Consider the following 144,179-nt stretch of genomic DNA (forward strand, 5'->3'; position numbering starts at 1 on the left):
CTAATTAATTGCTGTAAATAAAAATCAAAATTGTTAGGTGGTGAATTTAAACCTAATAGGTGTTTCTTCCTTAGGTCTATCTCCACCAGTTCCTCAAAGGTTTTTAGACTGGGGTGAATGGGAGGGTTAAAGGTGCTACTCCTGGTGTTTATGTGGTTAACAGCAGTTTGCCCTTTAAAAAACAAGGCGAGATTTAATTTCCTAATAAATAATTTAAAATCTATGAGTGTTTTGGATAGATCCATAGAACGCAGGGGCACAAATTGAAAGCCACTGCTAAACAATTCAAAAAAATTAGATGTAATTGTGATATCTGTAAAGTTATATATTGTAAGACTATCTTTCGTGAATACCTGGTACTTGTCTCTAGACACGTCTTCATTGCTACTATCCACCAAACAAATTCCACCAAACAAATTCCATTGTCATTCATTACTTGCGTATCCTGTTCCAACTCTGTATGTAAAAAGTTGTGTTCCTCCCCCCTGGTCTGCCCTGGGGATACTGAAAAACCTGATGCTGGTTATTATTGCCCTTCTGCGCCAAACGCTCACTCCTACTGGGTGGCTCTACTAGTGGCATGTTAGGATTGTCTGTGTTTCCAGCAGTACCAGCCCTTTCCTCATCATTAGTAGTATTGTGTTTAAATTTGCCTGGTAAGGGATAAGCCCTTCCTTCCCTATATTCAAACAAGTCGCGTTCTAACTTCCTTATTTTATGATCCATAATTTTAACACAATGCTGGTCTATTTCGTTGAAAACATTATCATAACATCTTTTAATGCTCAAAAAATTCTTGTTTTTAACAATATTATCATTCAAAATAGTCAATTCATTTAACAAAGTATTAGCTTTGATTTCATAGTCTTGAATCATGAGGTTTAACATTTCCAAACCCGTTTTATCAAATAACTCCACCAATTTCGTATACAAGGTGGAGCCATACACTGCATTGTTTAGGAACTTGTAACAACGCAAACCTTTAGGGATGCGTTGTACTCGAGTACATTCCCTTAAATAATCTATCTCAAGTTGCGCGTTTTTGTAGACATATAATTTGTCATTTAATTTTTCAAAGTCAAGCTCCATACAGTTGGTATGCCTCTGAGCATTAAAAACAGTACCTTGTTTAAATGAAAATTGCTGCTCAGTCCAAGCGTGGAAGTTAAAATCCTTACGCTGAGAACCATGTGCATTGCTCCGACTCGGCTGTGTAGTTTTCTGTTCTTCCTGGATATCAGTTCCAACCAATAAAATCTCGTCAGGAGATGTCGCTCTTGCTACTCCATTCGGCTCCTTAGAATGCGGTGATGCGTTTCTTTTATCCAGACCCTGTTGCTGGTTGCCAGGTAACGAAAAATTGCAACTGCTGTTACGTGAAGTTAACAGTTTGTTCATTTGAGTCAAAAGCGCTAATACCTGGTTGAATTTGCCGCGTGAAACTGGAGCGTCATCTAATTCATTACGGAGTAATACCGGGGTGTCCAAAGAATCAATATGATCCAAGTCTTCCGCCATGGTAATACACAACCAAAAACAAATGTCCACACTAACACAAATACCAAAGCGAATAAAACTCCACAGGTGAAGAAACTTGGTTCAAAAAAGCCAGTGCGTACCAAACTAAGATAAATAATGAACAGAATAGTTTGAAAATATTCAGTAACTTTTAATCCATAAAATAATAATAGAAAAAACAAATTCGTCAAGCGCTTTCGCCTGGTTCTTACCAGGCTTTATCAAGATAAAAAACAATCAAAAACAGAGTTGTTACATACCATTTGGAATTGACCATGTGGTTGGTTAATTTGCAGTTTTAATTGCAGTAATCAAAGATTTAAAGCACCAATGTCTCCCATAGCACCTGTATTACCTACAGGCTTGTGAATTCTAAGCCCAATTAAGAAGTTAAATAACTTTGTATAAAAATACATTTAAAAATATGTTTATATATATGCAAAACAGTTGTATATATAAAATGTATAAATAAATAAGTAAATGTATTTACTTATTTATTTATACATTTCATATATACAACTGTTTTGCATATATATAAACATATTTTTAAATGTATTTTTATACAAAGTTATTTAACTTTTTAATTGGACTTAGAATTCACAAGCCTGTTGGTAATACAGGTGCTATGGGAGACATTGGTGCTTTAAATCTTTGATTACTGCAATTAAAACTGCAAATTAACCAACCACATGGTCAATTCCAAATGGTATATAACAACTCTGTTTTTGATTGTTTTTTATCTTGATAAAGCCTGGCAGGAACTAGGCGAAAGCGCTTGACAAATTTGTTTTTTCTACTATTATTTTATGGATTAAAAGTTACTGAATATTTTCAAACTATTCTGTTCATTATTTACCTTAGTTTGATACGCATTGGCTTTTTTGAACCAAGTTTCTTCACCTGTGGAGTTTTATTTACTTTGGTATTTGTGTTAGTGTGGACATTTGTTTTTGGTTGTGTATTACCATTGATTTTTTGGACACCCCGGTATTACTCCGTAATGAATTAGATGACGCTCCAGTTTCACGCGGCAAATTCAACCAGGTATTAGCGCTTTTGACTCAAATGAACAAACTGTTAACTTCACGTAACAGCAGTTGCAATTTTTCGTTACCTGGCAACCAGCAACAGGGTCTGGATAAAAGAAACACATCACCACATTCTAAGGAGCTGAATGGCATAGCAAGAGCGACATCTCCTGATGAGATTTTATTGGTTGGAACTGATATCCAGGAAGAACAGAAAACTACACAGCCGAGTCGGAGCAATGCACATGGTTCTCAGCGTAAGGATTTTAACTTCCACGCTTGGACTAAGCAGCAATTTTCATTTAAACAAGGTACTGTTTTTAATGCTCAGAGGCATACCAACTGTATGGAGCTTGACTTTGAAAAATTAAATGACAAATTATATGCCTACAAAAACACACAACTTGAGATAGATTATTTAAGGGAATGTACTCGAGTAAGGTTTGCGTTGTTACAAGTTCCCAAACAATGCAGTGTATGGCTCCACCTTGTATACGAAATTGGTGGAGTTATTTGATAAAACGGGTTTGGAAATGTTAAACCTCATGATTCAAGACTATGAAATCAAAGCTAATACTTTGTTAAATGAATTGACTATTTTGAATGATAATATTGTTAAAAACAAGAATTTTTTGAGCATTAAAAGATGTTATGATAATGTTGTCAACGAAATAGACCAGCATTGTGTTAAAATTATGGATTGTAAAATAAGGAAGTTAGAACGCGACTTGTTTGAATATAGGGAAGGAAGGGCTTATCCCTTACCAGGCAAATTTAAACACAATACTATTAATGATGAGGAAAGGGCTGGTACTGCTGGAAACACAGACAATCCTAACACGCCACTAGTAGAGCCACCCAGGAGGAGTGAGCGTTTGGTGCAGAAGGGCAATAATAACCAGCATCAGGTTTTTCAGTATCCCCAGGGCAGACCAGGGGGGAGGAACACAACTTTTTACCAACAGAGTTGGAACAGGATACGCAAGTAATGAATGACAATGGAATTTGTTTGGTGGATAGTAGCAATGAAGACGTGTCTAGAGACAAGTACCAGGTATTCACGAAAGATAGTCTTACAATATATAACTTTACAGATATCACAATTACATCTGAATTTTTTGAATTGTTTACCAGAGGCTTTCAATTTGTGCCCCTGTGTTCTATGGATCTATCCAAAACACTCATAGATTTTAAATTATTTATTAGGAAATTAAATCTCGCCTTGTTTTTTAAAGGGCAAACTGCTGTTAACCACATAAACACCAGGAGTAGCACCTTTAACCCTCCCATTCACCCCAGTCTAAAAACCTTTGAGGAACTGGTGGAGATAGACCTAAGGAAGAAACACCTATTAGGTTTAAATTCACCACCTAACAATTTTGATTTTTATTTACAGCAATTAATTAATTCATTCAAGGAGGAAGGTGTACGAGTAATGAAACTAGACAAGGGTGGGGGAGTGGTCCTAATGTATCATTGGGCATATGAAACACATATTTATAACATGCTGCAGGATGAAGTCACTTATGAATTAGTTTCCAGAAATGAACTTAATATAGCATATTCTAAGATTAATTATATGTTAAATGATCACTTGATGCAGGGTTTTATTAATGAGAAACTATATAATTACTTGTACGTTGCAAAACCCAGGATCCCGGTTATTTTCGGGATCCCTAAGGTACACAAAGGATTGAACCCATTGAAGTTTAGACCCATAGTAGCAGGTGCAGGGAGTATTACAGAGCCTTTAGGTAAGTTTATAGACCAGACTCTGAAGAATTTTGTATCGAGTGTGAAATCAATTTGTAAAGATTCATGGGAATTTCTTAGTGATATCCACCAAAACCTATACTACCCTAACACGCTAATGGCAACTATTGATATTATAGAGTTGTTTCCTAGTATTCCCCACTCCACAGGATTGGAATGGTTCAATGAAGTTTTAGCAACAGAATCTGAAATAGGCAATAGTATGGTTAACTTATTGGTGGAATTCATGGAAGTGGTTCTCAATAATAATTTTATATATTTTAAAGGTGTAGCGATGGGCGCAGCATGCGCCTCAACATATGCAAATATAGTGCTACACCTGTGGGAGAACAAATACATCTTTTCATCCAGTTGGGTGGGGCGGATTGTTTATTACAAGCGATATTTGGATGACATCTGTATACTGTGGAATGGTGATATAGACAGCTTTTTAGACTTCATAACTTATATTAATTCCACTACAGACTTTTTAGCCTTTACACATGAAGTGAATGAAAAATCACTACATTACTTAGATGTTCTTTTAAGTAAAGATCAGGTTAACAATCTTTTCCAATCTCAAATTTATAGGAAGAAAACTTTTTCTAACACTTTTTTGCACTTTGATAGTGGTCATCCGTTTTATCAGAAAAAAGGTATAATAAAAGGACAACTCATTTGAGCATCCAGGATGACAAGTACTCAAGAACTTTTTCTGAATTAAGTTAATTTTTAAAAAAAACTTTTTTTAGAAAGGGGCTATCCAATCTATTTGGTAGAAAATTTAATAAAGGAAGTTTCACATGATAGGGAATCAAAATACCCACCATTGCTTGGCAAAGGTAATGTTTTAAACCAAACCAATACTACTGACCAACGATTACTAAGCAGTAATTTTGTTTACACACACACTAGAGACTCCCAACAAATTGAAACATCCATTCTTACATACTGGCCACTTTTGACACTCCAGGATGATATTAATAAAATTATCCCTGGTAAACCTGGATTTATAAGAAGGAGGGACATTAATCTAAAGGGTTTATTAGAAAGTAGTCACAAGTATAAAAAGGATACGCATTTTTTTAACAAAGTAGGCACTTTTAAATGTGGTGCATGTAATCAATGTGCCTACATATATGACAATAATAATTTCTACATTCCCTCCAGAAATTTCAGAGTTAGTACCCAAGGTTATTTCAACTGTGCATCTAAAGGGGTGGTTTATCTCGGTACCTACACCGAGTGCTGTAGTTTCTATGTAGGCAAGACCGAGAGGCCACTAAGAAAAAGGATATATGAGCATCTCTATGAGATTTCAAAGAAGAAAGATACCAATGCCTTTTATAAACATTCTTTGGTATGTAGTAACATGAATCTAAAATTTTTAGTACTAGAACAAGTCACTCAGGACCCCAGAGGGTGTGACTGGGAGACTCGTCTGGAAAATAAAGAATTGGTATGGCAACTGAAACTAAATGCAACAAAAACTCCAGGCTTGAACGACAGTATTAGCATAGCCAGTGTTTTAAAACTAAATAGAGAGAAATTATGAGTTAGTTATTTATTACTCTTTGGGCTTTTATTTCTATTAGATTGAGAATGTTCTACTTTTATTGTATTTTATTGTTTTGATATTTAAAGGTTTAATATTACTGAAATGTTTTAATAATAAAATATGGTGTAATGTTTATGCATATAATTACACATATTTTAAATTGACATTACAAAAAATGCTTATGAATTTTATTCATGAACTTTATTTATTGCATGTGTTTAATGTGATAAGCAAATACATTTACTTATTTATTTATACATTTTATATATACAACTGTTTTGCATATATATAAACATATTTTTAAATGTATTTTTATACAAAGTTATTTAACTTTTTAATTAAGCTTAGAATTCACAAGCCTGTTGGTAATACAGGTGCTATGGGAGACATTGGTGCTTTAAATCTTTGATTACTGCAATTAAAACTGCAAATTAACCAACCACATGGTCAATTCCAAATGGTATATAACAACTCTGTTTTTGATTGTTTTTTATCTTGCTAAAGCCTGGTAGGAACCAGCCGAAAGCGCTTGACAAATTTGTTTTTTCTACTATTTTATGGATTAAAAGTTACTGAATATTTTCAAACTATTCTGTTCATTATTTACCTTAGTTTGGTACGCATTGGCTTTTTTGAACCAAGTTTCTTCACCTGTGGAGTTTTATTTGCTTTGGTATTTGTGTTAGTGTGGACATTTGTTTTTGAGAAGCAAAGCAACCTCACAAAATAAATAGGCAAGTAAAACATAAGGAAGAATATGCTATCACAGCCATTGAATATAATTTTGTGAAAAACAGTAACTCAGTGCACACTAAGTTAAATGCAGTTAAAACTGAACAGCTTATGCAAAAAGTCATGCAACCCTCTGCTCTGCTGCTCCTTACAAAGAATAAACAGCTGAGGTTGCATTTCTTGAAAATAACCTCAATCTGCCACTTTTGTTGGTAATACAGCAACTTGTTGTTTAGTAACTGCTAGGTTTTGCTTAGCTGTTGTAGTTTTGAAGTCCGTTTTGCCTCTGGAAAGCTGTCTTTGATGTGGTCCATTAACCCTCGCTATTTAAAGTTTTTTTACTAGAAGAATCCAGTGTCTAAAACATTGTCTTATACAGATCACCTTAAAGCCCTATCACTATACTGGGTCTCCTACAAGTTACTGAGAGATTATCTATGTTTGTCATATAAGGTATCCTTGGATCCAGCACTGATGAACCTTTTGGACAAACAGTATCAGAACCATTAGATCCAAGGATTCATATTTTGCTTGTGACATAAATAGGCCATGTTGATGATCTCAGAGGGTCCCCATGCACTGGAACAAGCTTCCCATCCATGTGAAGCAGAGTCTATCCCTAGCCCTATTTAAGCATAACTTTGACCAATAGGTGGGAAATTGGAAATCATCCCTGCTGCCACCTATCCTTTTTTTTTCTGGACTATCCACAAATCAAATCAGTTTTTTGGTAGTCAGGAAAACACTGTACACACTCCAGTATTCTGTTTCACAAAAGGAAACAGACTATCAGTGTTTGTTAAATTGGCTGATTTACTGTGCTTTTTTACAGAAAAGCATAGTAAATCGGCTGAAACCAGGCATCTGGAACAAAAAAAGAAGGCGTTCCCATCAGCTGATGTCATGGTGGTGTCACAAAATGGGCAGAGCATGGATTGGAGAGGGGTGAGAATGGGTGGAGTTATGGGTGATGCAAGGGGCATGACCTTAGTGCGGTTTAGGCACAAAGAAAGCTGGCAACCCTAGGTGGGGATCAGAGGAGAGGACTGGAGGGTGTGCTTGTGCATGAAACAGCAGGCCTAGTCATCACTTCATTTAAGTCCAGACCTGTACATATAGTTGTTGTAATGTATCATTGTTGCAACTAAATGCCAGTAACTGTAAGTGTTCCTTTGTTAGACAGGTCAACAAAGTGTGGTATATAGCCACCTACTAACCCCAACACAACATGGTTTCAGACCCGGTCACAGCACCTCTACTGTACTACTCTCCTTCCTCGAAACTGTAAATAAAGCCAGAGATTCTAACCACATTGTCTCCACCCTCCTCCTAGACCTATCTAAGGCATTCAATACCATCTCCCACTCCCTACTCCTGACCAAACTCTGTGACCTACATCTTTCATCCTCCTGTATCATCTGGTTTACCAGTTACCTTGCCAACAGGCAACAATCTGTTAAATGGAAGAAAACTACCTCCTCATTCCTCAACACAGTCACTGGTGTACCCCAAGGTTCCATATTAGGGCCCCTACTGTTCAACATCTTCATTAATGACTTCCACCACAATATCTCAAATGCTAAAATAGTCCAATATGCAGACGATTCTACAATTATCTGTGCTGCAAACTCCATTCCCTCCCTTATAAAACTAACTCAAGATGCCTTCTCAACAACTGAAAAATGGATGCATGATAACCACCTAGCTCTAAATCCATCATAAACCAAACTCATGATATTCACCCCATCCAAAAGCATAACTATCGACATAAATTCTTTCCTTATAACTAGTCACAATAACACATCCCTAGAAGTCATTTCCAGTGCTAAACTGTTAGGAGCTCTCATTGATAATCAGTTTAATTTTGATTCCCACATACAAACAAACATTAAAAAAACATACCACAAACTTGGTATGTTCTATCGCCATATTCGCTTCCTCTCTCCATCCACTAGATTCCTCCTCTCTACCACATATCTAATCCCTTCTCTCCTTTATGGCACTCTTAACCAACCTAAAATCCTCTACCAAAACAAAACTCTCCTCCTGCTACAACAAAATCACCAAATTCACCACTGGCCATAGATCCTCCTCCCATCACTGCACTGCCCTCCACAAACTAAACTGGCTAGAGCTCCCACACTACCTTACCTGCATTCAACTAACTCATGCTCATAAGCTCATTTTCAAGCCCTCACTCTGTCCCTCACTCACCTCAACCTTCACCATGCACCGACCTAACAGACCCCTAAGAACCAGCACTCAGAACCTAATTGAACTCCTCAAACCTGCCCGTCCAGCAGGCAAACTCTTACTCACTTTTTCCCTTGCCCATCTCTGGAACTCACTCCCACCTCATATCCGCAGCACCAGCAACCTTCCCATCTTCAAAACTCTCCTCCACCCACATTTATCATCTCTCTGGGAATGCTAATGTTCCCATCCTGCATAACATCCCCTGCTACTACCTTACCTTCCCCAGTCTACAATCACATCCCCTGTGGGAACACACACATTTTAAATAACCTCTTAAGTTAATATCTTCTGCATATACCTACTAACTATTGCCTTCATTTAACATTCCTTAATAAAAAAAAAATGTTGTAAATTGATATGAATTGTCACTATGCTTCACATTCCAACTGTATTAACATTTTCACATGCTTATATGTACTCTTCTGTTCACTTTTACAAACTATTACACCATCCTGGCAAACAAACTTCAAATAAATAAATAAAATAAATAAATAAATATAGGCCTTTTGTAATGTAACAGCTTGCAGCTAAGGTCTGTCTGTGCGTACTACTCCTAAAAGTTTGCAGCACAAACTAAAAGATTTCTTAATAGGTGTGGCATTGACAGGATGTCACTTATACTGGAAGTGGCTAAGGGGCCCCCAACTTGACATTTTCTGGAGGTCTCCAAAATGCTAACACTGGCCCTGCTTCTGAATGATAATGACTTTTACTTGATTAAGTCTTTAGTGGTACATTCTGGATAATAATACCAAACCCAACTAATTGTGGAGATGTCATGTTTTACCCTTGATCTGAGCTCATGAATACAGCATAAGTGGATTGTTTGGCCATACTTTGGAAACACAGTTGTTCATTTGTAAGAGACATATTAAATAATGTGCATCTGCTGTTTGGTTTACATTTTTTGGGTCAAATTAGGATCACACAGTTGGTAATTATTGGAGTGTTGTGCAGTCACATATTTGGTATATTTAAGCAGCAAGCATTTTTTAATGCATGTTTTTTTTTTTTCTGAGATCAGTTTTTTTAGTGTTGTAGAATTTCAGATTTGTTTATTTAAGCAGCACCAGGACTGGTGGAGGGAACAAGACTGTACTTCAGTGGGTAGCAAGGTATTCCTATTTTCCTTACTGTTATGTGAACTCAGAGTTGGTATATTTAAGCAGCAGGGGGTGGAGTAGGTAGGGGGGCTTGACCCCTGCATAAAACACTTCTTTAGTTGTTTTGTGTGAAGTGTTTCATTTTTTATGTGAAAATCAGTTGACTAATTTATCTACATACAAAATAACAAAGTAAAAAATCATGTATAGGATTAAATCTGTTTTGCTGTGCTTGTAGGAGTTCTTGCAAATGTTTCCAGTTTCACTGGATACAAAATGTAGATCTTTCTGCACGGTTTTGGGTATGAACATTATACAAAGAGGAAAAAAAAGAGGTTTAAAGGAAAACTCCACCTTCTTCTACACTTTAACTCAACCCTTTGGTTGCTTTTCTCCCAAAAGTATGGATGCAGTATTGTGTAGATACCAGAAACCTGTCTTAACTTTATTAAACTTTCATTTCCCTGCCTTGGAATCAAAGGAAGAGAAAGCCCACTTACATTTGTTAAGCTTAACTTCTCACATAATTTGCAAAGGAATTTGTATGACATACCACAGACACAGAGAAATCTATAGTTTACCCTGTCATGTATTGCTGACAATTTTACATGTGCAACTAGTCCTGCCGATATCAGGAGCAGAGCAGCTGTTATAAAAAAGACAAATAGGTGTGAAACTGTTTTCCATTGTTTTTACTGCAGATGGCAAAGGAACTTACACTTATTCATAGCTGCTTCAGATGTAGCCATGCCTTTCATAGTAAAACAAAGCAATTAGATCACTCAAGGGTTCAAAGGCAGTTGTCACCTCTTTGGGCATAAGCAGCATCACAGTATTGAAATGCTAAGTTTTAAATGTTTGTTTATACTACTTTGTATATTAAAATTGCTTAAGTGTAGTATCAAAGAGCTCTGTGACATTTAGAGAAAAGTCAAAAAACATTTTTCTTGTAATTCTTGTAAAGTATCGACTTATTTACCAGTTTGATGCACCCCTACATACACACAGGACAGAACTGCCTAAATCAGGACCATACCTCCCAATCTGGAATCATCAAAAATCTGGACAAAGGCCTATGAAAAGTAGGTACAACTGGCCAAAAAATCTGTATACTGATTAACATAACCTCCCTGGTGGAATTGTGAGATATCAACTTTAAAACGCAAACTGAAGAACAGACAAAATTATAAAAATAAAATTAACTGCAATTCTGACCTTGTAAAAAGCAACCACGAAAGCAAACAGACATCTTATACTGACAAAGCAGTGAACCAGAATTGGTCTGGTCTCTTGACTCTTGTCTGTACCATTGCATGTAGTGTTCAGCTCTACTTTGCATCACTGTCCTTAATGTACGATTAACTGCATCCAGAAATAAGCAATTTTCAGACAGCATTTCCAAATTGCACTGTACAGTACAAACCTCTGCTCAACGTGATGGCTTAATTTCAACCACATAGCTATACCCCGGGATTTATGAAGCTTGCGCCAGGCGCAGGCGTAGCATAGGTGGAATAACGCCAAGTATGGCCGTCAAGTGATTCAGGTACAATCCAATTCCACGTGCACTACCGGCGTACGCCAGAACTGCGCAGCGCTCGGCATAGGTATGCTAATCACCCCATGTGCAGTGTCTCACCATGCAAATGAAGGCATATAGCGATTCATGAAGTGGTGCAGGCGTAGCGTAAGCCCACGGAAATGTAAACCAAAAAACACGGTTTACATTTTCCCAAACAGAACATCGGAGCTATGGAAGCAGACCAGAATCATGTATTACAAAGTTAACATATGCCAATGGCTAAATACACAGCCAATGGCATAAGAAAATATGCACAACACCTAAAAAACAACATTTAATGTCATGTCCACAGTAACACACAGTACAACTGCAGGGCATGTGTGCGCAAACAGGAACACAAAGAAAATATATACAAATGTCATAAAATCGCAATGTAATACAAATCAGGATTTCACCATAATACGCAATGGTAGGCATGATACACCACAACCAAGCTGCAAAGGGTTGCTAAGGGTCTGTGACAGTGTTCGGCGTGGTAACTATGAATTACTAGTCAATGCCATGCAAATGAGGTAGGTAATACTGAATCGCAAATGTCCCACGGGATGAAGGATGTACGATACGGCGCAGCACTATAACACCGAGGAGTGGCTCAGAGGAGATACATGACATCAGCAGAGGGGTTTGCCACCATAGCAGTAAGCACATTGGAGCAATGCAAATGTGGCCTGGCCATTGCTAAGCAAAGCTGCAGGACAGGGGTGGGGAGGAAGGTATAGAATTGTTTAGCTGAGAGCACATATGGTGCCCAAAAGTGCATGTGTACGGGGATGAAAATGTGCCTGAAACCTGGTAAGCGGATGCACGCGCCACGAACAATAGCACAGACAGGAAGGTCAGGGGAAGAAAAGAAGGAAATGCTGAAATAGGGTAATTGGAGTACTACTGAGCAAAACACCAATCAACTCACGGTGGCCAATCGACGGCAGCTGAAAAGTCTGCTCACAGAAACCTGCAAAAATGGATAGGGGAGGCATTGGATTGCAAAGAAAGGAGAGGAGGTATTGGATTGCAAAGACAGGAGATCTGTCATAGCAGAGCAAAGCAAACCTACAGTACACCGGCAAAAGAACACATTACGCAAGATAAGCCAGGTCTAGGAAAGTACAAATGAAAGCAGGCTGCTGGATGCATGCCAGAAAATGGTAGGTGAAACGTGCAGAAATGTAAAGGGAAGGTCAAGAGGTAATCCACGGCAGCCAAATGTAATTCAACACCAAAGACACCACAATAGTAGTTCCGGTAGAAAAACACATAACATACCCTGTAGCTATGATTGTACATACACACCCTATAACATCATCGGTGTTCACAGCACAATAGTATAAAGTGTGAAAGCACCCTACACACACCTGTGTTTTCGCAAACACTGCACCATAGGTGTAAACACACGGGGAACTTTTAAAATGTATATGTTGGGAGCTGCCATAGCTGTGATTCATCAGCATGTGTTAGAGACTGACGGTGTTGTGGAGGATACCGGCAACCACTGCAGGCCCCGGAGGAGGAGAAGAGTGTTCAGACCAAGGGTAACCTACCAGGGGCTACATGATCTGGAGATAGTAGAGCATTACAGGGTGGACAGGGACATCTTACAGCAAATAATGGAGCTGTGCCAGCCACGTCTGAGAACCAGAAACAACAGAGGGGAACCCATCCCAGTGGACACGAAGGTATGTGTAAGCTTGTGAATACTAGCCACAGGTACCTTTCAAAGGCCAACTGGAGATATAATGGGGATCTCACAGGCATCAGCATCCAGGGTACTACACCAGTTCCTTGATGCCATGTTACCACATGCCAATGAGCATATATACTTCCCCCGAACTCAGGAGGAGTTGGCCAGCAATATGCATCACTTCCACCATGTAGCACACTACCCGGAGGTACTGGGTGCGATAGACTGCAAGTACATACATATCAAGTCACCACCCGGTGAGCATGGTAGGCGCTACATAAACCGCAAGGGATTCCACTCCATCAACTGCCAGGTTGTGTGCAATGCCCAGGGCATTATCATGGATGTGTGTGCTGGCAGCCCTGGACGCTACCATGACTCCCATATCTGGCATGCCTCACAGCTGTATCAGGTATTTGTCACGGGGAACATCCTACATGGCCACCTTGTGGGGGATGCTGGCTATGCACTGGAGCCGTGGATGATGACTCCCATCAGAAATGCACACACACCCATGCAAGAACACCATAATGAGGCACACGCACAAACCAGAATCATCATAGAACATGTGTTCGGGATGCTGAAATCACAGTTCTGGTGCTTGGACACATCTGGTGGAGCCTTGCAGTTCTCTCCAGGCACGTGTGCCCACATCTTCATAGTATGTGCCATGCTACATAATATGATCCTGCGGAAACAGCTACAGCAGGGACAAAATGGTGAAAGCCCTCATAGCCCACTGCAATTGCCAAGGCCATCACAGGCACAGAGCGATTCAGACCACGAACACACTGTGCCAGCCCCAGTATGCAGACAGAGGCATGCACAATATGCCTACGCCTTCGTAAAGAGGGAACGTATAGCACATACTCTGACAGTGTAGGCCCCTACGGACTGACACACCTCTCCACCTGCACACACAGTAAAAGGCACACAAAAATGACCACCTGTAAATTGTAATGTATAGGTGGCCCACTGTGTGAATCCTACATAGGCAGCCCTCAAACATTGTACACACAACAACTATAGGAACACGGAATGTTAACACCTGAACAGTACATGCGCCTATCAGCATATGTTGGTGCTGTGTGTATAGGTTCCCAGGTACTTCGGTAGGTACACGCCCAATTGTCAGAGGCCATACACCAAATGGAGCAAACAGTGTCTGCTGTCACCACAACATCGAGTAACCAACTGTCACTTAGTGGAGTAGAGGCAATCGCGGGAGCACATGTGTGTAAGCACTGTTCTGCACACACTCAACATGGACTCCCTGCTGCGTTAATGAGGGGCTCCACATAATGTAATCATGCATGTTGCGTCAAGGCATGGGGTGTACCCATGACAGGTATTTGTCACCCCATTATGCTCCACCTAAGGTCATTTGAAGGTATAGCACAGTATCGTGTGTGGCTCACTGTGATATACATACCCAATGCCGGAGCACATCCAGTAAACATCACATGGACATACCATTAACTGGACTCATCAATATGTAAACTAGCTGAGTTACCTATGTGCAGTATGGAGTAACAGCCGTAGTATACTCCACATACAATATGACATAACATGTGTACAAATCCCAGATGTCCAAGTGTTAAATGCAGTGACCGTCGTGCATGTTTTTGGTCCCACTTCCTGCAGGCATGTAAAGTAATCCCCAAGGCATGAGTAATGCATGTCGGATGCAGGTCATCAGATCATGTTTAGCACATGTTAGCGGGAATATGCGTTGCCCACTGCTGGTAAACAACATTTAAATATGACTATACGGATATGCACGAAGCAGGGCTAAGCTTCTCCAAATATTGCGCAGATCATGGTCAATGATGTCCAGAACAGGTGAAACCAGCATTATTCACCCCTGTACTAATAGCACCTGCTCTGAAGGGTAAAATGACCACTGCCAGGAGTAGAACACGCAATCATGTATACAATCACCTAACACTATTGCTAGCCAAGATGTACCTACGGTAGAGTTGCCACCTCTTCAAATGACCAATGTGGGACATCCGTCAGATGTCTGCATGCTGACACATACACCCGGCCAGTATGAAAATCATAACTTCACTGTTTTGCCTAGATAAAAGCTTATTCTTGTAATGTTTTAGTTACTTATTCTGTTTCTTACAACATATAGGTGGTTCAGATACAGAATAACTGTTTTATGCAACTATTACATAAACTATAGGAAATAAGTTTGTCCTAAAATCTCAGGACATTTGCCATGTTTACAAATATTTTGCAGGACACAACTGCCCAAAGAGGGACTGTCCCTCGCAAAGTGGGACAGGTGGTAACCCTAACCTACGGCAGGTGTGTAATGTGACAGGTACAGACACAAATGTGCGGAGTCCAGGAAACAGTATACACGACAAGTACAGAATGAAAGGTGTAGCTTGCCTGTCACTTTCCCTGTCAGAGATATGTATATATATATATATATATATATATATATATATATATATATATATATATATACATATATATAATACAGATAGAAAGGGCGATAGAGTGATATATGTTGATATATACGGATTCACCAATATCTCCTAATATATAGATAGGTCAACGACATTCATAATACCTTGGAGGTACAAATAAGTAGGATACCGCCAACTATGGAATGTGTCACATACCGACACGCGTAACCACGAGGCTGAAAGACCAAAAGAACACAGTACCGAAACAGTAGAACCGCGAGTAATAGTATGACGATATGAAGGGACGTTTAGTTACCGCTGCCAGTGTTGCGGTCCACGTAGGTACTTTGTTCAACTGTGTTTGTGAGTGCCATAGTCTGTGTATGTGTGTGTTGAGGGTGCTGTGTGCATTTCCGTGTGACTGTAATGTGTGTGTGTCCGCATCGTGTGTCTGTTAGTGCCAACTCGGAGGTAGATCATTACGGTAGGTGTGGGTATAGCTAGCCGTAGGCATACGGTTACCACCTGTCCCACATTAGGAGGGACAGCCCCTCCCTGGGCAGGTGTGTCCTGACATAAAACATTACAAAGGGAAACTGTCTGAGATTGTAGGACATTATTATGTCCCATATATTACGTAATAGTTGCATGAAATAGTTATGCCTGTATGTAAGAAACGTAAATGTTACATGCAATATGATAAGTAGCCAAAGTCCCACAACAATAGGTATGTATTGAGGATAAAAGTATGTGCTATCCTGTGTACTGACCATGGCTATGTGTCGGCCTGTAAACACCGCTTTGTGTCCCGCAAGTGTCCAACAATGGCCATATGAAAAGGTGGCAACCCATGGCAAAGAGGTTCTGTCACCAACACAACTGCAATGACTGCAAATATCTGGGACAGAAATACACGGGATAGCTGTCATCTAGAAATATCCCTTTACATATCGCTGCAATTCCGGAGGTATGGAAGTATCAATCTCACCTGCATACTATATAGAAACCAATTAACAACAGCCCAGTGTAAAATCCCGTAACATAAGTCTACTAAGTGATAGCTCTTTAATTAGGGAAGGAGCCCACACACATATATATGGAATATGTAGAAATGCAAGCCCCACAAATCTGTATATGCTACATACACCCACCGACATTCCCCACACTAGAAACTATAGCAATACAGACTGTAATTACAGCACAAACATCCAGTCAGTCAATTACATCTGCAGAACCATTAACATACCTTGTGAGAGACACAATTAAAGGCGACATGCAAAATTGTAGCCGTTGTATAATGGAACAAATGGCGATGTTACAAGTTTTGTTTGCAATAGTCTGTTATCAGACGGTCGGGATGACAGGTACACCCACATGTTGAACCACATACTCTAGCCATCACACAATCCACGGGGGACATGAATCCAAACTATACTTGTCTCTACACATAGCAGTTGCAATTACACACAATAAAACACAATACAGGCCGTCTCCCCGAAGGTAGGGCAAATGGGCAATGCCCAAGTGGAAAATTCAATTATACCCCACTGTTGCCACGTAATTGGTGAATGGAGTAGCTGCACAGCTGATGTGTAAGTAATTAGTCACTCAGCCACACCAATTGGCAGCAGGAAACCACATGTTACAAGTATCGACGTATATAAGGATGACTTGCCAGACATTCAAACCGTATGCTCATACCATATAACTGTTTAAACAGTGTAAGAGAGATGAAAGTCTGGAAAGATAACAAGGTATGTAGAACACTCAATGTAAGTGCATGTATAGCATGTTTTGTATTAATTATGTTAGTGTATGTATAGCCTGGTTTGCATTAATTAAAAGTGTCCTCAATGCATAAAGTGGGAAAAGGTATTTATGTAGTGATGTCTTGCTGAGCATACTAACGCTTGTAAAAATTGTGCGTCCAGCAGTGGGCCACAAGGTAGACATCACAGACACCACAAGGGATGCTACATGAGGGCTTTAAACAGAACAATTCCATACCACCAGTCGTCAGTGGTAGGGTATTCCAACAAGTACATGCCGTAGCAGGGGATAGTATATGTTGATATACTGTCACAGTAGGCATGTGTATGGGCATATAATGACAATGACATGTCTAAGGTGGTCCTGCTGTGCAAGTATGCTTTGCATTATGGGATACTATGTAAAATATGTGTAATGTATAGTATTGTAGGTAGATATGTCAGATATGCTACACAGCATAACAGGCATATCATGCATACCAAAGGTATCGTCTATTGGCATGTACAATAACAGGATACATATGGCTTGTAGTCACAGGACATTGTAATAGCATGATAGCTAATCTAAATGGAAGGGCTACCAAGTAACCATGTACAAAGAACATGTAATAGCTTCACAGGTTCATAGTGGGGTACTATGCAGTCTGGCAAGTCTATGTGTAAGCACAACTACAGTGTTCACACCAGTGGCACCTCTCTAGAGTAGTGTCCTGTGAACAGCAGAGCCATGTGTTACCTGCACCTCTGCACAGTACAGCCACTGCAGTGATCCCTGGCGTACATGTGTCTCCCATCCACCAAGTGAGGTATCACATGAACAGCGCTACTGAGTGTCCCTGTGTGATGTACATAGGAATCATGTTCCAAAGCATGGTGAGTGTCCGATTTGGGAATATAACCCTCAAGCACATCCCACTCATCGTTGCATGTGTGCACATATCCATGAGCATGTTGCTCACAGTGGCTTTTGCTTATGTTGCGTATGTGGAGTATGTCCATTAATATTGTTGTGGACATGGGCCCTGTCTGTTCAGCAGAGGTCACCCCTGAGTATGTAGTATGCAAATGTGTACAGACGTGGTGTCCGTAGTTCAGCTGCATACTTTAACTGTCGGAGCTCAATAAACATTATGGCGTGTTAATGTCGTGGTATGTAAAGCTGTAGCTGTTGTGTAAGGTACACCCTAAATGGGGTGTTGTACCCTTGAATGTGTGTAGAAGTCTGGAGTTCAGAGGTACAATGGGTGCCTATGTACCAGCTACACACCCAGTACAGATAAGTGTGGCCACGTAGAAGGATATCCACGCCACAGTGGCAATATGTTAATCACAGGAGTGGGTGCGACATACGTGTGTACTACGAGCACGTACAATGTGACATGTATGTAGGAGACTACCACCTATGTGATAGTCAGTGGGTGAATGGTGTAATGCAAAGGTGATGTTCATGCACCTTGTGTCATGCAGCTTGAGGCCATGATATTCATATCAGGTATCCGTCACAGTGACACCCGTATGGATGGAGTCAGTATCAGCTGGTGGATTAATCATGGCACTTTGTATGCAGTGGTTTGTAAAGCTACGCAGGGAAAGTCTCTCTGTGCTAGCCTGTACCTCAGGGAAGCATATACCGAACATGAGGGGCCCTAGGACTGAGGACTGTGGTATGCTAAGTGTAACTGAAATGCAATAGGTACTATGGTATGCTACCCTCATTGTGTGTGTCCTGTCCATGACCCACGTTGCATAACATCCTGAGACATAGGGTACAATGTGCAGGTGGATGTGTATGTTGTCAATACCAGAATGGAGAACGGTGCTGAAAGGCAATGAGAGGACAATGTAGGCTGTGTGGACCCCGTACCATCATCAACTACCCTGGTAACTGTATGAATGGAGTCCATCAGGTGTAGTAGCCATGCTCTGGCCCTAACAAGTCCAACCCGGGTGGCATCAAAGGACCGGAGCCCAACAATGTCTCTGTGAATGACGTCCATGATGATGTGCCCCATAGCCATGCAGAACAGTCCAGTCAGGTGTGTAGGGCAATAGTCCCACTCATGCATTGTGGCGCCACCAGTGTGGAGTGTGATAACTGTTGCTGTGTGCCATTCAGGGGCCACAATGTCTGATACAAGGCTATTACTGAATATGGTGACCTAGTGGGGAGACATGTCGTTCAGAGGTCTGTGGACATCACAGCCTGGGATTTTGGAAGGTGACATGGGGCCAGTGTCCCAGGACATATAGAGTGCAGGTCAGTACTGTGTAGGTGTGACCGGAGGGACACCGCAATGTTCCTGAATGGATTGTGGCCATGAAGTGAGTGAGAGGGTGTAATGTTAGCATTGACTCCATCCGCCAGCATGTTGCCAACATCACCTGGTTCTGTAATGTTCCTGAGTAACTGTTGTATGTGAGAGCAGATGTGGGTATTGCCATTGACTGCTGACATACCACCATAATGCCCTGTGGTACACCCCAGAATGTGTCACAGTAATGTTTACGTAGCTAGTTTTGGAGTATGTGATGAGGGATCCTGTGGCCCTACCAATGCTGACCAGTGAGCTACCCCACCCATGGGATTATCCACCACTGTCCAACAGCCTCCACCTGTTGTTGTAAATTATGTCCATGGAACTTGACCCCCAGAGTGGCTTCTGTTATCTGGTGGGTACCATCATGGCTCTGTGTGGAATAGCATGATCCATGCAGTCGTGTATGTGCTAATGAAGTGCACTGGGGTATGTTTCAGCATTTGTATGTGCATTGTCCATCTGCACGGGTATCATGACGTTAACTACCGCTGTCATAAGATGTCTGTAGTAGGTGTTGTAGTACTGATGTACTGTGTATGCTGTGAAGGGTGTGGTGCCAGGATGTGGCTAACAAGGGTGATTAGCATATGTTCGGAATCCACCAATGAGGGGATAACCCCAGGTGTGGAACACCAGTCACATGTTGGTAGTGTTCATGTCAAGGATAATGTTGGTCTTGGAGGTGGTGTGTATGGGTTGATCCAGCCGAGAGGAGGTTATGACTCACGGACAGCGTTGGCCTAATGTGTCGGTACATGTGTGGCTATCCCAGTTAAGTGTGGGGTAGTGTCAGTCTCACATCAGTAGTAGCTGTCTGAGCCCTACTGTCCAGTACACCAACAAATGAGGTCTGGAATGTGTATAGCAGTGTCAAGCATTGCGTCACATGACACCATGTTTTGCTTGCCAGTTCCCGTTCTGGTGGTGACTGTTATTGGAAACTGTGCAAGACAGTTAGTATAGAAGCAGCAAAAGCCTTACATGTGATCTGTACTCCCAGGGCTGACAGGTGCAGGTCATCTGTGCCAAAGCATCGTGTTGTTTGACCAGGTCAGTCAAAGCAGACAGATACCAGATGCCTGTGGAATGACAGCAGAAGCATAGGCAACTGTTGATGTGACACAGTCAGTCATTGTACAGTGGTATCAGGTCTGGATGAATGCATAATACTCCCCAGGGCTTGGCCCACACCTTGAGGGCTACAACACTGGTGAGCTATTGCATGCCCCTGCACACGTCGTCTGTGAAGTTGCATCTCAGGGCATTCACACTAACATGGAGAATGACAGTGACATCGTACCTGGTGAGGTGCGGCATGGGTGCATAGGTTATGTTGCAGAACCAGTTACCCGACAGCAAGATGTAAGTGACTATCACCTTGTGTAGCCTGCTGAGTGGAGCAGTAGTGTGACCGCCTACAGAGTCACCTATGACTGGTGTGTTGTGTATGTTATAACACCCTATTGGCTGTATGTGATGGGCACACATGAGTCTGTGGGCTATAAGTTGGTGTTGTTGTGTTTGGTGATGGGGGCTGCCTTTGGTGCTTACACAGAGTATGGAGAGGTACTGCACAAGTTTTCCTCATATGTGTGGCCTGTGGTGGAGATCATGTGAGACTATGTGATGAGTGGGGTGTGTTGTGAATGTTACACATCCCCACATGACTGTTAGGTGCAGTCAGGGTTGGTGACAGCATTACCCCCAGCAGGGCTGCATATGTGCATCCCCCACAGGCTGTAGGGTCGTATGTTGGGAGGTGAGCATTGACTGTGTACATGAGACAATTGCTCTATTGCCACATGTACGACATATCCATCATATAGTCAGGCAATAGCACTGGTACGTGACAGTTGGGCATGCCTGTATATACAACCATGTCTCACAGGATATGTGAGTTACGTGTGTACAACAGCTGTTGTACTGTAAGCAAGCTGGAAATGTGAGGACAGACAGTGTACCTGTGAGAAATGGTGTGGAATGGGTGCTATATTAATCAGTAGCTCATGACATGCTCACAAGTTCTGAACAAGTGCTGAGCATGAACATACAAAACAGATAGGGTGTTGGATAATATCAACCCACAAGTGGTGACGACAGTCATAATTGGTGGCAACACACTATAACCCTGCTGAGTATGGTCTGCATGTCCATGAACCATTATCAATGTAGATGTTAGCAGTACAGATGTACAAGACAGTACGGATGTTTGATTACAAATACCTTTGTATGTCACAGGAGTGTTCTACCAGTGGCCTGTTGACAGACTCACAACTACAACAACTACAAAAGGTACCAGAGTGACATGTGCATATCACACCAGTGTCAGCTACAGTAAAACAGGGTTAATGTGTTGTACTCCACCCTCATTGTAGCCCATACCACACAGACAAATGTCAGACATCTGTGTATGTAAGGATGTGAATGGACATGACCTATGAGCAATAGCTGTCTCAGTGTTGTGAACAACATACAGAATGGGTTGTGTGGGTGAGGTGTGTGACATATGTGAACATTCTGATGGATGATATCAGCATTGTCACCGCTAGGTGAAAATCCCTGTACCCATTAACTACCACCTAGGCTGTGGTCAACATTATGGACACTGTGTAAGGTATGGTGCTGTGCAGTACACCTCCTTGACTTGGTGACATCTCCAGGCCCCTTAGGTAGTCATACGAGGTACCCATGTCATGACAGGGTGCCATACATGAGCACGGAAATCATTGGACAGGCATACACAGCACTTGGGTGACCAATATTGGATCACATATCACCTTTAAGGGGTAATGGCCATGCGTGGATGGGCGATACCAGACTTCACAATCCTCACCTCCACTATGCAGCATGCTGTCTACCTTGCATAAAGACATTTGCTACACTATGATGTTGGACATGCTACATGTCCATATCCTGATCTGAAAGACATATGTCATGGACAGCCACCATCCTAATACTAGGATCACCACATGCTGGACAGATCCCTGTGCCATACATGTGACATACTCCTGCCATAGCATGCAACCCTGTCCATCAAAGCTGCACATGTCATCCCTGTCATACATGGTGTGATGGCTGCATGGTAGATGTAGTATCACCTATCTGGATCAGTAATATGGCACTGATGCACCTCGCGGTGGCATAATGGCCATCGGATACAGCTAGGAAACCTTGCCGTACATGCTATATTTGATAACCATCCCTGCGAATGACGTCCAACTAGCCATTGTCCCATGTCTATCACTGCAAATGACGTCCAACTAGCCATTGTCCCATGTCTATCACATGTGCAACACAGGCTATCCATGGCAGGATGTTGAACAGCTGTACAGTGCTGTGTAGATGTATATGGCAAAACACATGCATGTACAGGTTTCCATGCGTATGTGTGCATCATCACTGCTCAAGTCCATTAATGCTGTGTCTGTGTTGATATGCGACATATACACAGCATCAAGGTCAACAGCATTACCGTGGACACATCCAGGCATGTGCAGATAGGTAAGAACACCAGTGCAGGCAAACAGGCATGCCCACATCAAGACATCATTCACATGGAGTATGAACACTGTAATGAGGTGACACACATATATGGTGATGATATCCAATGCATAACGGGTGTTACATGTGTGTGACACAAATATGTCAGTCGTGTCAGTGTCATGATGATTTGCAGAGATAACTGTGCAGATGTACTAGATGTCATAGAAATGTATGTGCAGCAGTATCTCTGTACATCTCTGAAACTGTGACCTGTCACCATCATTATGTCTTACAGATAATGCCTCGTACACGACTTCCAGCGTACAGCCGCCAGGAGGATGATGTTCTCATCCCGTACCTCCATGAGAGCTACGAGGTGTTGTTCAGCCATGTGCCACAGCATGCCCAGCAGCGGGACGACCTGTGGCAGGATCTTCGCAGGAGGGTGAACGATGTGGGTGGCCATAACCGCACCTACCAGCAGGTGCGCAGACACTGCACGGACTTGATACGACATGCAAAACAGGGTGCCACTGCAATCACCAGGGAACAAGGTGGAACAGGTGGTGGGCCACCAACCCAGCCCCCACTCACACACACTGAGGAGCTACTGGCCAGTCTGGGGACACCCTCAGAACAGCATCCACAAACACTAGCTGCCATCGTGGAGGTGGGTGTCTCCCAACCAATGAGCCTGGAGTTTCCTGGTAAGTCAGTACTGCACATATGGCTACTATATCCCATTTACGTGCATGTATCACTGTACATTATGTAATGTAACAACATATGCATGGTATGTGGACACACATGCTGCATACTACAGTATGCTACCCTGTGTATGCACACATGTGCATACTATATGCTATTGTACAGGCGACTGTTAACATGCATAGTGCACCCTGTGGCTGTCATACAGTCATGGATAATGTTCATACTGCTGTGTCACCCCTATACAGGTACCTCTGGCATGCCGCACAGACATGAGTCCATTGCAGGTGAGACTGTCATCAGTTTCAGGCATGTTAAAGCATAGATATATTTGATATGTGGCAAGTTAACACTTGTACACTTGATGTTCATTCCATTCACGATATACAGGTCGCATCACCCATCATTCACACAGGCCACCCATGTGCAATATATACATGCGAAATGATACACCGACATGAATCCACAGTATTTGTCATTGCTACATGTGTGGTCAGCTGTGCATACAATGGTGGAAGTGTTCTACAATGGAGGCTTATGTACTATACATTGGAAGAACACATGTGGTACGCAAACAGTACCACACAGTGAGCTGTGATATGGGCAGCTCACAGGAGTCACCATTGTGTTATATGCCCCTGCAATGGGTGCACACATTGTGATGTGCCATCTGACATGTCCCAGACATGTAGTGTATTGGCTGCAATAATGTCACACTATCCCATAACCCATACCCCACATACCACACATACAAACTGTTGTCTGCATAGCCCTGTGGATGGTGACATATCTGACATCTATGGGTGTATGTCATATGGGACAACACAGACATGTGTGATAGATGGCCATCACACACATTTGTGCAACACATGTGCACACATGGCCATGGGGGATGGCCAGAGATACGTAGCCACACAGTAGATGTGATGTGTATACACCCTGTTTCACATTGTCCACACATGGTCCAATTATAGCCTTAGTTGACCGATTATACAGTTGATGTGGTACACTGGACATCCTAAAAGCCTGTGCACAGGTAGTGGAGGTGTCACTGACGTCTACCATATAAGATGTGTTGAACATCACGCCTGTGTCATAGCATGACAGTAGTCACCTCTATAGCTTCCACAGACATTGACACCACATCAGGCCACAAATACAGTACATATCCCTTGCTGCTGTAGGACATCACCGTTAGCTGTGCACCCCGTGTGTGTGGTACATCAATTGCATGTGGGACATGGCGAATTGACAAGTCCGCTATGTGTGGACATGGTTGCCAGGCAGCTAAGACTCTGTAGTTGTTGTGCAGGGGTGTCATTTGTAGGTCCTCCAGTGACCTGTCACATGACACAGCATGGTTTGGTGTGTATACACCTCAGCATCGTGGGTTACAATCCACAGTTATGTCATGGGTATGCATGCAGTTATGGCTATGCAATGTGTACATATTATGCACTGTATAGCAATATAGATGCCTCATGATGCCATGCAATGGCACAGTGTCTGTACTTCACACTGTAGAGCAATGCAGATGGCTCGCACTACCCTTCCATGCACATGCACATTTGCTAAACATGCATTCTATCTGTAGTGCATGCAGACAACACCACAATGTGATGCCCTTTACGACACTGTACATGTGTCAGGATACTATTGTGTCAGGCATGTATGCATGTTAATGCACACATCAGCAGATTACATGTCAAGGTCACATCAGCCATGTGTACTGTTATCCTGTTCTGGTCCACATGGTGTATCATGGGGATGCATGCATACTACCATGATTGTGTGAACTGCATGGCTACTGATATGACACCTGCTGTAGTGTGCACCCCAGGGGGTATGCTTACTAACACTATTAATGTCTGAGCTGCATGCCGTCTGCTGTATCACAGGCATGCTGCATGCCGTCTGTCAAATCACATGCATGGTGTGTGTGTGTGTGTGTGTCTGTGTGTGTGTCTGTGTGTGTGTGTGTGTGTGTGTGTGTGTGTGTGTGTGTCTATTGTAATTTAGAGTCTTTCTTTGCATTCACAGGTGATGTAGGTGCGTTACCCTCCTGCGATCCATCTAATGTTAGTGTCCCCAGAGATACTAGCAGTGATGAACATATGCATGAGGTACAGGCAGGGTTGTCAGGGGCTGAATCTGTGCCAATGGTTGCCATCCCAGCTATGTCCCCCTCTTCCCCGCACACAGTCCTGCTGTCAACACATACCGCATCAGCAGTGGCCATAGAGGAAGGACATTCAGCGTCTGTTAGCGTGGAACAGGAACGTGTGGTGGCTACAGAAGGAGTGTCTCCACACCATGGTGTCAGTGTAATGTCTGCAGATGTGCCACACAGACATGTGGCTAGTGCTGCTCATAGGAGGACCTCTGGCAGACATGCACCTGCAGGACAGAGCGCAGCAGCTGGTATCACCAGACGCATGTTCCAGACTGTAATGGTGGCACAGGCATGTGCTGAACGGCAGAACAGAGAAGGGCAGATCCTGTAGAGGGCTGCTATCCATACCCTAAATGACAACATCCAGGCAATGGCAAATGCTCAACAGCAGTTTGATGATGTTCTGGACAGGCGATTGGGTGACATGGTTGGATTCCTTGTCTGTGGCATGGCAATCCGCGAGCGTGAGCTGTCTGTGCTGGAACATCTGGTAGGAGTGAGGTGTAGGCCATGTGGACATAGGCCAGCTACACCACCTAGTGCAGGTCAACGCAAGCATGCCATCTCACATGCCCACTACCATAGTGCCGGTAGCAGTAGCAGTGAAGCTGGTGCTGCGCTGTCCACACCAGGACACAGCAGGCCACGTGGACATGGCCCTGGATGTTCCCAGCGGGGACACGGTTCCAGTGGACATGTGTCATCGGACAGTAGCCAATCTGTACCTCCGCCTGTTAGTGCCCGTGCAACCCCTGGTAGGCACAGGTCACATGGCCATGGCTGGACACAGTGAGCTGTACAACCTGGTCTGTACAATCTGGAGCTGTCAATAATACCCCTGTGTAGGCCTCACAAAAGGCAGAACTGTGTGCACACATACACACACACACAGCAAACACATCTGTAGGGCACCACAACACCCACATGCATACTGAACAGACATGTCCAATCATATCACCAGCCCTTACCCACACACATGATGCCACCCATTGGTGCAGCCTATGCCCCTGGCAAACATTATCACCCTGTGCATATGATGAAGCCTGTGCCGCATCCCTGTCATCCACACCATCGGTGCAGGGACATGCTCAAATGGCCTGATGCACAGGGTGAACAGAATAGTGAGAAGTCTATATTACATTAGTTGTGTACGACTAGTGAGGGAAGTGTATATTACATTAGTTATGTAAGAATAGTGAGAGACGTGTATATTACATTAGTTGTGTACTGTTGACACGCACCAGACATACCATGTAGTACAGGTGTAGCATGCATTGTTATATGTTCACAGTATGTGTCTCGGTAACAACAGTAACAGCATGTTGGTAATGATGCCCTGGTTCCATCCTTATGGTCTACTTGCATGTGCCTACAGGTAGCAGTGTTTGCAATCTCCCATGTGTAACTGTGGAGTACTCACAGGCACGTATGGCAATATCAGCATGCTATACGTAGCCTCAACCGAACTGCTGGAAAGTCTAACATACCACAGATGTCCACACATATACTGATCCAGCAGCATGTGTGCAGTTTAATAGGCTACAGTGGCTAGAGACGTGACATCATACCAGGTCACATCACAGGTATGTTGACATGGTGCAGGGGTTGTACACAGCGGTCTGGCCAATGATAACGTTAGAGGCCACTTGATAGCACAAGGCCTCACTGTGTGGCAGTAATACCCTGTCACATTACAGGAACATGCCCACACTCACCGGGTCAACAACACTATAACGCACACCCCATAGTGTTGAGGTGAGGACACTTGCCTATGTGGTCATCACCCTCATAGTACTGTGCACCTACACGACGCGACACAGAGAAAGGACATGTACAGGTAGCCAGTACGGCTGAGACAGATGGCATCAACAGGGTAGTAGACTGCATCACCATGAGGGGTTAGGGATCTTGTGTGTTCTGTATGGTAGCATACACCCTCACTCCATGCACCAGACAGCCACACACACACACACACACACACACACACACACACACACACACACACACACTGTGGAGACCACAAATGTCATACACATACAGATAGCTAACGTGTGTGATACACACACCACACCTGCCTACATCATGCTTTCCACACTGCAGTACGTACAGATGTCTACAACAGTGTACAGGGGTGTGTAACAATTGGGATGTATTCCCCACCATATGTGGCATATATGGTCACACATGCAAACACACATGGCAGTACTGTGAATGATACACCTGCTATATGATGATATGTCTGACAGACATGCAGCAGTATTGGCCGCATTATGTGTACCAATGCTATGTCCGGTAATTGTGCTGCTATATGCACATGGGAGGATGTAAGTGTTCCAGGTATGTATGACATATCCAACCGTGTGTTTGTTGGTGTACAGAGACAGTCATCTGTCACAGCTGTGTAAGACCCAGGGCCCCTGGTATGTGTAGAGCCGACCTGGTTATGTACAGTGGTATCATTGCAATGGATAACACATGATGGAACCCTGTCGGTACATGCAAGTGACGTACAGTCCTTAACACCCGACCGCTGTGTAGGTTTTATGTCTTCACCGTCAAGTAACAGTAACATAGTGTACTGTTTGCACATGTAATGGTAGGATGGCATGTGACACACCTGTGAGCCGTCCCCGGTGAACATCCATCTACACAGGTGGATCACCACTTTATGTACACACATCCATCCATACCTAATGTACATCCTACCGTACTGTCAGTATGTCACCATATACAGGTGTCAATGATGGGGCTGCATTGCAACTGCATGTTGTAGTTAGGCACAGATGAGTTACTTACATCAGCTACTGCACATGCATGGTAGCTGCATGCACACTACAGTTTGTACATGTGTGTTGGTCCTACATGCCTGTCATGTAGCCATATTTGTTTGCATTGCAATTGGTGGACATGTGTGTTGACATACATAACACATGGACTGTTGTATGATATGATGGGTGTCATGGGTAACTAGTACAGAAGGAATCTGTCCTCGGTCAACATTGCTACCGCATGTACTGTTAGCATTCAACAACCATGGACCCACCTTCCATTTGCGTGCGTATGATTGCTGTAGCCACTTGTCTGCATGGAGAACAGCAAAAGCTATGCTATGTACATATGTGTTGTGTGTGTGGTCCATGCACATATCCACTGGAATTACATGTATGACATATCCAAATGTGTGTTTGTTTGTGTACAGCGACAGTCATCTGTCACAGCTGTGTAAGACCCAGGGCCCCTGGTATGTGTAGAGCCGACCTGGTTATGTACAGTGGTATCATTGCAATGCATACCACATGATGGAACCCTGTCGGTACATGTGTAGTCTGCACAGTTGCTGTACACCTATGTACAGTCCACTGGTCATGAGTCACACAGTGTTGTGTTGATGTATGGCTGTGTATTGCTGGTCCAACGACATGGTAATGTCTGAGGGCTACATTTTAGACTGCGGTGTGTACCTCTGTGATCTGCACCTCAGACATCTGTGATGGCTCCCGAGTGTGTACTGGTCAGTACATGTGAGTGGCCTTCATGTATGTGGGGACAGTAACACCATACTGTGCCCTTCCATGTTTAGTATCCGTGTGCATGCAAGATGGCCCTTTGCAACTGCTAAGTGTGTGAGCATGCCCAGTATGCCGTTGTGTAGCTGGACACACAGTACATTCCAAACTGCGCCCTTATGTGTTTAGAATCCGTGTGCATGCAAGACGGCCCTTTGCAACTGCTAAGTGTGTGAGCATGCCCAGTACACCATTGTGTAGTTGGACACACAGTACATTCCAAACTGCGCCCTTACGTGTTTAGATTCCGTGTGCATGCAAGACGGCCCTTTGCAACTGCTAAGTGTGTGAGCATGCCCAGTACGCCATTGTGTAGATGGACACACAGTACATTCCAAATGGACGTGTGATACTAAGCGTGTGGGCATGGCCAGTGACACCTTGTGTCGGTGATGTGCCTCTGTATATGGGCATGGCCATTGACATCTTGTATAGCGATGGTGGACATCCAGGCAACAGATGTCCATTTTCAATGTCACGATGGATGCCTACATTGAACACACTGGTCGACTGTCTTGCAGGGTGTACTGTATGTGACGTGTCCCGTATCTATGTAGTGTTGTTGTTGTGCTCCGTAGATATTTAGTTGCCCCGATCACACCACTGCCGTGTGTTTGTCTAGATCTCCCTTGGGACAGTAATAAGCTTTCAGACTGCTCACTCTCTATACATTTCCTATCGGCGTCCTTGCCTTTGCGGATGATGTCACCCACCTAGACGTATGCCTCTGGGAGTGCTATGTTCAGTAATCTCGGTAAAGCGTTATGTAAATGCGTAATGCTGTAGTGCGGTAAGGTAGTTAGGTGTATGTTCGACTCCCAGCCCTGCCAAGTGTGTTCCTCTGTGTGCGTGTGTGTGTTTCCAGCTGCCTGGGGACACAGTAATGCTTTTAGATGCCTCACACCACATACATTCCCTATCGGCGTCTTTGCCTTTGCGGATGATGTCACTCACCTAGAAGTATGCCTCTGGGAGTGCTGTGTTCAGTAATCTTGGTAGCGCATTCTGTAAATGCTTAATGCTGTAGTGTGATAAAGTAGTTAGGTGTATGTTCAACTCCCAGCCCTGCCAAGTGTGTGTGTGTGTGTGTGTGTGTGTGTGTGTGTGTGTGTGTTTCCAGCTGCCTGGGGACACAGTAATGCCTTTAGACGCCTCACACCACATACATTCCCTATCGGCGTTTTTGCCTTTGCGGATGATGTCACCCACCTAGAAGTATGCCTCTGGGAGTGCTGTGTTCAATAATCTCGGTAGCACGTTCTGTAAATGCGTATTGCTGTAGTGTGGTAAGGTAGTTAGGTGTATGTTCGACTGCCAGCCCTGCCAAGTGTGTGCCTCTGTGTGTGTGTGTGTGTGTGTGTGTGTGTGTGTGTGTGTGTGTTTCCAGCTGCCTGGGGACACAGTAATGCTTCTAGATGCCTCACACCACATACATTCCCTATCGACATCTTTGTCTTTGCGGATGATGTCACCCACCTAGAAGTATGCCTCTGGGAGTGCTGTGTTCAGTAATCTCAGTAGCGTGTTATGTAAATGCGTAATGCTGTAGTGTGATAAGGTATGTTGGTCTGTGTTCTGATCCCAACCCTGCCAAGTGTGTGGGTGTATATATATATATATATATATATATCTCTATATATATATATATATATATATATATATATATATATATATATATATATAGATAGATATATATATATATAGATAGATATATATATATATATATATATATAGATAGAGATATATATATATATATATATATATATATATATATATATATATATATGTAATGTAGATAGATATAGATATGTATGTGGATATTAGCACTATTGAATGTGCTGCATTATCTGTACGTGATCACCTTTGATGTATGTAAATCTGCTATGGCTCTGTGATAGTGCACATACCGTGTGCTGTAGTGATCCTGGGTTATAGTTGTGTAGTGACCAGTTATTTTGTTGCTGGGTATTACAAGGGACATTGAAAACAATGATAGTACAGAACCTTTAAACGGTCGTGTGCACATCTCAGCAACAGTCAGCAGTGGTTATTACTTTGGAGGATGAGTATGGCTCATATAACTATGTATTAACTGACAATACTATGCAAATCAAGTTAACATTGCTGACTCTCGTTTATCCAGAGGTTGTGATACAGATCCCAAGAATGTATGTGTATACATTGACAGGTGCAGGACTGGAATATTGTTGAATGCATGGAGGGGTGTCCATGGCCAGTAATGGCGATCTGCACAGCCTGGCAGGTACAGTCTGTGACTGTCCCACAACCTCCTGTATATGGTTGACACATGCTGAAACTGTGTACATGCAGACACATACACATAAAACAAACAGCTAGGGCTAACACATACACACACACATTGCATCAACATTGGTCCATGCAAACACTGTTGTCCCTCACACACACACACATTGCATCAACATTGGTCCATGCAAACACTGTTGTCCCTCACACACACACATACATACATGTTGATTGGATGGCTCAATGACAGGCTCTGGAAAAGAAACACCATACCCTGTGCATATGATGACACCTGTGCCACCACCTGTAATGTGTAACATTGATGCAGGAACAGACTAATATGGTGCTGATGCACAGGGTGGCTTTATAGCACTGTATTAATGTTAAAATGTTGTTAACACAAAGTGTGATATCCTTCTAGTGTATGTAAGCAGACATGATTCATTGCAGCTATGACCATCAATGTAGTATAGTTTACAGCACTGTTAATTCTGAAGATTTATTATCCATCCATGTGCCATTTGACTGATGTGTGTAGTATTGGCAGCATGTGTTTCAGAGTGTGCAGTACGTGTGTGATGTGTGTAGTACAGATTTATACATGCTTACAAATGCGTACACTGGCTTACACGACATTACACAGGCTTCAACATTCTTACACTAGCTTACTAGCTCTTCAACGCGTGCACATGGGCTGACACGCGCACACACATGCTTACTCGGGCTTACAGGCATGCACAGGCATGAACACACTGTAAGCAGGTTTGCAAGAAACTTCAGTGATATCCATGGTGTACACCGTCAGTTTCCTGACTTTACCTAGGATAAATCATAACACGCCTCTTCCACTGATGAGTAACTGACAGCAAACATGTGACACACTGCTCCTATAAAATTACAGTGTTTTATACAAACACACTCATGATGTCACCTATCTTCTACTCTGATAGTCCCCTTAACCTACTCTTACACTGTAGTGGCTTGGCCCACATGGCATGACAAATTGTGATTCACTATCCTCAGCCTCAATTGCATCGGATTGCCTACTAATGCTTGGTTACATCTCTGACAGAGCGCTTCCACACATAGCAACCAGTACTCAGTAGCCATGTTGTCTTCAGCTTGCCATTCACCTGCATGGCAAACTAACTTTTAACTAAAATTACAATTTGTATGTATATTTTAAATATTTTTCTTGTTTTGACAGCGCAGCGCGTTTTCGCACCGCTGCGCTATGCTTAAACACCGGAGATTGGGGGAGGACAAATAGAGTTTTATTAATTTCCAATGGAAAGAAATGCCACTGGCCTTATATATGGCCATTGGCATGCTGCTTCAACTAAATTCATCCTTTATTTGCAGCTGATATTACTCTGTTTAGCTACTTGCAGAACATAACTCGGTTAACATCCGGGTACATTTCTACACATAACTCTACTCTTGCACGGACAGCTTACTGTTTCATGTATCGCAAATTTACATCATTTGCATAGCTTTCACCTACAAATAGGGTAATTTGCATATCCTAACATTGTCCGTGCAACGTTCGTTTTAGGGGCTGTCTTACACGCCCCTACAGGATATTGCTGAATAGCTCGGCAGACATCTTGCCTTGCTCTACTCTTACTCTACTCGTACACGCCGGCCAAGGCTCCATGAATCCTGGCCTAAGCTTTGCTGTGTGCTAATATGTCTATTTGTGGAGTATGCATTGCTGTAGGTATGTTTTCACCTGCTACGTCTGACATTTCTACAGAGCAGCACCCACTTTCATCATTTGTAAAGGTGACAGCCCTATAAGTACTATATATACAGCTGTGACATTTGACAAGTCAACACATACCTGCGGTCAATACTAAACTGACTACTTCAGCGCTTTTCATACCTTCAGATTTTTCTTGTAGTAGTATAGTCGATAATACTGTTTCCTGTAACATATATCTGTTTCTGATACAAGATATATCATTTTATTACACCACTACACACAAGAAGAAATCACAGGCCAGTTGCCATTACATTCCTTTTGCAGGACACACCCGCCCAGAATGTTGTGTTCCTCACAAAAGCCAACAGGTGCTAATCAAAACATATTATGCTATCATCTACCTTATGTGTTCGCCGGTATTTGCACTTTCTGTCAGTGGCAGAACTCACATGTGAGTGTGGGAGACTGAACACTGTATTGGGGACACTGCATAACACCCTGAGGGACACATTTATTTTGTTTCTATTAACCTTCCACAATGACTATCACAGGGCATAAGTATTCATTCACATTTATCGAGGTACATGCTTTTGACTTATACATGTTTTGTCATTTGTCATCATGTCTTTCTTCACACCTGTCCACCTAATATCACTAGTTCTGTACATTTATTTAGGACAGGGTTACCTTCATACCTCTCAACTATACACATTTTGGGTAAATGTCCCGAACTTAGACTTATAATTTTGTTCCTTTTTTCATAATATTGTGCCTTTCTGGTACATTAGTGGCAGGTCATTAAGGACTGTGAGGTTAGATAATAATGACAGACATTAGTATTTTATAATTAATAACCCTCAAAACATTCATACTAATGAATTATCCATTATTCTATCAATGTTCTAACTTTGTAAGAGGAATATTTAAAAAGTCCCTATTTGTACTTATTTTAATATGCCTTTGTCCAGATGTCATATTCTGAAAGGTTGAGAGGTATGGTTACCATCTTATTCGTACGCATGTATGTCCATGATAATCACTTACATGACACTGATATAAGTCCCTACGTCTTCCCCCAATGGTTTACACAATATCCAGTAGATGGGTTCTTCATTTTTGGAAGATATAGGCGTGTGCTATACCCACATAGGAATATTAATCACTCCCATAGGGCGGACCTAATAAATCTGTGCCAACCAACACCTAGGCTCATTATTGCATACCCATGATTCCCATACCTGACACCCCTCCACAGTAGTCATAAGACATATTTAATGCGAGTGATAATAAAGTATGAAGACACTTCTAAGCACTATCCTCTCTCCGCGTATCGGGACATATGTCATACATTCTGTCAACCCATGTGTTATTACCCTTGCACAAGCTACTGTTGCATGTAAAGCTATATTGTAGCTGCAGATGTGACTTTCTTTGCTTCAATCATTACAGGACGGTGCCTATAGTGGATCAATTTTTGGGGTCCTGCAAAGGACACCTATATCCATGTTTAAAGAGTAAAACTTGCAGATCTGGCACACTGGTACTTTCCGGGCAATGGTTTTGAAAGCAGCAGCGTATTTACCTTTCTTGCATGTCTGTATGTCTATCCATAATAGCTATGACGTAACCTATTTATGTACATGTGTTATATCTACAAGGACATATGTTTATATGTTTGTTATGTATATATCAATTAATGTATTGTGTGTATATATATATATATATATATATATATATATATATATATATATATATGTCTGTACATTCTTTATTTCATATATTTATTTAGTTTAAGTCTGTGGATATATATCTATACACAAATATATATATATATATATATATATATATATATATATATATATATATATATCCATATATAGAAATATAAATAACGTGTAGAAAACAGCATTCATTTGCTATGCTGTGAGCGGATTACACACGTGCAGGCGCACTTGCATATCCTTATTGTGGGTTACATATGTTTACTAAGTTTTTGTGCTTACGTGGGCTTTATTAATTGTGACGGTACCAGTAAAATATCTGTCATCCGGTTAACAGACATATGCGAAACACATGTTCACCTTTACATATTTAAATGTCTTTACAGCACAGACGCATTCATTACACTTTAAAATTATGTGTGCTGTAGTCGTAGTTGAACCGGGACTGCATTCACATTGGCCGGATGCTGTAACCACTATACTATTGGTGTTCTGACTCATTTATATGCATACCCATAGTACGTAGCTACATTAACATACGCCTCACCGCTTCACTTACAACACAGGCATCCATTCTCCTGCTGGGAAAACTGCGGTACTACATATTACACATTCCCTATTCCCTACTGCTCTGGACCCAAGCTGCATATTTAATCACTCCAAGGATATGCAGAACTCCAAGGCTTATAGTCCTGGCACATACAAGTATTTGATTGTCAGGGTGTTCATGTGGTGATCTGAGTTTAGGTTTCTCCACCTGGTGAACGGAACTGCCCTGACCGAGTTCAAATGTCAGACAAAGCACATGGACAGAATTTGTCCATTTTATAAATATTTACCTGTGTTTACAGACACAGGTGTTTCGGCACCTGTCAGTAGCTTTTTATGTTGGTAATACATAATATGGGTGGGGGTGGTTACAATACATAATCCACGGTGAGGGGTGTTCCCATTCACATTTGACTATTTCCTGTATGCATTCATACGAGGATTATTATTTTGGACATGAATTAACTACAGGTATGCAGTAGTACAGTAAACAAATGTGAAGGCTTGTTACTGTAAATATGTACGGACCTCTGTAATACACTGTTGTTTTCTGGCAAATCAGTGGCTAATCATTAAAGACTGAAGTCAGAACATAATGACAGACAGTTGAGTTTCAGACTTCATACTCTTCAGGAAATTAATGCCAATGTACAAACTGTTATTCTATCAACTTTCTAAGTTTCTAAGAGCAATCTTTACAAATTGTCCCTACTTTTGGGCCTTTGTCCCACTTTTATTCATGGCTTTGTCCAGATATCTTGCTCTCAGAGGTTGACAGGTATGGTCGGTCACACCTACACGCACATTACTTGTCCCTCACACAGTAGATCAGGGTTATCCTGTTTACGCCAGTGCCTTCATCACCCTTATACCATTTGCCACTATGCCAATCTGTGCAATATATTTTCCCGCTTATTCGTGTCGGGACATGTGCGTCACGGGCAGGTGTTTGATCCTGGGTAGTGGGTTATGTATGACCACTTAGGGCTGGACAGTGTCATGCACCTCTAATGCACATTTCAACTTCTGTCCAGATATCTACAGGACTGGACTTTCTGTCTTCCATTCTAATGTTTACACAGGTTACGTATCCCATGAGGGATATCCAAAAATTGGACCGATCCACAACAAGCGAAATAACGAACATCTTTTTGGAGTTATGAAAATGTGCTGAGGGCTTTACATGCAAGGGATACATAGTGTGCAATCCTGCAACTGCCTAGAGTGACACTACCTACTACATATGTGTAGTGGTCACTATATGTAACTGTGGCTGCACCAAACCAGTAAGCCAAGTACGGCTGGATTTAATGGACGTTCAGGTACGGGAGCAGGTTGTGTGATGTGGAGGGGATGCTGGGTAGTCCATTATGCATCCAGGTGTGTTGCATTTGTTATGGCCAGTTCCATCAGGACCAATCTGTGGGTATGTGCCGGTGACATATCTATACATTTGTATCGCACATTTCAATATTCATATGTTTGTGGGATTGTGTTCTACAGTATGGCCTGTCTGCTTGTATTGCAGCTGTTTATACATGTGTTTGTGTTTCTTTCAGCTTCACCCATTGCTCCCTCATACACCTCCAGTTCACCTATTCTGTATACGACACAGTATTGCCTTGGAGGATTGTACCATTACCCATCCACCCCCCACACACAGATTCCTCACACCCCATACATCACTGCTTTGGTTGTTGGCCCAAGACACGGCCAGAGTAACACATTGAATACCCTTCATGCGTCAGGTACCTGTATGGTTGTGTGGACTACCCTGCCATGTTTGCTTTCCACATGCTATACCTCACGTACATAGGTACATGCCCATACTTAACTTTCATTACATGGTTGGTATACCCGGGTACTACCCGTTCGACTGTGACACATCCTGACAAGTTCAGCTTATACCGCTGACTTCCGGATTTTGGCAGCCTGTTGTACTCATTGGTTGGATGCCACCTTTTCCTATGTCCAGGATGGGATATCTTCTGTACACATATCTGACTGTAGTGGACAACACCTCCCCACAGTCGACGGTAGGGTTGCCACCTTTTCAATTGGCCAAAGTGGGACATTTTTGGTACAAACATCACATTTTACAGGCCGACATACCCACGGTCAGTACACAGGATAGAACTTAAAATTCTTGCCTATATAAAAGCTTATTCTTGTAGCATTTTAGTTGCTTATTCTGTTTCTTATAACATTTATTGTAATTTAGATACAGAAAAACTGTTTAATGCAACTATTACATAACGTATAGGGAATAATTTTGTCCTATAATCTCAGGACATTTGCCATTTTTACAAGTATTTGTCAAGACACAACTGCCCAAAGAGGGACTGTCGCTCGCAAAGTGGGACAGATGGTAATCCTAGTCGACGGTTTGGATAATACTGTTCCTTTCAACCTACATGTGTCCTTATTGTTGTAGCTGTTTATATGCTCCTTCTGTTTCATTTACATGGTTATTCTATTTCCTATCACATTTGGTATGTGACATAGGGACATACCTTTTGTATGTGACTATTACATGCCATGTGGGATATGATTCGGACATACGGTCGCTAGATATCTACATTTCTCGTGTATTTTCTTATGGACACATCTGCCCAGCTGTGTACCCTCCCTCACATTATGGGTCAGCTGGTGACCCTCACCATCGGGCTGGATGTACCTACTGGTGGCTTGATAACATATGATGCGTTTCACTTCCACTTGGTATGGCTATCTACACTGCGTTTGACTACGGCCACGCGGTCTTCCATGTCATTTGTTCGCGGCATAGGGACCCGTTATTCCCTACCGTGCATTTGTGTTTGCTTCTTCACTGTGTTTGCAGGTACTTTCTTGCATGCTTTGCATACGTTTCAGTATCCACGGACACCGACAGATGTGATTACTATCTTGCAACTTGTTATATGCAAGCATTTTAGGTTGCACGTCGACAGCTGCCATTTCCACGCCTCCGTGCGGCACTTCAACACGCCCTATGCACTCGTGCTCCTTTCCTGTGCACATGGCTGTGTCGGCAGCGCGCCTTCATTAATATGCATTTGGCGCTACTGCGCCATCTTCACGCAGCACTGTCGGCACAAGCCTACCGCCGTCCTTGCGCCGAGCTTCATGAATCCGGGGGATAGTCTATTATCTGCCTAAGCATAAAATTCTTCCTTGAATATTCATTAGGATCACAATCTCAGTAGTTAATATCACATTTTACTTTATGTGTTTCTTCACCTGCTGTCATTTGCTGAAACACCTTAACTTTGTTCACACAAGGGATGGTTTATATGGATATCGGTCAAGTTTCGTCAATATGAAAAATAAGTCAGAATTCTTAATTTTGAACACCTGTAAGCAAACAACTGTTCAAAAATAATATAGTGGTATGGAGCACTAAATTATAATGAAAAAATTCTGTACTAGCTTATATCATCAGCTTCAGGTTCATAGCAATTCAGGAAAAAAAAACAAGAAAGAAAGAATGAATGAATTTGCTGAGATGACGTGACTATAGAATGACAATGCTTCTATTTTGAAACAAAAATGTCCTGTTACCCAAACTGTATTTGTAAATGAACCAATTTAATGCAAAGTTCTGACCAAATGAAAGGTACTAGATCATACCTTTCAACCTCTTAGAGCAAGAAATCTAGGCAAAGCCATGAATAATAGGGGAACACAGGCCTAAAAATAGGGAAGCCTTTTAAATATTGCTCTTACAAACCCAGAAAGTTTCTAGACTAACTAGATTTGCATTAGCATGAACATGCAGACTGAAACATATACACACACACACACACAGAAAGTTTCTAGACTAACTAGATTTGCATTAGCATGAACATGCAGACTGAAACATATACACACACACACACACACACACACACACACACACTCTTCTACTTTCATGCATGCATTCACTCACACACACAGACAGACAATTATATACTCATATACACACATGGCATGGCCCGGTACCAAATGATCCACGGCTCGGTGCTTGGAGACTGCTGCATTAGCGCACACAAGCACAGTATGAGACAACTAGGATGGAAGTTGTTTTCCCCTTAAAATATATGCGTGCTGTTTCCTAGCACAACTGTTTTCTTTTGTTTATTTATGTCTTCTTCCTATTCCCTTTATTGCTCAATACCTCTCATCACATCTCTTACTTTGTTGACACAAGCCGGCATCATGCTTATCACACATCTTTGAATTTTGTGTCCTCTTGCTCAGATTTAAAATCATGCATTTCTTTATGCAAGCGCCAGCAATGGTATTTTGTAATATTTCTCAGATACTGGCCAGAAATTGAATGCTTGTAATGTTTTAGGGGAAAGGGGGTGTGAAGCTTTATATTTTGTAATGCCCATTGTGTTTTTATATTCATTTAGGTTAGATGTGACATCTCTGTCCAGTGTCAGCTTTATGTATTTCTCTACAAAGAATCAAAGGTTTCTTTATGCCTGAATGTGTCGTACAGTGAATATTTAGTTAAAAAAACATTTAGTTGTGAGATGTTATAGAACAACATGCTTTACTGATAGACCTAGAGGTACCGTTTCTTTAAGACTTACTTCGTTGCCCACTACAGTTCTTGTAGCATAAGCCTTCAGTACAACGACTGTGGTCCTTGTATTGGTGTATTGCATTTTATGTTAACCAGTGAAAATAAGTAACAATAAGGAAAAAAATCTCAGGCATTCAGGTAACAGGCTCAATCTATTTTGATGTTTTAGAAGCCTTTACATTTATGCATATTTTTTAGCTTCAGAAGTTTATATGTTGTGTGCACATCTGCAGTCAGACAGTCACAGTTTCAATTAGCCATAGGTGATGAATTAAGGCATACAGTGAACATACATGCTTTTTTCAATCTTTTTTACTCACTTGGAGCCAGAGAGGTCAAGTTGCCACAGAAAACAAATTTTCTCACCCTGGGAGAGGACTAGTTCGAAGTCAGACAAGGGTTGGCAACTTGGCAGAAGCAGAATGAAGATGAAGAAGAGCTTAAGTTTGTTTAAGTTAAACTGTAAACACAGCAGCTCTGCTTGCTGCTGTGCTGGCCTGCTGCTATTTAATTTTCCAGGTGGTAAACATTAACCCCGTCTGACTCTCCTGTCATCACGGTCACGGGATACACTACCGATGTGTGATGACATCAGACACTACTTTAACTTGGAAATAAAAAAAAATATCAGGAATTGAAGGGGCCACTCAGGAATTCATGGCACCTCTATGTATATATATATATATATATATATATATATATATATATATATATATATATACACACACACACACACACACACACACACACACACACACACACACACACACACACACACACACACTATATATATATATTTGTATCTACTTTGGAAGCTCAAACTTTCAAAACTTCAAACTTCATAAGGTCAAGACCATAACACTGAACTTTTAAAAGTTTGAAACTTCAATAAAAATAATTTTTTTTGTTTATGCACAGGGGCAATCCCCCCTGCACCCCCACACCCCCTGCTAATTAAATATACCAACACTGAGATCACACTGCAGTGAAGAGAATGGTGAATTTCCCATTCCACACTGTACGGCGATCTCCATTTAAACCATTCAAAGTTTCAAGACCTCCATCTTATGGTCTTGACAATATATATATATATATATATATATATATATATATATATATATATATATATATCTTTATATATCAGATGGAATAGCTATAATTTTCCCCAAATATGCTCACAGTAACTTCCTATAAAGGCACAATCCCACATTTTGGAAAAGTAGAAAGAAATCCTAATCTAATTCTGATAACTTAATAAAGTTAAGAGCATATACATTGCTACTGTATATATCCCCCCAAGACAGAGCATTCCAATACTTTAAAACATAGTATCCTGGATACCAGATATAATCACAAATGAAATTATCCTCCTGGGTGATATAAACACTGGTTGCCAGTCTTTGTCCACAAATTCAGCAATCAAAACCATGAACCTCTTTGGATTCACTCAGCTTATTAATACACCAAGGTATGACAAAAATAACTCCCAGTAATCTATCTTGGGCTGGATTCTGGTTACCAACTCATCTAATTTTACCTTCTCAGGTACCCTCCTTGATACTCTAAGTGACTACCTTCCAGCTTATACCCACAAGAGTATTAAACAACTAACAAAGGAACATAAACTCAAAACTACCTGTAATCTCTCCAATCTCTCCAAGAGTCATTCACTAAAGCTCTAAATGCAGTTTACTAGCCCATCCTAAAAAAAAACTTCCCTTAAATGATACAGTTGAATACTTCAATGCAGAATTTCAATAACACCTTAACCCTACAGCATACAAAAAGATTTATAAACAACTATGCTCCATGGCTCAACAACCAATGCAAACCCCTTATGATAGACAGAGACAAAACATGGATTAACTGGCAAAAGAATAAAAATGACAAAAATTGGAATCTATTCATATAGCTATGAAACCAAGTTAAGAAACAATTAACAAAGATAAAAAGTCTTATTATACTTGCCTACAAAGCCATAAAAGCAACCCTAAAAAATTCTCCATATCCTCACTAATCAACCAAGGTACATGAAAGGATCCCGGCCCATACCTACACATTCCTCCTGTTCAAACAGCTACCTATTTTAATATATACTTCATAGAATGCATAGCCAAGTAAAATGTAAACTTACCTAACACATTCCCTACTTTAGACTGTAGCAGATTTCCTTCACAAAATTTACCTAACTGCAACATCTCCAATACACATACAGACAACTCCTAATTTACCTTTCAACCACTTTCTATAACTCTCATAAAACTTTTACATAAACTAAAACCTTGTCCTTCCTCACCCAACAACCTTCCCCCAGAATACCTAAATCTAGATGCAGATGGAATAGCATACCCAGTCAACATTATTACTAATAGATCACTAACAGAATCCCGTGCCCCTAACTTGTTGCAAATGGCACATATTATCCTCTTACATAAAGGAGGTAATTCCACTGACATTACAAATTTCCATCCCATAGCTATCCTGTTTCCACTTCCTAAAATCCTTGAAATATGTATACATCAATAATTTCGCCACTATCTCTTATAAAATAAGCTAATCATCAGTACGCAACATGGATTTCTGCCAGACTACAGCACCTCCACTGCATTACTATCATTTACAGACATTGTCAATAAAGCTCACAACCTAATAAACTTGTATATGCAGTATTTTTAGATCTTTCAAAAGCCTTTGACATGGTCTTTCCCAGTAAACTCCTCAATCAACTTTCCACCCTGGATCTATCATCTCGATCTATTTAATGGTTCTCTGGCTACCTTGCCAATGCGCAAAAACTGTAAAATGGCAAGAATTCATCTCTGCTTTATCTTCCTAATTCCACAGGAGTCCCACAAGAATCCATCCTTGACCCTTTACTGTTTCAATATTCCTATCAATAACCTACATTCAGCTTCTTGTGAAGGCACGTTGATTCAATATGCAGATGACTCTACCATCCTCTACTCTTCAAACATCTTAACTAACCTCCAGGAAATCACTCAACAAGCTGCCATCTTCTTTGAAATCTGCATCACAAGAGCACAACTCCTGCTCACCCACCAAAAAAAAACAAACTCCTCATTTCCACCCCAAAACCCCTAACAAAGCATCTTTCAAAATCCTTCCAGCAAATGGCACTGAAATTTATTTTACCATATCATAATAGATGAAAATCTTACATTAAACCTCTGCATCTAAAGCAATATCAAGAAAGCCATCAAAAACTATGCATGCTATACAGAAACAAACATTTCTGAGCACATCCACAAAAATTACTGTAGTCAAAACCTACCTTTTGCCCTTCCTACTCTGTGGAGCCCAAATACTAACCAATTTACAATCCTTCATAAAAAAACAAACAAACTTGAGAGCTGCAAAAATAAAATTGCCAAGTTTACTACTAATTCATCCTCCTTTACCCATCACTGTAAAGCTCTGCATACTCTAAGCTGGCTGGAACTCCCCCTCCACCTTTCATGCATTCAGTTTATAACAATACATAAAATCATACACAAACCATTAGCCTGCCCAGTTCTTACCCCTTTAACCAATATATATTTCCATAAAAGAACTCTATTAGATTAGAAGACAAATAACTACTGACCATAAATAAACCAAATAAACTAAATAAATCCCCTGGACTAAGCCTATGGTCACATTCAGTAGCCAAAAAATGGAACTCCTTACCTCTAACAACCAGAACTATTTTTAATTAGCCCCCTTTAAATACTCCTTAAAAGAATATTTTGCAAAATCTTGGACTTGCTCCTCTGCCAATCCTGTCTGAACTTACTCACTATAATTCACTTACCCCTTCAACCTAAATCACACTTCACAACCCTCTCCAGCCTCCTAGTCCACTCCTTTCTTTTGTTTTTCCCACTACCTTACTTTATCCACTTCACCTCGGCAGATCTTTCCTCAACCTCTACCTCTTTCCTCCCTACTCACCTAAGCTGCCTAGCGACACCCTACCTGGCACATTTCTTATAATCTCCTTCTCTTCATTCTTCTTTCTATAACCGTAATATGTACATCATCTCTCATACTAATACATCATCTCTCATACTAATACATCATCTCTCATACTAATACATCACTCAGTTTCACCTCACGGTCTCTCATCATGTAATCTCTAATATCCCTTTAAATATCTTATTAGAATGATCTCGGGTCTCATTTATCACATACTAATAATCTATGTAACAAATAATATGACTATTGATTTTTTCTTAGATATTTTCTCCAATTCATGTTATTGTTTTCATTCCACTCTACTACAAAAGATATGTTCTATAGTTTTCTCATTACAACATTTTGTAAATCTTATGTTTTGTACCTCCACTGAAAATTAGAATATTTTTTTTGGTCCATTCGGACTTCCGCAGTAAACAAATGTCAAATAAAATAAATAAATGAATTGGTATAAAAAATTCACATTAATGTATGTGTATTGCACAGTGCAGTATTGCTGTAAATCCAGAGATGTCTGTCTGATAAAGTTATGAAAGTTTTTGCTCTAATAGATGTTTTGCACATTTTCCTTATAACTTTGAGTATGTAACATGTTTTTTTTTCCTCCATGGGTACCCATTGAAAAGGAGGTTTTTCTCCCAGTAAAAAATGTAATAAGTAAGTAAATAAGCAATGGGAGTCATGGGGCTGAAACTCCAGCCTCACACATGAAATGGGCCTGGTGTTCCTATTTCCATGTTAGTCTGAAATACTGTGCTATTGAAACACTAAACAGACCACTTATAATTTTCAGCTCCATATCCAGTAGTAGGCATATAGTCTGGCAATGAGTACAGGCAAGGCAGAGTTTGGCTAAACTACCAAACAGAGAAAGTGAAACACTTACACAAGGAAACCATCTTTCATTAATCAGTTTATTAGCCTTAGGGTCCTTGATTAGTGACATTCATGCATTACATCTGTAACTGTGATAAGCAGCACTGCATAAGGAAAACCACTGACATACAAATTGAATAGAAGGACTAAAAGCAAAACCTAAAGAGCAGACAAGATGTGACTGACATGTATGAAAGACAGGGGTCAAGGTGAGGCAGTAGTTCCTGTGCAACAGTAGGAAAACAATGGGAAGAAATGGGCTTGACAAACTACGCTAAATATTAAGTGCATTATCAACATATCATACCACACTTCCTAAGACTGTGTAGTAAGTGGAGAAAATAGATGATGAGCCCACATTCTTGAATTTGTGCTATGCCTTTTACAAGTGAGAATGGAGTCATATGCGTAGCATATTGTGAATGGGACAGCCATTTGTGCTTGTCTCATTGGCATTGCCTGTATTTATATTGGTCTCCAGACTGTCTTCTAGTCCAAAAATTGTGGTTTACTGGGGGGGGGGGGTAGACAGACATATAAGTGGGTGGTCAGAGGACTGCCCGTCTTTAGTAGCAGTAAGAATTTCTAAATTAGCTACGCACATCATTTCACAAGAGATGATTACTAGGAAGACAGTCAACAGGAAAACCATGCAAAGGACAAAATATACACAGATGACAAACAAATGAAAAAGAGCACATGAGCGAGAGAATATAATTGAAAATGTAATTTTGTATCCTCAACTGTGGGGAGGTGTACTGAGAATGAAATGGAGCAGGAAAAGACACCGCAGAAAGGAAATGTTTTGCACATTAAATATATCACTACTGCATTTATAACTGGGGAAAATGTTACAGAAAAGATTAGCATGCTATGGATTTCTTTGGGCATTTACTGAAGCCCACAGCCACAATAGCTAATAAGAGTAAAACAGCATAACATAAAAACAGTACTAGATTAGTTGTAATGTGTACTGAAAAAAGGAATAAGACAATAAGAAAATAGGTTCATACAAAGTAGCTAAGCATGTGGTCCATGAGGCCGTAAGGGATTCTAACCCAAATTCCCATTTTTTGTTGAGGCCAGGGATTCCACATACCATCCACAGATAACATACTTTCATTCTGTGCAACCAACACACCATTACATCATTGTGTCTGCACTCCTGTCCTTCATGCAGTATACCCAGCTAGTGACCAACATGATCTGTGGCATAAGAAGTGCATCAGATCACTGACATTGCTGGGAACATTCATTTGCCTGTAGGAGTAGGTGGGCATCCTCTAACATGTGCCCATGCATACCAGGTGTAAACTTATGGCTACTGGGATAGGCAGTATCAAGGTGTTGTAGGAAACTGTCAACATCAGCAGCAGTCTCAACATGGATCTGTTGTCCACAGGCGTCATCCTGCCCCCCATCCAGTGTTGCCTAATTTACAGAATGGCTGTACAAGTTTTCTTTCACATCTAATGTATCCACATGACTGTCACTATCTTGGCCTAACTGTATCACCATGTCAGTGTCCTGTGTGCCAGGGGCTATGGTACCATACTGAGACATATCAGATCCCACATTGGGATTAATGAATAGGCTAATGTAGGATAAAGGCAGTTGATGTTCTAAATGATCAGTTGATGGATGGCCATCACTTTCTGTTTATGTATCAGTCTGCTTCAGGATGTACTGATGTCATAATAGGTATGTGTGTGCAATCTATTGCACCAAGTACATAAGGGAAGTGTGCAGTGATGTAAAACTGGTGCATTACAGTTCTCCACTCTTTGGGATGGATGGAAATTGGATGGAATTTTTCCAGGATACAGCTGGCAGCTGTCTATGACACTCCCACAGCATCCTCCATGTGTCTCTGAAATGTCACAGATGCAAGTACACCCAGGCTGAGACACACTTTTCTTTCGAGGGGTATGGGGTTTCCTCACAGGGTGCACACAGACATGTGTGTGGCACACATGTTGCAGACAGCCTGCACCAATTGACTGTTTAGACAGCATCTGCTGATTATTTGATGGTCTGGCAACTGGTTTAGCACCAGCCTTGCACTAACTCTAACTAGTTGCCTTTAAGGGTGCACAGCCATAGCCTCATTTATGGCTTGTATCACTGCAGCCTGTTGCAGTTCATTAACTGCAGGCTGTGTAGATCAGAGTACATGTGCCGTGTACTGTGTCTTTAAGAAGCATGTCAAAGATGTAGCGTGCATATATAAGTGTCAGACATGTGACATTCCCAGTGCCATTTTGAGAGTGCAGCCAGAGAGTAGGCATGTATGTTTCCAGCAGTTAGTTTGTATAGAAGTTTCTTAATTTAAAGTCACAACTTCTATTTTGATGTATTTGTATAAGATAAAGCTGCTTAGCCAGAACCCACAAAAACTCTTCTATTGTGTCCAAAGTAGGAGAGCAACATGGTGTCATAACTGGGATCACAGAGACTAATTTTCAGAGCCATGAGGTGCAGAGAGGACAGTGAAGGTAAAGTAAAAGAAACGAGCACAAAAAAGAGCCAGAATAGAATCAAAGGTAATGAGAACCCATACAAACTATTTATTTTATAAAAAGGATAAAACGGAGCATTACAAGTGCACAAACTGCATTATTAAACAAGCCGGAGACACAAAAGGTTTATTAACTAAGGTAAATATTTAAAATAAGATATTTGATGAAATGATTATCAGAAAAGCAAAACGAGCATGTTTTAAGTAAAACGAGCATGTTCAAAATAAAACAAGAACAAGAAGCAAAACGGGTATAATAAGGAAAAAAGTACACATTAAGCATTAATAAAGCAGGGCGACTGCATGTTTTTTGGCAAAGTGCTGTGTTTTGGCATAACTATGACGTTGTATTGTATCAAGGGCATAACTAAAGTTATTTGAAGTATCTCAAAGTGTGTAGAAGTGCTTAGTGTGTGTGCTTATTGCTGTGCATGTATTTCAAAGAGTTTAAATATAGCCATTTCAAAAAGTTTCTTATGCTGGGTGTGTATATTTGCAAGTGTCACCATTACAGAGTGTTTCTTGCACTGTAAAGAGTTAGCTAGCAAGGTGCTGCCATTTTGGGGAAATTTCAATGTGCTGTGTATAGTTTATTCACAAAGTGCAATTATTTCAAAATGTTATTGACTCTGAGCTTCTCTTGCCCAGTTTATTCTCATTGTGAAGTCATTGAAATGTTTCTTAAAATTATGATAAATTACTTTTACAAGACAATAATTTCAAGAGGATAACAGTGCCCTAGAGACTTTTTTTGCAAAGTACAGTTATACAGGGGCTTGCATCATACAGTCATTTGATATGTTTCTTACACTAAGACGTGATTTCTTGCAATACAGTAAAATTTAAGAGTTTCACAGTGCCCGAGAGAGTTATTTCACAGAGTATGCCCAACAGCATAGTTTCAAAAAGCCCAAGAGCATAATTTCAGAAGCACAAAAGTATAAGGGCAAAGTTACAGATACTGGCATAAATTTCTGGCATATGTGTATGTGTATGTGTTCATGCTTATTTGCAAAACCCTTCACTGGTATGTGTCAATATGGCAGATGGATTTTGAAAGCCCTTACCACTTGTATTTGATCAGAATATTGCGGAGAATTGGGGAATATTTGAGAAAGAGTACAACATTTTATACAAGCAGCTTATTCAGATAAATATGTATGCACCAAGGCTTTCATTTTGTTAAACCTTGCTGGATCAGAGGTGATAGAAAGAGAGTGTTCATTTGTATATGCACCAGCAGTATATGAGGGAGAAGGTGAACATTGCCATATTGTTGTACAGGCTGAATCAAGGGGAGACCCTGGGTGTTTGAAGCACAAGTTCAGAGAAATGTGTAATCCTCAGACAAATATTACATTAGAGAGGTATTTGTTTTACACGAGATATCAGAAACCAGGGGAAAAGTTTGCAGCTTATATAACTGACCTGAGAAACAGAGCTAAAACGTGTTGGTTTGGTGACCTAAAACATGAGTTAATAATGGACAGGCTCGTATGTGGTATTAATAGTGCTAAGAAAGATCTTGCTTCTTGACAGTGATTTACTGTTGAGTAAAGCAATAGAGATTTGCCAGATCCATGAGTTGACAGAAAAACTCACAAGTATGCTTGCAATTGACAAGAGCATAGTTTCAGCAAGCTCCAGAGCAAATGTAGATAGTATGCAACATGTGACAATCAGAAGCAGGCCTAAGCACATGGCAGCCACAACCCCTGCTGGCTCACCAGGGCAACCACATAGCTTTCCAGCAAGTTCTAAGGCTAGTTCAGTTAAAGGCATGCTCAGTGCAGTACAGGTATGAATCAGCAAAACCCAAGTCTAGCTTTACTGTTAACTTTCACAATTGTGGTGCAAATGAATCTAAAAGAGAGAAATGCTTAGCATTCGGTCAGCAATGTCACAGGTGTCAAAAATGGAACCATTTTCAAAAGTTTTGCAAATCAAGCAAACCTCACACAGTTGTAAAGAAAGGTCACACAAAAAAGCAAGATGATCAAGTACAAATGCAATAGTCAGCTTTCTATGTAGATGGTGCATCAGTAGTTGTTGAAAGAAATGATGCAATGAATTTACTGGCAAAGAGTGAAGTATTTTGTACAGTCCGGATCAATGGTAAACCCACATAGCTTAAAGTAGACACTGGTTCAAAGTGCAATGTTATATCAGCAGACACATTTGCTAAATTAAGAGCTAATGAACAACTCAATATGGCCAGTAGTGCGAAACTTGTTGCTTATGGAGATGAAGAAATTTAAACCGAAGGCTCAGTGATGCTTTCATGTTATTTGGCCAAGAACTATTACAACTTGTTATTCTATGTAGTCTGAAGACCAGTACAGTCTTTATTGGGTCTCAAAGGTAGCTTGAGAATGAATCTGCTTTCTTTTACCAAAGAAGTTCATCACACAAGTGCATCTCCTAGTTCCAGTTTTCCTGAAGCTGTTTTCTCAGAGTATGCTGATGTTTTCAATGACAGGTTGGGCAAACTTCCAGTTGTGTATTCCATGAAGTTAGACCCAGAAGTCACTCCAGTAGTTAAACTGGCAAGAAGAGTTCCAATAGCTAAGCAGGATAAAGTCAAGGCTCAGTTGGATATAATGGTACAGGAAGGTGTAATTTGTCCAGTTACAGAACCAACTGAATGGGTGTCGTCTATGGTAGCAGCTCAAAAAAGGCTCAGACGAAATGAGAATATGTATTGACCCAAGAGATTTGAACAAAGCACTGAAGAGACCATATCATCCAATGTGCACAGTTGAAGAGGTAACAGCCCTAATTCCGAATGCCACTGTCTTTTCTGTCTTGGATGCAAAAAAGTTCATTTTGGCTGGTGATGCTTGATCGCAAATCCTCATTACTAACCACTTTTGGTACCCCATTTGGCAGATACAGATTCCTAAGGATGCCATTTGGAATAAATTCTACAAATGAAGTCTTCCAGCATGCAATGTAGCAATTTTTTTGGGGTCATCCTTGTGCCATAATAGTAAATGATTTATTGGTTGGAGGCAATGGTGAAGCAGAGCATGAAAGAAACCTAAAGAGAGCTCTAGACAGAGTACGTGAAGTAAACCTGAAGTTCAATCCTCTGAAGTGCAAATTCAGGCTACCAGAAGTTATGTATGTAGGTCATTTATTTACCAGTACTGGCTTGAGACCAGACCCAACCAAGCAAGCAGCTATCCTTGAAATGCCAGCACCAGACAATATTCAAGCTCTACAATGTTTCCTAGGCATGGTCAACTATTTAGGCAAGTTTATTCCAGACGTCAATGAGTTGACAGCACCTTTACAAGAGCTAACACATAAAAATGTTGCATGGTCATGGTTAGAACATCACCAGAAGGCATTTGAAGACCTTAAGCAGAAAATTGTCACCTCACCTACATTAAGATACTATGATGTGTTTAAACCAGTCACTCTTTCCTGTGATGCTTAAAAATTTGACCTTGGTGCACTTATACTTCAAGAAGGCAGACCAGTAACCTATGCATCTAGAACACTTACCCAAACTGAGATGCAGTATGCTCAGATCAAGAAAGAACTTTTGGCAAAAGTATTTGCCTGTTCCAAGTTTTAAGATTATATTTATGGTTGAGCTTTTCAGATTGAAACTGACCACCTACCTCTAGTTACTAGTCTAAAGAAGCCTATGCATTCAGCTCCAGTGAGATTACAAAGAACGATGCTCAAATTACAAAAGTATAATTTCAAAATTGTCTATACAAAAGGCAAACTACTCTATTTGACTGATACCTTATCCAGACTGCCCAGAAATATGACGGAACAGCTTGACCCAGAGAATTTTGACTTGGACGTGATTGTAATGCGTAATATTTCTACCACGAGGCTTAATGAGTTAAGAGATCACACTAAGACTGATCCAATTTTGCAAAAGCTCAATCACTACATTAATGTTGGATGGCTGTTAAAGCAATCTAGTGTACCACCTGAAGTTCAAACCTGTTTTCCTTACAGAGATAAAATGTTGATGGAAGATGGCATTATTTTCAAAAGTCCTAAAATTGATATTCCAGCTTCCTTACAACAAGAATATATCAAGATTCTGCATTGTGGACACCCATGTTCTGCATCTACTAAGAGAAGAGTGAGAGAATTAGTATTTTGGCCTTTGTTACTGAAATACATTGATAAAGTACTTTCTTCTTGTTCAGTATGCAATAGTACTAGACAGCATTACTATCAACTCTCTGCTTCACACTGGTTCTCCTACCATCCCTAACCCTTTCTTCTATCACTCTCCCTCTGAAACTGCAGACTTACTGAACAAACACTTCATAGACAGCACCAATAAACTTCTACCCACTGGTAACTCTGCTCATCCCAACTCTTCTGTGTCACCCTCACCTCCCGCTAAACCTCTATGCTCCTCTGTCTCTCAGCTTTTTTCCTTGTGACCTTTTTCTACTAAATGCATTAAATCCCTGCTTCTTAAATTAAAGCCATGCTCTCCCTCCACTGATAAACTTCCACCTCAATTTCTGAAAATTCCTGCTGACTCTATTACATACCCTGAATCTGTCTTAATCAACTGCTCCATTTGGGAATCTACCATACCAGAAATATGGAAATCCTTCAATACCACTCCTCTGCACAAAGGTGGCAATTCTGTTGAACCCTTTAACTATAGACCAATCACTATTCTCTCACTGCCCTCCAAGATCCTTGAAAAATGTATACATATTCAACTACTGTCCTATCTCATTCACGAAAATCTCCTCACCCCCATGCAACATGGTTTCTGCCCTAAACACAGTACCTCGACTGCCTTGCTATCCTTTACTCAAAAGGTTGCAGAAGCTAGGGACAGCAACCTCCTCATCTCCTGTCTATTCCTTGATCTCTCTAAAGCCTTCAACACTGTGTCTCATGCCATCCTTCTTAACAAACTCTCAGACTTAAACCTCTCTTCTTCTACTCTTGGCTGGTTCCAATTCTACCTTACTGGCAGAAAAAAAGCTGTTAGAAGGCAGCAGGCTTTCTCACCCTTCCTTGCTGTTCAAACAGGAGTACCCCAAGGCTCCATACTTGGACCTCTCCTTTTCAACATTTTTATCAACAACCTACATTCATCCTGCAGTCTCTCATCTGTAATACAATATGCAGATGACTCTCTTCTCTTATCTATCTCCAATACTATCTCTGAACTACACACGCTAACACAAACTTCCTTTATCTCTGTTGAAAAATGGTTCAGAAACAATTACCTAATCATTAACCCTAGTAAAACTCAACTCCTTCTCTTCCTACCTCAGACACTCTCTCACCTTAAATCCAACTTTTCTCTTTCATCCCTAGATGACACCACTATCTCCCCTGCCTCCCACACCAAACTCCTTGGGGTAATAATTGATGACCAACTACAATTTGACTTGCACATACAGCAGGCCATCAAAAAAAACCACCAAAACCTTGGACTACTTTATAGGAACAAAAAATTCCTCACTACTGCCTCTAAATGCACTCTTGCGCAGGCATTTATCTCACCCAGTCTTCTATACACTTCCCCCATCCTTACCAATATCCAAACTACCTCACTGTAGAAACTAGAACAAATGTACAACAAAACTGCCAGATTTATTCTAAACCAACCACTCTCTTCACATCACTACCTCTCACTAAACAAACTTCAGTGGCTGGAGTTTCCACACCTTCTCCTACAATCACAACTCCACACTACCTTTTCCATATTCAGCAACCCCTCTGCCTGCCCTGCTCTCACCTCCCATGTTACTCCCCCCCCCCCGGCCTCTCTGGAGTGCTGATCAGCATCTTCTCTCAGTTTATAAACACAAAAGGAATATTGGCAAACTACTTTACAAACACTCTCACTAAATTGGAACAAACTCCCTCTCCATATTAGATCCAACCTTTCCTTTCCCTGTTTTAAAAAGGAGCTTAAATCCCACCTACTAAACTTGAAATTATGCCGTTGCATTGACCAGACATAGTCTTAGTCTCTTCCACTGTATAACCTGTTGCATCTGCTAACTTTCTTTCTTTGTTAGTAACTTCTGCTTAAACTCATCTCCTAAACCCTCAGCTCTACTACTATAGCCCTACTATATTCCCCTCCTATTCTACACACTATTTACTCCCCCCACTTCCTATCAATGCCTATACATTGTCCTTCTTTTGAACAATGATTATCTTTTTGTTTTTACTTTCATATGTAGTAAATTTTAGTCCTCTAATATCAGTGCAACCCTTAATGTTCATATATATTTTTTGTTTTTTTTATAATTAATTTCATATTTGCAGTGTTGTTTTTAATAGTTTTTGTCCTGTATGTTTATATTTGCTTATGTTTGCTGGGACTCTTTCCCCTTGGGTCTCCACTGAAAATGGGTTGCTTACTATCAATGCAATGCAAATAGTTAATGACCTTTTCTTTTTTACAATTATTTTGTATTGTGATTGTTATTTAATATTTGAATATTGTCAGTTTATTTTTACTTATGTTTGCTGGGGCTTTTCCCTTAGAGTCTCCACTGAAAATGGGTTTGTTTGCAAACTCAGTTGGACTAACCCAGTTAACAAATGTGAAATAAATAAATAAATCTTTGAGTGGAACAGTCAACACTACTTAATATTGGTAAACTCTTATTCAAACTGGTTTGAGATTGACTTACTATCTAACTTAACATCCACTGCTGTTATTACTAAGTTAAAACATCATTCCATGGTAGTCCTCTCAAAGTTATTTCTGACAATAGCACTCAATTTACTAGTCAGTTGTTTCATAAATTTGCAAGAAAATGGGGACTTTGTACATGTTATTAGAAGGCCTGAATATCCACAGTCAAATGGTCTAGCTGAACGTGCAGTACAGAGTGCAAAGCAATTACTTGAAAGGCCAAAGCATGACATTACCGATGTCTTTTAGAATTTACTTAATCTCAGAAACATACCCTATGACGATATTCTTGGCTCACATACTCAAAGACTTATTTCCAGACAAGCCAGGATGATGCTCCCTATTAGTTCCAGTTTATTCAGGGCTATAGCTAAGAACAACAGAACTACAAAGGCTCAACTATTCAATCCAGAAGTCCAGTTATGATAAATTGAGCAGATTTCTTTGTTCATTGAAGGAAGGAGAGACAGAGAGAATACAAGGGGTGAAAAGTTTCAATTGGATTGGTCAAGTTACTGGAATATGTGCCAAGCCGAGATCCTACCTTGTAGAATCTAAGGGTATGGAGTACAGGAGGAATTGTAGGCATCTACTACCTTGTAGAATCTAAGGGTATGGAGTACAGGAGGAATTGCAGGCATCTACCTCCTGTACCAGAATCATTATCACAACATTGTTCTAGTGACACCGACTCTAGATCTCAGAGTGAACTAAATGTTGTTTCAATTCCAGAGTGTAAGACAGCTCCAGGTGTTAAGCCTAGTTCCCAGTTTTATGTAACATGATATGGATGAGTACCCAGGCCCAGTGTGAAATATGCAGCAACATGGACTTAACTGTGTGTATATATGTACCTTATCTTCTGTAAATGCATGATGGAGAATTGTCTGTGATGTCTGCATGTCAAATAGACTCATAACACTGCATGTTTTGTTTTTTCAAGAGGGAGGATTTAGATCAGAGTGCACGTGCCATGTACTGTGTCTTTAAGAGGCATGTCAAAGACATAGCCTGCATGTATAAATGCCAGGCATGTGTCATTCCCAGTGCCATTTTGAGAGTGGAGCCAGCGAGTAAGCATGTATGATAGTGAAACTAGCACATTTCTGTGCTGAGTCCAGTACATAAGATTACCTGTTAATGCTTTACTAAGACACAGGGCTGAAGAATAAATGAAAATGTCATTTCATAGGATGTGAAGGAGAAGATGAAACCATAATACACAGTTTTAAAGTGTAAAAGGACATATTGAACAAAGGTAAAAACAAGCCAAAAGTATAAAATAATGTGAATTTGTGGCATGTAACATGATGGGCTGAAATATTTTGAAAACAAAATGTAAAAAAAAATAAAGTTGGAGATATAATATTTGGGATGTATGAAAATAAAGAGGGGTGTTTTTATATAAGAAAATTGACACAGTGCAATTCTATGCACACAGCTGGTGTGGTTATGAAGTTGCAAGACGGGCTGTAGATAAGGAATGGAAAATTATAATGAGCGTAAAGAGATGTATGATGACTCATTGAGTTAGAAAATTAGACAAAATGGTATGAATAAATAAAAATAAAAAGAACATTCTGGAAATACATCTCATTATGCACATGTGTATACATTTACGCTGCTATAAATGACCTTGTAAAGTTTTTTTGCAGTTATAAATAAAACTTTCCTACCATTATTGATATGTATCATGGAATCTTTACTACCCATCTGAGCTTCTAGCAACTCAGACAAAAGAGATCTCTTCTTGTCTCATCTAAAGGCATCTCATAAGGGCAGTATCACAATTGCAAGGCATGACTGATTCAGAAAGAAGACCGTGAATCCAAATATATGAAGATAAGACAGAAGCCAACTCTTTGGATGTTCCTGGTATCAAGAGCACATGTGGCTCCTTCTGAACCACTGACAACTTGAGGTCGTAGACCGATGTTATCACATTTGGTAAATGCAGGTGCAGAGTTGCATGATCTGTAAGGCATTGTTTGACTTGCAAATGCTGAACATGACACAGTACTCGTTCAGTCCCTTCAGCTCACTCTACAACAGTCTTTTTTAACCCTGAGAGTACCAAAAGTGCTCATCAGGATATATATAAAATTAACTCTTACATGATGTGCATAGTCAGACATATATAATGACATGTATTAGGCACACAGCCTCACATACTGATGTCAACAATTCCTTTTAACATCTCTTATCTGAGTAAGTTGAATTTCTATACAATCTTTTCAGGCACAACTTGGGCCACAAAGCAAAGAGTAAATACAACATATAAATATATAAGCAAGTTAGTACAGGCAGCCAATAGGCATGTTTATGGGAGGTGGAAAGAAACTTGAGTACCCGAAAAAGATATGTTAATATAGGGAGAACACATAGACATTACACAGACCTTCAAAAGAAGCCATGATTGAACTCCAGACCCTGAAGCTGTGAAGAAGAGATCTTTCTATTGAGCCACCATATTACCTACTATGTTACATACTGCTTAAGAGTCTGGGAATAATCATTGAATTGCATTGTATAATGTTATACAGTGCATGCACATGCACAACAGAGGACCTCATCATGTTGCTAAGAAACTGAAGGAAATATATTAAGTGTACAATGGGTTTGTGTTGCTTTTCTTGTACTCAGCTTAAATAGCGTTATAGAAAATCTTGTGAAAAATTAACTTTTTAATGTACTGTGATGGACACGTGGATATGCGCGGGCTCGCACACACACACACACACACACACACACACACACACACACACACACATATAAATGGTCTCTAAAAATACCATCTCCAAGATTGCAACAGATCATTGCAAGCATTTTTACAGACCATGATTACAAGCATTTTTTAGTGATTGGCAATGAGTCAGTAGAACTCAAACACCATTTGTCTGACTTCCTATAATAGTTTCCAATAATAGATATTACTTGTATAGAAGATAACATTATACAAAACTAGCTCTAATAGTACATTACAGAAACTTGTAACTAATCACCTATTTCAGTAAGAGTACAAAAGATTAATCCAGACAAAATTGCTTTAGCTAGCAAATCTAGGAGAGTCTCTCTGATACACTACCTGTGGTTTTCCACTGAGTAGGATACGAGACTTGACTCAAACTTTCTGGATTACCTTAATTTTCTTTTTCACTAATAGACCATGAGGATTTCCTGACCAAATGTAATTTGTAAACAATGAATACTCAGCTTTTACTGAAGATTTTAATTATTCAAATATTTCATGAATAGTTCAGTTCAGAGTCAAATAAATATGCCAGTATTAATTGTCTGTGTTAAACAAAGCAGTTTGGAAAATCAGTTTGAACTCAAGCTAGTTGAGACGATATTTAACTATATTGAGAAACATAGTCTTTCTGCTCCCCTTCCATGGATGTGGTACTTTAACACATATCGTGATGTCATCATCTTTGACCTTAGGTTAGTTTCAAAGTCATACATCAATATATCATTTTAGACATTACCAGTGGAAACTATAATGCAGTAATTGATAATCATATGAAAACAGACTGTGGTGCTGTTCTTAACCAGAAATAAATCTGTTCATAATTCAATCAACAAGGAAGATTAAAACATGCAGGCAATTTCAACCAAACCACCTTTAAGAGAATCACAAAGCTAAATTAATAACCCTTCCCCATATTAATAAGCTGAGATATAAATAGGATGGGGTGAAGGGAGTGGTTGCTATAGATACAAGCTCTTAAAGATGCCTTGGATGATATTGCAGCTTATTAAATGAATGCATGTAGTAGCTTAGTATGTTAGTAACTGTAGCAAGGAGGTTGTAATGCTACTAACACACAAAGGTACTACGGTAGTATGTATATTTTTTAAGAATATGCAGCATCACCTGTAGCTTCTTGAATAGCAGAATGCTGGTACTGAACTTATGCTCTTGGTGCCTGACTTTAGAGGGCTTTTTTTTTTCAAATTCCAAAGACTTTTGTTTGCTCATTGGGTTGAAGGGGCACCAGTCTGTGGACTGCCTAAGACACCAGATGTCCTAGATGTGGATCTGTTCATAAAAATTTTAATCATAGGCATACTCATCTTGTGTGCCTTGTGGAGGCCCATGGAATATATGAGCCCTTAAGTACATAGCAGTGTTTTAGATATATGGTGTCTGACTGCCCACCTTCTCAAGTCATATGAAATAAATGCAGTAATGGTCTGCTATATATTACACTTGCACTGTGAAATAATGGGTGCCCTAGAAGTACTCGAGATCCAAGTGCTCATAACCACTCTCTCAAATCCAATAACTCAAGCATCTTGCAGCTTAGGAAAGGTGCTGCTCACACTCAAACTCAGATATGAGTCCAGGCAAGCAGTGGCTGCAGCTTACCCAAACACATTATTCAAGTTCAAGCAAGGTAAGGGCAGCAGCCATGGGGGGGGGATGTGGATTTGGGCATTTGTAGGGAAGGGAGTTTTAGTGTTAAGGATATAGTCTCTTAATTTTTTTTAAACATAGAAAGCATTTGCTCACTAAAGTTGTGACAAATGTGTTGGACACACAATGGGGCAATATATTCAATCCCCAGCCTGATAAGATCTGAGAACAGTATTAGCTTAATATCCTCTGCATCTCATGTTGCCATGACAGCTATCAATAGTAGACATGCCACTACTGACAGCTGTTATGGCAACAAGATTTTTACCATCAGTGGTGGATAATAATATTTACATAAGTGTGGGATAACTATGCCTTGAGTCTCCACCCAACTTCACTGTGAAGTCAGGAAGAAATATATAGTTGTTTTGGGCTCCGTTGCCATGACAGTAAAGTAAGGGTCCTTTGCATATTATTTTATTTAAGGGATCTGATCTTAGTGGTCATCTCACTGGGGGCAGCTTGCTGATATGAAAGTGTTGATGCTAGGATGGTCTTAAGTTGTACTAAAGTGTTCAACTGCACTGTATTCAAAACTGGATATTTTACATCCCTTCATTAATTTAATAAATATGTACACTGAGATATCCTATATTTTGAGGGTTAGAAAAAAAATCAAAATTATGATGATAAAATGAATGGTCAAATTAAAAAAAAAAGACATGGTGCTAGATTCTATAAAGTTCGTGTAAAGTATTTACAGACAGTACAGGATGCCGAAGGAAGACTCCAGTACAACTACTACCGACTTGATTCCAGAAGATACTCTGAAGGCAGACCAACTACTTAAGCATTCAGAGTAGGATAATTAGGGATTCTGAGCATACCAGTGTGATTCCAAAACACACTGGGTACACACACTGCAACTCAAATGTGACAAACAGCTACATACACCAAGATTTCAATCACCACATGTGCTAAACATTGTTGAAAGCTCTGACGATGTCACTGCAACATACCTGGTCTTTCTCTGAAATTCTCAGCTCATACATTATGAGCCCCAGGATTTCATGTGAGTACTATGAATTATGTCGAAATCCATAACAAAACTAAAAAAGAAAATATATAACAATGCAGCCTGCAGTTAATATACTGCAACAAGCAGTAGTGATACAAGCCATAAATGACGATGTGGCATTGCATCCTAGAAGGCAGACAGCTAGAGTCAGTGCAAGGCTGCAACTAAACCAGTTGTCAGAGCAACAGATAATCAACAGATACCATCTAGACAGACAAATGGTGCAGGCTGTCTGTAAAATGTATGCTCCACACAAGTCTATGCAGACTCTGTGAGGAAACCCTGTCACCCTTGAAACCAAAGTGATCTTCATCTTGAGTATACTTGCATCTGGGACATTCAAAAGATACATAGGGATGCTGTGGGAGTATCATAGATGGCTGTCAGTTGTATCCTGGCCAAATTCCTGGCAGCAATGTGCAGCAAGGTGGATGACTATCTACACTTCCCATCCAAACCCATGGAACAGAGAACTGCAATGCACCAGTTCTACAACATTACAAACTTCTCCATGTACTCAGTGCAATAGTGCAAACATACACATACCGATCAAGACACCAGTACATCCAGAAGCAGACTGATTCATAAATTGAAAGGGATGGTCATCCATCAACTGCAAAGCTGTGTGCACAGCAGATGGCAGTATAACAAACATCATGTCAACACACCCTGGAAGTGTCTATGATGCTGCCATTTGGAAGAAAAGTGGACTTGGGGTTGCATTCAAGCAAGGTGAAATTACAGAGGGATTGCTTCTGGGTAAGTACAGGAACACAACTAGGGTGTAAGTGAAGGATACCCTGTCAACAATATCCAGACTGAACAAAAATGTTTTACTCCCCTAACAAGTGACTGTGGTTATCCTCTTAAGCCATGGCAAATGACCTCATAGCATGATCCAACCAACCCTGCACAGGAGGCTTACAACATAGCACATGCAACAAACAGGAACATCATAGAGCATGTGTTTGGTGTACTGAAAACTAGGTTCAGATATCTGGACACATCCAGGGGTGCAGTGCAATGCAAACCTGAGAAGGCAGCATGGATGATAATGGTGTGAGCCATGCAGCACAACATGCTAACCCGAGCACATGGCAGTCTTCCAGCAGCAGGTGTGAGTAAACTACCACAAGAACCACAAATGACTGAAGAGGACATCCCCAAGTTATTGAAGGAGGAGTAGGAGAACATAGGGGACAGAAGTCACAGGCTTAGGCAACACAGGGTATGACCACATGTGCAGGCCCAGGCTACATGGCAGTTAATGACTCAGACATTTGAGTCATGACAAGCCACAGGAACATGAGTATGCACTTTAAACATTGATGTTCTGGTGTTGCCCCACAACAACAACATACCTTGCATCTAATGGCAAATACATAATAGATGTACTGTACACACTGAGCATCACACATAACATTAGCCTAACCTATTCCAACATAAACATAGGCAAATCAACTCAGGGCACAACTGACATAGATATGCATACACACTCAGGTGTTTTATCACTATATGTTCAACAATAAGGGACACACATCAGTGCTACAATTACATATCTGTACAATATCAAAATGTGAAAAAAGTGAAATCATGCACTACATCAGGTAGACATTTTTATTTCAAAAACACATATCACAGCACAATGGTATTGAAATAACATGAGTAAATGTTGGATATGCTATAACACAGTCTTGGCTGATCTTACTGATGTTTCATACCATGATTCATCCTGTCAGAGCCATGTACAGACACATCCTGCCTTGTTTGCTCCACAGTGAAGATAGATGGGATTCAACACCATCTTCAGATGAAGCAGCATGACTTCATATTGAAGGCCTTGTTCTGTGTAGGTTGAACCATGGACAGGGATTACAAATGGTGAATGGCAGTTCTGGACACAGGTGGCTTGCCTCCCACAGTTGCAGTCGTCTGTGCATACTCATGGAATGTAGATTCCTGTTAGTAGTATGACATTACTGCAGTACCATAGAGTCCAGGTTTTTCACTGACTGTGCCACAGCTAGCAGACTCTCATTCTGCACAGCCAATGCAGCCATAATCTCACAGTATCCATGCTCTTGTCCTTCATGAATGACACATATGTGATGTGCCACATGATCTGTGGCATGGGCAAGAGTATGGGCATCCAAAATATGGCATAGCTGTACCCATTCATTTGCCTGCAGCAGAAGGCACACACCCTTTGACACTTGGCCATGTCCAGCATCTACTTGCCTATATCTATGACAACAACCTGTGTCTGGCTGTTTTGTGGGTCAGCCAGCAGCAGTGCTCCCATTTGTGATATGTTGATCAACAGCCTCACCCTGTTCAACATCCACTGTGTCATCATCCTCTGACTCTGACAATTGGGTCTACATATCTAGGGATACATCTGGTGCAACATCCGTGCCAACTTCACAGATGGACACTCCAAAAACCTCAATGTCCTTTGTGTGAGGATCTATTCTAGCATGCTGAAACCCATAATGAACAACATCATGGTCACTGGATGAGCTGCTGGGTGATAAAGACAGTTGTACTACTAGATACAAAGACACAGATCAGGGCAATGTGCCTACCACACATGATGAATATAGAACACAATTGGCACATATATTTCACTACAATGTTACAAATAATACTGACTTTACTTGCAGTCTAATGTATGTATGCTTCACAGAATATACATAACATAACTACATACTCTATTAACATGGCCTACATACATGACACAACATAGCTGGCAAACACTCATAGAATGTTGTTGTTGATCCACTATGCTGAACTTCACCTAGTGCAGGGGAAAAACACATTATGGATCACATCATTTACAACATGTATCAGGTGAACACAATTAAAATAGACAATGTGTAACATACACATACCACTCGTATGTGCACTTGAGGACTCCTGCTGTATAGAGGTTGTGGATTTTGCTGCGGATCTTGCAGTGAGAAAGTAAAGAAAAAGACAGCACAGTCATGTAGTTTTTAAAACTAGTATTGACACCATCACATACACAATACAGTAATATGGACTGCAAAAACTCACATGATGTACATTGCAACTCTATACCAGAAGGACCTGTATTGACAAATATTGAAAAAGATTTCAATCACCACATGTGCTAGATGATGTCACTGCAACATACCTGGTCTTTCTTCAATTAATAATGCGTGGTTAGCCCTCTACTGGATGTACCTGTGCTGTTCGAGGTTATACAATGTAACAGTAAACAGCAGTGCCATTTCATGAGGTGTGGGCACCAACAAGATAGTGTGCACAGCAACATAAAAGAGACACTCACTTTTGACTTCTTATAATGTGTGACTATGTTGGTTGCACAGAGAGTAATGTCTCAGCAGTGACATCTACAGGCCTCAAGGGACTGATTGTGGCCTCCAACGGCATTGATCATAGGTTCATAGGTGTGTACTAGGCCAATGGCCCTGTAGCCTTTACAAGCCTAGCCCATAGAAGTGCTCTGGCATCATGTCACTCAACGTTAGTTCTCAGTGCTTCTATCAAGTAGACCCACTGGAGTGATCCCCGGGGTGAACTTTCTATTTCCCATACACTCATCAAGATTTCTCTTGAAGAGGGCCAGTGAGGTGCTCTGCTTGACATGTATGGGAAGTCTATTCCAGAGCATTGGCATTCTCTTAGTTAAGAACCTGTCCCTCCATGTTCTGTTGATTGTGGTGATGAGATTGAGGTCTCTGGAGCATGTGGTGTGGAGGGATTGGGATTTCTTTAGATGTAGCATTTCTAACAGTACTGGGTCAGACATGGCTTTGTAAGTCAAGCAGAGATTGCCTCTTAGTAGATGATATGAGACAGAGAATAGCTGGAGTTTTTTCAGTCTGTCCACGTAGGCCATGTGTTTAAGGCATAGGATCCTCTTCATGAGGTACTTTTGAGGCCTCTCCAGCTGTTGCAGGTGTCTATTGAGGTAGATGCCAAAGGAGGTATTATATTTCATGATTGGTCTAATGAGGGAAGAGTAGAGAGAGATGATGACCTCTTTCTTCGTGGTTGCAAAACCCTTGGTAATGAGATGCATTCTGACCACAGTGGCAATGTGGTGGTCAAAGAAGAGGTTGCTGTCAACCTGCATCCCCAAATCTCTTGTAATGCCTTCAGTGTTCAGTGGTCTCTCATCAATGTGGTAATTAGTGGGAACTGAGTTTTTCCCAAAGTGGATGATTATGCATTTTTTGGCATTAAGCTTAAGTCCATGGTTTCAACACCAATTATTGGTCTCAGTGAGGCCCTTCTGTAGGATGTCTGCATCACTTGGCCAGTTAATAATGGCTCCCAGCTTGCAGTTATCTGCAAACTTGGTCAGCCAGAGTCCCTCTGTCTTGGTCTGGTTTTCTGAGAAGTAGATGCTAAACAGGAGAGGACTCAGGACTGGTCTCTGTGGGACTTCACTTATGACTGATCGGCAGTCAGACTTGGAGTCCTCTACTTTCACACTGTGGGTTCTATCTATTAGCCAGTTTGCAACCTACTTAATGATATAGGAGTTGATGCCTAGTTTGGTGAGTTTATTGATTGAGGTAGGCAGTATTAACCTCATTACCCTCATCCACAGCTCTGGTGAATGACTCTAAGAAGTCAACCAGGTTGAGCAGGCATGATCCATCCATCACAAAACCAAATTGCATTGGATCTAGAGTTTGGAGATTTCCTATATCCTTGTTAATTAGGTCCATGATGATGTGCTCCATAGCCTTACATATCAGACTCATCGGCTGATGGGGTGATAATTCCCAAGGTCTGTAGTTGCTCCCCCCTTATGGAGAGGGGATGACTGTAGCAGGGCAACATTCAGTAGGGACAAAGCCTGATGTGAGGTTGTAAGTGAACAGGGTATACAGATGTGGTACCAGTTCACTTTGTAGTTCATGTAGAATACAGCCAGGAATATTGTCAGGTCCCATGGAAGCTGTATTCTTTGCCTTGGACAATGCAGCTTTAACCTGTGTTGCAGTGATGCTGGGTGCCCGACATTGTTCCAGTATTGTGATTGGTCCTTTAGGGGGGGAGAGAGGGGTAAAGTTGGCAGTGAATCTGTCGGCCAGTATGTTGGCAATATCTGTTGGCTCAGTATAACTCAGAGCAGATCTGGGTATTGCCATGGAGATTCTTGATATAACTATAGAAGGCTTTATGGTTGTTTTTAGTGTCTGCCGCAATTATGCCTTCATAGCTGGCTTTAGAGGTTTTGATGAGGGATCTCAACTTTTTGTTGAGGCTAATAAGGAAGTTTTACTATTCTTGGGACTTCACCTTTTTCTGCAACAGTTTCTTCCTTCTGTTGTAGAGTTTATTAATGGCAGGGGACCACCAGATTGGCTTCCTTTTTTTTGGAGGAAAGTGTCTTTCTTCTGTTGGGTATGGCTAGTTCCATGCATTTATGTACGTGTTTGTGCAGTGCATTGGTGTATGATTTGGCAGTCATGCATCTATTTTCCATTGGCATGGGTGCAGTGAAGTTTACCACCTCTGTTTGTAGGAGCCTAAAGGAGAAGTTTTTCATAGTGGTTACCTTTGCTGGGGGTGGGGGGTGAGTGAGATGAGATTTCCATGGTGATTAGTTTGTGGTTGGATCTAACTAGGGAGGAATTGACTATTGGTGTAGAGCAATGGTTGCCCATGTTAGTAATAACCAGGTTAAGGATGTTGCATCCTCTAGTGGGGGTAAGAATGAGCTGGTCCTAGGCAGGAGCGGCTTAGGTTGACTGGTGCCCTAGGCAAAAGGGCTCCAAGGCGCCCCCCACCACACCACCTGGTGCCCCCATCCTGGTCTACTTACATCAAATAAACACTGAAAAAGTGCCCCTGCTACAGCGGCACCCTAGGCAGCCACCTAGTTGGCCTATTCCTAAGGCAGGCAGTGGTCCTAGGCAATGGAATTAATGAATTCCAGGAACTGCTGGGCCAGTGTATTGGTGCATGAGTAGTTTTCCCAGTTGATGGAGGAGTAGTTGAAGTCACCTAGTATGAGAGTGTTGTATTGGACTCTAATGGTTTGCAGGGTGTTTAGGAACATGGAGTGATAGTCTTGGGACATGGTTGGGGACCTGTAGCAGGCTATGACCTGAATTGCCATGAGGTCCAACCATATTTCAGTTCTCCACACAGTATCCCCTGAATGGCCTAGTAGTCTCCTCCCATGTTGATAGAGAGCATCAATGATGATGTCATTTTCCTGGGGGGAAATTTTGTCACCCCCAGGATGGTGGGTTATCTGGATGACTTTAATGCACGACTCATGGATATGCACATTTATGCAAGTCAATGAACAGCACATGTCAAAATGAACAGTGTGCATTCCTGTGCAATGCAAACATCTGTATAACACTATCTGTGAGAAATACTGACATGACATGTAAAAGGTATCAACAGTGGTGTCATACATTTGTGAAAACAATATAACTTGTAATATATGTACACTTCATGACTGAGATTAGAACCCCTATCATTACATGTATGTTGAATATAGTTCCGAAGATAACAGCATCATGCAACTGCAGTCTGCTTGTATTTCACATTACAATACTAAATCACTTAACAATTAAGCAACTTCTGGAAAGAGGCAGCATGTATTTGGATCCGTAGGTAGTACAGGAATAGTAAATTGGCAAAGTACTGATAACACATTTGTTACGAAGCATCATTGAGGAAATATCTATAACAGCATAAGAATATGGTATAACACTGTTTTAGGAGTCATGATTTAATAAATATCTGTAACATCAACATCACATACTAGAGGATACTGTCATAATGCATAGGTTTCTATAGTTAGACCACAGAGTGCAAAGAATTACCAGTAAAAACTGTAGATGATCCATAAATCCTCCTCCATATACTGTTATAATTTGCACTGGAAGTCTGAATATACAACTGCATATGGGACTGAACTAAACAATTTAGAAGAGCAATACCTGTATACATAAAGTTTAATAAAACATCACTCTAGAAATTATGACAACTTCTGAAAAACTTAACATATGGATTAAATATTACTTTAAACATATCCCTTTTGAAATTATTAACTTTAACATATGTATTAATTACCACTACAAAAATTCTACCAGTTGTCAATGAGCCTCTCACCCAGATTCAGAGAATCAAAGTGCACCTTGTGTGCACACAGCTTTAAGTACCATTTGCATCATACATAATTAATGAGGTTAATTCAAATTCAAGTTTTTTGAATCCCATTCACTGGCATCCACATAAAACACCATTTTGTGTTGAAAAAAAGTGCACCATGTAAAAACCCAATAGGTATTGATAAATAGTACCATGTGTAGCACATGCCCCTTGTCTTCAAATAATTTTAGAACATGACATCTGTGCCACTTTATAATACTGATTTTGATACATTTACTGATCACACCATTGAAACCGTGAACTGAGTGTTACCTCATTGAGTATTTCCTCCATGTTTATGTTTTTCAGATTTGAAAGAATTGCAAATTGTGATGGTGACTTTGAGGAGGCTATGACTTGTTCATGTGTCCAAACGGACTGGGAAGGAGATGACTCAGATGTTGATGGTCTATGCTAGATTGGAGCAGAGAATGAGAGGCAGAGTGAGGAACTTCAGTATAATCGATGTCTGGAACTGGATCGCAAGGGAGCAATGATGGAGGATGGGAATCTTCTACACTGGAGTGCAAGTTTGTCACCGCTAAGGTGACCTACATCTGAGGGACACAGCCGAGCTTTGAATGAGGGCCAATGGGGTGCAAGAAAATATTCTATGTATTCTTTAGTATTCCTATAAACTTTATAGATATTTATTTGAGATTATATATATATATATATATATATATATATATATATCATATATATTTTGTTATAAACATGTTTTTTGAGGCAGTGTGAATTAGCTTGTAGGAACAATTCAGGGGACTTTATACGCACTGTCCTCTTCACTATGGGTTTGATACCCATGTTGCTATTTTATCTAATAATTAATTAATAACACTAACTATGAAGTTGCACATATGTTTCTCAACATTTCAATGCATAATTTCAAATAGCCACTATCCTTGTGCATTACTGATAACTTCAGCGCCTAGGCAGCAGATGACTGGATATTTTGTAGTTTTCTGTTATAGTCTCATTATTTGACCTGCATATATGTGTGTGTGTGTGTGTGTGTGTGTGTGTGTGTATCATATAGATGCTTTTGTAACCATGTTTTAGCTGCAGTGTAAGTTAGCTTGTGTGGATAATTCAGTGGACTTTGTAATTACTGCCCTCTTGACTGTGGATTTGATTCCAATGTTGTTAGTTATTGTTATTATTAATTATTCAATAAAATATGTCCTTTGAAGATGTACATATGTTTTACTACACCTAACTACATAATTTCACATAGCCACTGTCCTCGTGCATCAGTGATGCCTATAGCGTCTAGCCCATGGATGACTGTGCATTTCGTTGTTTTCCATTATAGTCTCACTGTATCACCTACTTGACAATTACAAGGTGGAAGACATAGAAGTGCATAACTTACTTACATAATTCTTCTTACACAAGTACAAGAACATGTTTAATTAATGTATAAAATTAATGGCTGTAACAATGGTTAAACATATTTGGTTATGTATGTGTTGATAGCTGTTATGTCCTAATTGTGAGAAGTGTAAGAATTGTATGCATTTTCCATATTGTGCAGTTCTTTGCAGGATTTCTAATAAAAAAGCTGCAGTAATTGTCTACAATGAAAGCCTAGTACAGTTTAGCTCAGCCTGTAAAACAACTGGTCAGTGTGTCTACATTTTATCATGTTGTGGGTTCAAAATCACTTAGAGAAACACGTTACCTTGATTAACTTCACCCATAGCTTTTTTTTCAAAAACATATTGCAGTAGTTTATATTAAGCTTTATATTGTGCATGGTAATGACTCACTGATCTAGTTTTTCTAGGAATAACAACATAACCTGTAACAGTCTAACAGCATCAGTTGTTGAACATTAGTATTTAAATAGCAGTACCTCTTTGTTTATGAGTAGCTTGTACTGAGTGATAATTCAGCCTGTAAGGACATAGTTTACTATGTCTTCATTTTGTGCACTGTGTATTCTTGAAAGAGGACACACTTATCTTAAACTGTTATATGGATGTTATATGCCCATAGCAGTCTTTCTTGCTGAAGTACTCCTGATATATCTGGTATCCAAAACATTCTGTTATCAGCTATTTAGCAGTGATACCAGTATATCTTGATAGATCCTGTTACATGCCTGAGGAATTTAGTAGGCTAACATTGTTCATAGATGAGTACTAGGCTAATGGCCCTGGAGCCAACACAAGCCTAGCCCAAGAAAATACCCAGTCATCCTGTTGCCGGATGTTAGCTCCTTGTGCCCCTCTCGAGCAAGGCTGTTGAAATGATCCCCGGGGTGAATTTCCTGTTACCCATCCACTCATCAAGATTTCTCTTGAAGAGGGCTAGTGAAGTTCTCTGCCTGACATGAATGGGGAGTTTATTCCAGTGTATGGGTAGTCTCTGGGTTATGAACCTGTCCCTCCAGCAGGTTCTGTTTACTGTGGTGATGAGTTTGAGGTCCTTGGACCATATGGTGTGGAGGGATTGAGTCTTTTTTCAGGTGAAGCATGTCTAGCAACACTGGGTCAAACGTGGCTTTATATGCCAAGCAGAGTTTGCCTCTACGTAGGCAATATGAGATGGAGTATAGCTGTAGTTTTTTTAGTCTGTCTGCATAGGGCATGTGTTTGAGGGGTCTATATCATATGTTCAAAGTTGGAAAACTACGAACGTTAAATAATCAAATTTAAATGTTCAAAGTTTCAAACATCGAACATATGATTAAAAAAAAAAAAAAAAAAAACTAACTGTTGTAGGAAGGGACTGCGCCCCCTCCACATCCCCCACTCTTTAAATATACCCCAACTCTGAGACCACACTACAGTGCAATAAGGGAAATCTTCCCTTTTCCGTGCTATAGTGCATTCTTGGAGTTGGTATATTTAAAGAGGGGAGGTGCAGCCCCCTATGTGGCAGGTGCAGTGGGGCTTGCACCCCTGCTTACAACAGTCAGGTAAGTTCCCTTTCTTTTATTTTTTTTTAAATCATATGTTCGATGTTTGACGCTTCGAACATTTAAATTCAATTATTTAACGTTCAAAGTTTTCAAACTTCGAGCATATGATATAGACCCGTGTTTGAGTCCTAGGATCCTCTTTGTGAGGAATTTCTGTGACCTCTCCAGTTGTTGCAGATGTCTAGTGTGGTACATGCCAAATGGGGCATTGTACTCTATAATGGGTCTAATGAGGGATGAGTGGAGAGGGATTATGACTTCTTTCTTCCTGGATGAGAAACCTTTTGCAATGAGGTGTGCCCCATAAAAGGACTTTCTAACTACAGAGGCCACATGGTTGTCAAAGGAGAGGTTACTATCTACTTGTGTCCCTAGATCTCTTATCACAGCTTGGGAGTTAAGAGGGCTACCGTCAATATGGTAGTTTGTGGGCACCATGTTTTTCCTGAAGGGGATGATGATGCACTTTTTAGCATTGAGCTTAAGACCATGTTTCTGGGACCAGTCGTTGGTGTCTGTGAGGCCTTTTTGTAGGATGTCAATGTCAACTTGAGAGGCAATAATGGCTCCCAGATTGCAGTCATCTGCAAACTTGGTTATACAGAGTCCTTTGATGTTAGCCCGAACTTCAGAGAATTATATACCAAACAGGAGAGAACCCAGGACAAAACCTTGTGGGACTCCACTTGTGACTGCCCAGTAGTCGGATTTGGAATCTGGTACTTTCACCATGTGGGTTCTGTCCATGAGCCAGTTGACAACCCATCTTATGATGTAGGGGTAAATGCCTAGGTTGGTGAGTCTGTCCATGATTCCTGAGATGGGGATAGTGTCGAAGGCCCTGGCCAGATTGAGGTAGGCTGTGTGGACTGCCTTGCCTTCATCAACCACTCTGGTGACAGATTCAAAGAAGTCTATTAGGTGGAGCAGACATGATCTGCCCTTCACAAACCCAAACTGTGAGGGGTGCAGAGTTTGAAGGTTCCCAATATCCCTATTTATGAAGTCCATAATGGTGCGCTCCATGGCCTTACAGATCAGGCTCATCAGGCTGATGGGGCGGTAGTTTCCTAGGTCAGTAGTCACTCCCCCTTTGTAGAATGGAATGACTGTAGCAGTGCACCATTCACCATTCAGTGGGAACAAAGCCTGAAGTGAGGCTGTGGTTGAGCAGGACACTCAGGTGAGGTGCCAGTTCTCTTTTTAATTTATGTAGCACACAGCCAGGTATACGAACTCTGTGATCTAGTTTTGGACGTTTTATACTTTGAATAAAGTGCGGATTGTGTGCGCTGTCTCTGGATTCCTTTTGTACGCAGCCAGGTATATTATCAGGTCCCATGGAAGCTGTATTTTTGGCGATGGATAGTGCGGCTTCTACCTGAGCAGCCATGATATTAGGGATTTGGCATTCCTTGGGTATTGGGATGGGCCCTTTTGTGAGTGAGGGGTGGGGTAAACTTTGCACTAAACCTGTCAACCAAGATGATGGTAATATCTGTTGGTTCACTACAAGTGGTGCCATTGTGCAGTAGCTCAGAGCACCCCTGCATATTGTTATGCAGGTTCTTGATGTAACTAATGAATGCTTTGTGTTTGTCTTTAGCATCTGTTGCAATTTTGTTTTCATAACTAGCTTTGGAGGCTTTAATGAAGGATCTCAGTTTTTTGATGAGATGCACAAGGGAATTTTTTCAGTCTTGGGACTTTATTTCTACAACAGTTTTTTTCTTCTGTTGTAGAGTGTGGTAATGGCAGGGGACCACCAAATTGGCTTCCTTTTTTTGAAGGACATGATCTTGGTTCTGTTCGGTATGGCCTGATCCATGCACTTTTGTAAATGCTCATACAGCTCCTTGGTGTATGATTCAGTGGCCATACATCCTTTCCCCATTTGCGTGGGTGATGTTAAGTTTGATACTTCTGTCTTTAGAAGCTCAAAATTGGCTTTGGAGAAGTTTTTCACTGTGGTTTCCTTCGTGGGGGGTGAGGGTGGAATTTGGATATCGACTGTTATTAACTTTTGGTCAGATCTGACCAGGGAGGAGTTGATCACTAGTGTAGAGCATCAGTTTCCCATGTTTGTAATGACCAGATCGAGAATGTTTCTACCTCTGGTGGGGGTGAGAATGAGATAGTCCAGGGCATTGGAATTAATGAATTCCAGAAATCGTTGGGCAAATTAGTTGGAGTAGGAGTATTTTTCCCAGTCAATGGAGGGGTAGTTAAAGTCTCCCAGTATAATGGCATTGGGTTGAACATTAATGCTTTCCAGAGTGTTCAGGAATGCAGAGTGGGAGTCTTGGGACATTGTGGGGGATCTATAGCAGGCTACAAACTGGATTGCCATTTTATCCAGTGTTAGTTGTACCTGTGGTATCTCTGATGCATTATGTTAAGCAACCAGTCTGGAGGTGTGCATATCCTTTATGAAGATGGATATGCCACCACTTTTGGGGCTTCAGTCCACACCTCCTTTGGGGCTTTGGTCGAGGTTCGGGGGCTGAAAGGTGTGATATGCTATGTAGCCTGGTAGTGCTGGGGTGCTCTCTGAAGCCTTGAACCAGGTCTCTATTACTGCATAAAAGTCGATGTTCTCTGGTTTTAGGAGCGACTCAAGTGAGTGCATTTTGAGATTTAGACTTATAGCATTGAGTAGCATTACCCTCAGGATGCATTTGCTTGCAACTGTTATGGAGGTAAATTTGTCTTCAAGACATTGCCTAAAAAAGGATCTATAGGGGTGGCAAGAGCCTTTGCCAGTATCTAGAATCCCAGGGGTGACAGATGCAGGTCATCTCTGCCAAAGCATCGAGGTCTGTTGATCATGTCATCCCAGGCAGACATATACTGGATCCCCTTTGAATGACACCATAAACTTAGCCAATTGTTGAAGTTAGTCATTTTCTGCTTGTACTGTGGTATCATTCTAGGTGATGGTAGTATGCTACTCAGGGCTAGGGTCATACATGCTTGGGCTACAAGATCCAAGAGCTCCTCCATGTCTCTTTTCATGTAGTCCAGGGAGGTACGTCTTAGGTCGATCACACCAACATGGACAATGATCGAGTCATATTTGTACTTGTTGTAGAGAGACCCAAGTGGGTGCATTATGTGGTGAATCCTGGCTGACCATAACTTTCTCCTTATTTACCATAGTGAGTGGGATGTCAATGTGCCTTACTAATGAGTCACCTATGATTAGTGTATTGGGTAGACTGTTTTGCCGTAGGGGCTTAGGTTAAGTGGCACACTGTTTATGTGGGCTTTGTGCCTTGGGGGTTGTGCTTGCTGAGGTGGTTGCTTGCATTTTTGCCTTGGAGGTCTTAGCTGTTTGGGCAGATTTTTAATGAGAACCTCAGCAAAAGTGGGTGTGTGTGTTGTGTTACTATGTGAGAGGTGTGGTGGTGTGCGATCTGGGGACCTATGTGTTTTATAAGGTGTGAAGTGTGTGTTAACGTTCTCCTCTTGACTGACTAGCCCGGTCATGGTTTGAGAGAGCGTGGCTTCTAGTTTGTCTATATATGTGCATCTCTCACAACTGGATGTGTTAGTAGGTAGGAGGAGAGGGTTGCCTGTGTACATGGGACAATTGTTACATTGCCTCAGGATTCCCAGGTTCACCAGGTTAATAGGAGAGAGTGTAGGGAACAGACCTTTAGAAATGCCTAGATAGGTGCTTAGTATTTAAGCACTGTAGCTGTTATGCTTCTTTTTAAGTACTGAAGCTGTTTTTGTTAATTCTATGACAGCTGCAAGAGGTTCTGAGCAAGTAATGGGCTTAAAGGTCTGATGAGTGCTCAGAGATGAAAGCTAGCAAGATCTAAGGGAAAATTTGAAGAGCAGACTTTAAGGCACTGGTAATAATTTACCCTAGTTTAGCAGCACTGCACAATATGCAAACCCATGCAAACATGGATTTTTAAGTCACAAAATTGAAAGGGTTAGAAGCAGCCCAAAACAGCCAGTAAAAAACAATGCCTCAGCTGGAAACCACTCCTCTAGTAATAGATAGGCTGCTCAGAGCTTACCATTCCTATTGATAAGCAAAAAGACTTCCTTCTATCTCTGCAAAGTCTGGACAACTCAGAAGACAAAATGCAGCCCTGAAATCAGCAAATCTGAGATCCAGACTATTCTAGTTTAAGAAGAAGGTGGGAAACAGGGCTGGTGTTAGCATTTTGGAGGCCCCCAGCACATGTCATGTTGGGGGACCCCTAGGCACTTCCAGTATAAGTGTCATGGTGTCAATGCCACACCTCTTAAGAAATCTTGCAGTTTGTGCTGCAACCTTTTAGGAGTAGTATGCACAGACAGACCTTAGCTACAAGCTGTTACATTACAAATGGCCTATATACCACACTCTTTGACCTGTCTAACAAAGGAACACTTACAGTTACTGGCATTTAGTTGCAACAATGATACATTACAACAATTTTATGTACAGGTCTGGTCTTAAATGAAGTGATGACTAGGCCTACTGTTTCAACACCACATGCACACCCTCCAGTCCTCTCCTCTGATCCCCACCCCCTTTGGGGCTCTCCATACCAGGAACGTTACATTTTTCTTCCTTTTCTCACATTTTGCCTTACTCTCAGCTTTTTCAAGAAGCCATGCTTTCTATATACTCTGAAGTGCATTTTAAAGTTTTTTTTTTCTTTTTACACAACCTTTTCATCCAGTAATGGCTTGGACAAAAATTATTATTAGGGAAAGAAATTCATTGTTGCTGTTCAACTTTAGCTTTCTTTGCATCCTTTCAGCACTCCTTTCCTGACCAAGACATCACAGTAATAACCATTTAGGAAATAACTCAATTAAGCTGGTGCCCCCAAAGTCATAGGAGTTATATACATATGTGCCCTGGGATGCATTTTAGAGCATTTTCTCAGCATTTTACTCCGTTGGTGGCCTAAACAAAATTCATGAAAAAGAAAAGAATTTTCATCTTTTTTTTGTTTTTTGTTTTTTTTCAATGAAGACATAAGTTGTGCCCAAGGCTTAATGTTCAAAGCTGACAAACTAGTATCTCACAATAAACTAACAAGCTATTTGTGGAAATACATGGGCCTTATCTGGGAATAATGACTCCTTCGCTAACCCCCCACAAAAGACAGTCACTGCCTATACATCCCTCTATTGTTAGACTAGGATGAAAGTAAAGGTTTAAATTGCCTTAGCCATATATTTCAAGTAACTGCTGATATATGTATACATAGCGTGCTTCCTCACCCCTAACCCCTCAAAGTCAGCCCCATGTATATGTGCCTGATGTGTGATTGTGAGAATGATTTCAGTAATATATTCTAATTTGTTGGTCTTAAGACAGCACACTACGCCTACATAAGCTCTAGTAACCTTCATTTTACACCTCTGAGGTCTGTGAGAAAAGTAAATAAACAATGACCACACTGTCCTCAGCTCAATCACAAGCTATAATGACTTCATGCGCACACCTCTAAGGTTTGATTGTGATGAAAATTAATGTTGTAATAACCACAATATCCCCAGATCCCCAGCAGCTTTCTGTACACACACATTTGAGCAGGGCTGGTTTTAGAATGTGTGTGGTCGAAACCATAGGCTATTATTAGCTTTATCCTAAAAGGGTCATATATCAGCATTGTTCAGGTTAAACAGCTCAATCAGAAAATTGATACATTTTGTCCTCATTTTTCTTCAACCATCAATAGATTTTTTAGGGGTCCCCACAGAATCAAGCATGATTAAGGGAGCCCCCAGTATCCATTTAAACAGTCTGTTGAGTGGGGGCCACCAGACTCCAAGAAGATCTTAGTGTCTGAATGTTCTGTGATATATCTTGTGCCTTACTTTTGAAATATAGTTACTTGCTAAGTACATTTTTTACAGAAACCCAGAAGAATAATGTCTGTGTCTTGGCATTATTGGGTAAATGCACATACAAAAATCAGTGATATTTTTACACACACACAAGCATAAGCCCATAGCAGTCTTACTTTTGTAGTTATTTCAGCAAACAGCAATATATTGTGCAACACTACTGCCACACCAGATCAGTGACTGCTGTTTAGCAGTCGTCAAATAGCAGCAGGGCTAAGTCACTTATTTACCTCATTGAGCAGTAATGCATACCTGTCACTGTCCCTGATTTCACAAACCTTCCCTGATTTTGTTCATACATTTGCTTTCTCCTTTGCAAAAAGTTTGATTTGCTGGTAAATCATTCAGGATTACAAACAGTCAATCAATCCAGACATCTGAGTTTTATACCTATTGTCCAAAAATACATGTTGCTGCAAAAGGTGTTATTCTACTAACTTTTTAAGTGCATTTGAGTAACATTTAAAATGTAGTCCTGATTCTGAGCCTTTATTCTATTATTTTTGGGATTGCACTGAATTCTTAAGCAAAGGAATTGAGAGTTATACTATCTGGTGTTATGCTTGTATTTATAAAAACTCCCTGAAAGAGAAAACCATCCCTGATGATCAGAAGTATTAGCTCTTCTTAAAATCCAAAATTTACACGAAGATAAGTCACACTGGGCTGCTGATCTGTCTAGTGCTTACCTTGCTCATGTTCATTATCAACTTCATCCTAACAGGGTCATATCACAGCCCTGTTCAGGTTAAAGGGCATACTTAGTAAATTAATACATTTTTTCTTCCTCATTTTTCCCCAAACTACAGCAGCTTTTGTGGGACCCACACACAGTCAATGATGATTAGGGGGGGGGGGTCCTGCATCCACTGGTATAGCAAGTGGAAAAAATGCCCAACAGCAGGATTTAACTAAGCCACAGGCACTATGTCAGTGGTAAAATATTTAATAGAATTCTGATGCCTGTTACTTGACAAAAAAACTGTTTCTACAACCAGAAATATCTTTGAATTTTAAAGGAGGTATGAATAAGAGTTATTATCCATGTGGTTTATTAAGTATACAAGAATGCTGTACTCGCTTTTGTAGGTTTGACAGACATGCAACACAATATCAGGATAAGATAACTTGCTGTGGTTGGGGGCCCCCAGAGAACAGGGGGCCCCCAGCGACCGCAGGGTTCACTGGTATTTAAAGCCAGCTATGGTGGGAAACAAGCAATTAGATAGGATTTTTTTCTTTAGTTACAGAAACATAAATGCAGTAGTAAAATTCACTTATAAGACTCTAAAGATTAGCACACAAGTGTGTGGCCTGTAATAGTAAATGCATCTGAAAAAAGAAAGATTTTTAACGAAGTGCAATACACAAAATCAACAGAGAACAGTTAAAATATGTAACAAAGTTTGTAAAACAGCTGTAATGAAGTGCGGCAATGCAAAAACAAGCTAAGAAAGCAAAAACAGGTACTTATAGTCAAGCAACATCTTTTCCTCTTCTTTCTGCTGCTGTAGAACTCTGGAGGACACCCAAACAGAATCCTCTGAGTTAAAACAAACTAAAACTTACACAAACACAGGTTTTTAAGTCAGAAAGTTGAAAGGGATAGAAGCAGCCCAAAACTGCCAATAAAAAACAATTCCTGAGCTGGAAACCACTCCTCTAGCGACAGATAGGCTGCTCAGAGCTTACCATTCCCATTGATTTGCAGAAAGACTTCCTTCTACCTCTGCAAGGTATGGGCAACTCAGAAGACAAAATACAGTCTTGAAATCAGCAAATCTGAGATCTGGACTATTCTAGTTTAAGAAAAATGTAGGAAATGAGCAAGCAGATAGGATTTTTTATTTTTTATTATTTTTTTTAGTTACAGAAACAGAACTGCAGTAGCAAGATTCACTTATAAGACTCAAAGGCTAGCGCACTTGAGTGTGTAGACTGTAACAGTAAATGCAGTTGAAAAAAACGATTTTTAAAAAGTGTAGTACACAAAATCAGCAGAGAATAATTAAAATAGGTATGAAAGCTTGTAAAACGGCTATGATGAAGTGTGGCAATGCAAAAATAAGCTAAGAAAGCTAAACAGGTACTTATACTCAGGTAAAGTCTCTCTCTCTCTCTTCTTTCTGCTGCTGTAGAACTCTGCAGGATGCTGAAACAGGATCCTGTGAGGTAAAACAAGCCAAAAACTGGTGCAAACACAGGTTTTTAAGTCAAAAAGTTAAGGGATCGAAGCAGCCCAAAACGGCCAATAAAAAACAGTTCCTGAGCTGGAAACCACTCCTCTAGTGATAGATAGGCTGCTCAGAGATTACCACTCCCACTGATAAGCAGAAATACTTCCTTCTATCTGTACAATGTCTGGACAATGCAGAACACAAAATACAGCCCTGAAATCAGCAAATCTGAGATCTGGACTATTCTAGTTTAAGAAAAAGGTCTAAAATGAGCAAGATTTTTTTTGTTTTTTTGAGGTTCAAAATGCTGTGAAGCACTGCTTTGTCATGAAGTACTGAAGTCAGTTGTACAACAGACTCAAACCGTAATTTTGATGGACCATGATGAGCTCAGTAACAGTTGCAATGAAGGGTAGGGAAGATGTATGTCTTCCACTAGTGATGAGCAATTTCAAGTAATACTGGTCCTCACACATACCTTTCTGTGTCCATATTGTACAGTAACATGTATGGTTCTGTTCACACACGCTGGATGTTACAAGACACTCCCCTGGATTCTTGACAACTTGCATGGTGTGCAAGATTAGTGGAGGAGCTCAAGCAGGCAATATGTCTGCTGTGCAATCTAGGAGCAGCCTGCAGGGGCATGCATGAGCGCTCCTGCATTAATCCTGCACGGACGAAGCCCTTGTATAGAAAGCACCCCATTTGCAGGAGAAATCTATGCAAATTAGGTGATTTTGCAATCCAGGAAGCTTGCAACTGTCCGTGCAGGACTAGTGCTATCTGCAGAAATGTACTTGGTTAGTAACTGAGTACATTTCTACAAAATCCAAAACGGAGCTGTGACAGCTCCAAATAAAGGTTGCATATCATGTAGTAAGCATGCCAATGGCCAAGTATAAGACCATTGGCATTGCAAACATAAAAAAAATATACAAAAAATATATGCCACGTATGGCATCTGATGCAGCTGTACCAGAGATTTGCCAATAGGGACATCCCCTATGGTCACCTAGTGGGGGATGCTGGTTACACACTGGAGCCGTGGCTGATGACACCCATCAGAAATGCACACACACCTGAACAAGAACACCATAATGAGGCACACACACAGGCCAAACTTATAATAGAGCATGTGTATGGGATGTTCAGGTCATGGTTCTGGTGTCTGGATACATCCGGTGAAGCCTTGCAGTACTCACCAGCTATATGTACCCAAATTGTTATGGTATGTGCCATGCTACACAATATGATCCTGCAAAAACAGCTGCAGCAGGAACAGCATGGGGCAGGGCCATACAGCCCCCCACCATTGCCAAGGCCTGCACAGGCACAGAGTGATTCAGAGAGGAACAACCTGAGCCTGCCCCAGTAGGCAGATGGAGGCATGCCCAGTATGCCGAGGCCGCGGCAAAGAGACAATGCATAGCACATACACTGACACAGTAGGGACCCAGGGAATGACACCTCTCTCTGACTTGCACATACAGAAAAAGGATGCCAAACATGACACTACCTGTGCTCAACCATGTACAGGGAGTGTACTATGTGCATCTGACCTAGTGAGCCCTCCAGCACCATCCTCAAGTCTGGCACACCCTCAAGGTAAGTGAATCAACCTACCAATTGCCAAATGGAGTAGAATGTGTTGTTACCTGTATCTGTGGTATGGATGTGAGCATGCAAGGGACTTAGGTGGCTGAATTTTATGGCAGCAGACAGTACACACCCATAGTGCACCATGACATCTGTAACACATACTGGACTCACCATAGTAGCCAGTACTACACAGAGTGACAAAACCCACTGCAGGAAATGTGCTGAGTAACATGTGTGTCCATATGACTCACACATGCCAGTCAGGGCAGTTCACATACACAACAGTCTCAGCCTGCAAGACAGGTGTAGACAAATCCAAACAGAGCCTGTGCTATGGTCCCTGAATGATGGCTATGGTTAACCTCCCCCCAGGCCTACACAGACAGACTACAGTAGATCAGGCAGTGGGATGTTAATTCTGAAGGGTATGAAGTCAGACATTAATACGTAGTGCAACCAAAGCTACGATCTGTAGTACACTGGTATGCCTCTAGTCAGCATAATAGGTAAGAATACAGAATGAAATGGAATATCCGACATACCAGTACAGTCATAGCAAATGTAAAGAAGTGTCAGGTGTGCCCCACCCATCCGACATAGTAATGTAATAACAGGCAGGTGTGCCCCCCCAATCTTGCGTAGAAATGTAGAAATAGTCAGGTATGCCCCCCCATCCTACGTAGTAATGTAATAACAGCTGGGTGTGTCTCCCCCCAATCCTGTGTAGAAATGTAGTAACAGCCAGGTGTGCCCCCCAATCCTGTGTAGAAATGTAGAAATAGTCAAGTGATCCCTCCCATCCTATGCAGAAATGTAGGAACAGTCAATGTCAAATGTTTGATGTATACCCTGCAGAAACAGCATGCTACCTGTCGGTGTGCAACACAAAGGCCAGCACCACAGTACAAACCACCTGGACTCAATCCACACATTAAATACAGATGGGCATACTGGGCATGCTCACACACATGAAGGCCATGTCTGCAAACACCAGTGGACCAGAGATATCTGGCAGTCGCAGTTGTTAGTGCAGACACTCATCAGTATGCACCTCTCATGCCTTGCACACACAGTGGATAGGAATACAGACATATATGTAAGGACAACACACTATAATAAGCCAAAGGTAGATTTACATAGATGTGTGGAAGAGGGTGACTGTGACAAGGAGTAATCCAGGCCTGTCCCACCCTGCACACAGTCAAAGGGCCCCAACCACATGAGGATAAGATGTTACTCACTGCAGATATTAGCCACCAGTATCTGTCAGCATTACAGTGCACGTGCCAGCTGTGCAACATGACTGTACAAGAAAGTAGTCATCTAGTAGCTGTATACACATACCTGTGAGATATGACCCTGTGTGTGCCCACATGTGGCATGTCATCCCCTAGATGAATGGGTTACGGCCCATGCACACACACTGCCCTCCCCATAGCCCTACTATGACAAGCCTGCTGCGGTCATCCACTGTGAAATACACTCTTGGGAGAGTTATAGGCCAGTAATCTCCATGGTGTGTCCCATAATTGCGTACTGCTGCAGTGTGATAAACTAGTTTGGTAGGAGTTCCAATCCCAGACTTGGCAACTGTGTTTGTGTGTGTGTCTGTCTGTGTAGAAAGCAATGCTTTTTAGGGTAGTCACACTCCCTACAATTTAAATGTTCAACCTTGACAAGGCTGCTGATGTCATCCACCTAGAAATACACCTCTGGGAAGGTTGTAGCCCAGTCATCACCGTAACACGTCCTATAACTGCGTACTGCTGTAGTATGATAAAGTAGTTAGGTACGTGTTCTAAGCCCAGATATGGCAAGTGTGTTTCTTTGTGTCTGTCTGACTCTGACTGTGTAGAAAGCAATATTTTTTAGGGTAGTCAAACTCCCTACAATTCAACTCTGGCAAGGATGCTGATGTCATCCATTTAGAAATACACCTCTGGGAAGGTTGTAGCCCAGTAATCTCTGTAGCATGTGCCATAACTGCGTACTGCTGTAGTGTGGTTTAGAACTCTGGTAGTGTTCTATTCCCACTATGGCAGTTCTGGATGTTTTGTGTGTGTTTCAATGTATGTGTAGGGAGGAATGTATTATAGGCTACTCACACTCAGTACATTTCAAATGCCCTACATTGGCAATCCTGCTGATGTCATTCATTGTGAAATACACCTTTGGGGAAGGAATTCTCCAGTAAACCCATTGGTGCATCCTATAACAGCTCCATGCTGTAGTGTTATATAGACATCCGTTAGGGGTTTTATACCCACACATGTCGGTTGTGGATGTTTTGTGTGTGTGTCACTGTCTGTGTAGGGAGCAATGCATTTTAGGCTAGTCATACTCACTACAATTCAAATGTCCTACTTTGGCAATCCTGCTGATGTCATCCTATGTGATATACACCTTTGGGGAAGAAGTACTCCAGTAATTTCCATGGCACGTACTATAACTGTGTAGTGTAATAAACTAGTTAGGTAGAAGTTCTACTGCCAGACATGACAGGTGTTTGTGCGCACGTTTGTGTGTGTTTGTAACTCATATCCTGTGAGGGTGACTTTGTGACACCTGGGCCCAATGTGGAACAGGTTTTGCATATTTCTTATATGGTGGCCCTACTATATATCACAATGTCCACCGTACAGTGATAACAGATGTGAAATAGCTGAGAGGCTGGGGTGCTAATCCATACCCATACATGTGGCTTCAAGGCCAGGCAATCACAGTTAGCAACCCCAGTATTACCCAGAGCACACTCTCATCCCATGTCTCATACACACACACATGCCTAAACAACAGCCACTATGTGGGTAGTACACTGCATATTGGCCACTGATAGTAACTATGGAGTTATTGCAGTGGCCTACAGAGAGCATGGCACCTTGTTCATCTGTCCAATATGCACATACATGCAGACAGTGCACCTTCCCCATGTTCCCCAATGGGCACCTGCAACACCTGTGATGCCATCACATGTGACCCACAAAGGACATACTATGCGTGACAACATACCCTGTATGGACAGATGTCACTGATACCAGGAAATGCCGTTAGCATGCTATCAATGTAGGTACAGGGTAAACCTGCTGTCTATTACCAGTTCCCACCACAGGCGGGCAAGACTGGCACATCTGATGATAATCCATGTTCACAACATGGGTCAGACACCCCAGGTAAAGTTCCACATGTCACTCTACATGCATGTGGGAGGTGTGCACATCCCAGACACCATCCATGTCATGGACTAAGGAACACATATAAATGGCAAGTGATGCACAGCTTTGGCCACACACAATAGTCACACAGGTGACTGGATAGGGGATACAATACCCACCTGTTTGGGCAAATACAAAAACTACAGCCCTGAGCCACAGTGCAGACCACTGTCATGTGGCCTGATGCCAAGGTATTCCCATCACCTAGCCTTGTATAGCCATCTGGCACAGTCAATCACCACACACCCGTGCAGAAATACACCCATGCATGTCAGTACTAGCACCTTGTGTGTGTGTGTGTGTGTGTGTGTGTGTGTGTGTGTGTGTTGTACAATGCATATGATCACATCCACACTCACTACAACCCCCATTGGCATACTGAAGTATGCTGTACAATGTCAGACACCTCCCCATACCCTTTGCCATATAACCTCCGTATGACCCGTGTGGTGCACGTGATAACTGCACAGTAATGTGTTGTGGCAATCCCACTACTAATGAGTTGTAATACTGGCCCTGCCAAGTGTGTCAATGCGTGTGCATCCCTGTTAGAGTGTGGCTGTGTTGACGCTGGCATTTGTTCATGTGGACAGGCATGTGTACGTCTCCTACCATTTAGATCCATATCCCTGTTGCAGGTGTCACTCACGATCACATATATTTTCTGAGGGCTCCACAACAGGTAACCTATGTGACACATCCAGTAACTGCATAGAACTTTGATAGCACTACATAGTTGTCAGGGGTTTGATACCATGAGCTGGTAGGTGTGTGACACAAACATGCTTAGGTTTTACTCTCCCACCCCTCCCCAACTTGTATTTGCCTCTGTCCGCCTCTCTCAGTCCCTCAGTGGTGGATGTGGAGACCTACACCTGCTTTGCTTAGGCGTCAGCATGTGTATTTTAAGTGATGCTCATGATCAGCTGATGGCCTCTGCACAAATTGGCTCCACAACAGGTAACCTATGTGACACATCCAGTAACTGCATAGAACTTTGATAGCACTACATAGTTGTCAGGGGTTTGATACCATGAGCTGGTAGGTGTGTGACACAAACATGCTTAGGTTTTACTCTCCCACCCCTCCCCAACTTGTATTTGCCTCTGTCCGCCTCTCTCAGTCCCTCAGTGGTGGATGTGGAGACCTACACCTGCTTTGCTTAGGCGTCAGCATGTGTATTTTAAGTGATGCTCATGATCAGCTGATGGCCTCTGCACAAATTGCAGCCCTCCCCTAACTGATTGCATGTGGAACAGCTGTGGTAACATTCCCATAGCCAATTCCATGGAAACACACTCCAGTATCTAGGATCATCATGTTGGTGTTGGCCCTGTTCATTCACTGTGAGCAGGAACTAGATCTGTTGTTTGGCAAACAGCATCTCAGATGGATTGGGGATTAACCTCTAACAACATACACTGTTGAAACAGGGCAACTCACAGGAGGGGGGTGTGCCTGACCTGACTATAGGCTGTAAGTGCTGCTATACTGCATTTGGAGTAATGTTGGTTTAAAAGTGTATGTGGATATGGCTGTCCTACATGTTTCAATACCTGCCATGTCAGTTCTATGTTTATGAGGAATCCCCATCGGTAGGGTCATCTTCAGACTGGGCAATGTGCTGTGTCTTTGGTGTCATGTGTTACCCACAGAGCATCTATCTGTGAATTGCAGAAGGTAGTGTGATGATTGCAGTCTGTAGATGGTGAAAGCTGTGACAGTTACTGACTTCATATCCCTCATAGGACATATGTTGCAACAAACCCTGTTACAACAGTATATGTATGAGGTTATCACAGCAACATGTCTATACTGGCCCTGTGTATGTGCTTCCAGCCACAACTCTGTCGATCTTTGTACATATGTCATGCATTAAGAGGTGCATATGTGCTATACACCATAATTAGTGTCGTCATATCTGATAAGCCAGTAAGATATCAGACTGCTACACGTTATGTACAGTTGGGGCTATATATGATGACATAACCTGGACAATCTGTGGTTGTTTGTACAGTAGTGAGGTCTGTGTACTTATGTTGAATGTCGACAGTGTTTGTATCGTTAATATGTACTTTAGCCTGTGTACAGGCTGTGGTAGATTACATTGTTCGAGGCTCCATCCTATCTGATGTTACATGCTTCTCCACTGTATGTTACCATATTGGCTTACATGTTTGTAGGGCCACCCACACACACACACACACACACACACACACACACACACATGTCCCATACCACAGACAGCCATCAGACCAAACTGTGTAGCAGCCCAGTATATGTAGGGTTAGTCTGTGAGTGGCACATATGAGGATGGTGTCGAGCAGATAGTCCATATACTGTAACATTATGCTAGCATACCATGTGTGGCTGTGTCTGTGTATATGTATCCTGGGGATGTTGATAGTTTCCAGAGTTTACACTTCCTATGGGAGGCAAACTGTACTGCATGATATGTTACCAATACCAGCCTGATATCATACAGGTGGGATGTAGTACTGTTAACAACTTGTGCCCATGTCGTGTCAGGTCCTGCTTATGGGATCTGCAACACCTGGTAGTGTATTGCAGGGTGGACGTGTTTGGATGTGGGGGTTGGATGCCTATTCGTACAAGACGTACATTGTTTGGGGCCTCTCAACCCCATTAACGGTGCATGTGGACATATTTGTCTTTGTTAATCTACCATCGTTATCTACAGATGTATGGCCACATATACCTATACATATACCTATACACACACACACACACATATATATATATATATATATATATATATATATATATATACTTGCATATATATAACTATCTCTGTATATACCTACATAGAAATATATCTGCATACATATATGTACCTTGCTGTGTATATGTAGACAAATAGGTGTAGGTATATGATTACACTTCAGAATCTTGAATTACTGAAATCTCAAATTTCAGTAATTCAAGACCATGAAGCCAAAAACCAGAATGCTGAAAGTGCATAAGAATGAATTCAAATATCTCAAATCCACTCTTATTCATTTCCGGTGCATCACGTGTAGTGTTATGGTGCCTGAAGTTGCAGGTGAGTGAGTGTTTGTGTGTGTTTTTGTATGTTGCATGTGTGGGTAAGGGTAGGGAGGTGTAAGGGCGAGTGTGAGTGTTGGATTTGTTGGTATTTGTGTATGTGTGATGTGCATTTGTGTGCGAGTGAGTGGAGGATGGCATGGTGTGATTTTTTTTTTATGTTATGTGCAACCTCGGAGATGGTATATATAAGTAGGGGGTGTGAGGGGTGCAGACCCCCACATGGGGGTGCAGGGGGCTTGCCCCCCTGCTTATCTGTACTGTAGGGTTGTGTGGTTTGTGTGCTGTGGGTGGAATGGTGTGTGTATGTGATGTATGGTGTATGTATAAGTAGGGGGTGTGGGGGGCATAGCCCCCACCTAATGTTGTTAAAAACTACCAACTTACCTAGTTAATAGGAACTGGACAGTATAAAACTATGCTAGGTGGGGGGGCTACACCCCCACACCCCTCACACCTCCCCTACTTATATATTCTAACTCCAGGATCGCACTACAGTGGGGAAAAGGGCATATACACTGCCTGTACTATTTTTGGTGGTGAGTTTCGGTCAAATGAGCTTTCAGCGAAATGATTTTTCCGTCATTTGGTTTTGGTGAAATGAGTTTCGGTGAAATGAGCATTCGGCAATCTGATAGGAATCCATATATATATATATATATATATATATATATATATATATATATATATATATATATATATATATATATATATATATACACACACGCTATGTTGTATCTGTTTAGATATATTTGCACACACACACTTACATGTAGATGTTGGTATACATTCTCTGTACTGTCGCATGACTGGGCTGGATGATATGTTTGTGAAAACATCATGTTTATGTATATTTGGCATGGCTTAGTGTTAATTCACTTTGTCTATGTTGTGCAGGGTCCTGAGTTCAGAGGCTGTTTATTTTGCTGCTGGGCAGAACACAGGCTATTGGATACAGAGTGATTAAGGCACTTTAAAGCAGTTGTAAGTGGGTTTGCGCAGGTTTGCACAGAGGTAAATCACTGCTAACTTCCGATTACAGTTTCTTATACTCAGTTAGCTTCTACATTGCTTAACCTGTGTAGGTATAGCTTACCCTGAGCAAACAGGCTTAAACCCACTTACTGCTGCTTAAAAGTGCTTACTCCGACTTACCCTGTGCTACTTTCTTTAAAAGAAAAGAAAAAGGGGTTGATAGGAAAGTGGTGAAAAAGGGGGCACAAAGAGGGAAAGACAGTAGAGAAAGTAGCCAGGGATGTGCAGGAAGGGTGTAGGAAAGGTCCATAGCTGCCCATTTCTTCTACAGCCACAGCTGTGCATTTACACTGAATTTGGAGGTAGATTCGGACACTCAAACCCGTGGGTGGGGGTGAGGACAACAATAATTCATTGTGATGCCAATTAGACTGGATTACATGTGCCCAGTGGACATGTGAGCGAAATGGACAGCTATGTATGGAGCAAAAATTTTTTTTGGGAACAGATTGCCCTTTTTTTTATTTTCAGGTGAGAGTGGGATGTTGGCGAGGGGTAGTAGGTATATTTGGGGAGGTAGGTTGGGTAGGTTAATGGAAAAGATAAAAAAGACACATACAGGGGTGGTATATGACACATATGGGGGGTAAACACCTTGAATGGGGAGGGGGTTTTGGAAGTCACGAGCCCATGAGCCCCCAAATGGAAACAGTGGGACTGAGGTCCCCACCCATGGGCAGTCACCACTGCACCTTCACAACCCCAAAGGTGGCTGTGCTGGTGGCTGGTTAAGAGGGGCAGGCTCACCCTCTAATTGCACCATGCGTCCCTCAAGCTGGTGTAACTTGTCTCGAATCTCCTTGTCAAGCTCGCTATGCACCATGGCCAGGACCTGATGGTGGGTGACAGGTACCTCTCTGTCCCCCCTCCCAGTGGGGGGCTGAGCCCCATCCACTGTGGTGGTTCCACCCGAAGGTGGTGCAGGGCCAATGGAGGTGGAGGTCCCAGGCTGGGCCCCAGACATGCTGGTGACCAGTGCCATGGCCAGCTGAGGTGGGACAGGTGAGTCTGCTGTGACCGGCCTTCCCATAAGAGCTATGGTGTTGCAGTTTTAAGAAAGATATCAGTTAGTAATAGTCAACAGCATTCAGGATTAGTTATAACAGCATGCATAGGTATTCCCATTAACCCAAGACACCAGATTTACAACAGCTGCAGAGGGAGCAGAACACGTGCATATATAAGACAACAGAGGCCATTACAACAGCATGCCGGTTTCATTGATGGCAACAGGTCACCAATATGGGAGTATTTTAACATGGCACATGCATAGAACCAAATGTGAATATTTATAAACCAATAGGACATATGTCCCAACAAATGTTTGGAGTGTACACGTACTCATTGAGGTGTGTGATTAGGTTATTGTTGCACATATGGTGGGGGTTGAGAGAGAGAGGTCAATTAGCATTAATATCTCCCTGTAGTTTTCAGAACTTTTTTAGTCACTGCAGTGATCTGTCCCTTGCATGTATTATTACACTACCCAATGTCCTTACTTTGTACAATGGTATGTTTGTAGATTAGTATATATGTGGACTTTGTCTTATGTATAGTCTACACCTCTTGTCTGTTATAGCTGTTGAGAAAATAATTGTTAACACTACCTGACAAATTCTACACATACTCCCAGATTCCATGCTTGTAGACAAGTATATAAGTGAACTGTGTTGTACGTACAGTCTACACCTCTTACCTGTTATAGCTGTGGAGAAAATCTTTGTTAACACTACCTGACAAATTCTGCATATACTCCCAGATTCCATGTTGATGTTATACACATACCTAACAATCTGTTATTGCACACACTCTGGTCAAGGCTTGACAGGATGCAGGTGTTAATGTGACATATTCTGAGAACTGCTGTCATACACTTTGGGTGAGATGCTACAATGACAGTGTTTGTTTTCATAAACATTCTCTGACTATCAGTTATATGTCAGTAAAAGCTGCCTACATTTCTTGGATCATCACACTGATTTGTCAGGGGAACAAGTTACCGGGCTGCAGATTTGGGCCATTTATCTGGACATGCTGGACAGATCAGAACAGTTGAGGAGTATGACTATGCATACAGCTTACTACCTGAACACTCCGCCACAGTCTGTATAGCTGATGGTTATGATTATGCTTATAGCTTACTATTTGAAAATTCTAGCAAATTCTGTACAGTTGTTGGGTCAAGTTATGCATACAGCTTTCTATCTGAACATTCTCACAAACTCTGTACAGTTGTGGGGTATGATTATGCATACAGCTTACTACCACTGCCAGGATTCAACCCCCTGCTGTGTGTGGTAAAATATTACAGTTGACATCACAGTACACTGTGCTATCAGGGAATTGGTGTGAAGCATTCCAATGTTTTCTGTCTAAGTCTCCCTCAGTTGTACAATATGACTGACCTCTTGAGATTTCCAACATTGTTATACTGAACTTCCTACACATTTTATCTGCATTCAACAGTGTGGGCAACACTGCTTAATACAACAGTACTATTTATAGAATGCAACACTACAGCAACATATGAAAGCAGAATGTACACAAGCACTCCAGGGGTAAGCAGAATGTACACAAGCACTCCAGGGGTAAGCAGAATGTACACAAGCACTCCAGGGGTAAGCAGAATGTACACAAGCACTCCAGGGTAAGCAGAATGTACACAAGCACTCCAGGGGTAAGCAGAATGTACACAAGCACTCCAGGGGTAAGCAGAATGTACACAAGCACTCCAGGGGTAAGCAGAATGTACACAAGCACTCCAGGGGTAAGCAGAATGTACACAAGCACTCCAGGGTAAGCAGAATGTACACAAGCACTCCAGGGGTAAGCAGAATGTACACAAGCACTCCAGGGGTAAGCAGAATGTACACAAGCACTCCAGGGGTAAGCAGAATGTACACAAGCACTCTAAGGGTTATACTTTTATTCACAAGATATTACACCTTTATTTCCATACAACCTATAGGACAGTCTTCCTGCCATATTGTCTAGTTTATTCAGTACATCCCATACATAATACATTTTTATACTGGTACAACACTTTCTAGAACTGTTATATTTATTTGTTATGACAGTACATGCAAGATTATTACTAACCTGCCTCGTGATGCAGCCTTTGCAGCCTAGCAGCATGGGCTTGCTGATTCGCAGCCAGTTCATCTGCAGCTGTCAGAGAAATACAGTGATATTTAGCCATTACCTATCCATAGTATACACAAGCTATGCAATTATTATCTACATAGTAGAATGAGTAATTACTCAGTGCTGGGGCATCGGACATCCGCCTTGATTCTTGAATCCACTGCTCCAAGAGATCTCCTCTCTGCCAATTCAGGTCAGCATGGTGAAGCCTGACCTGCTCACCAGTCCGGGGGATACCAATGGCACTGGTGAGGTCACGGGCGAGACTGTCCCAGACCTCCACTTTATACTGAGAGCCCTGGTACTGACCCTGCAGTAGTCTCTGATCATGATGTTTTACCAGGAGCCATACCATGAATCTGGGCTCCTGGATGCCCCAGCTCTGTGCTTGAAATCGAGTGCCTTCCCCAACTCCAGTCATTCTGCCTACAGTAGGGAGCTACAACCAGTTATGGGAAGTATTCACACCTGTGGGGTTTAAATAAGCCCGATTTACTGCACTTTTCCATGATTGGATGGTTTTGAAAAGGCTAAGCTATGGGCACACCTGCTTACCTAATGCTTTACCCGTTGCTTAAAAGGGGTATACCACTGGGCAGATTGGGTTAGCCAGCCTACACATCGCTTACACCAATTAAGCTGAGCTATGCTATGCTTAGCATTGCTTAATATTTAAATGGCATCATAGTTTCCTTTTGGCATTGATTTATTATGCGTTACATGTTATATATGTGTGTGGTATCCATGGTACATGTGTACGTACACTGTATAGGGTCCTGGGGACTTCAACACTTTATTACAATAACACCGCCCATCTGGCCTTACTGCAGTATACCAGTTCATATATTTATGTTATGTGGCAGGCTATACAGCATCACCCTGTACATAGATTCCTTTTGCATGTTCATTTTGATTTTCCTATGGTGAGGAATTGTTTGCTGAAACCTCAATTTTATGTACTCTTATGATGGCTCAGCGGTTAACTACTGTGACTGTAGTGTACAGGGTCCTGGGTTCAAGTCTTGCAGAGGCAGTTTATTTTGTTGCTTGGCAGAACACGGGCCATTGGATACAAAGTGATTAAGGCACTTTAAAGCAGTTGTAAGCAAGTTTGCACAGAGATAAGCAATGCTAACTTCCGGTTACAGTTTCTTACACTCAGTTAGCTTCTAAATTGCTTAATCTGTGTAGACAGTGCTTACTCCCATGCAAACACACTTAAACATGCTTACTGCTGCGTATTTGTGCTTAAACTTGCTTACTAGTGGCTTATTACTTATGACACTGACACTTTACATGTGCATTTCCTGCAGCACTCCAGTTCATCAATATATGATTTTTAGTGGGTTTTGCAACAAAAATATTGGTTATACCATGCTTTGCCATGTAAGATAGACTGTGCTGCAGTGGGACTCAAATCGGGAATGCCTGTTTGCTAGGCAAATGCTCTGCCCAGTACACTATTGCTGTGCTGCTTCATTTGTATATATCTTCCTTGTTATCCTATTCAGCCTTTTAAGCTGCTTTAACCTTGACTAAGTGATGGGCACACCCGCGCACCTATGGTTAGCTTCACTCGAATTTGTAAAAAAATAATACAAGGGTTTCTTCATTTTATTTATATGTACTGTTGCTGTTGTACACATGGGGGACTATTGGTGAGGATATGGGTTCACCTATGAGCGGTCTCGCTCATTTCCTACCCCTTTCTACTGTTCTACATTGCAGGGGCGTGTTTATTCTGAGAGCTCTGCTCTCAGATACACCCCCTGCACTCTTACATGCTCCGTGTAAGCCTAGGAGCTCAGGCAGCATGCCTTATTAATGTGCATGGCGCTCTGCCATCTTGCTCCTAAACGGGTGCTTCTGTGCAGGATTAAGCTAGTCCTGCATGGAAGTTTAGTAAATCCGGGGGACTGTTACACTGTATGAGGAATGGATTATCTCAATTATTGTTAATTTCTCTGAACACGGTGCTAACATAAATGTAATTTGGAAACAGTTAATCTTGTGAGTAGCACATGTTCATAGTTTGCAATCCTAAGCCAAGATCAATCTTCATATATAAATCCCCATCAGGATGATGTCATGACATTAACTCTTTTCAGTGCTTGGAGAACACACTTTTACAGTCAAGATGTATTAAGAATATAGGTCTTAAGTTTAGAGTTTGGCTGTATGTAGTGTCTGCAGGTCTGAATCTTATGAGGTCTTGAGTTTGGCTGTAGGTTTTGTCTGCAGCTTTGAATCTCATGTCCTCCAATCTATGCTCAAAGAGTTTAACACCTGAATGTTACAAAGTCAGATGAGCATTGCTAAATTAAGGTTCTTCAGAATAACAATCTACAAAGTATGTTGTAAAATATTCATCATTGTTACTTAGTAAATAATTCTTAAATACTTTTTTTTAATTTCAGATAATGAGGACCACAGTCAGAACTGAATGATGTGCATCAAGCAGATGCACATGCTTGAAAAGCAGGGGAGGGAGAGAGGTAAGTTGAATATTTCATGTATGTTATGAACTGATAGGCATGGAAACAATGGAATATGCCAATGTTGTTCAAAAATACATGTTTATTGATAAGAATGCAAGAATATCCATCATGCATCAGTAAGGTAAGTGAAATCAGCAAATGGCAGCTGCCATTATAACTGTATATAAAACTAAGTGTTGATTTATTTTGTATATTTGATCCATTTTGTTAGCACACATTTTTTATGAATACATCTACAACATAAAGAACAGTTTGTTGTGTGTATCTGGCACGATAAGGTGACTGATTTACATAGAAATGTTAAGTGCTGCAACTATTATTTATGATTAATGGTTTAGCACATTTGTACATCTGGCTGTGTTTTCTGATGTTTGATTTATGCATAGTCTATATCTTCACAGAATGTATGGGAGCTTTGGTGTCAGTGTTAACATAACAGTTTGCAGACTATGTGGTACGGCCTTCAGTTCGACATATCATGTGTGTGTTTGTAAAAATACTGCTATAGCCTAGGTTGACTGACAGTTCAATAGGTACCCATTTGACTCCAGCAGTTCAAAATGAGCACACCCTGCAGGTCAATATCGGTATTGTCTCTGTCTCCACTTTTCTTTTTAAAAAAACACTGCTATTGCCCAGGTTGACTGACACGAGTGCATACACATTTGAGAGTGGCAGATCATAATCAGCGATCATGTTCCAAAATATTTGATTTGTAAGCCTTCTGATTCATGATTATCTGGATGAGAATGCATACAGTTGTACAAAAGCAATATTACTATTAACAGATAGAACAACTGTACACACATCAGACTGTAATATAACTGAAGATATCACATTGTTTTTAGTGTTGTACTCATCATATTGATGTGTGTTCAGCCAAATATCATGCTGCTCGTCTTAGAAGGTTGCCATATGTTGATCCTATTGTCCAAGGTAGTCTCCAATATCTTTCTCATCATTTATACAATTGTGTGCTGTGTCCACTCATATACATCACTGAATGCAGACAACAAAATATGTTTGTTGATCATTCATACATTCTTACAGTGCTAATGGTGTGTGTGTGTGTGTCTAAACATATAGAATTGACCTGGAAAGAGTAATGTTGCTCTATTTAAGAGTATGACATATCAGGCCATGGGTAACTCTGTCTATAATCACTGTGTCGCAGTCTCTGTATAAATGTTCCTCATAACAATATTGTGGTGTGCTCCATTTTTCATGGAGTTGTTTCGTGTGATAGACATTGTTTTCTTTTCTGTTGTGTTTTGCAATTAATCTTTACAGAGCATGGTAACAGAGGACATTCACCAATCCAAAGAAAATGATGTGCACTAATGACGCCACTGAATGAATCATTTGAAGAAGATGGTGATGATGATAAGGAGCCTGGACATGCCCCTGCTTGAGCCATCCTGCTTGCACCCTAGAGGAGACATCCCCATGACCATGACAGAGAAGATTTTTGACAGGAAATCAGGGAAGTCATTACCTATGATCTCCAAACACATGTGAGGGACATGATGGGGACCTTCTTCGATGAGTTGGCATGGGCTATATTGGATTCGTTCAGGATGATAGCTTAAGAGATTATTCTGAAGTCTTATCCAGACTATTCTGGTCTGTCCAGTGGGTAGGGATTGTCTGTAGGCTCCACCTGTGTTCAGCTGCCAACATGATGATTGACATTTAATTTATTGCACTGAATATGCACTCTTGTACATGCATACCATGTAGCTGTCATGCCTATGTGTTATCATCATGTGACACTTACTGTGGTTTCAATGTGTGCATGACACACATTAACACATTACACTGTCTACACACATTGAACTGTCCATGCATTGTGGCTGTTAACCTGTTGATAGTGCTACAACAGGCAACCTGTTAACATTTATCTTACTGGGATGACTGACAGACAACATATATTATCCATAGTCCAACACTAACAATGTCATATGCCTTGGATGTCTGTTTTGCCATATCAGGTATATGCAACATACAGACATGCCATTCTACATGGTTTTGGATGACAGTTGTCATGATTTCTGACTCCTATGATGTGGTGTTATCATGGCTTGGCAATACTGAAGCCATGTGGGATCAGATACAGGTATATCCTGTGTATGTGCAGTCCTCCTTTTCTGAATGCATCAAAGAGTAAGGCAACATTAATCTGTACACAGTGTTATAGATTGCACAGTCTTTCACAGTACATTACAATAAGATTGTTGTATGTAACCTTTCCAAACCCATGATATAGTGACATTGCTGTACACCTTCCATAAATAGTTGTATACATAATGATTGGATGTATGTGTGCACATAGTCAGATGCATACTGACACAGATGTGTAGCTTTGATAAGTGAACACTCAGTGGTGTACTGCAAATGTGCTTTAATGATGCTCAGAGAGGTGTGCTCTGCTCCGTAATGATCAGTGTGGTTGACATACACATGCGTTTCTTTGACATTTGCATAACAGTATATGTGACTTAAATTTTTAACTTTCTTACCTATGCATGTTGATGTGACCTACAATTACATATTACTATGTATGTGTGTTTTATACATGTCCAATTTTGTGGTTTTGTGGACATCAGCAGTCCATCTGTCCATTTGACATACATTTTCATTTGTTTAAATGAATGTCTGTGGGTTTTGTACAGTACCATGTGGGCTTTACACATGCATTTGCACTGTATTATTTTGCACTGTGTCACTTTACCATGTCTTGTTTTACCATGATGTGTTCCCAGGTTGTTCACCTCCTTACCACTGTAATATGTCCCTATGTTTATTGGGATCTATGTCAGATGAACAAAAACCCAAACATCAAAACACACACACACAAACTACTTTTTGTACACCACCACACCCCCTGCAAATTATGTATACCAACTCCAAGATCGCACTACAGTGAAGAGAAGGCTAAATTTCCTGATCCTCAGTGTACCAAGATTGCCATTCAAAAGCTTCTAGTTTTCAAATACTGGTCTTGACCATATGAATTTCAAGTTTCTGAAATCTCAGTCAGCTAATAGAGATCTGTTTCTTGCAGGTATATTTACCTTTGCCAAAAGTACTGTCCATTGCCAGTTATTCATTTGAGACAGTGAACTTGTGCCAAATGTGTGGGCATTTTACAATGTGGGACATGCGCATACAAGCTGCTGGCTAATGCTTTCAATATGTCCTTATTCTCATTCTACTTGTGTGTTACCCACTGTATATTTTCACATCCATGTGCACAACCTGCTACATTCAATATTCAGTCCAGTTAGCTATTTCATCGTATTATATCATGTCATTGGTGTATGTATGTATATTGACCTTGATTTCATGTACATTCCATTTATGCTACTGACACACATATATGCACATGTACACCTGCGTGTTACCTTTGACATGGCATATATGTGTAACATATACACATTTGGTTGTGTACACCTATTTGTGTATGTAGCAGCTTTTGGATGATCTTCTGTGCTTGGCTGTTTGCCTTTCACATGAATGGTCATAGTTTCTGTCCTCTGGAGATATGTACCAGTGCTTGATCTGTATTTGCTCATCTGTGATGTGGCTTGGCTAACACCTGCACTGCTGACAGATTAATTGAGTATATGTATATTTATCCAATCTGTACTGTGAGCCTACTTTATTAACCCTGGAACATACATGTACCATTGGTCATACACATCCAGGTATGAGTTGACTATCACACATTATGCAACTGATAGTTCATACAGTAGGTAGATGTTTTTTCTGAAATTCACCATGGCTGGTTTGCATCTCCACCCTGTTTGACAGCTTTCTATTGCCTGTGCTGTGGAGTGTTCTGTCTGTGCACCTTACCTGTCCATACTGGGTTTTTTTTCAACCTTTTCTGTCTTGTGTTGTGCTATTTGTTCTATGTGTATATCTGCTATGCTTACCTTCACCTCCTCTCTCCCTGTGTTTATCTTTCCTTACATTCTTTAAAAAAATAAAAAAAGGGGCCTATTTCCACCAAAAAAATATCGCCCATGCTCCTCTGACTTTCCCTCAGATTTTAGTATTCTAACATTCCTCTGGTTTGTCCTTCTTCCCCCATACCCCACATTTTATTTTCTATCTCCTATTTTCCTTTTGTGTGTGCATTACATGTGTTCCCCACACAGGTCCCAAAGTCAGTGTTTGCAACTGTTTACTATGGTGAAGTTGCCAGGAATGCCATTCACCTTTAATTTTTTTTTTTTTTTTAGGAAATGTTTTGGATTCTGTCAGAATCCATAAGTTTAAGTCAATATTTTTATGATACATGCAATATGTTGATATCCATAGTTGTCTCTGATTTTAATGTAATGAGTGATGTGAATATATATGTATCACAAATAGCCTTGTAGCTTTGGTACACATATTACAAGTTAGTGGATGGCATATGGACATATGCTTGATTGTCTAATATGTTTCTGTCTGTACTCCTTGCAAATTTCTGTTACAATTGCTATGCTGATTAGTTTGGGATGCTTAGCATTTTTAATTTGTGTGTGTGTGCGTGTGTGTGTGGTTCCTCTTCAAAACATCTAATTCTCATAACATCGAAACTCAAAACACTGAGACCATAACATCAAAAACCCAAAACAATGAAAGCTCTTAACATCGAATTTCATAACACTGAAAATGTATAACATCGAGTAGTGTATCAACAAACATGTAAATGTTATAGTTTAATCTGTTAATCTTGTGTTATCACTATAAGAAATTGTAGTTTTTATCTGTATAGTTATTATTTATATAGTGTAGGAATTTATACTATTTATATAGTGTTTATTTTGTCAATCTGTAAATGTTTTAGGCCATACTGGTAAGTGATTTAGACATTGTGTACATTCTGTATGGTGATCGTGATACAGTGGGGTTAGGAAATTAAATTTTTTCCACTGTAATGAGATCTTGGAGTTGGTATATTTAATTTACAGGGGGTGTGGGGGGTACAGGGGGGCTTGCCTCCCGGCAGAAACATAGTAAAAAGTTTATTTGTTAGTTTGCTGCTGTTATAGGTGGAGGGGATGTTATGTACATGTGTTTTATAGTTTTCGATGTTGTGATGCAAAGTTTCAGTGTTCTGAGTTTCCCATGTTGTGAGTTTTTAGTGTTTTGGGTTTTACATGTTATGGTTTCAGATTTTTAATTTCAATGTTATAAGAATTAAATGTTTTGGAGTAGAACCGTGTGTATGTGTGTGTTTTTTTGGGGCTTATCACTACAGAGTCAGTAACATTCCGTAGCTGTCCATAAAGTTACTTTACAGATTTTATCTTTCTAAACAACTATTGAGATTCTTGTTTTGTGATATCTTTCCATTTGTTTTGTAATGTACAACATTATTGGACAACTATTCTTATACTTACAAATTACTTGCACATTTCTATAATGTGCCATTCAAACTGAAGTACTCTGAATTTCTTGTTATATATTAGCACATTACAATGTTATCAGTAAGTTTTGCACTGAGATTAGTGTAATGCACTGGATTCTGTGAGCTTTATGGAATCCGGCTCATGCTATCATTACTAGACTGACAACAATTTAAACAATTTCCAGTATGCATCCACTAAAGGCAAAGAAGCATTCTTCTATAGCCTCCCCCAATTGTCTAATATTAATACCACATTATTCTTTACTAACATAGTGCATTTCTATGCACACTGCTATGTTCTGTACTGTGGTATCTGGAGAATTAAAAGAGGATGAGCTGCAGGAAGCAGCTGAATGGGTGAGGTAATAGGAATGGGGTAGGATGGGACTATATTACGGCAGGTCAGTGACCATTACCAGTGATCAAACAACTGATGGGATTAGGCTGTTTCATGTACAAATTCAGTATCCACTTATTCTATCTGATAACTATTTGAAATGTCAGGACCCACTAGAACGAGTCCCAAAATGCAGAGCCTTAATTGCTGAAAAAATAGACTTACATATACCAAGTTCAAGATGTCTATTTCCCAGATTATTCCCTTTTCTCTGAGGTATAGTGATTTTGGAGCTTGTATATTTAAGTAGTAGCTCCACACACACACACACACACACACACACACACACACACACACACACACACACACACACACACTGGGGGGTGTGGGCAGTCTTGTCCCCCTGCAAAACAGAATTTTAAAGAAGAGCAATGTTTAAGATTTGCTCTTTTCCTGGATTTACATTTGTTGTCATTATTTTTGGCACTCTGCATTTCAAGACATTTCAGTCCAGAGCTATTCTGGTCATTTTATTGACTATGTCCATATCAGATGTCTGACTACAACTGACAGGACCAGCCTTAAGTAAAACAGAGACAAACGATTCCATGGACCGATCTAGAGACATTACTTCCTTTGTATTGTTTCACATTTTATCTTACGTTTTAGTTTTTTTACTCCACCCTTCTAGCACACTGTAACTGTCCAGGCTTCCACTGTAATAAGTATAAAAGAAGTAATTGAATTAAGCTCATGGTCTAGTGGTAACTAGGTCTGAAGTCATAGGGTTCAAGATACCCTGAATAACATCTTATTGCTTTTTCCAAAATTTTATCCAGTGATAGCCTGAACAATATTATTATAAAGGAAGCAAAGCCAGTCATTTCATTTCATTCAATCTTTATTTCTTTGGATGACTTCTTGGACTTTAACATTCCACCAAGATCCTTCCTTTAGCTGCATATCTGCTCTACAGACTTCCCACATGCTCATTTGAGATCCTGACATTCTTCTTTGACTCCATCTATTTCCTCTTCTTTATGAGGTGCTACAGCCTTGAGTATTTCCTCAAACTCTAGTGCTTTTGCTCCAGTCAATATCCAGGTCTTAAGACTAATCACCATAGACCTGACATCCTTCTCTAACGACTGCTCTAAGGTTATTATGGTCACCAATGGATTATGCTGTGGGCCAGCTGTTTTAATCAGATGGCTCTGCGATCTCTGATTCAACCCCAATGTCCTTTATTTACTAGGATGAAGTCACCTGAATTGCATGTTGACCAGTCCTTTATGTGATCTTATGACTGTGACTGTCTGTCTTGATGAAATATGTGTTGGCTACCATCTAATTATTTACTCAGACAGAAGTGTAGGATAGGCTCCTCTTTATTTCTGTTGCCCAGCCAGGTAGTCTTCATATCCTGTTCTGTCTGTTTCTATATGAGTATTTTGGTTCCCCATTATCAGCACCAACTGATTTTTTCCTGCTGTAGCTAGCAGGTCCTCCAACTGTTGCCCGAATACACTCTTTTCATCACCATCACAATCCTGCATAGGCTGAGATTATGAATAGTGCCATGATTATATCACTAATTCTGATAACATCACTCAATTTGTTTCAGAAGACTCACCCTCATCTTGATTCCTACAGTATTTCTACACTGCCATCCCACTGTGTAGTGAGTTATGGGTCCAAAGCCAAGTGGTTTTGTTGCACAGCCTTACCACTTTGTCTCCTGGATACACAGGATGTCATGTCTCCTCCTTACCATCATTTCACCCACTTCCAAGATGTACTTTTAGTGAACCTTTACTCTTGTGGCACTCCTTAGCTCATGTTTGGCAGGTTGATTGATTTACCCACCAGGTTTTGAACAATAAAGTTATCCTAGGCAACTCAGACTGGCAACAGGCGACTGGTCAGTATCTGGGCTTTATGACAGGCATGCATGCACTTACATCCAACCCATAAGTTTACTTCCATGTTGTGGAAAAAATAAAGGAAAATGTTAGATTCAATAAATTGTCAAAATTGAAACTGGGACTTGATATCCCATGTAGGGGGTACCCATAACAATTCCACAATAAATAGTACTGCAAGGTGATGTGAATGTCAGTTGGATGGATATAAACTCTAACTCTCTTACATCTAGTATGGATTTATTTGGTTTCATACAACTAATTAATGGCCACACATATTATAGCAAGACATCAAATTCTGTGTTAGACTGGATTCTAGCATCAGACCCTAGTAAATACACCACCACAGATACAATGCCAGACTGTCTCAGTGATTCTCTCCCAGTCTATTCAACCAGACATCTCACATATCCACTTAAACAACATGTGTATGAAAACACTCACAACCTTTCCAAGTTTAACCCAGAAATGTTCATTACTGACATATTATCTATTAACTGGAACTTCCTAAAAATCCAACCCTTAGATTATGCTGTAAATTACCTCAGTACAACTTTCCTGAATATCCTAAATAGCCTTGCACCTCCTAGAAGGAAGAGACTTAAATACAAATAATGCAATTTAGCTATCCAAAAAGAGTAGAAAGCTAATGCAGGATAGAGAAAAGGCATGGGAAGAATAGTGAAAACATCTTGAAAACTTCAGAAAGTTTCACAATCAAATCAAAAAGCAAATTAATAAAGCCAAAAAACTCTACTATAATAGCTTTCAAAATAATAGTAAACACAACCTTAAAAAAATTCTGGACAGCCAAAAATTCAGCCTTAATCCCTTTCAGTAACTCTCTCTAACCAAGGATTCCCTAACATCTAAACCTAACCCTGGATTCCCTAACATCTAAACCTAACCCTGCCCAGCAGCCACAAGTCACCATATCCACTTTCACCTTCAAATCTGTTCCCACATCCTATATAAAACTACCCTTAAACAAATGCAAAACATGCTCTATTTCAGCTGATCACCTTCCAAATGAAAACCTTAAATTAGCAGCTGAGAGCATTGTGTAACCTGTCGCAATCCTTATAAATAGGCCAGTCAAGGAATCCCACATTCCCTCAACCTGGAAAAAGTCACACATTAACTCCCTTCACACAGGAGGAAATTCAACAGACATTACTAACTTTAGACCTATAGCAATTTTAACCCCATCCCCAAAATACTTGAAAAATCTATTCAAAAACAAATACTAAATTATCTGATGCAGGAAGAACTCCTATCCCCCACACAATATGGCTTATGTCCTTACCATAGTACTAACACTGCCTTTTTAACCTATATATATGGTCCCCTTATCTTTAACATTCTCACCAACAATAGGGTTGCCTCCTTTTAGCATGGCCAAAGTGGGACATGGGAGTGTGGCCAAAATGACACTGACCATATCCCCTACCATTACATCACCAGAGGTGTTGAAGGAGATGCAGTTATGGGTACAACAGTGTGAAGTTATTACAGCATACTGAAACCTTACAAACCAAGAATTCACCAACTACCGGCCCATAACTATTCTGTCTCCTCTATCAAAAATACTTGAGAGATGTATTCACTCTCAGGTTTTAAACTACCTCCATGCTAACAACCTCCTATCTAATGAGCAACATGGTTGCCGACCATACCACAGCACAACCACTGTCTTACTTGCTTTCACTAATACAATCCTTCAACATAAAAACAATGGATATTTCATCTCTGCAACTTTCCTAGACCTATCTAAAGCATTCGACATGGTCTCTCATAAACAACTCATCACTGTCCTCAACACTCTATCCTTCTCTTAGTCTGTCACAAACTGGTTCCAGAGCTACCTGACTGACAGCCATCAATCCGTTGTTTGGCATAATGATGTATCCCCCAACTCAATAGGTGTTCCACAAGGATCCATGCTTGGACCCTTACTCTTCTCCACATTCACTAATAAATCTAGCCTCTTCTACCAAAGAAGCCACTCTCATACAGTACGCAGATGATTCCACCATCATCTGCTCAGCTCACTCCCTACCTGAACTTCAAAAGACCACACAGGAAGCCTTTTCCTCAGTTGAAATTTGGCTTTCAGATGCACAATTAATACTTAACCCAAAAAAAACAAAACTCCTCATCTTCCAACCCACCAAACACAATCTAAACACCCACCAATTTAATATTAAAGCCAGTGACAACACCATTATCCCACCAACAGACCACACCAAACTACTTGGAGTTGAAATTGACAATAACCTGAAGTCTGACATCCACAACTTGTTAACCATAAAAAGTACACAAAAAACTAGGAGCTTTATACAGAAATAAGCAATTCCTCACCAAAACAGCCAAGATTTCAGTTGCAAATAGCCACCTTATCTCCACCCTACTTTATGCCTCTCCAATATTTACCGACGTAAGGCAAAGTGAGTTAGGTAAACTCAAAGCTTGCTACAACAAACAACGGCTGACAAGCCAATCGCAGCAAGCCATCATTTGTCTGAAGCAGGTCAGCTCGGACTCAGGTTTCAATGGGGGAGGGGGGAGGTGGACAACAGGTAGGGTCAGAATAGTTAGGAGGTCTGAGGTGGGCTGGGCTGTCCAGGGGAAGGGTTGAAAAAGCTGGGAACAAAGCAAATCAGTCTTTTCAACCTCTACCTTGGCAGCTTGTTTGATCAACTTATCTGTGGATTACTGGTGTGTGTTTGAACTACGTGTGGGATCTGAGAACAAGGTAGGGACCTTTTTGTTTGTTTTTGATTTCATCACAGGATTTAGTGGCATTTATCTGTTAATAGGTATTTTGATTACTTAATAGTGTAAGATGCTTAAGGTATCATGTTTAAAGGCATGCAAACACTGGTTAAGTGGGGCTAAGGTTGAATTAAATTGGTGTGTTATAATTGAGGTTAATTTTGCAGGCCTATATTTTGGTGCTAGAAGCAGGTTAGTAACTAAGAGTGTACCTGGAAAGTATCAAGTGAAATTAGAAGACCAAAAGGGTTTAAATAGTTTTAACCAAGGGTTTAGCTTGACTGAATTAAAGCATGGTAAAATTAAAAATTTTAAAGGTAGGGCTTGTGAGCTGAGGCCTGTAGCTAGCCACATGGCAGGGCTTGTGAGCTGAAGCCTGCAGCTAGCCACATGGCAGGACTTGTGAGCTGAAGCCTGCAGCTAGCTGCATGGCAGGGCTTGTGAGCTGAAGCCTGCAGCTAGCCACATGGCAGGGCTTGTGAGCTGAGGCCTGCAGCTAGTCACATGGCAGGGCTTATGAGCTGAGGCCTGCAGTTAGCCACATGGCAGGGCTTGTGAGCTGAAGCCTGCAACAAGCAACATGGCAGGGCTTGTGAACTGAGGCTTGCAGCTAACCACATGGCAGGGCTTGTGAACTGAGGCTGTTAGCAGCACAAGTAAAATACTTGTTTTTGATGCAGAAGGCTGTGGGTTCTGCTCCCCATAGTAGGTAGATGGTTTGCTGATACTGTACTGTACTGTACTGTGCTGTGCTGTACCTTTAAGAGAAAGCCAGTGGTTAGCCGCATGGCAGGGCTTGTAAGCTGAGGTTTGCAGTTAGCCACATGGCAGGGCTTGTGACCTAAGAACGGGCTTATGAGCTGAGGCTGTTAGCAGCACAACAAGTAGAATACTTGTTTTTGATGCAGTTGGCTGTGAGTTCTTCTCCCACTGTATGTAGATGGATTGCTGATACTGTACTGTGTTGTACTTTTAAAGGAAAGCCTGCAGTTAGCTACATGGCAGAGCGTGTGAGCTGAAGCCTGCAGTCAGCCACATGGCAGGGCCAGTAAGCTGAGGCCTGCAGTCACATGACAGGGCCTGTAAGCTGAGGCCTGCAGTCAGCCACATAGTAGGGCCTGTAAGCTGAGACCTGCAGTCAGCCACATGGCGGAGCCTGCAGCCAGCCATATGGCGGGGCCTGTGAGCTGAGCAGGGCTTGGGAACTGAGGCCAGCAATTGGCAGTTAGCCACATGGCAGGGCCCTGCAACTGAGACCTTAAACTATTTTTAGTTACATGAGACAAAGAATGATTATGATTTGAGAGTCAAGGCAACATGTAATTCTAATACGGTGGTCACTGTACCTAGCTAGTTAGTCTGACCTAGCAGAGTAGTCTCTGATACCAGCTAAAGTAGGCTGTGATCCTAGCTTAAGTGGCCATACCTAAATTAAGTTATATTTATAACTAAGGTAGTTGATGCTGCTAGTTACAGCAGGTGGAGATCTTAGCTAAAGTAGCTAACTAAATTAAGCTTCAAGTCAAACTAAGGTAGTCGGTAACTGTAACCAAAGTGATCAGTAAATTTAACTAAATTAAGGGTATTCCAGCAGGTTAAGTGGGATTAAGAAAGAGCTCTAATTTCAGTTACAACAAACTAAATTCCTGTAAATCAAGGATATATTCCTTAGAGCCACAAAAAGAATGGATGAATGGTGCAAAAGAAAGCCAATAAACAAAAAAGCACCACCACGAACCAAGTAGGATAGCCTCGCGCCGTTTAATAGACAAGTAACACAGATAAACGCAAACCACATGTAAACAACGTTTTCATCATCAACTTCTTCAGATGGTCTAAAAATTCCACACATCCCCCTTATATATGACTTCATTCCCTCAGTAGTCCAATGGGAAAACAGATGTCGTTGACTAAAATACAAGTAACATCCCTCACTTTAAAAGTGAAAATGAAATGCATAATTCCATAAATACACTGATATTGAAACATAAATAACACCTAAATAACACAAACTTTCAAATATCTGTCATTTGCTTCATATTAAATACAATTAATTCCCTAAAACCATTTAAAAAGTTTGACTAGATATGCTGACTTAATAGTGTTGTACTTTAGCTCCCCCAGGTGGCTAAAAACATATTAATGTAAATAACAACCAAATTGAACCTTTACTTCTGAAAAATACTATGGATTAACAATTCCTACTATGTTTTTACTAAATAGTGTTAAATGAATTACAAAGTTATAAATAGTTATTGATAAAATTGTTGGTGTAAAAATTAATTGATATGAAATTGATCAAAATAGTGATAAAAAAATTAAATAAAGGCTTTTACAGTTTAGCAGATCTTAGTTTCAATACTGGCGCTAAAGAAAGCATATCATTAAGACCAGGGGGTCTGTTGGCTTCTAATATTAGCTGCCAGTATAGTTCCCTATATTCAACCAATGTCTCCCACATACCACCCCTGGGGTCTGTTGGAACTACTTCAAGTACAAAAAACTGAAATTCAGAAGTTTTACAAGTCATACTGTGTTTGTATAATGCATTGTTTTCACACTTATTCTTGATGTCATATAGATGTTCGTAAATTCTTTGTTTTAATTGTCTCTCACATTTGCCCACATGAAAGGATTGACATTCCTTACAAGTAGCTAAATATATAATCCCTTTAGTGTTGCAATTGACATAAGTATTTAACAGTACATTCCTATTTCTAGCTTCTAGGTAGTAGGAATTCCCAGTCTTAAGGTGGGTACAGTATTTATACCTACCACATTTGTACAAGCCTTTCTTTTTCCTAGTGGACATCTCTTGTTTAAATTTATTGGAACCCCTTTCTAGAAAGTTTTTAATAGTGTTCCCCCTACGGTAAGTGTTAAAGGTTCGTCAAAGATGTGTTTTAAATCTGAAACTTTGGAAAAGTTACTCCATTCCCTATCCATTACCCTCCTGACCACTCCTGACTGACCATCATAGGTGGTGACAAACCCTGAGTTGAAATTCTTCGCCAAACCAGTGTTCAGTTTATCTTTTCCTTTTTGAGGAGATGTTTTCCCCAAAATTGGGGCAAAATTACCCTTCCTTTTATCTGATACCTCTTTCAGTGTTTTATCAAATAAATCACTGGGGTACCCTCTGTTCAAGAATAACTCTTTCAGTTTGGTTACTTCACTTAGTTTGGTCATCGGAGGTCATTCTACACATTCTAACAAGTTGTCCTTTCATAACCCCTTTCTTCTGGTGTAGTGGGTGGGAACTAGTGAAATGTAAATAGGAGTTTGAGAAGGTTTCCTTCCTATGAATTCTGGATACAAAATGTCCACTGTTTTTCTTAATATTGACATCTAAGTAAGTAAGCTCTTGTTTGTCAAATTTGTGAGTGAAATAAAAAAATTCCGTTGTACCCCTAAGGTATTCAACTAATTCTTCAAATTTGTTTTGGTTGCCTGTCCATAAAAAACATAGGTCGTCTAAAAATCTTCCATATAATGTCAAAAAACTTTTGTAAGGGGACTTTAACAAGTATTTGTTTTCCCAATATGCCATAACAATATTAGTATATGTGGGGGCACAATGTGCCCCCATGGCCACTCCTTTTTCTTGTTTGAAATATTCCCCTTGAAAAAAAATAAAGTTGTTTTTTAGTACCATTTCCATCAGGACCAAAATTGTTCTAAACTCATTCTGAGTAATATCTTTGTGTCCAATCAACATCTCCTCAAACCACTCCATACCAACGTCATGTGGTATACTGGTGAATAAGTCCACCACATCCAAAGTCCCAAAGGCCATTTCCTCATCAAACAAGTCAGGTTGTAGTTTCCTCAAGAAGTCCCAAGAGTCTTTCAAGATATTTGTGTTGTTCAAAACCAAGCCTTTCACTTTCACATCAACGAACTTTGCTAAAGGTGCTGTAACCGATCCATCTGCTGAAACTATAGCTCGTAAAGGAGGGTCATTAATGTCTTTGTGCAATTAGTCCTTCCATCAATAAATCATTTAAGGCCACCTGAATGTTCTTATAGGCTATGTTGATTTCATTTAAGGAGGTTCTAGAATATTTGTTTGTGTCGTTCAATATTTCCATCATTTTGCCTTCATATGAAATATAGTCCATAAGTACAACACCCCCACCTTTGTCTGGTTTCATTACTCTTAAATTCCCATTTTTACTTAAGTCTCTAAGAATTTGATTTTCCTAGGGTGCACAAAGTTGTGCTTCAAACCAGCCCTTAATTCTTTTTCCACCATTAACTCAAAATTCCTTAATTGGGGGTGTAAAGGTGGATTAAAAGTACTACTCCCTACCAGGCTGTTTTGGTTTGAATTACTTGCCTTTCCATTTAGAATTATTTCCAAGTTTTTCTTTCTCAAAAACATTTTCACATCTATTAGTAATTTAAAAATGTTTGTTCTCTGCTTTGGTATAAACCCAAAGCCTTTAGAAAACAAATCAAAAAGAGTTTTGTCAACTGTAATATCAGAGTAATTGAATACATTGAAGTCTTTATGAGTCCATTTACTACCTTCCTGCGTGATAAATTCTGTTAATTCCATCTCCTTCCGTTCCTCACCTGAGGTCCCCAGCCCCTGCCCTTGTAGTTTTTTGAATTATATACTACAGGTTCCTTTTCCATAAGTCTCTCTGATCTCCTAAGTGGAGGAAACTCGGGACACTCATACTCATTTTCGTGTAAAAAACCTCATCCCGTACCACCCCTTCATAAGGTTCTTTGACCCAAGGTGCCTTTCCTTCATTAGCCCAACTCTTGGGCTTGGGATATTGTGTTTTGTTTTTGTATTCTTTTGTGTCCCTCTCAAACTTCCCTACCTTCCTGTTCTGCACTTATATACATTTAAATTCTAAAGTCTTTAATAACTTTTGGTATTTAATTTTTTCTTCCTCCACTTTAAACAACAAGTCACTGGTGATACCTTTGTTAACCCTTTCAATTTTTTCATGCAGTTTCTCCATCTCACCTACATTGATATCATGAAAGTAATAATAAAAAACAAATCCACATTGGTCAAATGCTCTCAACAAATCATAGTGGAAATCTGTACCCTCGACAACATTGTTAGGGTACTTACTCTCAAACCTTTTGGCACAATTTTTAAGTCCAAACAGTACTTTAAATAAGAGTTATCCATGTCCAATATTTTGTACTTGTATAAATAATAATCCAAATCGTTTAACATACTGGTATAACTGCAATTGTAAGCAGAATTTGAAAGTTTCCTTCCAAATTCAAACTTGGATTTGATAATGTCAGAAAGGTGTCTGCCAGTACCTGTTAGACCAAGTCTGTTAATCGACTCTGTCCCAGAGTTTAATCGTTTGTTCTTCACTCTGGTGCCCTTTGGTGAATGGTCGTCGGATTCGTTGACCAAAGTAATGTGTGGGAAAACATCCAAACTGTCTGTAGTTCCATTATTGTAGTTTGAATTCTCTCGTTCATTTTCAGCAACGCTAGCGGCCACGCCTTCACGTACCTGATTCCTCTTAGCCGCTTCCTGGTTGCACAGTCCCGGAATTGACAATAGCAGCGTAGCCATAGATTGGCTCACAGGAGTCAATAGTCCCACAATCTGCGTCAATTGTCCAATGAGCTTCCGAAGCTCACCCGTTTCTACACCGTTTTGAGTAGTTCCCGAGGCCATATCCAACAAGGTGGAATCCAAAACAAACACAAAACCACAAAAAGAATGGATGAATGGTGCAAAAGAAAGCCAATAAACAAAAAAGCACCACCACGAACCAAGTAGGATAGCCTCGCTCCGTTTAATAGACAAGTAACACAGATAAACGCAAACCACATGTAAACAACGTTTTCGTCATCAACTTCTTCAGATGGTCTAAAAATTTCACACATCCCCCTTATATATGACTTCATTCCCTCAGTAGTCCAATGGGAAAACAGATGTTGTTGACTAAAATACAAGTAACATCCCTCACTTTAAAAGTGAAAATGAAACGCATAATTCCATAAATACACGGATATTGAAACATAAATAACACAAATAACACCTAAATAACACAAACTTTCAAATATCTGTCATTTGCTTCATATTAAATACAATAATTAATTCCCTAAAACCATTTAAAAAGTTTGACTAGATATGCTGACTTAGTGTTGTACTTTAGCTTCCCCATGTGGCTAAAAACATATTGATGTAAATAACAACCAAATTGAACCTTTACTTCTGAAAAATACTATGGATTAACAATTCCTACTATGTTTTTACTAAATAGTGTTAAATGAATTACAAAGTTATAAATAGTTATTGATAAAGTTGTTGGTGTAAAAATTAATTGATATGAAAATGATCAAAATAGTGATAAAAACATTAAATAAAGGCTTTTACAGTTTAGCAGATCTTAGTTTCAATTCTGGCACTAAAGAAATCATATCATTAAGAACAGGGGGTCTGTTGGCTTCTAATATTAGCTGCCAGTATAGTTCCCTATATTCAACCAATGTCTCCCACATACCACCCCTGGGGTCTGTTGGAACTACTTCAAGTACAAAAAACTGAAATCCAGAAGTTTTACAAGTCGTACTGTGTTTGTATAATGCATTGTTTTCACACATTCTTGATGTCATATAGAGGTTCGTAAATTCTTTGTTTTAATTGTCTCTCACATTTGCCCACATAAAAGGATTGACATTCCTTACAAGTAGCTAAATATATAATCCCTTTAGTGTTGCAATTGACATAAGTATTTAACAGTACATTCCTATTTCTAGCTTCTAGGTAGTAGGAATTCCCAGTCTTAAGGTGGGTACAGTATTTACACCTACCACATTTGTACAAGCCTTTCTTTTTCCTAGTGGACATCTCTTGTTTAAATTTATTGGAACCCCTTTCTAGAAAGTTTTTAATAGTGTTCCCCCTATGGTAAATGTGTTAAAGGTTCGTCAAAGATGTGTTTTAAATCTGAAACTTTGGAAAAGTTACTCCATTCCCTATCCATTACCCTCCTGACCACTCCTGACTGACCATCATAGGTGGTGACAAACCCTGAGTTGAAATTCTTCGCCAAACCAGTGTTCAGTTTGTTATCTTTTCCTTTTTGAGGAGATGTTTTCCCCAAAATTGGGGCAAACTTACCCTTCCTTTCTTCTGATACCTCTTTCAGTGTTTTATCAAATAAATCACTGGGGTACCCTATGTTCAAGAATAACTCTTTCAGTTTGGTTACTTCACTTGTAAAAGTTTGGCCATCGGAGGTCATTCTACACATTCTAACAAGTTGTCCTTTCATAACCCCTTTCTTCTGGTGTAGTGGGTGGGAACTAGTGAAATGTAAATAGGAGTTTGAGAAGGTTTCCTTCCTATGAATTCTAGATACAAAATGTCCACTGTTTTTCTTAATATTGACATCTAAGTAAATAAGCTCTTGTTTGTCAAATTTGTGAGTGAAATAAAAAAATTACGTTGTACCCCTAAGGTATTCAACGAATTCTTCAAATTTGTTTTGGTTGCCTGTCCATAAAAAATAGGTCTTCTAAAAATCTTCCATATAATGTCCATAACTAAATTAAGTTATATTTATAACTAAGATAGTTGATGCTGCTAGTTACAGCAGGCGGAGATCTTAGCTAAAGTAGCTAACTAAATTAAGCTTCAAGTCAAACTAAGGTAGTCGGTAACTGTAACCAAAGTGATCAGTAAATTGAACTAAATTAAGGGTATTCCAGCAGGTTAAGTCGGATTAAGAAAGAGCTCTAATTTCAGTTACAACAAACTAAATTCCTGTAAATCAAGGACATATTCCTTAGAGCTCGGAGTAGTCATGAGCACAGTGGCCTAGTGGCACATATGCTATTGGCAGGGCCTAACTGGGGAGTCATATGGCAAGGCCTGCAGCCAAGGCCTGAAAAGGTTGTTGATGTTCAAAACCTATTACTAATAACAATAATACACAAAAAAAAAAAACCCAGCACAGGCTAACAGTGCATTTCATTTGTGTTTCATGAATTAGATGGATCATCAAATGCAAGCACAAATGCAGGCTATGTTGAGCCTAAAAGGGAGAGAATGGTGGGAGGAATAGTTCCGTCAGACAGTGGGGTCAAGGCAGGTGCCTCAAGCATCAATGTTCAACCTGTGAGTAACCTGCCTCCTGACCCACAAGCAGGACCTACCACAAGGTCCCAAGCTTTAAAAGGAGGCAGCAAGAAAGAGGATGGAAAGGACAGGAAGGTTGAGAAAGCTTGCAAACATAAGGATAAGAAGAAACATTACAAAAAACACAAGAGGGATAACAAGGAAGGTAAGAATGAGTTTACTGGTGATCAGAAGTTTTTGAAGTGGTTACAAAGCCAAGTTTGTTTCCAGGATGATGAAGTAATGAGATATGAATCTCAGTCTAGTGATAGTTGTGAGGCAAGTCATGTGAGTGCACAGACTCAGGGCACTGAAATGAGTATGGTTGAGCTTCAGGAAAAACAAGTGTCAAAGGACTTGGGTCTAGTAGGGGCAATAAAAAGTGAAAGGATGCACCGACCAAATAAAAACATTTTAGACCAAACTGGGGCCTTGATAGCACAACTCACGGGGAAAGGGGAAGAGGACAAATTACTGAAACAGGGGGTGAATGGTCAGGCTACAAATGAAGGGACGAGGGGAGATACAGATCATGATAAGTACTATGGAGCAGTTACTTTAGACTTGCCTCTAGGTTTTCATTTGAGTGAAAAAGTGAAACAACAAATTGCAGATGGGAATTTTGTGGATATATTTTCACTGTTAAACAGAGAGGATGAAGAAAAGGAAAAGGATAGGATGGCAGTAGCCAAAAAAGGAAATTAGCTATTAGGTGAACATGGGAAAACTGGGTGATTGGCTATTCGATTATTAGGAGAACATGGGAAAACTGGATGATTGGCTATTCGATTATTAGGAGAACATGGGAAAACTGGGTGATTGGCTATTCGATTATTAGGAGAATATGGGAAAACTGCATGATTGGCTATTCGATTATTAGGAGAACATGGGAAAACTGGGTGATTGGCTATTCGATTTATGCACAAATTTTAGGAGATAAGTGCCCTGCCAAGGCAAAGGACATGTGGATGCATTTTAACAAAGTGACCACAATGTGCTTTGCTCAAGGGGGTCATAAGTGCTTAATGTATAATAAAGATTACAGAAGGATGAGACAAGCATGCCCAGAGAGGTCATGGGCATTGATAGATTTGGATTTGCTGTGCTGGTTAGATACTAGTAGGGAGGCAGCAACAACAGATTGTGGTTTTCCGGCTAACCAAAGCTGGTTCAATTCTTATAAGCTTGGAATGACCAGCCATTTCAGAGCAATGGAGAGTCAATGGGCTAGAACGGATAGGGGTGCTGGGAAGTGTTTTCAGTATAATTTCAGTCAGTGTCAGAATCATTTTCACTGTAGATTTAAGCATCAGTACTTGGCATGTGGTAAGTTAAACCACCCAGCCAAGACTTGTTTTCGTCTCTCAAGTCCCCCTAACAAAAATGCCTACTTGCCAACCCACTTCAAAAGGTATGCAGGTCATCCTTCTGATGCCAATAAAAGGGGACATTTTAAAGAAGTGACTCAAAACGTATCCAGATAGAGAAGCTGCAAAATTACTAGAAGAGAGGTTCACCAAGGGCTTTAGGATACCAGCAAAAGGAAGAAAGCAAAGGGGTATGGTTAAGAACTTGAAATCAGCAGAAGAATATCCTGACAGTTAGGGCAAAGCTAAAAAAGGAATTAGAAGTCGGCAGATTAGCAGGCCCATTTTGTCACCCACCCAAAAGAGCATTTAGAGTTTCAACCATTGGTGTAGTCCCAAAAAGGAAGCCAGGTGAATTCCGGCTCATACATTGCTTATCTTACCTAGAAGGAAATTCTGTGAATGATTATATAAATGGACAAGAGACATCTGTGCACTATGCATCTTTTGACAAAGCTGTTAGGAAGGTCAAAGAGAAGGGGAGGGGGGCTCTCATGGCAAAAGATGACATAGAATCTGCTTTCAGACTGTTACCTATTGCTCCTATAGATCAGGAGTGGTTAGGTTTGGTTTTTGAAGGTCAATATTACATGGATAAATGCATACCTATGGATTGTTCAATTGCCTGTGCACTTCTGAAAAGTTTAGTACCTTTTTACACTGGATGGTGGCACACAGGCTAGGGAAGGATAGCGTCATTCATTACTTGGATGATTTTTTATTTGTAGGGAAGGAAGATGCAGGAGAATGTCAACAAGCACACATTTATACAGATTTGCAAAGAGTTAGGGGTGCCATTAGCAATGGATAAAACAGAGGGCTCAACAAAACTGTCATTTCTAGGTATAGAAATTGAAAGCTGGAATGGTCAGTGCAGGCTTCCCATTGACAATGTGCAAAAGTTGTATTTAGTTTTAAGTCAAGTGTTATGTCAGAATAAGATAACCCTCAAACAGTTGCAAGAATTAGTAGGGCTGATGAATTTTGCATGCAAAGTGATCCCCAATGGGGTGTTCATTTATGAGAAGTTTGGCTGCTAAAGGTTCTGGGTGCACAAAACCACACCACCAGATTAGGGTTTGACAGGGCATGAAGGAGGATTTAGCTGTGTGGTTGAGTTTATTATCAGATTACAATGGGACAGCAATTTGGCAGGAGAGAGACAACCAACTACCATTTTAGTTGTTTACAGACGCAGCAGGGGGATTTGGTTTTGGGGGTTATTTTCAAGATCAGTGGTTCAGCGCAGCTTAGCCAACTCATGTGAAAAATAAGTTATGCATTTCAATTGCTGAAATGGAATTTTTTCCAGTAGTGGTTGCATTGGAAATATGGGATGCGCAAATGAAAGAGTAGTTTGGCTTTGTTCTGACAATAGCGTAGTACAAATAGTCAATAATCAGCTGGGGGGGGGGGGGAGTGGTAGGCAGGATAATGAGATATTTTACTTTTAAGTGTTTAACATTAAATGTCACAGTGAAGGCACAGCACATTCCAGGCATCAATAACTCATTGGCAGATTCCCTTTCTCGTTTGCAGTGGTCTCGTTTCCGGCTATTGGCTCCAAATGCAAATTCTTCTCCAGTTCGAGTGCCAGATCATTTATGAGCTTTATGGGCAGACAAGAATGGTGGCTAATGTGTATTGCCCTCAGTGGAATGACAAGGGTAAGGTACAATAAATGCATACAGCAATTCTTTCAGACCAGATTATCCAGAGGCTGGGAACAAGTTTGGCCAATTCCACCTTACTAAGTCAGGGCTTACATTTTGGTAATGAAAGAAAGAGGTTGGACTTTTGGAAGGGCAAGAAGCACAATGTCAGCTCTGAATTGGTTTCATCAGGCCTTGAGTCTGAAGGATTTAGCTAACACATTTCAGGTATGGACAATGTTTAAGGGCTGTGGAAAACAAACACCCAAGAGGCCTTATAAGACGTACCCCGTAGGTCCAGCGGTGTTACATAAACTGTGGCTTGCAGTTTCAAATGTTTGTTTTTCTTCTTATGAGGTAGCATTATTTAGGGCTGCCTTTCTGCTGGCATTTTGTGGGGCATTTAGATGGTCTGAAATTATTCAACCAAACAAGAAGAAAGGTCAACGGGCAGTTTTACCAGTGGCACATGTACATTTGCTGGGGGAGGACACTTGAGTTTGTGGCTAAATCCAAAACGGATCAAGAAGGCAAAGGTCAGTGGGTAAGAGTGGCAACCTCAAAGGGTTTGGAATGGGACTTGACTAAAGTGCTACTAGAGTACCGCAACTATAGGGGTAGGTCAGATGGTCCATTCTTTTGTCATCAGCAAGGTGAACCTCTGACACAGTATCAGGTGAGTGCAGTTTTAAAGGAGGCAATCAAGTTGAGTGGTCTAGACTCAGATAAATATACATTACATTCCTTTTGAATAGGTGCAGCCTTATTTGCACATGCAATGCGAGCTTCACAGACCAATATTATGAAGATGGGCAGGTGGAAGTCCAATGCTTATAAAGGTTATGTAAGGTGTAAATGGCTTTAACTCTTGTCCTTTATATTTCAGCTCTCACATATTTGGATCAGAAATACATCTGGATAGTGGGTCATGCTTTCATTCGGAGACTCCATCGCTTTGTCCAGGGCAGGCGGGACTTCTCCTTCCGAGGAGGAAAATGAGCTTCTAGCAAAACAATTTGGTTTGGTGTATCAGGAATGCGGTGGCACCATCTCAGGGCAGTACAACAGCAAGCTGCAAGAAGCGATAAATCTCCTACTGCCATTTTATTCCACTTAGGGGGTAATGATATTTGTCAACATCCAATAAAATATCTAATTGGTTTGATGGTACAAGAGATATATTGCATGCATGAATGCTGGCAAATATCATTACCCCCTAAGTGCAATAAAGCTGTTATCTGCTGGTCAGAAGTGGTACAGAGAAAGAAATGGAGGGGGGCTGGGGTCCATTAAAGTTGAGGAGAGAATGAGAAGGATAATTAATAATTCCATGGATAAGGTGTTAAGGGACATTAACGGGTTGTACATTCCTCACCCTGGCATTCAGGTCTGGTGGCCAGACAGGTATGATAAGGATGGGGTTCATTTATCTGAAGAAGGTATGGGGATTTTTTTATAAGGAATTGCAAGCTGGTTTAGCTTTGAAGAGCATTCACTTAGGATAGGTTGAGATGTGCTGGTGGAAGGGAGAAATATTCCTCCCTTCTGTGGTGGAAGACAGGAATGGTAAGGGAGGCCAAGGTAAGTGGGAGGGGAGGTCACAGGACTCTTCAGCTGGACCTTCCACAGGCCAGACAGCCCCAAGGGATTGTTGCCAGGGGACTTATCATGGCTCCTTGGCAGATTGTAATGTGGCCCAGAGGAATTGTGATGAATTGTGAAATGAAAAAGCTGTTATGATATGGGTATGTTGAATCAGAAGGGCTGGATATCGACATGCTGTCTGTTGACCTGTAAGTTTAGGAGAATGCTATGAAAGAAATAAAATGGCCTCCCTGACATTCCTGCCTTGCGCACATCTCATAATAATTGGCTTCTATTTGAGTAAATGGCAATAAACACATGGCTGTGGCCATTTAATCCATCTGAGGTCTCTGTTTTTTTATTAAATATGCAGCTTGTGGCAACCCTGATTTGTAAAGCATGCAACTTCGATACATTTATTGTCAACGGTAGAAGGGAATGATAATGTTCTGAGCTGGTTTTTGAATATGGCTCAAAGGTTGATCTGGATCATTAAATGAATTATGAACACTATTTGATATGGAGCATGAAATGAATTGAACACTATGTTAAATGTTTTCTAAAAGATCATTCTGTTGGCATCAATGGCAAGGTAAGATATTGGTTCACTAAACTTTATTAAAAGCAGGTAGAGCTGTACCAATCTCAGACAAATAGCAAAATTTGCTACTGGCGCAATCTACTGTAGCCACCACTGCACTTCACTTACTGAACTAGGCTGGCTAGATCTCACTCAACTCCTTCAATGGTACCAACTCTCACTCGCTCACAAACTACTAAATCATCCTCTAAAAGTCCCCTCCCTCCAAAATCTACTCCAACCCTATCATACCACCAGACCACTACACTCCAGCAACAAAAATCAATTACAGGTAACTAGAACCAGGAACTCTGCCGGAGCAGCTCTCTTCTCCTACTCCATAGCAAAATTATGGAATACCCTTCCTCACACCATAACTTCTGTGTCATAACGCAGTAACTTCAAAGCTGCTCTAAAATCTCATCTAAAAGAGCACTGGGCATACCCCTGTAACAAACCTCTCTAACATCTCTACCTCAAACTCTCTAATCCCTTTCTTCCACCCCTCTAACTACCTCAGATTGCAGCCAGATACATTGCTTATAAACCTATATCTCAGCTGTAATCTTAGCCACTGTTATTCAAGGGTAATAGTTGCTAGCTCAGCTATTAAAATACTTGCTAGTCTTTATGGCACCAATGATATAAGTGCTGTACCATTTAACTAAATACTTAATTTCATTTTGAACTATAACTGTTTACTACTATTGTTAAACAAAACCTACCTATACTTCTTGTAACTTGTAATTAATTGTTGTTTTTATTGTGGAGCTTTTCTCCCTGGGCCTCCACTGAAAAAGGACCTGTGTCCATTCAAATTTTTCCAGTCAACAAATGTAAATAAAAATAAATAAATAAATGAGTGATGCATTACTGCAAACACACACATTACTCAGTTGTAACAGTAAATAAACTTTAAAGGAAAAAAAACACTACTCATATTAAACAGACACTTATGTTTATTTAAAAAAGTAAAAAAAAAATCTACATAGACTAATCATGACTGTTCTGAAAGAAAACTAAAATATCTACAAATTGCACACCAGCTAAATGTGTATAACGAAGAATATTTTTATTGCAAATTAAAGCTAAAGCAAAAAATAAAATCACAAAACTACATACTGCACGCTACAAGATAATATACTAAATCACTTTTTCTAAATGTGCACTTTGATTTGATTTCATGGTCTGAAGAAAGGCCTGGTTTGATACAATATTTGAATAAAAGTCACTACATTTCATCCGGTAATTTATAATCATCATTAGCTCTGCTTTTAACAACTCCACACTACATCGGTTTAGTACATCTGTCTATGTATCATCAAAGAAAAAAAACACTCAGCAAATGCATTTGATGTTGGTATAGATAATACCCTAGCAATTACTGGATATAGTGCAGTCAGCTCAGGCCCTTCTCTGAAAAGCTTCAGCCATTTTTCTCCTGGAGACAAGCTTGTGGTGCATAACTGTTGGAGAAAGGGCTTAATTGCTAAATAGTCTTGTAAAAGATGGTCTTCATCTATGTCCTGCAGACTCATGGCAGTGGTCACACTGAGTAAGTCACTGAAAGCAAAGGGCTCAGTTAAAGATAATTTAGACAGTGTAAACAAGAAGTTGTTTTCAGTATAATCAAACCACTGTTCCAAGTACTTAACTGCTGTCTCCAAGAACACAATGAAGCCTCTTTTCAGTTTGTTAAAAGAAGTGATGTCTAATGTGCTCAGTTTTCTTCCAAAAAAGCACCTTCAGCTCTTGCCAGTAGTTTTTCCTTGAGAGAGACCATTACTGAAAATGTTTCCATGGCAGTAAGTATTGTTTTTTTCTAATGTACTTACATGTTCATTGAAATCCATGAGAACAAAACTGAGAAAGTGAAAATAGTACTGGGACAGTGTAGGCAATGCATTCTCACCATGCTAATTAGCTGAAAAGTACTGCTATATCTGCCGGGGGGGGGGGTCTCTTCTTCACCTGGGGAGAGGAAATATGACTGGAGCACTGGGAGAATTTTCACTATTCTTTCAATGGCTGGCAGTAGTGGCAGCCACCTTATTGGCACATGTCTTAAGAAACTCTCAAATTTCATGCCACAAAACTTAAAGTCTTTTAAGTCTCTCTCCCTTGTGGCAGAACCTGAGAAATGGCTGAAAAGTTTCATCATAAATACTTCCACATCATAAGGTAACTGTGCTGCAGCTTTTTTGGCTGCATTATGAATGACGTGGACAACACAGTTAGCTTTCTGGAGTAATAGGCACTTTTCTTTTAATCTAGTATACACACCGGATTTCTTCCCATAGTTCACACTAGCATTATCAGCCCTATATGCTGAAATGTGTTCCAGGGCAAGGAGTTCTAAATCTGTTGTAATATAGCCTGGGCAGATTCATCAGGGTTTTCACAGACATCCAAAATACCATTCACCACCCCTTCTTCTTTAGAAAAATATCTCACAACAAGTGGAAATAATTATAGGTTCCCCTTGTTGGAAGCATCCAATGATAATGCAAATGAAGTGCCTATTTCTGAAGGTCATGTAGGAGGCATTCCAATGAGTGTGTTCCCAAAACATTTTCAACAATGGCTTCATCCTTGGTTCTTCCAACAGACAGTTTTTTTGCAATGCCCGAATCACTGTACAACTGGCTAACCAACTTTACTGCACAGTCCAAACTTTTATAGGAAATATTGTGCTTAACAGCATGGAATACCTCAGAGGCTTCTGCTGCAATGATCCTATGGTCTGGTCCCACAAGGTTTGTGCTTCTTTCCAACTTTGTCATCAGGTGACTGGACTTTGCTTCAAGAATAGCAGCCTTATGTTGTTCAGTTGCCTCATGTCGTGTGACATTGTTTCTTCCACCGTGTGTCACTAGGAATTCCTTTCTGCAGTACTTGCAGAATGCTTTTACATCACTGCATTTCTCAATCCAGTCGAAGTCCATTTTCCAAACATCCTGCCACTTGCACATTCTCTTGTTGGTGGTCGATTGTGATGAAGCTGCTGCTCTCTTCATTCTTGAATCTGTACTTACCTGATATGTTGCCGCTCTCTTCATTCTTGAATCTGTACTTACCTGATATGCTGCCGCTCTCTTCATTCTTGAATCTGTACTTACCTGATATGCTGCCGCTCTCTTCATTCTTGAATCTGTACTTACCTGATATGCTGCCGCTCTCTTCATTCTTGAATCTGTACTTACCTGATATGCTGCCGCTCTCTTCATTCTTGAATCTGTACTTACCTGATATGCTGCCGCTCTCTTCATTCTTGAATCTGTACTTACCTGATATGCTGCCGCTCTCTTCATTCTTGAATCTGTACTTACCTGATATGTGACATGCAATATTTAGCAAATCTGTGTTAGTAGGTTGCAGTAATATATTAGCACACAAATTAACTGGCTGAAAACACCAGTACACAAAAGAACTGGCTAGAAAAACTGGCACACAAAAATAATTGGTTTGAAAAAGAGTGGCACCTGGTAACGGTCATAAAAACATTGACATCTGAAACATGAAGCAGTTTGTAAAGTTGTTCTTTGATACAGATTCACTGAAAACCTGAGGAAGAAAGACATGGCCTTGGCTCCAGATGATTGTCACTGTTAAATGACACCCAACCCCATCTACAAAAATGGGAAAAAGGGGTTGTAGATGGATGGATACACACACTGGCATGTGAAACTGATACACACACTGGCATGTGAAAGAACTGATACACACACTGGCATGTGAAAGAACTGATACACACACTGGCATGTGAAAGAACTGGATACACACACTGGCATTTGAAAGAACTGGCTACAAACATTGGCATGCAAAATAACTGGCTAGAAACACTGGCATTTGAAAGAACTGGCTAGAAACGCTGGCATTTGAAAAGAACTGGTTTGAAAAACATTGGCACCTGAAAGCTGTCATAAAACATTGGCATATCAACATGAAGCAGTTTCTGAAGTAGTTGATATAGAGTCACTGAAGACTGGCTACAAACACTGGCATGCAAAATAACTGGCTAGAAACACTGGCATGTGAAAGAACTGGATACAAACTCGGCATTTGAAAGAACTGGCTACAAACATTGGCATGCAAAATAACTGGCTAAAAACATTGGCATTTGAAAGAACTGGTTTGAAAAACATTGGCACCTGAAAACTCATAAAACATTGACATATGAAATATGAAGCAGTTTTTAAAGTAGTTGATATAGATTTACTAAAGATTGGCTAGAAATACTGGCATGTGAAAGAACTGGTTTGAAAAACATTGGTATCTGAAAGCTGTTATAAAAATATTGGCATATGAAAGACCTGAGGAATGGAGCAGAAGGGAATTAATGTTACAAACCATGTAAAAAGGTAAAACAGTACATGCTTTAATGTAAATGGGGCATTTTGGCCATGGAAAATTTGACATTAGCACATCTTGTAGAAAACCAAAAGCATTATAATTACTACCGAACATGCCCCACACCCTTCTAGAAAATAAAGTTACACACATTTTCACATTACTAAAAAGCCACTCTAAAATAAATTAGAATGCATAGCAGACACCATAGACCCCATTCACCTTTGAGTGCACCAATTAAGAAAAAATAAATAAACCTATAGCACTAATTTACACAGCACAATAATGCAATAAAGAACAGGCCCAACAGCAGCACTGGCCATAATCACATTATAATCAAAGCAGCACATTGTAAAACATCACTAAAAACAAAATACAAACTTTGCTACTTATAAAAGCAAACTATCATGAAACAAACATGGCATGTTTTAGCACAATTCCAAATGCACTGACTTAACTTCTGAACATTCATCCACCAAAATAAATAAATACAGTTAAGTAAACATTTTACCTTTTCAAAGTACTTCTTACAAGAGCAGCTAGTTTATAGTAAACTACAATGCACAGCAGACCCCACAAAACCCTTTTACCTCCCAACACAGCAATTAAGAAAAATAAAATGAAACCTATAACAGTAATTTACCCAGCACAATGATGCAATAAAGAGGCCCAAGTAAAAGCAGCACACCCATATTCACACTGTAAGCAGAACAGTACATTTTAACCTTATTAAAGACAGCATAAAAATAAAATACACATATTTCCAATTATAAAGGCAAACTATCTTGAAACAGCTATGACAACATGTACCTAGTAGAAAAAGAAATGCACTACATTTACCTATGAACATTCCCCCTCAAAAAATACAAATTTATACACACTGACTTGCAAGAACTAACACTAGAAATGTCCAAAGTAATATATCTTAACTTCTTGATGAGAGCATTAAATTGCACACATTTCCCTATGAAAAAGTGTAAACTATCCTCAAACATTTCAGTCTGTAAATGGAAAGTACCCTGAAAAAGCCATGACGATAGAAATATATCACACTACATTTATCGAAAATTGCCCCCACCAGAAATAAAAAAAGCTTCTATACACACATTTCAGCCTTTAAAAACTAATGCTTCCAAATCATCCCAAAACAACCACAGCAATTATAATTACACACACACGTTTTATACCTTTAAAAATTACTATTTGGGAATATCAAAATAATCCCTACACAGATTTAAGTACTGTATAGTGCACCCTGTTTACATCTAAACATTAAAAACATAAATTGAAATAAAACATAATATTCCCATTTTAAATAACTAGAGCCACAAAATACTATTGTACTTACCTCTATCACAGTCTTTGCTGGGCTAGCTGGCTTCCTGCCTGCTGGAATGGCTAGCTGGATGACTTACTTCCTGCCTGCAGGAGTGGTTGACTGGCTGTCAGGCTTCCTGCCTGCTGGACTGCCTGGCTGGCTTCCTGCCTGCTAGAGTGGCTGTCTGGCTTGCTTCCTGTCTGCTGGAATGGCTGTCTGGCTAGCAGGCTTCCTGCCAGCTGGAGTGGCTGGCTGGCTGACTGGCTGGCTAGCAGGCTTCCTGCCTGCTGGAGTGGCTGGCTGGCTGACTGGCTAGCAGGCTTCCTGCCTGCTGGAGTGGCTGTCTGGCTGGAATCCTGGCTTGAGAAACAGACAAATCACAGGCCTGTAATATTAGCAGCTGTAGAAGCACTAATAAAAAAATGATCTACTGCTGCGACCTTTGTAGGGCTCTTCCTGGCTGAATCCCTGCCCCCTTCAAGAGTTGTAGCCAATTGCTGCATGATTTACAACACCCAGACCTAACAGGGAACAGCTCTGCCTGCAGGACCAGGCCAGGTTGGTGATGTAACCGAATTGCCATGGAAATACTGGAAGTATTTGTGGCTTTTCCATGACAATTCAGAGCGATTAAAAACATGACTTTTAAAGTCCCACTGCTTTACAGTTTGTGCAGCGGGATGAGGTTACTCAACCTGTGAGTGCCCGCTGACAATGGGATGGGTGGCAACATTAACCAACACCCCACACACATCCACACAACAGGCCTCTGTAATACAATACACAGATGAATTCACACTCATTTTTACATAAACCAATGTGGAGCACCTCAATAACATTACTCAGTAAGCTTTAACAGCAACTACAAAATGGCTTTGTAGCTCGCAAGTCATGCTCAACCCAAAAAAAAAAAAATACTCCTTTTTTTCCCCAAAATCCATCTCCTGTGGAAAAAGCAAAGTTTAAAGTCCTCTCGTTTAGTAATACAGCTATTGATGTCATTTCTCATAGCAAATTATTAGGAATGATAGTGGATGATCATCTTAAATTTGACCTGCATATACAACATTGCATAAGAAAAACTCATAAAAAAACTAGAGATGATTCATGGATCCAAAAACGTACTCACCATTGCAACTGAAGCTACACTTGTCACTACTTATCTCCTCCCCACACATCTTTAGTGAGCTCCCATCCTTACTAACCTTCAGACATCACAAAAATAAAACTTGAACAATCCTGTAGCAAAGTTATGTGGCATGTCCTTTAGATGGACAGTTACTTTCAAACTATTTTAGTGAATATTGTTTGAACTGCAGCCTGAACAGGGAGTGTTTTGTGTGATCAGATAAATCAGGAGGAACTGGCTACTATAGTTTTGGGAACACTACAGGGGTGCAATGGCTAATAGAGTGCAGTTTGAGAGAAGGAGGTTGTACAGAGGGATGAGAGCTGGCTTAGCTACTTTAGTTGTAGGGTTGAATGGCAGCAAAACATTTGGAAGACAGAAGGGAGGGAGGCATTAAATTTGATCATTTTAAGGAGTAAGGAACCAAGAAAACATTTGATTTGACCTATACTGGAAGCCACTTAGCCTTTGAAAGATTAAGGCTGTGGTGTTAATTCCATGGCGAGTTCACTATGAAATCAACATATTTTATTGGAGAGGGTCTGAAGGGTGGCAGTGTTTTCAACAGAAGCTGATGCAGCCAAGGGTAAACCATCCTCAAATTGGGTAAGGAGGATGCCTTTTACCATAGCCACCCTTACTGGATGTGAGAGGAACTGAGATATTTTGTTGACTCAGAAAAGTAGACCATTTTTTCTTGAATCTCAACTTTTCTATGTGCTTATGGAAGTGCAATGATCGGTGTAGCCAGATACCCAAATATCTAAAGAAGGTGCTGATTTCAATAAGAATGTTATCACCATCAAATATCCATGCCCTGTTTTTGGTGACAGTCACCCAACTAACCCCTGATGAATCACACACTATCTGAGGTTCATGTTCTTCTGTCTAAAGGATACTGTGCACCAGAGGTGAATGCCTAATGGTGATTGGCCTACACAACTCATGCCTGGAGAGGCACAACTGCCCATAACTCCATTTCCTTTTTTTTTTTTTTTTTTTTGATGTGTTTGTGGGAATCACCCAGCCTGTTACTGGGAGATGGACTGAACCCAGCAGAGACAAAGGGTGAACATGAAATTCCATGATGTGAATTTGCTGGAGGACAGAATCATGCATTGAATCTTATACTTGAGAAGTACAGTGAAATTCTGGGAAAATAATTGTTTTTGTATTGGTACAGAGCTTAGAGATATCACCACCATTAATTTGCGTATTATCCAGGAGTTTTGCCACATAGCTATAATAATGTCCTTATAATATCACTAATCTAAGTTAGCAATATGTGTTCCAAGCTTAGGGATATACAGCTTTAATTATGGTACACTTTCCAGTGCTGTACAGATATACAGAATGGAAAAGTCCCTAACAGTAATAGTCCCTAACAGTAAAATGTACATTGAAAATACCCATGTTGTTATTGTAAATGCTGTTGACCATTTCTGAATTGGTGTTACAGTAATTGTGATGTACTAAATATGTTTTCAGCAGTTTGGACTTCAGTGAACTAAACAAGAGCAACTAATGCTTCCCTTCTTGACCAGTTATTTCTTTTTGTAAATTAATTTAGTAGCATGCTACACACCCTCGATAAAAATGATTTGGTAAACATTAAAAGGAATACTCACTAGCTAACAATAGGTATGTTTTACTTTATATGATTACAAGATGTGTGCAAACTGCACAATGGTACAATGTAGTGGCATCAAAATGCATTCTGAATACATTGCACATTTACATTAGCCGATTATATGTAAACTACAGATGAACATCTGTTAGACATCTAAGTGGATACATGAATTGCAACCTCTTTTCATTGAACTGCCTACACAAATATTGTTTAAAATGATGAAAAAAGACAAGAGACAGTACAAACCCAATTTCCTACTATGAATAATATCCCAGTAATACTAAAACAAAAGAAGGGCACACATCATTTTAATGCCAAGAACTAAAAATGGGTACCTTCACCATTATAAAGCCTTTTAACTTAAAGTACAAAAAAAAAACACCTCCATTAAATAAGCAAATTCACCCTCTCCCATTCCCCAACAGAACATAATATAATGCTATAAGACTAATAGCACATGTGGGTGCTACACTTTCTAGTAAGCACAATGCATGCTAAACATATTTTGTATTATCTGTGTTTTTCAGTACATGAATACTATTCTGTAATCATACAAACTCTGGAACCATACAAACTTTTCTACAAGCTGGCAACAAGTTCTCATAGGATATGCTAACCACAATTGTGAATGCCATTCCCCAGTTCCCTACCTATATACCTGCATTGTACCAACATGATAAAGCCTACCATAATAGCTTGTGATAAGGGGTAATACAGCTGCTGGTGTTGTTCAATATTCATATGCAATTGTACTGTTACAGTTTCATGATCCATTGCACTATTAGCATGTACAAACCACTACTGATTTGCTGTTACATATTTCTTTGCACTGAGTCTTGTTCAAGTGCTGCATAGATGTGCACAAACAGCTACGACTAACTGTAGCTGTATGTGTTTCCAAGCATATTCATACTACACTGCATTCTAACTACCCTGTGAAACTCTATATTTCTCTGCAAAGTCTAGGTTTCTGCACTGACACTCAGATGGTACAGCCCTGCATCATATTCATATTCCTCTGCAAGACTGTTTTTTTTTTTTTTTTGCAAATCCATGGATGTTCCATGGATTGGGCTGACTTTTGTAGACATGTGTCTCCTCTAAGTCCTCCTCTTCCTGTTAGCACAGTTATTTAGAGTCAGTCACATTATTAACCCCTCTGTGCTTGGTTCACCACCTGGGTGCAGGAGGAGACTGATCTTGGAAGTCATCACTGTTGCTCACATAACATGTCTTAAAACAATGCTAGGAGGCACTACTGCTATCTGCTATCATCATTCAGAAGGCAACTGTGAACTATTCAGCATGGGCTTCTTTGCATGTGTCATGACTCCATCCCTTGCTAATGTGACAATAACCCATAATGATCTGCCTGTTCACTAGGTATGGATGGCAGAGAATATGACCACAAGTACTATCTCAGGCATCATGACAATTTATGAGCCATAACTTTGAATCATAAGAAGCTGCACATACAGAAGTACAAAAAATAAACAGTGATGCTCATTTATTGCTCCACAGCAGCAGCAAAGATCACATCTAATCGAAACACTCAGTCCATATTACTGTACTGAAGAGCTTGATGTGGTGACAGCAGCATGTCGAGACACACTGTCAGAAGGAACATGAGTTTGAGTTGACTGTCTGGTTGTGATTCCTGGACTCACAGTGGATTGCTCAACATCAAATGAGTGTGCACACTGAAGCACAGACATCACTGTTTGGTGGGCAAATGTGAATCTAATAAGAGGTGGCCTGCCTCTCCCATGTGGTAATTGGTTAAGCACAGTCAGGGCACATAACACCTAGTAGGTACTATAGGACTGCTGTAGCCCTGCCATAACCAGGTTTTCAACTGAGTGTGCCACAGAAAAAATACTGTCATGCTGTGTAGCCAATACCACCATAACCTCACCAGATCTGCGCTTCTGGCATTCATGCAACACACATAGATTGTGTGCAAGACGATCTGTGCCATGGGCAAAATATCATATCCATGATGCCGCTGGGAATATTCATTCACCTGTAGGAGTAGCTAGGCACCCTCTGACATAAGCCCATGCACACCAACTACACATTCGCATGCACTATGCTGGGAAGTATTGCTCTGATAGGGGTTAGAGTCAACATCAGAAACAGACTCAACATACAACAGAGGTGGAAAGGCATTATCCTGGCCAACATCTGATGTCTCTACATCACCAGAATGAGTGGACATGTTTTCCCCCACCTCAGAGGTTACAATCAGATCCACATGGCTGTCACCACCAAAGCCCGACTGTATCACCATATCTGTGCCTTGTGAGCCATGGGCCATGCTAGTACAGTGAGGCACATCACATCTCACTTCAGGATCAGGGGCTGGACTACTGGAGGAGGCAGGCAGTGGACATGCTACATGAAGAGACACAGGACACAGGTCAGTTTCACTGATATAAATTACATGGTGCAGCTCAGCATGGTACAACCATATACATACAGTGTTAGTGAGGTTAAGGGCTTACTAGGAGGTCATGTCCAGGCTCATGGAACCTATATAACAAGAAGAAGACATTTACATTTCATTTGCAACATATATGAGATATTTGAGTACGAACACAATGAGATGCACCTGACATGTCCTCATAGAAATCTTCCACTGGAGGTGAGGGCTGAAATGCAGCTGTCATAGGAAACAAAGGCAACCAGACAGTATCACATACCATTCCAACACAGGTATAGCACACATCTGGTAATGTATACACATACCATTTTTTTGAGACTGTTGTTCACATGGCAGTTGTCCTTTGCAGGTGTAGAAGGATACAGTATTAATGGAGGACACCAACAGGAGTTTCAAGACTGACATGTATAAAATAGAGGAAATGTCATACCAGTTACATCCTCCCTGTGTGGTGAGTTTCACATCTGTTGTAATGCTGATCCTGTAGTAGGTGAACAAACAAAGCACAACATGTGGGTATGCAACATAATCATGAATGCAAGAAAGAGGCTGTAACTCTTTAAAAGAAAACTAATTAACATCCAGAAAAGTGACAGTACATGAAACAAAAGGAGGTTTTCAGCCAAAAAATTGAACTGAGGTTAATACTGTTTAGTAACACTTTTATTAACAAAAGAACATGAAACATTTAAGCGCTTTCATCCATACCATTCTGGACTTCATCAGAAGTAAGAAATGCTTCACTGAAACTCCACTTATAAAGACCAAGCCATCCAATTACCAATTCAATCAGGGCAACTCCATCAAAATTAAAAGTCATACAGACCCCTTCTCACACATTTGTTAGTACAAGGACTTAAACATTAAAAGCAAATCTAAAAAATCAATGTCTCTTAAAAACAAAAACAAGAAAAACATTCCTTATAGTTCAGTTGCACATAATTTGAGAACAGGCTATACAGAGGCATAATCATCTAAACCAGTGTAATCAAAGGCATTCACCTTAAATTGCCAAAGAAGTTCCCTGCTTTTAATGTTTCTTATTTCTGATGAAGTCCAGAATAGTATGGATGAAAGTGCTTCCATGTTTCATGTTCTTCTGTTTATAAAGGTTTTTCTAAACAGTACTAACCTTGGTTCAGTTTTTTGGCTGAAAAACTCTACTTCCTTTCCATTTATCTGCACAAGTGCATATGTGAAATTCCTGGTTGTCAGTAATGTAGATGTACGCACCTGTATGCATATTGGTCAGTCCTACACCCTCCAGTATGTCACAGACATTTGTATTGCAGGTTAATAAGGATGGGAAGCCACGGTGGTGTAGCGGTTAGCATTGTTGCCTCGCAGGAACAGCTTCTCTGGTTTGATTCTCAGCTGGGGGTGCCTTCTATGTGAAGTCTGTATGTTGTCCCTGCATTCGCATGAGTTTCCTCCAGTTGCCCTGGTTTCCTTCCACATCACAAAGGCAGTGCAGCAGGTGGATTGGACATTCTAAATTGGCTGTATAAGTGAGTGGTATGGATGAACTACTATGGCAGGGATAGCCACCTGATGGTGTAAACCTTGGCTTGAGATGAATGTCACTGTTGAAGTGACACCCCAACCCCATGTGCAAAATGGGAAAAAGGGGTTGAGGATAGATGGAATAATAACACAGGTGTGCAATAAGGGCAATGTATCCCAGTACAGCAATGCCAGCAGGTGGTACTTCCTTTGAAGCTACCTGTAAGTCAAGTATACCTTAAAGTAAGATGAGCACACAAAATTTAATTACCATTAGCTCAGTACATAATTAATGAGGTTCATTATCATTCAAGGTTTTGGAATCCCATTTGCACATGTCCATGAAAGTTCTCAAAATCTGATGCATTAAGCAATAGCTCACAATAATGGGAAAGTGCTCTGCCAAATTGTCAAATATCCAATAGTTATCATTAAACAGGACCATGTGTAGCACATGCCTGTTACCCTCCAGTGATCCGATACCATCCTATAAGCACCACTTTTAAAAAGTCATTCTGATATATTTACTGCTCATATAAGTTACCTGCAAACTCAGTGGGAGCTCATTGAGCAATTTTCTGAAGGCTTTTCCTTGACCTACATCAATGAGATGGCTACTGTGAGGAGACTTCAGCATATCCAGGTGCTGAAATGGACCAAGGAGGAGATGACCCAACATGCTGATTATCTGTGCTGGGCTTGAGCAATGTAAGCGAGCACAGTTCAGGAACTTCGTGATGATTGACATATGGAATTGGATTGCAAAGGGAGCACCAATGACACACAGGGGTGTTATGGACTGGAGTTCATGTTTACCGCCACTATATTGACCTGCATCAAAGGGATGCAGACAGTCTTTGCCAAGGGTTGCAGAGGTGCAGAGATAGCTTGTGGATGCTTATATTAAGTGTCATAATACTGACTTTAACTATAAATTCCTATGGATATTGCACATGCTGTAACCCATTAACTGTTCTGTCAGTTAGCTCATCTGGTTAACCAATAAGGCAAGATGAGTGCTCCTTCCTTTTGTATGGATTTAATTTCTATGGTGTGTTTTTCTTTAATTGTGTTTCTTATGTACATACTATTGAAAATAAGACCAATGTTTGTCTACCAAATTATACAGTATATAATTTTGCACATCCAGCATGGCCATGTTTCCCTGATATATACTACGAACCACCAGAAGGCTGACCAAGATGCTCCAGAAAAAAGTTTATTGCATCAGTTAAACACTTTCATCTGTATTAAGAACAAGACTTCATCAGAGCAAAATCAGTAAATTGCACTTCCCATAAATACCCTCACCAATAAATCAATTAATTAATTACGCCATTACTTCTAAACTAATTAAAAACATATCAACTAAATTTACTCTGAATAGTTAAAAATGTATAAAAAATGTAAAAATATATTACATTATATAATTAATATATAATTAAATATATTACATTAATAATATACTGAATGAATGTTTATAAAAAACAACCATGCCTTTTCATTTTTAAAATACTCAATATACAAGTACATTCATTTACACCTGTAAAAACGATGGCATTGAGCCTCAACTGCAAATGTAACTCACATGCCTCCAACTGTTCTGGTACCAGCCTGCCCTGTACATCATTAATCACTTGTTGAATCACTAAAAATCGAAATTTGTGACCCCTATATCTCTCAATATGTCTACTTAATGTATTTGTTTTCATCAATTTACCAATATCAGAAATATGTTCATATATTCTGGTTTTAAAAACCCTAGCAGTTTTTTCCACATAAAAGGCAGGGCAGTCCGTACACTTGGCTAAATATACTATGTTCTTAGAATAACAATTATAGTGTGAATGAATATGTATTTTAAAACTATTCATTACAAACAATGGTTGGTTTCAAGTAAATGTGTACATTGGTTACACCTCCCACATTTAAAATTTCCTTTTCTAAGATTTGAATGCACATCTTTCATTCAACTCCTTCCTGTTTCCAATACAGTTTTAAAATTGAGTTCTCTCTTAAATATAAAGGTGGGTGTGTCTCCAAACCTATCCAACAAATCTTGATCAGAAATCAATAAAGGCCAATTTTTCTTAATAATTGCACATACATCCATAGTGTCTCTATTGTATGTGCATATAAAAGTAAATCTGCCGTTGATGTTTTCACAAGTTGTACCATTTATAATATTCACAGGAGCTATACCATTTGATTCTGTCCTTTTTAGTATAGGTAAATATATTTTATATATTTATATATTTATAAATATATTAATATTCCTTTTCTCAACAATTAAATTTTTTATTTTAGTTAATAGGGGTTTTGGATAGCCCTACTTAAAAACAGACTTACTATAAAATCAGTTTATTGCATAAAATTAGAATCTCTCATCACCATTCTGGCTGCCCTCACCAATTGACCTTTTACTGCAGCTCTTTTTCGGTGAGGTGGATGGCAGGTAGAATAATCCAAATACAAATTTGAAAATGTAGATTTTCTATAGATTTTTGATGCTAACATTTTAAATTCATTGTCGAAGGAAATCTCCACATCCAAATAATGTGTGGCATTTGCACTGAATTGATATGTAAAATTCAAAAACCAAACATAATTATTAATATATTGAAAAAATTCCTCAAGATGAGGTAAAGTACCATGCCAAACAAAAAAGATGTCATACAAAAATCTTGTATATTTGGATATATACTTAGCATATGCACTCTCAAAAATCATATTGGATTCCCAATAAGACATAACCAAATTGGCAAAAGTGAGGGCACATGCTGCCCCCATACCCACACCTACCTTTTGCCTAAAAAATTGGCCTTCAAAAAAAAATGAAATTGTTGTCTAAAACTACCTCCATTAACGTTATTAAAGTATTTACCATATGCCCTTCGAACTTTGTTGGAGACTACCAACTGTCTTTCCAACCATTTCAGGCCTGTCACGTGTGGTATAACACTAAAATGATTGCACACATCCATAGTTACAAAATAAAACTCTTCGGTTAAGTTGGTCATATTAAGGTTAGACAAAAAATGCCAAGCGTCCCTACAAATGTAGTTAAATGTTTGTAGTGCTACTTTAAACGGTTTATCCCAAAAACCTAGACATAAAAAAAGTTTTTGATCTCTTGGAATCAACACTGGGTCTGAATGGTGTATTTACCAGTGATTTGTGAATCTTCAGTATACCAAATATACTTACAATAACTGGATATTCATTTTTCATATAGTTATGTTCATCCAGTGTAATACTACCCTGAAATAACATATCTTCAACATTATATACATTTTGTGGTAAGCAATATTAATTTAATTTCTAGAAATGTCTTCATATGTATACTATATAATGTAATATAGTTTTATATTTTCTATACATTTTTAACTATTCATAGCAAATTTAGGTGATATGTTTTTAATTAGTTTAAAAGTAATGGTGTAATGATTTAATTGATTTATTGGTGAGGGTATTTATGGGAAGTGCAATTTACTGATGTTGTTCTGATGAAGTACTATTCTTAATACAGATGAAAGCGCTTAACTGATGCAATAAACTTTTTTCTGGAGCATCTTGGTCAGCATTCTAGTGGTTCATAGTATATATTGTTTGTTTGCTTCTGGTTACAATGTCTAAAGGAGGTACTGGTGGAGGTGGACCTGGTGGTGTAGTCCAGAATATGTTAACAACAAATAGTGGAGATGTGTTGGCTCGATTGCAGCAAGTGAGTTTACAGCTTTCCACTAATGTTACTCAGCTGCAAAACACTTCAAGTTCCCAGTTACAGGAATTTGGTAGTTTGGGTTTGCCTTTAACTCAACCTATCCCTAACATGGAAGACACTTCCTGTGTATCTAGTGAAAAGTCATACAACAGAACTTGGAAAAGTAATGTATTTGACTTTAATGTTGAAGCTGTCCCAAAGTTATCTGAGTGGGTTAAACTGTTTGAGGGTTCTTTACTGAGATCTCAACTCTATAGCTGTGCCAGTGGGGAGTCTTACTGGGGATCTGGAGAAAGAAGGAGAAACCAGTCCCAGACTGACTGTGTTCCCCATGTGCTCCTAAGTGAAATTGTGCTTAATTGCACTTGATGCCAAGAGCTACATCTGTAAATACTGGGTGTTTACCTGTTATCCTCCCATTAAACATTTCACACAGGTGCCATTGGTGAGGATTGAGGCTCTTTGATTATTGGCCAGAGGTGGTGGGTCATCATATATTGGTTGGCTGCGGTGGGATCACCACATCAGATATTGGTGAACAGTGCTGTGGATATTGAACTCCTGTAGCCTGTAAGCAGTGGTCACTAAAGAAAGTGTTTGTACTGTCAAGCAGCCACATGGTAGACATTCAGAGTTTCATATCACAATAGTTTTATTTATTTTTTGGTTAGCTTAGTTAGTCAGGGAGAGCGGACAAGGATGTCAGTGAAGGATTATGGCAAGCTGACAAGAAGCCAGTTGGCTGAGATGTGCCAAGCTAGAGGACTGGTACATGCCAACCTGACTAAAGGGGAATGATTGCAGCCTTAATCACAGCAGCATCACAGACCTGCAACCAGGAAGACAGCCAGACTGGCCTTGGGGATGTACAGCTCTCAGAAAATGGACAGTTCAACTTTTCCTCAGAGGACTTAAAAACCCATCTGGAGTTAAATAGACTTGAATGTGGAGGCCAAACATTTGGAACTAGAATCAGCAGAGAGACTGTGGCATCTAGAGGCTGAAGAAAAGGAAAAACAGATTGATATAGAATAAGCAGAGAGACTGAGATGTCTGGAAGCCGAAGAAAATGAAAGGCAGAGGCAACATGAAAAGGAAATGCTGACTCTTCACCAAGATCATGAAGGTAATGGGGAAGGAAGTAACCATACCCCAGAAGCAACAAAGGTCAATAAACGTCTTCCTCACTACCAAGAAGGTGATAATTTTGATAGTTTTATTTATATGTTTGAAAGAGTATGCAAACAGTATAATGTTGAACTGTGGGCTCTGGGTACAGTTCCTCATCCCCTTACTCCATGGTAAAGCTGTAACTGCTGTTTCTAAATTGTCTGATACCAATTGCTTAAATTATAATACGGTTAAAATTGTTTATTGGAATGCTTTAAGTTAACACCTGAAGCTTATAGAAAAAAAGTTTCGTGAGCATAGACACAAGGTAGACAAAAATTTTTGTAATTATAAATGATATTGCTGAACTAAGCACTTATTTTCATAGGTGGGAGAGCGGGTGTCAAGTCACCACTTTTGAAGGGCTGCAGACTTTTTGGTGAGGGAACACTTCCTTAGCACTTTGCCTGGGGACATGAGAATCTGGTTGGCAGAGAAGTGATGCAACTCTGCAGATGAGTTGGGGAAAAGAAGACCTATACCTTGCAAGCAGGGCATCACTGCACAGGAAAAGGATACCTAGTGCTGCACATGGGTATAAAGGAACCCATGGTAGGCAGCCTAAACCACCCCAACAGAGTCTGCCAGTAACAGGGAAAGCCACTAGTTCAGGTACACTGCCAGGATCAAGGGCTAAATGTTTTAAATATAACCAGTGGAGCCATGTAGCATATAAATGTCCATGGAGACAAGGTGGGGGAAAAAAAGTTGGGGGAGCCAGCAAGTGGGAATAACAGAGTGCCAGTGAGGTTATATTCTTTCTTAGTAGATGAGAAACAGGCCACTGCTAAGAAAGATACAGCCTCTGACCTAATTGCGGTGAAGCCTGCAATGGTTAAAGAGGAGAACTACTTGCCTTGGGCAGTCTACTTCAGTCAGTGCTTTAGGAGGGACCCCATTCCAAATCACATTGGCTAGGGTTCACCTTGACTGTGAGGATGGAAAAGGAATAGGTTCATAGGTTCATAGGTTTGTACTAGGCTAATTGCCCTTGTGGGCCATTTTAAGCCTAGCCAGTTACCCCATGTGAGAATCAAACCCTGCACCTTGTGCTTGCCAGGTAAACACCTTAACCATTATGCCATTCTCCCACCCCTGGACACAAGTAAGTGTGTTTGAGGATATCCCTGCAGATGTCCTGATAGGGAATGATTTTGATAATACAGTACCTTGTGTACTTGCAGTTAGTTGCAGTCAGGCATGGAGACAGGCATGTGGGTCTGGTATCCTGGGGGGGGGGGGGCAAACACACCACACACTTGAAGCTAGGACTGGTGAGATTACTAATTCAGGTAGGGAGCTACCCTGTAGCAGTGAGACTGAAGGTGAGCCACAGCTTCTGGTGGGTACTGATGTTCCCTTGGACAGAGTAACTGCAAGGGAAGAGGTGAGTAGTAGTACCCAGGCTGACAGTGAGACATCGCTGTCAGAGAATACCAGACTTCCTGTGGAAGGAGAACTGAGAAGGGTTACAAAGAGAGAGTTGAAACAGACTCAGCTCTCACACCATACATTACAAGGCTTGAAGGAGGTAACTAGGGAGGTGCCTGATTCTCAAGGAAAAGGGGATTCCGTATACTGGAACAAAGGGTTACTGTATAGAGAATGGACCCCTGAGGAGTCCAAATATCGAGATGATAAGTCAGCAAGCAAAGGCGAGTAGTATTGCTGAAACTGAATTCATCCTCAAGTCTTGGTGAGTACCTTCATGAGGTGGACCCTGTTTTTCACAAAATCTCACCAAGATGGCACTGATATATAGAATGTATTTATATAGCATATGTCATGGACAGAAGTAGGTCAAAAATTAAAAAAGATAGCTGGGTGCACAAGACCGAGGATAAACAAGTGCCCAATCCTGGTTGGTGCACTGGTACCAGGACTGGAAAAAATGACACTGTAGAATCCTCAAAATATGGAAACATTCCTACAATGGGGCCAGACCTGGCCCAGGGGAGGATGCCCCCCCCCCCATTGTAGAAGGAAGTAGCAGTCCACAAAAATCACAAAAACTGATAGGTCAAAGAAGAGCCATAAAGACAATAGAGTGGACTATTAACTGAGGATAAGAAAGAAATTATGTATTATTACTATTATGCAAAAAGACCAGAATTTCCAGACACAAGATATACAAAAAAATTGAGAGAGAAATTAGAGGAAAGAAAAACACCTCCACAAGAAAAGCTGTTAACAACTCCAAATAAAAAATAGTGTTCATTAATACAACAGATTTGTGAAAAATGGTATACAGGCCAAGAAACTTTGATCTGTTTGGAAAAAGAAGCATCTGAGGAAGTACAAAAATATAAACAACAAAACCAAGAAATTTTTGAAAAGTATAAAAAAGAAATATGGACATGGGAAAGAAAGAGAGATTTGATATGGTACAATAATTATGCAAAGGTGAAAGCCAAATTAATTAATATAAACAAGACAGCCCCAGAGATACTCAAAGAGAAATACAGGCAAAGGCATCCAGATACAGAAAATGTTACAATAAAAAATAATATCGCAAAGAGGGAATGTAGAAAAGAAGATTAGTAAAGTAGAAGTTAAAAAAATAGAAGTTAAAGTTATGGAGTGCCTGAGAAGTGAAGGATTTGGTGTAGAAGGTCTAACAGAGGATACAGCACAGCATGATGGAATGAGTCTCCAAAGTAAGGAGAAACAGGAAGATCAGGAGACATCTGAAGAAGAAATATGGACATAGGGAAGGAAAAGGTGATTTAATATTGTGTAATATCTATGCAAAGGAGAAAGCAAAACAAATTAATGCAAAAAGAGCAGCACCAAAGATATCTGAAGAGAAATACAGGCAAAGGAATCCGGATATGGAAAACTTTACAATACAAAAAATAAGAAGACAAAAAGGAAAAGTAGAAAAGGAGATTAGTAATGCAGAAGATAAAGAAATAGAAACTGAGGTTATGGAGTACCTGTGAAGTGAAGGATTCAGTGTAGAAAATCTAATTCAGAAAGCAATACAACAGGATAGAGCAATGGACATCCAAATTAAGGGAAAACCAGTAGAACGAGAAGCAATTGGTCAGGTGCCATGTGAAGATATTTTGAAGCCTCTCACAGGAAACCAGTATAAATGTTCACTTGAAGCTGGAAAGCAAGGGAAGGAACAATAAACTGTGGAAACTCTGACACAGTCAATATTGAGAAGTTAGGCCAGTGAGTTCCCATATGACAGAGTAATGAATGGCACAGGATAAGACTGAAGAAAATGTGCGCAGGAAGACGCAATAGAACTTTCTATAGAATGCCCACAGGAAATGGAAAACAAAAAAGCATCCTTAGTTTAGAAGAAAATGAGTTAAGAGAAGAGTTGCTTGATTTAATAGAGATAGATAAATAAAGATCAATAAAAGAAATAGACTGCAGAAGGCCAATAAAACCCAAACGTTAATAGTTTGATAAAATAAATAAGCACAGTAATTAGGACTGTCCATAGAGATCCATGCAATTAAAGAGAAGTAAACAGGATATATTACTGTCCAGCTAAATTAATAACTGATAAAGTTCTACCACAAGAACACAGGGTAGTGAGGGAAAGGAAGGGGAGAAATCGAATACCATCATGGAAGTATTGAACAGAGAAAACTATAAAGCAAATAAGACAAGACGTGGTGCTGTTAGAAGAATCTAGACGTGATAAAAGCAATGCACAGTATTATAATGAATCAGGATTTATCATACACTATCGCAAATAATAAACTAACAATCTCAGCACAGGCGCAAAAACTTAGAAGATACGGAGATAAATACAAAGAAAGAGTGCAAAATAAGCAATTTATTGATGACCCAAAAAAGTTTTATAGAGAATTAGGAAACAAGGTAAAAGGAATTGAAAGACCACCAAACAAAAAGAAGAAATAGATGCATTTTGGAGAAGTATTTAAGAAGATCCTGTGAAACATAACAAAGATGCTAAATGGATAGAAGAAGTAAAAGAAAGAATAAGAAATTTAAAGGTGCAGGATATGGAATAGGATAAAGTAACAGCCAAGGAGATTGAAACAAAGATAAGAAAAGCCTCTAATTGGAAAACCCCAGGCCCAGATGCAATACCTAACTTCTAGTTAAAAGAATTAACATAATTGAATGAAGATTTAGCCATGAGTAAGAACTATTTATATGCTCACCCCGAAGAGACACCAACCTAGCTAACAACAGGAAAAACAGTGCTCCTACTTAAGAGTGAACCCACAAGCTACCCTAAAAATTATAGAGCAATAACTAGCCTTCCAACTATGTATAAACTATATACTGGAATTGATGCTGACAGACTTTATTGTCATTTAGAAGAAAACTCAATTAGTAGAGAGTCAGTTATCCGAAATGTCAATTATCCGAATGTAGCCTTCCAAAGTTTTGGGTAGGAAAAAATCATAAAGTCTGAATATGTAAATGTTATACATATTCATTTGTGTTTGTATTTTTGAGCTTGTAGCCACTTGTGTGTGAAAAATATTCTTTATTGTCCACTGGACTCACTGAATGGTTGAAAAGTATATTCCCTGCATGTAGAAAAAGCAAGATTTTAGAAGTTTTTTATCTGGTTCAATGTATGTTTGATTATCTGAACAGTTTGATTATCCGAACTACCCTAGGTGCCAATTACTTTGGATAATCAACTCTCTACTGTATGGCAATAGAACAAAAGGGCAATCAAAAAGTCATATGGAACAAAGGATGATTTGTTGTTAAATAAAGTCATAGTGGAGAAATGTATAAAGGGGAAACTTTTAAGTATTGCATGGATTGACTATAAAAAAACATTTGATAGTATCCCACATTCATGGATCAAAGAATGCTTAAAAATGCACAAGAGACACCCTACACTGATCGACTACATTACAGTAACCTTGAAGCAGTGGCAGACCACTTTGCAATTAAGCCATGATAAAGGACAATTTATTATTCCATGGATAAAAATTCAAAGGGGGGTATTTCAGGGTGACTCTCTGTCACCATTGCTATTCTGTCTTGCCCTTAACCCATTAAGCTGTCAACTTAACAGCTTAGGCCATGGCTATACTTTGGCTTCCATCAAACAACAAAGTGTAAAGACTTCTCATCTTCACTTTGTTGATAATTTAAAACTGTATAACTCATCAGATGGGGAACTGAAACCACAACTGCAAGTTGTCAAAACTTTTTCAGATGATTAAAGAATTCCATTTGTTCTTGATAAATGTGTAAAAGTAACCTTTAAAGCAAGAAAACTGTAGCACCAAGAAAACATCAGTTTGGGACAAGAATGTGATATAAAAAAACTTGAGCAACATGAAGTGTTTAAATATTTGGAAATTGATGAAGGATCAACAATAAAACATGAACAAATGCAAATAAAACTTAGTAAGGAATACTTTAGAAGACTTAAATTAATCATAAAAACAGTGCTGACATCTAGGAACAAAATCCAGGCTATAAACCAGTTTGCTCTTCCTGTCCTAACTTACAATTTTGGAATGACTGACTCACCCCAAAACGTGTTGGATAGGTTAGGCAGGAAAACAAGAAGGATGCTTCATGCTCACCAAATGATTTATAAAAAGCAGTGCATACCAAGATTATATATTCCCTGTTCTAAAGGAGGGATGGGCTTCCTTGAAATTGATTACATGTATAGATCTGCAATCATGGTACTGCACACATATCTGTTGACCTTACAAGTCCCAAATGTGAAGATTTTGAAACATGAGAAGAATACATCTCAGATGACTTTTCTGCTTAGTCTAGCAGAAGCATATTGGCATCAAGTGGGAATGGAAATCAAACCAGAAATAGATAAAAATCAGGCAACTGATGTACCAAAAAAACAAAAGAAAGAATATAGGATGAAGGACAAGATGAGAAAGCAAGAAATGTGGAAAATGCATAAATATAGTTGCAAGTATAAAAAACTTCTGAAAGAACTTCATGTTGATCAGAACTGAATGCTGGAATGGTTAAGGAGAGGCAAATTCAAACCAAGAGATGAAAGGTTAATTTTGGTGGCCCAAGACAGTGGGCTACATACACGTTGGTTTACAAAGTCCATTGAACATGTGGGAGAAACAGACAAATGTAGGTTTTGTAAAACAGAATTGGAAACAGTTGCACACCTCATTGCTGGTTATGACATACTAATGGCAGAAGGAGTGTATACTAAAAGGCATAATAATGAGGTAAGACTACTGCATTGGGGATTGTGCAAACATTATGGTACTGAAGTGGCTGAAAAACACTGAAAACTTGAGCCACAAAGCATAATAGAAAATGATGAAGTATACATCACATGGGATCACCCATTACCAACAGTTCAAAAGACAGCTGCTAGAACATTGGATATAGTGGTCCATGAAAAGAAGACAAAAGTAACACTGATTATTGACATCACCACACCCAGTGACTATAGTGTCTTGTGTACAGAGAGACATAAAGTCATAAAATATCAGGATTTGCAGGCAGAAATGAGAGCAATGTGGAAGAAAGGTACCCAGACAGTTCCAGTAGTAGCAGTAGGAGCAATGGGTCTTATAAAAAAGAATCTACAATCGTATTTACATATGTTACCAATGCATGTAACCCCATACGAATTGCAGAAGGAGTCATTACTGGGCACACTGCGGGTGCTGCAAAGAGCACTTCTGGCTGACATCAAAGATTGAAACAATACTAATGTCATGAACTTTAATCATACTTTGACATAGGAATGGGGTCCATTCCCTTCATGGTATTAGTAACCCAAAAGGCTTGGAGAAATTAAAAAGAACAAAGGCTTATTGTATAGAGAATGGACCCCTGATGGAGGGCTAGAAGGTGAGACAATACAGCAGTTGGTAGTGGCCAGAACCTATCGTCTAGCACTTCTAGCCATAGCACATGACATTCCCTTTGCAGGTCATATGGGCATAAAGCATACCAAGAAACATATTATGCAGAATTATGCAGAACTTTTATTGGCTTGAGATTTTGAGTGATGTACAGGGTACTGCAGGACCTGAGAGCAGTGCCAAAAAGTAGGAAAGGTAGGAAACAAGGTCAAAGCTCCTTTGTTGCCTTCGCTTGTAATTAAGGAACCATTTCAGAGAGTAGCTATGGATATTGTGGGGCCTCTAAGTATCCCAAGTTCCACAGGGAAGAATTATATCCCAGTGGTAGTAGATTGTGCTACCAGATACCCCGAGGCAGTAGCCCTGTCCTCCACTGAGGCAGAAAAGGTGGCAAATGCTTTGTTAGAGATTTTCAGCAGGGAAGGTTCCCAAGATAAATACTGACTGACAGAGGTGCTGATTTCAGTTCAGACCTCCTGGCTTGTCTGTGGAAACATTGTGGGGTGAAGCACCTAAAGATCACCCCATACCACCCCCAGACTAATGGTCTAGTGGAGTGGTTAAACTCTACACTAAAGACCATGCTATGAGAATTTGCAGACCAGTTTAAGAGGGAGTGGGACGAATATTTGCTTCATCTGCTGTTTGCTTACAGAGAGGTGCCCCAGGAATCCACAGGTTTCTCACCTTTTTATTTGCTAAATGGGTATAAGGTGAGGGGGCTTCTAGAATTGTTTAGCGATGAGTGGGAGGGTGAGTGTAAATCCCAGAAGGAGTCTGTTGTGGCATATGTCCTAAACCTCAGGACAAGGCTCAAAGAATACATGGGCTTGGCCCAGGAAAACCTGGCAGACGTCCAACAGCAGAAAAAGGTCTGGTATGACAGGAATGCTTGAGCTAGAGAGTATGCTGTGGGGCAGCAGGTTATGGGTCTCATTTCTGTCAGACACAATAAGCTGAGGCAGCTAGGGAGTAACCCTTCAAAGTGGTAAGGAAGGTCCATGATGTTAACTACATGATAGAACTGCTAGGCAGGAGGCAGGGCACAAACTGTACCATGTCAGTATGATGAAACCTTAAATGATTGGGAGGGCCTGGTGCTAAGTATTTGCAGTAGAAGTCAGGAGGAGTCTGAGGAGGATCTCTTGCTACAGCAAGAAAGCCAGCAAAATCCCAAATTACTATGGTGGAGCCTAGGGTTGCAGGCATATGATATGACAGTGCAGCACTGTACTGGGGTCAGCAATGCCAAGGCAGCTGGGATCTCAAGCCAGGGTATGGGGTAATGTATTCCCAGAAAGGCTCATTCCTCTCAAGCAATGTTTCTCAAGGGTCACTTGAAAATCTAGCTTGAGTCTTAGAAGGGAGAAGAGGTGTGACAATAAGAAGTACTGCCAGCACAGCTAGCTGGAATTTTATAAATAATTATATGTCATTTGTGAATATCAAATTGATTTACTCAAGATGCTGGTGTTACAACTGTATTAGAACTGTATGTCATGTGTATAGCAAACTGATTTATACAGATGTTTGTGTTGAAAAGGTATTTGTAAAGTGCTTGTGTTTGAAATGTATCCATAGTGTGCCCTACTGGAGCGAAAACAGAAATGTACATTCACTATGTTAACTGTTTAAATGTATATGTTTTAAGAGAGGAAGCTGAAAGACAGCAGGTTAACCTCAGTGCAGCAAACTTTAAAATATATCTGAAATTAAATCACTTTATGGGTTAGGCCATAAAGATGCTATCTCACAGGTTTTATTGCAGCCAGAGACACAAAGTCTGTAATAGGAAGCTGTCTACATTGTCTTTGGGGTGAACTAATTATGACTCTGGAAGTGTGGAGGTATGCAATTGCTGTATGACTTCTAGCACCTGCCAAAGATCTGAGCAAAAGCTCTTGTGTGTGTATTTTTACAGGTAGATGCTAAATCCAGCCAGCTTCCAGCAATGGGGGTTTGCATGGGAACTAGAAGTCAGATGACAAGAAATTTTGAGAAGCCTCTTGGTGAAACTGAGCATTCTGTATCCTATCTTGGGCCTGACAACAAGAAGGACCATTCACCACATCATCTGCCTTGCTCTATTAAGTAAGTAGGGAATAGTATAATCCTCTTAGATTCCATCAGGATTATAGTGAAGCTTAGTTTAGATATGTTTTTTCTTATTTGTCTGCATCTGTCCTTCAATATTAGTTTAAATATTTCTTGTGATTTTGAACTCCAATGTCACTGTGAATAGATATTTAGTATTGTCTTGTTCTTTTATTATTTATTATTAAATATATTTAAACCTTTCATTGTGGCTGATCTTTATAGAGATATTTAAGCTTTGAGAGTATTTGTATATTTGGTGATGCTGTGTGGGCCACTCCTAATAGCCTTGCTCTTGGTCTTACTACCATTTGTGTTAATATTAATTTCATTCAGCAAAATTGGACACCCTTTGTTAAAGGCCTTAAGGTAGCTGGCAGGAGTGCCTTGTGGCAATGGTAACTACCTTATAGTCTGGACAGAAGAGGCATAGCTAGTAAACCTGTGCCAGTCTTTCCCATGTGTGTGTGTGTGTGTGTGTGTGTGTGTGTGTGTGTGTGTGTGTGTGTGTGTGTGTGTGTGTGTCAGCTACTTGGGCAGGGACACGAAGCACTGGCTGGACAGAGATGGTGCTGGAGGTCTTGTCTTGGACACTCAGCTGAGATATCAACTCTATAGCTGTGCCAGAGGGTAGTCTTATTGAGGATCTGGAGAAAGATGGAGAAACCAGCCCCAGACTGACTGTGTTCCCCATGTGCTTCTAAGGGAAAGTTTGTCTGCCCATGTGACATGCATTTGGCATTTGCTTCAATGTAGCTTGAATTGACTTCAACTCCACCCTATGTGGTGTATGCATGAATTTACAACATGTCCCCTTAGACAGTGTTGCCCTGCTTTATTGTTTGTCCACTTTGCTTTGATGGCATGTTCTCCTTGATGTGAGTCTGTGTTGCCTACCTTTCTTCTCAACTAGTACGTTTGGCATATATCTTGCATATATGCATGTCATAGGTTAACCTTCATTTGTATTATCATCCATTATCATATAGTTGTATTGTTATGCTGCCACCTTGAGCCAGCCCTTTAGCCAAGTTTCTGACTATTGCTTGCATTATATCCTTGCTCCTGTTATAATTGTGTGTTATGGTATTACCTGGAATATTGTATGTCTGTGACATATGCATTCCATTTCATGTCTGTTCGATAAGCAGTCTGTTTGAGTTGTGTACACCTACTTGTGTTATAAGCAGCCAGTTTGTTGCTTTGCTGCAGTACTACTGTTTGACAATGTGCTTTCTTGTTTGCCTTTCACATGCATTGTCAGAGGTATTATTCTGTTCTCAGCTGGTCTTCTCCTGCATTTGGTCATTTGTACTGTTACTTGGTTTACCCTTGCACTGTTGACAGACTACTTGAGTACTGGATTCCATATCCAATGTGTACTGTGATCCTTATTTCTTCTCCTACACCATGCACCTTCCATCTGTCAAACACATTCAGGTATGACTGTCTCACAGTTTGCAACATGTCAGAACATCATAGAGCATAGGTGCATAAGTATTTCTGTATTTTACCATGGCTAGTATGCATCCCTACTCTGTCAATTTTTCATTGCCCATGTTGCAGTGTGCTGTCTGTGTACCTTACCTTTTTTCCTTCATGGCTTATGATATTTTTTAAATGTG

The sequence above is a fragment of the Protopterus annectens genome, chromosome 5.part0 (genome assembly GCF_019279795.1).
Source record: "Protopterus annectens isolate FY-2018-M chromosome 5.part0, PAN1.0, whole genome shotgun sequence".
NCBI lineage: Eukaryota > Metazoa > Chordata > Ceratodontiformes > Protopteridae > Protopterus > Protopterus annectens.